At 40.0% G+C, this 144,179-nt stretch overlaps 1 protein-coding gene across 2 annotated transcripts; it reads right to left on the reverse strand.

The window, feature by feature from the left end:
* Positions 1-22,039: 22,039 nt before the first annotated feature.
* LRRC2 (leucine rich repeat containing 2) lies at positions 22,040-98,836 on the reverse strand. Of its 2 annotated transcripts, none has more exons than XM_074856595.1 (9): positions 98,716-98,836; positions 88,138-88,283; positions 77,870-78,080; positions 61,711-61,867; positions 49,759-49,895; positions 29,376-29,521; positions 27,069-27,224; positions 25,145-25,281; positions 22,040-23,663 (listed from the first exon to the last, which is right to left on the reverse strand). In XM_074856595.1, the coding sequence occupies exons 2-9, from the start codon at positions 88,260-88,262 to the stop codon at positions 23,614-23,616; spliced, it is 1,119 nt and encodes a 372-aa protein (XP_074712696.1). In that variant the 5' UTR covers positions 88,263-88,283; positions 98,716-98,836; the 3' UTR covers positions 22,040-23,613. The 2 variants fall into 2 exon arrangements, with proteins under 2 accessions (XP_074712696.1, XP_074712697.1); XM_074856596.1 differs by having other exon boundaries at positions 88,138-88,308; positions 98,716-98,734.
* Positions 98,837-144,179: the final 45,343 nt, after the last annotated feature.

Raw genomic sequence — 144,179 nt, forward strand, 5'->3', positions numbered from 1 at the left:
CTTGGGAACCCTTCTCCATCAACAAAGTGCCACTGATTTTCAAGGCATGCATTATATGGCATCAGAGTAATCACCCAATGCCAGATAGCTTCCTTTCTAATAAGCCTTTCTACATCTAGAGTATGACAAGGCTTTAAATTAAAGTGCTAGATATTACAGTAATCTTCAGCAGCAATAATACTGGGGAGGAAAATCTCCATGTTCTACAGTGTACTTATTAAACATGATTCCTAATAATTTGATCAAAGCCTCTCTAAAACAGTTGTGAAATAAGGAATAATAAAAGTATGCAAAACATATTTGTATATCTCTAGGCCATAACACAAATCCCAAGGCTAAAGCAGACGGTGATATACTTAGCATTTGTGCTGCACAAGCCACTTTCGGAAGCTGCACAACAGTGCTGGACACACACCTTTTCTCCAGCCAGGAAACGAAAGGATGTGAAATGCCAATGAACTGAAATGCCAGCAACCTGATCTCCCCAGCCTGCACTACTACCAGTGCATGTTGCAGAGCCACAACAAGCAGGATGAAATAAGAGACTTTATGGTTACTGAGTGGGCTGGAGCTCTGCTTTTTGAAAGTGGGGAGGTGGCTTGGGACAGGTAGCCAGCCTCCCACAGCAGGGAAGGGGACAGAGCAAGATATAGAGTAGGAGTGGGGAAAATAATCTAGAGACTGTTACCTGTCTCCTACACAATGTAGTAGCTGTCAGCTCTGAATCCTGGAGCCTCTTCTTTATTCACGCTGCTTGTGGTGCCTAAATATGTCACATTTCAGAATTTCTGAACCAGACCAGAAAGCAAGTCTCCCCTGCTTGTGTCACTTTAAGATACAAATTAGACAGCTACCTTTCAACAAATCTTTATGTTAAGAAGTAGTACAGTCTGGGCAGCAGGAAGAAAATTTATCCTGAATAAATTGAATTTATCCTGGCCCCATCTTTGTGGAAAAGAGATTTCCATTTTAAATTTACAGCAGGCTGTACTCGTACATAGAAAGCATGGCAACTATGCCTGCTGGTAGAAATTTCCATGGCTTAGTACAGTTCTGTCTTTTGTAATGTGAATAGGACATTTACTACTGTAGCTGTGACACACACAGATGCAGACTGAGGAGTGCTGTCATATGCAAAAACAGCTGTCATCTCCTCAGCACTCCACTGTCAGGCAGAAGACAGGAAACCACTTAGTTTTCTTGTCACCACAGAAGTCATCCAGATATACCACTTCTCTCACTACCTGCCCTTACAGTCTGTCTCTATGCTCCCCTCATGTTTCCTACAAATCAGGAGCAGTCTGCATCCAGCTGAGCTGGGAAGCACTTGATCTTAGCACTCTTCACTCTGCATCTGTGTGTGTGAAGCCCAGACTATACTACCTGTAATACAAAGATTTGTTGAAAGATAGCTGGCTAATTTGTATCTTGACGTGAGAAGCAGCAGTGAAGTCTTCTGAGCTAAAAATCTGTCTGAAACCTCAGAAAGCAAAAACAAACCTCACAGAAATTTGGAGACATGCTTTAGATCACTGGTAAATGGTAAGCTAATAAAAGTCTTTTGTGTTGAATGTAGAGTTTAAGCTACCATGCTTAGAGTAGATGACAGTCTTTTTTGCAATAACTGTGACTGTGAAACATGGTACCCTGTCCAGCATCCTTCTCAAAACTGCATAGGTCCTACAGCCTCTACTGTCCCTGCATTGCTGTACTTCTGCTAACTAGTCAGTCCTTGTTATTTGCCAACAGATGTTGAAATTCTGCCTACTGAAATAACCAGATAAAACCAAATTCTAATTTACTGGCCTCACATTACATTTTGCCACAGTTGCTGCTGCATCGGACACAGGCTTCCAGGATGTTCCTTTTGATCAGAACAAACACAAAACATTTTTCCAGAAGTTGTTTAACAAATAGTTTTGTCTCAGGCTTTGATTTTGAAGTGTAGTTAATGTTGCAGGTTAGACATGAAAAACATCAGGCAACTAAAAAAAAGATAATTATTTGTCTTACATTCAGGTGTATTTTAAAACTACATAATACACAGGGTGCAATAGTAGGGTGAGGCATGCCAAAAAGGTGAAACAAAGAAAAAATGTATCTGATAAAGGTGCTTGGTAAGGACTAACCTTGACTGAGATAGCCAACACAGCTTCAAAATACAGTAGCTCATCTAGCCTTCATTAAGCTGTTGCTCTGGTTCCATTATTGTCAGGTTTAGTCTTCATAAAAATGACATCTGTTAGTAGGTTAGAAAAATAAAAATTATGCTCACATTTGGAAATACCTGCATAAAGTCTGAAGCTGGAGAGCTAGAAAAATAATCCATTTCTAAATATTTGGCAATTTAGCAAAATCAATTATAGGGAGGAAAGAAGTGCATAACTCACACCCAAATTCCAGTGCAATTTTTAAATGAGAAAGCTTTTTGAGGTATTTCAGTACAGGCTGAGAATCCTTTGGACTTGGAAGAACACACCTATTTATGTATTGCAACATTAGTAAGAATGGCAGGTCCTAGGATCAACAACCTTTCAGCATTTTTCAAGGAACAGATCCCAGCAAAAACTTCTATTATTTTATTAGAATAGAGTGGACCATTTTTCCCACTTGCCCAAGAAAATTATATCCAAAGAGACGGAAAAAAGAAACATTTCCAGCTACAGGTGCTAGAAGTCATAATACGTTTTGAAATGAAAAGGTAGTCCTGGGTAAAAATGTAAATTTCTGATACTTGCCAAAACTCCTCTCTCATGTATCATGCAATAGTTATTTCTCTAACATTTACAGCTACCAAAAACAACAGCTGTGCACAAAGCAAGTGAAAATTTTGAAACCTCAGACCCATGTAACATATCAATATAAATGAAAACCTTTCCAAAACACTAAACTGTACAATCATGCCTTCCAGACAATAGAAAGCTACTTATTTCATTCAAAAACACTAAGAGAAACACCTCAGTTTTGTAATATTTTTGGACTTCCCCTCTCCCAAAGCCTCAAGCTTCCCCCTCCTATCACATCATTTGTCCTGCAAATATCTCATATTGACTCCTAGAGATTTAGAAAATAAAACAAGAGAGAAATGCTGTAAAACTGGAAGATCATTAAAAAAGTAACCCTTGCACTTTGAATTGCAGTAACACATTGAATTGTTATTTGAAAATGCATGCGTATCAGTGTTTCCTTCCAATCAGCTGACCCTTGATGCTTTACTCAAAATTAAAGCCTTAAGCTTATCAAAAAAAATGTTGAAGACACAAGAATTTTCACCAGTTTTCTCCACAAGTGATCTATAAAATCAGTTTTTATTAAATTAAAAGTTCCAATGGAAAACTGCTCCAGAAATGTTTATCTCCCTCTGAAAGAAGTGTAAGAATGATCAGGGAATTCTGTTCAGAGTTATTACTGCTCAAGCAGTGGTTAGTCTGCCTTGGGTTTTCTTTGTTTCTTATACTTTTATGTCTATATGGGTTTTTAATAGGTCATAAAGAATTCATTGTGAGGTTTTGAGGAAAGGAAGTAAAACAATCAACCAGGTATGAAAGCCCTTGAAATTAGGAACTGCTCAGAGCATGAGGGATGGAGTACAATTCCCAGAAGACTGAATGTAAAATACTATACTTAAGTACCATAGATGTGGCCGACATTTTGCTTTCCAGAGTTCATTCCTATTCCCATATCACAGAGGTGCCAATTACAATTGTTATTCTAATAGTTCACAGTGGCATTTCCCATGTGGATCTGCTACATTGATTTTAAACAGATTACACAACATCAGGAGCCAGGTCTAACTAGATAACCTACAACTCCTTCACGACCTGGTTGCTAATGAGACAAGACTGTAGTTTTGTGAACATTTATTTCCAAGGTAATGCTGGAATTTTTTCTCAGAGAAGATGCTTTCCTAAGCTTGTTTGTGATAGTAGATACAGTCAGACTGAGGATCTGATCTGAATTAAGAATAATCCAAAAAATCTTAACCCACATCAGTTTCCTGAGGGGGCAGAAAGCAAATTGAAGAACTAATTATGCTGACACCACCATGAAAAGAAATGACTGTCATATCTTATTAGCATCTTCAGAGATTTCCCCTGAAATTGTTCTCCCCTTCACTAAGTCTTTTATATTCAAAATTATTTTACTTACTGACCTGAGCCTGTTAGTGCTCCTTGTATTTCAGATTGAATTTTAAACACAGCCAAGAGGCTGCTTTTTCTTTTTTTCTTCTTTTTTTTTTTTAATACCAAAAGCAACAAGCTCGAACGACACCTGTAGCATCCAAGCATACCAAACCAATTGTCCACTTAGACACTTGTTCACTACCTTTACCAGAAAGCCCTGTAGTACTAACAATGAAAAAGGGAGTACTGTAAAATACAGGACACATGGCCACTTACTGTGCAGTTTCCACCAGCCTGCAGTAATAGCAAATAAAATATAGTCTAGAGGTCGTGCTTCAACAGGAAATCCAGGGCTATACAGGCCTTCTCTCCATGCAGCACCAAAGGGTACACAACAGAGGTCTGAAACATTCCCACAAGAGTGCAAAATGACAGCATCATTGTAAACTTCTGCTGAATTTCCTTACAATACTCATATTAATCCAAAGATCTGATGCACAGTACAGCGATACTGGTTTTAGCAGATATAGAGGGAAGCAGTTCTAGCACAGTGGAAATTGCTCTGTTTATTGAAGCAGCTTGTAATATCTGCAAATGATGATGAATGTCAGGCAGTATTCACTCATGCCTTAAGATTATTTCAGTCTAGTTCTCCTGAACAGTCCTGCATTATAGAAATATTCAGTCAGGATTCATATTCAGAGTGTCAGAGTTGACAACACAGCAAATAACACTCTTCCATTACATCTGCCATATTGAACCTGTACCCAGGCCATACAAACTTTCAGTAGTGCTGAAACACTACAAATGGAACCAGACACATGAAACAAAGCAGCTTTCAGCACATATGTCCTGTCCCTGGGTCACAGAACCTTTGAAGCTGAAAGGGACCTCTAGGTTCCACACCTGTGCTCAAGCAGGGTCATCTAGAGTAGATGGCCCTGGACTATATCCACAAAAGTTTTAAATATCTCCAAGGATGGGGAATCTACCACCTCCCTGGGCAACCTGTGCCAGTGCTCAGTAACCCTCGTAGTAAAAATGTATTTCCTGATGTTCACGAAGAACCTCTTGTGTTTCAGTTTATAAGAAAGCATAAGAAAGACCAGGGAGAGCCTCCATCCCCTGCTAGACGCAGGAGGAAACATGGCAACAACTGATGAGGAAAAGGCTGAGGTGCTTAATGCCTTCTTTGCCTCAGTCTTTAATAACAAGACTAGTTGTATTGAGGGAATCCAGCTCCTCAGCCAGAAGACAGAGACTGGGAGAACGACCCCCCCACAATCCAGGAGGAGATAGTCAGTGACCTACTGCATCACATAGACATACACAAGTCTGTGGGACTGGATGGGATGCACCCGAGGGTGCTGAAGGAGCTGGCTGGGGTGCTCGCCAAGCCGCTTTCCATCATTTACCAGCAGTCCTGGCTGACTGAGGAGGTCCCAACAGATTGGAAATCGGCCAATGTGACGCCAAGGCCAAGGATGATCTGGGAAATTACAGGCCTGTCAGCTTGACTTCAGTGCCTGGGAAGCTGATGGAGCAGCTCATCCTGAGTACCATCACACAACACATGCGGGACAACCAGATGATCAGGCCCAGTCAGCATGGGTTTATGAAAGGCAGGTCCTGCTTGACAAACCTGATCTCCTTCTACGATAGGGCAACCTGCTTATTGGATGAGGGAAAGGCTGTGGGTGTTCACAGAATCACACAGAATCACCGAATCATCACGGTTGGAAAAGACCTTGAAGATCATCCAGTCCAACCTTTAACCTAACATTGACAGTTCCCAACTACACCATATCCCTCAGCGCTATATCAACACGACTCTTAAACACCTCCAGGGATGGGGACTCCACCACTGCCCTGGGCAGCCCATTCCAACACCTAACCACCTGTTCTGTAAAGAAATGCTTCCTAATATCTAGTCTAAACCTTCCCTGGCACAACTTGAGGCCATTACCTCTTGTCCTATCGCTTGTTACTTGGTTAAAGAGACTCATCCCCAGCTCTCTGCAACCTCCTTTCAGGTAGTTGTAGAGGGCGATGAGGTCTCCCCTCAGCCTTCTCTTCTCCAGACTAAACAACCCCAGTTCCCTCAGCTGCTCCTCGTACGACATGTGCTCCAGACCCTTCACCAGCTTCGTTGCCCTTCTCTGGACACGCTCGAGTAATTCAATGTCCTTTTTGTAGTGAGGGGCCCAAAATTGAACACATTAATCAAGGTGCGGCCTCCCCAGTGCCGAGTACAGGGGTAAGATCACTTCCCTGTCCCTGCTGGCCATGCTATTTCTGATACAAGCCAGGATACCATTGGCCTTCTTGGCCACCTGGGCACACTGGGTGGGAGTGTTGATCAGCTCTAGGGTAGGGAGGCTCTACAGAGAGATCCGGACAGGCTGGAGTGATGGGCTAAGGCCAACTGTAGGAGTTTCAATAAGGCCAGTTGCTAGGTTCTGCACTTGGGCCACAACAACCCCCAGCAGCACTACAGGCTTGGGGAGGAGAGGCTGGAGAGCTGCCAGTCAGAGAGGGACCTGGGGGTGTTGATTGACAGCCAGCTGAACATGAGCCAGCAGTGTGCCCAGGAACTGGTGTTGTTTAGTCTGGAGAAGAGGAGGCTGAGGGGAGACCTCATCACCCTCTACAACTACCTGAAAGGAGGTTGCAGAGAGCTGGGCATGAGTCTCTTTAAGGAAGTAACAAGTGATAAGACAAGAGGTATTGGCTTCAAGTTGCGCCAGGGAAGGTTTAGACTGGATATTAGGAAATATTTCTTTACAGAACGGGTTGTTAGGCATTGGAATGGGCTGCCCAGGGAGGTGGTGGAGTCCCCATCCCTGGAGGTGTTTAAGAGTCGGGTTGACATAGCGCTGAGGGATATGGTGTAGTTGGGTTCTGTCAGTGATAGGTTTACGGTTGGACTAGATGATCTTCAAGGTCCTTTCCAACCTAGATGATTCTGTGATTCTGTGATTGATAAGATCCCCCGGAGTCTTCTCCTCTCCAGGCTGAGCAGTCCCAGCTCTCTCAGCCTTTCCTTATAGGAGAGATGCTTCAATTCCTTAATCATGTTAGTGGCCCTTCATTGGACTTTTTCCAGCATGTCCATACCTCTCTTGTAATGTGAAGCCCAGACCTGGACACAGTACTCCAGGTGTGACTTCACCAGTGCCAAGGAGAGGGGAATGATCACCTCCATTGATCTGCTGGCAAGACTCCTCTTAATGCAGCCCAGGATACCATTAGCCCTTGCCTTCTTGTGGCAAGAGCACATTACTGACTCATGTTCTACTTGGTATCTACCAGGGCTCCCAGGGCAGTTTCTGCAAAGCTGTTTTCCAGCTTGGCAACCACCAGCCCATACTGATACCTGGGGTTGTTCCTCCCCAGGTGCAGAACTTTACACTTCTTATTGTACTTCATGAGGTTCCTGTCAGCCCATTCTTCCAGCCTGTTTCTCCAGCCCACTGAGGTCCCTGCAGATGACAGTACAATCCTCTAGCATATCAACCACACCTCACAGTTCTGGGTTATCGTCAAACTTGCCGAGTACACACTCTGCCCTATAATACATGTCATTAATAAAGATGTTAAACAGGATCAGACCCAGTATTGACCTATGAAGTGCACCACATGTTACTGGCCTCCAATTAGACTTTGCGCTGCTGATCACCACCCTCTGGGCCTGACCATTTGGCCAATTTTCCATCCACCTGACTGTCTGTTCATCCAGCCCATACATCAACAGCTTGTCTATGAGGATCTTATGGGAGACAATGTCAGACCTTATTGAAGTTCAGGTAGACAATATCCACTCCTCTCCCATCATCTACTAGACCAGCCATTTCAATGTAGAAGTTTATCAAGTTGCTCAAGTATGATTTCCTCTAGGTGAAGACATGCTGTCAGCTTCTGATGATTTTCTTGTCCTTAATGTGCCTAGAAATGTTTTCCAGGATGAGCTGCTCCATCACGTTTCCAGTAATCAAGGTGAGCTTGACTGCTCTGTAGTTAGTTCCCTGGGTCCTCCTTCTTGCCCTTCTTGAAGATCAGAGTGACATTTTCTTTTCACCATTCTTCAGGTACTGCTCCCAGTCACCATGATTGATAACAGATTATTGAGAGTGGCCTTCCAATGACATCAGTGGGCTCCCTCAGCACTTATGGGTGCATCCCATCAGTGCCCATGAACTTAGGTATGTCCAGTTTGCTGAAGTATTTCCTGACCTGATCCTCGTCCACCAAGGGTGCATCTTCCTTGCTCCAGCCTTTCCCCCTGGTCTCTAGGACCTGGGATACCTGAAGGACAGTCTTGCTAGTAAAGACTGAGGCAAAGAAGGCATTCAGTTCCTCAGCCTTTTCTATGTCCTGTGTAAAAGTCCCCAGCCTATTAAGCAGTGGGCCCACGTCCTGTCCCTGGGTCACAGAACCACTGAAGGTGGAAGGGACGTCTAGACATCACCTGGGTCTTTCTTTTGTCATTTATGTGTTTATAGAAGACTTTCTGTTACCCTTGACATTCCCCATGAGTTTCATCTGCAGGTGGGCTTTGGCTTTCCTAGCCATGCTTTCTTCTGCATAATTGGACAGTGTCTTTTTATGCCTCCCAGGTTACCTGCCCCTGTTTCCACATTCTGTATAATTTTTTCTCTCTGAGTTTTGTCAGGAGCTCATCGTTCATCCACACAGGCCTCCTGTCATTTTTACTTGACTTCATACTCACTGACATGAACTGCTTTTGAGCTCAGAGGAGGTGATCCTTGGAGATCAATCAGCTTTCTTGGCCCCTTATTTCTTTCAAGGTCTTCTCCCATGGGACACTTTCAAACATATTCCTGAAGAGGTCAAAGTCTGTTCTCCTGAAGTCCAGAGTTGTCATCTTGCTTTTTACTCTGCTCCCTTCCCTTTCAGGATCCCAAACTCCATTATTTCATAGTCACTGCAGCCAAGGCTACCTTCGACCTTCACATCACCAGCAAGCCCTTGTTTATTTGTAAGTATGAGGTCCAGCAGAACATCTCTTCTTCCTGGATCCTCTACACTTCCATCAGGAAGCTTTCACTGATTTCCTCCAGGAAACTCCTGGACTGATTATGCCATGAGGTCTTGTGCATCCAGCAGAAATTGGGGTGGCTGAAGCCCTCCACAAGGACCAGGACCTGCTAACATGAGGCTGCTTCTAGCTGTCTGTAGAAGGCCTCAGCCACTTGTTCTTCCTGATCCGGTGGCCTATAGCAGACACCCACTACAGTGTCACCCATACTGGTCAACTTGTTAATCCTTACCTATAAAATCTCTGTTGGCTCCTCATCCATCCCCAGAGAGATCTTCATGCATTCCAGCCGCTCTTTCACATAAGGAGCAGCTCCACCTCCTCATTTTTCCAGGCTGTCTTTCCTGAAGAGCCTGAACCCTTCCATTGCAGCACTCCAGTCACACAAGCCATCCCACCACATCCCCATGATCCCAATAAGAGCACAGCCCTGCAACTGCACAGAGATCTCTGATTCCTCATGTTTATTCCCCATGCTGTGTGCATTAGTGTGCAGACACTTGAAAGAGGCACCCCAGCATGCTGATTTCCCAGAAACAGTCTGGGAGGTTTCCACACCATGCTGTCTTGTAGGCACTTCCTTGCTCGTATGCAAAAGCTTGAGCCCTGTTTTGTAGACTTTGTTCCCTTTCACTCCCATCACTCCAGTCCCTTATATGTCAACACTGCCCATCACTCCTTCACAGGGCTGTTTGTAACTCTCTCCCTCTCCTGTTATTCCTAGTTTAAAGCTCTTCTTACCAGACCAGCCATCCTGCTGGCAAAGATACCTTTGTCCCACTTTGTTAGATGGATCTCATCTCTCCCAAGCAGATGCTGATCCTCAAAAAAGTTTCCATGGTCATAGAAACCAAACCCAGCTGGAGACACCAGCTCTGCAACCAGTTGTTAACACGTAGTCAACCCTTTCCCCTCACAGTAGGATTGAGAGGAACACCACTTGGGTCCTATAATCCTGTTTATCACCCCCAGAACTCTGTAGTTACTTTTGATACTCTTGAGGTTGTCCCTGGTAGTATCACTCATGCCCAAATGGGAGAAGAGCTGGGGGTAATAGAGGGTGGGACAAGCTTTAGCAGTGTCTCCACAACATCCTAGATCCACAGACCCAGGAAACAGCAAAAATCTTTGGATAACAGGTCAGACTGGCAGGTGAGTGCCTCAGTCCTCTGTGGCAGAGAGCTACCCACTGCTATCACTCACCACTTCCTCCAGGTTATCCTGCATGGTTCAGAGTTAGTCATCCTAGTTGTTTCATTTGAAAGCACACCCACCTCCTCCACAGCTTTGAGGGCAGCTCAAGGCTTCAGGTGGAGCAGGAGCCTTCCTGCTAGTTTGTGATGTGCCCTGGGGTGAAACATGCAACATGTTTTTAACAAACCAAGGAACATTTAAGTAGCAAATATCAAGTGTTAATATAGTACCATACCTAGAGCATTAAGTGACAGACAGGCAGGAAAGAATAAGGATATAAATTAATTCCCTCAGCCGGGATATAGTATTTCTCTGTTGAGAACTTCTGACCAGCATGCCAACATCTGTTATACACATAGCACATGCCAAATATTAATTACTGTGACTGATTCAGGTCCAACACAGTTTAGTAATTGATTGTCAATACCAGATAGCCAACAAGCTCATGAAAATTACATGCCAATTTCTTTTTTATTTTGTAGGAAAGATTTCTAATATGAACTTCTGATTTTTTAATTGTTAGATGAATAAAAAAGTGAAAGAAAGAGTAGGAAAGAAACTGACAGGTGAAACAGTCATGAAGTCTTTCCCCATTTACACCAAGCCTGAAAGCTCCAGGTAGTTCAGCTTAATACAGCATAAACTTACATTAGTCCAAAGTAAGAGGAAAAGGAACTACAGGACATTTTCTGGGCAGAAACTTTCCCATAGTGGAACCTTCCAACACACAAAAAGCCTACTTATAGTATAAAAGCAGATATATCCTAATCATTTTCAGCCATATCACAGTATTGCTAATGGGCACTTCACTGCAACTGAAATACTATTGCTTTCTTTAGACCCTCATTCCTGAAATCATGTGCTACCTTAAAATGCCAACACATGCTTTGATGTACACCTCCCATAGGTATAGAGGAAGGAGTCTTGGTGATAGGGACTTTTTTAAAATGTAAAAACAAAACCAGATTTACGTTTTTAAAAAAATAAAAGCTTGACCTCCTTTAGCTACCTGGTTGTATCAAGTTCCTCCAGTTGCCAATGTCTAACCACTGAACTCACCTTCTCCGAATGCACTCAGAACATACAGTTGACCTGCTCTACCTCTCTGGGGCCAGGGTAGCACCACAGAAATCTTGGGATCAATTTATTTTCAAATCTTTATCTTGACAGAAAGTTATACAGATACCACAGGTGACAATCATTGTAGATTTTAAACCAGCAAACACAGAATAAGAATGAAACATTGAGTAATTTTTCATGCCATTCATAAACCTGTAGAAAGTCTGAAAGAAATATGTTGTTGTGTTCCTCTGTGCAAAACACTGAAACTAGTGTACACACAAAAAATTTGACACATCCCAGGCATAGATAGCAGCTTCAGTAGCTCAGAGGAGAACCATATGCATTTATCAGCTTAAGGTCCTACAGTGTAACACATTGTTTTTCCTAAACATATTATTTTATGTCATTACATAATACATAAGGCCAAGGGCTGACTAGCCTCAACTTGTCTGGACCTGTGTAACAAGTGAAAAAGAAAATGGAATGTTGTATATGTAAATCTGGATTCAAACATTGTTCTTGTAGTCACTGTCACTGTTGATCTGGGGAAAGGCTGAAAGCAATAGTGGAAAATAGAAGCTCTGAACATAGCAGAGGCATTATGTTTAAGATGTAATTGATTTTAGATATAAAATGTACCTTTACTAAGATTTTGCTGAACCTCAGGTAGTTATGTTGCAGTTGGCAACAAGAAAACAGAAAGTTCCAAGGAGAGGTAAGAGATAGTAATGATCCTTTCACATTAATGTCAGTCAGCACATGATGACAACAGCATGCAGACCCCCTATTTACAATAAACAACACCCATAACTATGAATGGACCAGTGAAGAAGACAGCGAGCTGTAGGATAGAATATAGTCACAGCTGGAATCAGCTCAAGCAGCAGATTCAGCCTCTGAAAAGAGAGAAGACACTTCCTGAACTGCTTAACTTATAGAAGGGTTACCCATGAGACACATAACCAGCGTTATGTTGAGTTACAGTTCTTCTATTTATTAGGACTAGTTTAAATGAGGCCTCAAAATCAGAAGAAAAAAAAGAAAAAGAATAACTTCCAATCTCCTTCCAACCTCTATGACACAGGAGCTAATCTGTATGGAAATCCTCCAGAGACCAGGACCTAGCAACTACTGAAATCAAGTCATCAAGAAAAGATCATTCCCTGTTTATCATTTTGTTCGGTGCTTCCTTTGCAGAAAATAAACACAGTAAAACAGTTTCAGTGGTGTGAATGTTCAAGGAGGAAAAAAAGAGTATATTGTCCAGTGTTAACTGTAAATTTTAAACCAAAATCTCATGCAAGACTGTTATTCCTAGGTACTCAGTAATCAAATTTCAGGTTATTTGCTTCCATTATAAATTTATATTCCTAGCTTATACTTTGCTATACTTAAAAACAAGGCCAAAAGAATGCAGAACAAGCAAAAGGAACACTATGAAAAGTAATTATCTGGTTTACTTTTGCACATTGAGCAACCGAGTATTCTATAACACATATTTCAATTGCTCCCAGTCTTTCTGCTTTTGAATAGCAGCTACTTGTGAAGCAGAAGGAGTGTTGGGTTTTAGGAAGTGTAGTATCTGACATCAGAAACTTGAAAATAGCATAATTTGCCGTTAGTACACACAATTCCTTTCATCATAAAATTATTCACTTTCAAAAATTGAAAAAGTATGTAATATGCCAACAACAACATTCTCTTCTCTGGAAGTGTTGGGTTTTAGTGAAAGATAATAGTCTAAAGTAAAACTACTAGTAAACCAAGCTGGATAGAAAACCAATAAAATTAGACTACATTCAAAATGAGGTGTCTTTTGACACACAGGTTTTGTATTGCAATGGATGACACTAATAAAATTATATTTAACAGCATATGATAAGTATATTCTCGCAGTATTTTTGCTTTATAGGACATAGAAGTAGAACTCAAATGCAGTTACGCTGAAATTAGGACTTTCAGTTATAGCTGACATTATCCACTGGATGCCTTAGGTATAATGGAGACAGTTGTATATGTACATCATCTTCCCCTTAAACAGAGGTACTTGACAAATTCTGTGAAAGAAATACTGCTTTCTTTCTGATTTTAGGAAGTAATGTTCTACAAAAGCTAGGAATAAAAGCTATCAGCCCTGCAGGGAAGTACTTGGGGATACTGGTGGATGTAAAATTGGACATGAGCTGGCAATGTGTGCATGCAGCCCAGAAAGCCAACCGTATCCTGCATCAAAAGGTGCATGACAAGCCGGTCGAGGGAAGGGATTCTCCCCCCTGCTCTGCTACCGTGAGACTCCACCTGGAGTACTATGTGCAGCTCTAGGGTTCCCCAATACAAGAAAGACATGGACCTGTCAGAGCAGGTCCAGAGGAGGGCCACAAAAATGGTCAGAGGACTGGAACACCTCTCCTGTGAAGAAAGGCTGAGAGAGCTGGGGTTATTCAGCCTGGAGAAGAGAAGACTCCGGGGAGAGCTTCTTGCAGCTTTTCAATATATAAATGGGGCTTATGAGAAAGGTGGAAAAAGACTTTTTGCCAGGGCCTGTAGTGATAGGACAAGGTGTAACAGTTTTAAACTGAAATAGGGTAGATTTAGATTAGAGATAAGGAAGAAACTCTTGACTGTCGGGGAAGGCAGCGGGTCTGCCGACAACCTGACTGGAGAAGAGCTCGACCTTGACAAGATTCCGGTGTGCCCTTGAGAAGACAAGACAGACAGAGGAAAGAATGTTGTAAACATGTTTGAGGAAGTAAGGGGAACACAGGTGTCAGCAACTAACCACCAATCACATTTGTGAGAAACAACTGTATAGCCAATAAGCTTTTGCCATGGTAGCATAGAGATATTATAAAAAAGCAGATAATAAAGGGTGTGGGGGCTTTTTCGCCTTGCATGCTAACTTAAACCAGATGGTCTCCTGTCATTTTTTGTCCATCTCTACGACGACAAGTGGTCACCCCGACGTGATTTCAACAAGGATGGAATCTGATTCTTGTGGGCTGCAGGACAAAGTGCAGCAGAGACGGAGCCTGGTGAAGCTGAGAGGAGAGGAAGGCTGTCTGGTCCTGACCTGAACTTTGACACCTGATAAGGTGAGCCACAAGGAATGGGACTATGGCCATGGGACAGCACTTAACGAAAGAAGAGGAATACTCTCCATATGGAAAGCATTACTTAGATGTAAGGGTGTTAAGACTAGTGAACATGGGCTAAGGCGAATGCTCATTTGGAGTAGAATGCAAGGATTTGAAGCAACAGCTGCCACAGTTCTTAGTGTATCAGCATGGCAAGAAGTAGGGCAGAAGTTATGGGATGCAATTTCTAGAGGGTCACGTGGGGGTGCAATTCTTACCACACCACAACCCCCCCCCACCCCCACCCCCACCCCACCCCACCCCCGCCCCTCTTGGGCTGCTTGGTGCTACATGCAATTCCACCCACATCCCCCAAGCTATACACCAATCTGTGGAGATAAGGACTGATAACGTTAACGAGCCTGGCTCCTGCCCCCTGCGGATTGCTCGGAAACGGCTATAATGGCCCATCATCTCCTAACGGCCTGGCACACCTGTGCCTGGGATGTGGTCAAATGGGAACAATAACAGAGCTGCACATTCATGAAGTTCTTGTGCAACTGCTGGAAGGCACCAGATGGTATCTGACAAAAGTCAATTATCTTGGACCCTATAAACTGCGACCACTAGGGAGACCCTTTGAGCTCTCCTGGATCGCAGTGGGCCTGTGACCAGAACCTCCCCTGAGCTGGGACGCCTCTCAGGTACCAAACCCTTAAGGTGTTGTCTGGTCCAGATGGAAGGCCAGGGCAAAGTCCACCCGCTCGAGTCTCAGTTATCGCCCGTTGAGGAATGCCAAGGCATTGTGAGTGTTTGCTCTAAACTCAAGAGGGAAATTTTCTTTGAGCTAGCTTCTCTTTCACCCATTCTTTCTCTGTTTATTGGTGTGTGTGTGGGTACATACCCTTGTTTCTCTGTGTGTTTGTCCATTTTGTGTTCATTCTACTGAATCCAAACACCTTTGTTTCCATGTGTTTGTCCTTTTTCTGTATGTGCATATATATATATATATATATAAATTAAGGTACTGTTAAGTAAGTTAGTGTGAATCTTGTCATTTTAGAATCTGTGAATAAGTCGCTTTTGTTTCTTTCAGTATTTTTGAATTATTTTGTAGTAATAAATTGCTGTTAGTTATTAATAAACCTAGATTTCTTACTAAATCATTACCGTGTCAATACTTTCATCTGCGACAGGTCAAAAGAGGCATCAGAGTTAGCTATCACCTGGCGATTATTGAGTGAAACCTTAAGAGTGGAAAGTGGAGTGTGAGGAAAAAGGCAATTAAAAGGTACAAAAAATGAGGACAGCTGCCCAATGCAGCCCAAACCTTGTTCACGGCCACCTCCTCTGCCTCCACCTAGTCAATATCAAACCCCTAATCAGCAGTTACAGATGACGAAACAAGGCTCTAACTCTACAGAACCTACTGCACCCCCCGCAGAGGAAGAGACACAAACAGAATCAACAGCGAATCCTTCTCAGATCCCTTTGCCTTTCCTGGGGGACAGCAGTGAGGAGGAGGAGGAGGAGGGAGAAGCGGACGCAGTGAAAAATTTGTTTGCAGCATTACAGATTGGAGACCTTGACTGTGCTAGCAAATCCGCCCTCCCGTGGACTTTGCCTCCTGCTACTGTGACTGTTACACCTCATCATCCTAGTTGGTTTTGGGTACAAGTTAGAAGACAATCAGCCGAAGTAGAGAATTGGAATCTAGTTGAAAAACTGAATCTCCTCCACAACAGTTACTCCAACTTGGAGTCATGTGACTCGATGGCGTTCCCTGTATTCAAGGCTGTGCCTGGTTCAGGACAGAATGATGATCGTAACCCAATCGCTTGGAAGGTCATACAAGACCTACAAACAAAGGCTTCAAAATTTAGCATTAATTCTCCTGAAGTTATGTAGTTAATACGGATAATAAATACAGACTTGTTATGTCCTTATGATATTACTCACCTTGCACAAGTGTTATTTCAGCCTATACAGTTTATGGTCTTTCAGGCTACCTGGAAGCAAATGGCTCGAACCGCTGCGCATTTTAATAGGGGATTGCTGCATGGCGATCCACGGCTTGGTGTTGGTGAAGATGCTTTATTAGGAGAGGGACTGTTTAGTAATCCTTAATTACAGGTGACATGGCACCCTCTTATGTTAGAGCAATCCCAGCAAATAGGAATTAACGCCTTAAAAAGAACCATGGAATTAGCAGCCCCAAAGCAGAGATATGTTACTATCTGACAAGGGCCCAGAGAATCGTTTTTGCAATTTGTTGAAAAAATTTCTGCCACTTTAGAAAAACAAGTCCATGATGAGGCATTACAACAAATATTGTGCAAGCAATTGGCAAAAGATAATGCTAACGAGGGCTGTCAAAAAATTATTGAAGCTTTACCTGGAGATCCCTCTGTGTCTGATATGGTTGCTGCATGTTCTAAAGTTGGCACTGTAGAACATACAGTTGCCACCATTGCTACAGTGCTAAAAGATAAGCCGCAAAGATGTTTTAGATGTAACCAGACAGGACACATTAAAGCCAGCTGCCCTGTTAATAAGTCCTCAAAAAGCACAGCAAACAGCTCTGCAGGAATAACCTGCAACCGTGGTGGGAAACTCGGTCATTTTGCTAAACGGTGTCGGTCTAAATTTCATGCCAGTGGACAGCCTCTCCAGGGAAACGGGAGAAAGAGCGTGAGAGGGCACACGATGATACAAAATCCCTCCCGCGCGTCAGGGGCTTGCCACCTCTCTGTGAGCAGCTCACAGCCGAAACTGCCGAGTCAGCAGGACTGGATGTATCTGCTGCTGACACAGTAACTCTCTCCACAAAGGACATTGCTAAAGTACCTCTAGATGCAAAAGGACCTATAGGGTGAAGGTTGAGTGCTTTGCTAATTGGGAGATCTAGCAGTACCTTAAGTGGACTGATTGTGCATGTGGGAATTACTGATTATGCTGGACAGATTTGTGCAATGGTCTATACCCCTTACCAACCTGTAACCATTTTCATTTGCATTTTCTATAACCATTTGCATTTTCTGTGCCTTCTGTAAATCATGCAGCGCCTTCGAAAAGGTACCATTGGAAAGTTTTGCCACAGGCATGAAAAATTCACCAATTTGTCAGTTGTTTGTACCCCAGGCTTTGTCACCTGTGAGAGAAAAGTTCCCTACTAGCTATTGATACCATTATATGGATGAGATCCTGTTAGCAGTAAACAGCAAGGAGCAGTTGAACAGCATAGAGCACTTAGCCAGAGAGTCATTGCAACAATATGGATTGGTTATTGCTCCTGAGAAAGTACAAAAGGTAGAACCATGGAAATATCTGGGAATGACAGTTACAAGCAAGCAGATTGTGTCCCAAATTCAAGCTTGAAATCAAAACTGTCAATGATGTACAGAAACTGATGGGATCCTTAAATTGGATAAAGCCCTATCTCAGACTTACCAGTTCTCAATTACAACCATTATTGGAGTTACTAAAACATTCTAATGATCCAACAGACTAGGAAAGTCTAAACAAGGAAGCTTTAAGTGTAATTCATATGGTAGAACAATCTGTACACAAGAAATTTGTCTCTCAAATAGATCTGTCTCAGGTCGTACAATTCTTTGTACTAATCGACAAAACTGTATCATTTGGTCTCTAGTACAATGGAACCCTGAATGGGATGACCCATTACATATTCTAGAATGGATGTTTCTGTCATTCCAGCCACAAAAAGCTGCTCCTGGACTGTTTGAGCTTATTGCTGATACAATCATAAAAGCAAGAAAAAGATGTTTAGAACTGACAGGGCGTGATCCAGCTACAATTGTTTTGCCTGTGCAAAATTGGTATTTTGAATGGTGCCTAGCGAATAACTAAGAGCTGCAAGCAGCCATGGCAGGTCTTCAAGGACAGATATCATATCACCTGCCATCACACCCACTGCTGAAGTTTGCTTGAGAGGTACCATTTGGTCAGAAAAATTTGACCCAATCAGAACCAGTAAAAGGCCTCACTGTTTTTACAGATGGCTCAGGAAAGACAGGTAAAGCAGCAGTAGTATGGTATGAAAACAATCATTGGGAAAACACAGTAGTACATCAAAAAGGTTCCCCACAGGTAGTGGGGCTGCATGCCGTGGCTGTTGCCTTCTCTATATTTACTTTCCCTGTGAATATCGCGACCGATTCAGCATATGTAGCCAACTTGGTTACTCTATTGAATAAAGTAGTCCTGAATATGTTAGACAATCAATTACTATTTGATGTACTTTTGGAACTCTGGAAGAGTATCCAACAATGAAAAGAACCTTATTTTGTCATGCATGTCTGTAGTCATACTACTTTACCAGAGTTTTACACAGAAGGCAATGCTAGAGCGGATGTTCTTGTTTCAACTATGGCCCTGGGTCCTGTTCCTAACATGAAGCAACAAGCTGTATTATCACATCAATTTTTTTATCAAGGTTTTCGAGCTTTATGACAGCAGTTCGGTCTATTCCATACTGAAGTTCACTCTATAGTAGCTGCCTATCCTGATTGTCAAGGAACTCACACTCCAGTGTATTTTGGTACTAACCCCAGAGGTGTACAGGCTCTACAAATCCGGCACACTGCCTTTACTCATATTGATGAATTTGGCCATCAGAAATATGTTCATGTTTCTATTGATACTTATTCTCATACCTTAGTAGCAACAGCACATAATAGAGAAACAGGAAAAGATGTAATTTGACAGTTGCAGAAAGCTTTTTCTATGCTCAGGGTACCAGGCCAAATCAAAACAGATAATGGCCCAGCATATGTTTCAAAGAAAGTTCAAACATTTTTTGATATGTGGAGTGTTACTCATGTTACAGGCATTCCCCATTCCCCAACAGGACAAGCAATTGTTGAACGTGCACATGAAGTGACAAATTCAAAAATAAAAAGGGGGAATGATTGGGGAACCACCCCAGGCACACTTAGGTAAAGCAGTTTATGTTTTTAACTTTCTCCATTTTGGGGATAATTCTTCTCTACCTCCTCTTTCCCAACATTTTTCCTCTCTTTTATCAAAACAGAATTTGCAAAAGGACATCAAAGTACATGTTAAAAATTTAGTTACTGGCCAGTGGAGTGGACCATGTGAATTATTAACCTGGGGCAGGGGGTACACTTGTGTCTCTACAGATGCCAGCCCCTGTTGGGTTCCTGCTCGGTGTGTTCGACCTGTGTTGGAACCTACATCTGGGTGAAGGATGGGTAGTTCCACAGCCCAAGCAGAATGTCTGGGTAACTCTGGGACCCATTTTCGACGTGCTTGGTAGCAATACCCGTAGACAAGTGGCCGAATCCAACCGGAGTACCACAACTTTGTGACTCTCTGAAAAACTGTATAGACAATTGGGATGGTGTATATAGTCAGCTTGTACAAATTACGCAAGAGCCTCAAGAGTTAGAGTTGTTAGGATCTGTTATAATAGATGCTTGTGTGTTTTCTAACTATTCATATAACAACACTGCACGACGAGGGCAGAATGTTAATGCAACTAGTGTGATTTATCATAATTCAACTGCTTGGTGTAACTATACCTCACCTAACATTTCTCGGTCCTTTTCTATCCCTCTTGCTTTACCTCCTGGTGTCTTTTTAATTTGTGGAGATCAAGCATGGGGAGGTATTCCATCTAAATTAAATGGAGGCCTATGTAGCCTCGGTCGTCTCACTCTTTTGACACCTAATGACACAATAATATTAAATGTTACTAAACATCAGAGACGGCTAAGGAGGAGCGCAAACCAGTTTGCCTCACAGTGTGAGGACCAAGTAACTTTTTGGAATCCAGGTCAAAATATTGCATCCTCCTTTTTTGCACCAGGAGTTGCTGCAGCAGCTGCATAGAATAAACTAACAAATTTAGGATGCTGGCTTAGCAAACAAACAAATGCTACCTCATAGCAAACAAACAAATGGTACCTCGTTATCTCTTAGTAGATTGTTAACTGATGTTGATAGTGTTAGACATGCTACTTTACAGAACAGAGCTGCTGTTGACTTTTTACTTTTAGCACAGGGACATGGGTGTGAAGATTTTGAAGGTATGTGTTGTATGAACTTAACAGATCACTCAGAATCCATCTTTAAGAGTATACAACAATTAAAAGGCGGCGTTAAGCATTTAAAGGAAGATGAGACTTTGGATTGGCTAACAAAAATGTTTAAAGGTTGGGGACTTTCCAGATGGTTCATATCTTTGGTCAAGGCTGTGGTAGTTGTGGTTGTGCTATTGATGTTGCCTTGCCTTAACAGTCTTTTGCAAAGGGCCCTGCAAAAGACAGTTCATGCAATATTTTTAGCACAAATACAAAAAGGGGGAATTGTCGGGGAAGGCAGCTGGTCTGTCGACCTTGACAAGATTCCGGTGTGCCCTTGAGAAGACAAGACAGACAGAGGAAAGAGTGCTGTAAACAAGTTTGAGGAAGTAAGGGGAACACAGGTGTCAGCAACTAACCACCAATCACATTTGTGAGAAACAACTGTATAGCCAATAAGCTTTTGCCATGGTAGCATAGAGATATTATAAAAAAGCAGATAATAAAGGGTGTAGGGGTTTTTTCACCTTGCATGCTAAAGTAAACCAAATTGGTCTCCTGTCATTTTTTGTCTGCCTCTACGACACTTGACTGTGAGGATGGTGACACACTGGAACAGGTTGCCCAGAGAAGTTGTGGATCTACCATCACAGGAAGCATTCAAGGTCAGGTTGGACAGGGCTTTGAGCAACCTGAACTACTAAAAGATGTCCTTGCCTGTGGCAGATAGGTTGGGCTAGATAATCTTTGAAGTTCCCTTCCAATGGAAACCACTCTGTGATTCTATGAAAATTAGATTCACAGGTGTCCAAAATCAAGCTGGGGAACACTAGTTTGATTGCCTGTATAGCATTGACCATTTTCTGTGGCTTAATTGTTAAGCAATTTTTTAAGGAAAATGTTAACCTGGACTTAAAGTTTGCTAGTGACTGAGAATTTATCAGTGTTTTATGAATTTTCCCATGGTTACTCTTACTGAAATATAGGCCTTTTTTTCCTAGTTCAAATCTGTGAATTCAAGTTTTAGACTTCTGCCTTATATTTGCTGCAGTAAAAAATGCTGTTTCTAGACTGATTTTTCATTGATAAATATTGACGAACAAATGGACTTGTTCACTGTTTAATGAACTTAAAAATGTGTGGGTTTATGCTATTGGGTTTTTTCTGAATGTTCCCCAGTTTATCTGCATCACTCTTATCTGTGAACAGCATAAATCTTTCAAGATTAGCAACAATGTTAAATAAGTACTAATACAACTTCTCTATTCGAGTACCTTCTGTTAATATATCCTACAATTCTCACACTAGAATTTGCACTGGGAACTTTTGTTCAGTTAACTGTGTTTGCGCCCTTAGGTTCCTTAAAGTTACAACTCCCATATAAACACAGCAGTTGTAATTTTCATTCCTATGATTTTCAGTGGATCGTATTAGTCTACAATAGAATCTAGAAATGCCAAATCAAATGTCTTACAGAAGTTTATTACATCAATATATAATCAACCAAATTTATAATTTCACTAAAAGAAAGTTTGGTAGTGTAGTTTCAGATAGCCTGATTGCTATAAGGCCACTTTGACTGCCACTATTTTATCATAATTCAAGACCTTTGTAATAAAAACAACATTTCAGATCTTCCATTATTCTGTTTCAGATCAATGTTAAGTTTTCTTGGAGTTTTTTGAAACTTTCTGTTTGTTCCAGGACTTGCTTAAAATCAGCATTAACACCTAGAGACCAACTCAAGGTTTCATTTTGGATAGTAACATGAGTGCAGGAGTTTGTGACTGAAAAAAATAACACATGATCTTTACAAATTCTCTTCTTTCAAAAGAATGAATGTTAAAAAGGAAAGAAAACATCAAAACCAGTATTTTTTTATATAGAAGTCTTGAGAAGCACATCCTTTCTTGCTTAGCTTTTTAAATATGACTAAGTGCCACTCTACTGTACAAAACTGGACATAGCTCATCTGTAATAAAAATTCAAGACATAAATATCATTTCCCCTAATTGCACTCATAATTTTATGAATATTTAAATTCTCTGATTTGAGTCTAAATGTTCAGTCTCAAGTCTTTTTAGATTTAAAAGTATTGATTTATTAAACAAAATATGTATGTAAAACTAGACTTCTGAAACTCTACAGTATATACACTTACATAATTATATATAAACAGATTATTAAGTAGCAAGCAAAATAACTTTTTATCCAGCAAACGCATACAACATGGAAAATACCAATATCCACAGAATCCTGTAATCTGAAACCATTAGTAGAAGACAGTATCATCATTTTGCAGATAGTATTTGTTTACACTGCTTAATCTCTAAAATCTTATTTAATGCTATATTATAAAACTACTTAGCACATAAGTTTCAGTCATTTTGGTATTTGAATTTGAGGACAGGTAGAAGCTTATAACATGCTTGAAAAAAAGCAGCAGAATAGCTACATTTTCTATGTATAAAGTTGTTGAAACTTATCTAAACTGAAAATCCCAGGAAGGACAATTTCCTCAAAGAAGAGAAAGTAAATTCAAACTATGTATGAGTTTGCACTTTAAAATATTGTAAAGAACTGAATGTGCTACATGGCTTTAAGAATACACCAGATCACACTCATTTTCTAGATTAATCCTTCTCCTCTTATAAAATCAAATTTCTTTTTAAGATGATGATTTATGTTCCACAGTTTCAACTACAATGGACAACGTCTTCATCCTGAGGGCATCTATGCCTGTGTATACTTTATTACAGTGAATAATTACTTTCAGCACGTCTATATGTAAATTAGTGGCTGTGGCTGTGGACTTGAAAATAAACATGTTGATTTAAAAGGTGAAACAACATCTTATGAAGGCTCTACTGCTTTGTTTTATCTGTAGTTACTGGGAGCAACTACAGCAACAAATAAAAAAATTCATTATGATTTTGAAGTGCTTCTGGCCATCTGTGTTTTCCAGTTTTTTCTATTCAGGTGGATAAAAATAGAGTTGTTCTGATATTCACTAGTGATTTAGAGATTTTTGATCTTCAAAGCTGAAGACTGAGTAATACTTTCGTAGTGTAGGAAGGAGTAGAATCTGTGAAAAGAAAAAAAAAAAAAAAAGAAATATATTTCAGACTTCAGCTATGTAATCCAGTGCAAATAAATGGACCCCTGAGCTAGAAACAGCTATGTTTGGTTTTATTTCAAAGGTACTCTACAAGTGATCTCTGTGCTATCTTTCAAGAATTCTGCTGGCTTGTATTATACAGAAGTTATTCCTCCTCCAGTCTGCTTTTCAAAGGCAGGTATTGGCATAATCTATAGCATGAGTTCAGAAGCAGTAAATCCAAGAGTCATTCATGATCCAGCCTCATCATAAAAAGCATGGAGATAAGTTTTGTCTAGGAAGGCAGAAAAGTGTATCCCTGAGCTGGTTTGACCCAAAGGAGTATAAAGCTGGCCTATGCTTGACAGGGCCAAATGCAGATTTGAGGCAGCCTGACAGCCATTATTTTAGACTCCACATTTTGTGAGTATGTAAATACAATTCCATCACTACATATTTCATGAGTGTCGCTAAAGCCAAATTATGGTCTCAGTTTTTCCTCCATTCCTTCACTCCATTTTAACCACCATTGCTACCATTATTAGAAGCAGGCACTTTTATAGCAGACTTCACTTTAGATGTAGATGGCTTGAATACTTATGGACATTAAGTAACAAAAGTCTAGTATCAGAACATGAAAAGTATTCTGCAGCAACATTCTGTGGCCTTCCTTTACATTTCTCTTCTACCACATCTTGTAGGACTACTATACAGACCACTTATGTGAAATGCAAGGAATAAAAAGATACCGTAAGATTCATTCCACAAAAATTCATTTCTACACACAAACTCTCAAAAGAGATTTGAACAGACCCTACAGGTTATTTTAGCTCAGGGGAAATTTTCCCTTTGTTTCCTAACATGTTTTACTAAACAAGACTCAAAAGATTGACAGTTACTTAATTATGGTAAATATAAGACAAAATAGCAAAATAAAGTAATATGTAAACTTTCATGTGCTGTGCACTAAAGACAAAGGCAGTGATTTTACTGCAGTTACTTTACTACAGTGATTTTACAGTGATTAAACAATTAGTACATTGATACAGATACACTGTTAAAGAATGTTCTATCAATGCAAAAAGCATTTCATATATACACTGTGTTTCATTTTGAGGAGGAGAAGCACTTCTGCAGGAATTCAAAATCACCAATGCTAATCCCAAGAGACATAAGTAAATCTTGAGAATTAGGATAATCACTGCATATATTATCATTGACATAAGGTTAATACATGTACAAACACACCATTAATTTTGTGTACATTTGTTCAATAACAACTGTTTTAGTTAGGGCCAAAACTTTTAGCAAAACACAGTTGACATTTTCACTTTTAATCTGATTTAATAACATAACAGACAATTATGTTTTAAGGGTATATTGTTTGCACTCTTAAAAATTAATGTTCCCAAAGTATGTCTGTGTTTATATCCAAAATAGCAGGAAGTTTACTGCAAGTTAACACATACCCCTTTCCTTTAGGTCTTCAATGTATGCTTTCATAAACTCTTTCTCAAATTGCTCACGTTCACGTTCACTTTCTATAATTTCTTCAGTGTCTTCACATACAATAGTTTCAACTGGGCTGTCCTTGAGACTTACAAATCTAGAGAGAGATTAACGCAATAATATATGCAACAGGCTTCTGAACATCACTGGCCAACATGAATGACATTTTAGAAGTTGTTACTACAGCCAGAAGGAGAAACATAGAGAACATTTGCTCAATTTTTGCCTTATGGCATTGTTAAGATCAATCTATTATTAGAAATAAAGATTTCAAATGGCAACTTTTCTTTACTCCACTTTCAATATAAAAATGATCAGATTTATCTCTTTCTTTTCACCTATCTACATACATCATTTTTTGCAATAACAGGTATATTTTTTTATTATAGAAATTCTGACAGACTACACTGTAATTTCACTTCTGTTAATGAGCAGTATGAACTCCATGCTAACAACACCACCTTGCAATCTGGAACTTTGTCAGTATCACTTAGCTGACATGTATCTCCATTTTTTCATTGTTATTTAACTTCTCTCTTGCAATGCATGACTGGATGTGCATTATGCCATATCTGCAATTTTCCTAAAGCTACACATTGCAGGTGAAAAACTAGATGGTTACATAAACAACTTACATAATGTGCAAATTAAGTGCACAGCATTCTAAAAATCTCTGATGGTATTACCACTCCAAGAAGGAAAACAACCAATAAAATTGTTACTTTCAAAAGAACAAATGTTCCAACAAATCATATGGCTTTTTAAAATCTCACAAACTGCTGTGAATCTGTGGTTGGTTGACCCTGGTTGACCAGGTGCCCACCAAGCAGCTCTCTCACTCCCCCTCCTCAGCACAACAGGGAAGAATATAAGATACAAAACTCATAGGTTGAGATAAAGACAGCTTAATGGAGAAAAGCAAAGACATGCACAGAAGCAAAGCAAAGCAAAAAAAAATTATTCTCTAGTTCTCATCAACACGCAATGTCCAGCCACTTCCTGGGCAGCAGGGTCTCAGTACATGTAACGGTTATTTTGGAAGACAAGCACCTTAATAACAAATGTGCCATCTTCCTTCTCCTTTCTCTTAGCTTTTATTGCTGGGCATAATGTCATATGGTATGGAATATCCCCTTGGTCAGTTTGAGTCAGCTGTCCCAGCTATGCACCATCCCAATCTCTTGCTCATCCTCAGCCTACTGGCCTTTGTGGGGGCAATGCTCAACAATAATCAAAAGCCTTGGTGTATTATCAACACTATTTTAGCTACGAATACAAAGCCCAGGACTATAATGGATGCTACGGGGAAAGTTACCTCCATCCCAGCCAGAACCAGTCTCAAATGGTTTCATAATCAAAGACCTGACCATAGCATGCAGAAATGCAAGATCATTGTCACTGCAGACTGAAAAGCCTTTTAGTCTTGTCCTGCATGCAGCAACAAGGTGTTGTTTCACAACAAATATATGAACTACCAAATTCACATGACACTCTTTAGCCTTTTAACTAGCCACATCTCCCACTCCCAGCAGCATACCTTTGACAGCACTGAGTTTATCAACAGATGACTTCTAGATTACTGGTCCCTCTCTGGGGCATGGCTATGCACATCCAGTTAAGAGTCACTATGACCAAGCCTACACAGGAATAGCAGTTCAGGCATACAGATGCACAATGTGAGGAACTGGCAGATGAAAATCAGAAAGTTGCCAGTGTTCTGCAATTTCCGATCTCTCTAGTGCTTCCTTAAGGGCTCTGATATAAATTGGGTCAGAATTTGACCACCAGGTATTGTAGAAACTGATGCTTGTAAAAGTATTTCTCCTGGGTGCATCCATCGTATCTTTTTAAGAGCATATTCCTTTCTCTCTCACTTTTACTTACTTTAAACCTGTAGTTGACTCACAGATGGCTGTGGGTATCTCAACCAGGTCATCGCCACTGACAACTAGCAAACTAAGCTTTGGCATATTGACCAGAGCTCTGGGCAGGTAAGTCAACTTATTTTTCTGTAGGAGGAGAGTCTGCAGTTGATCTAACCTGTAAAAACATAAAGGCTAAAGATTACTTGAAATATTTATTTCAGACAGGAGCACCTATCCAAAGTAGCAATATAGACTTAATCTTGTGTAAAAGAAGAACAATTACATGTACCATCTTTGGCTTCTCAAAAATTACTCATACCCCGCTTTCACAAATTGTCATCAACTTTAATGGAAATTTCCAGTCATGGTTCAACATTATAGATATTAATGGCGTACCTCTGACAAGTACTCAGAAGCATGCCCAAAATAAAAGGTTACAAAATCACTGTACTTTCATACAGAAGATGTTGACAGAATATGACATAAAGCCTCACCATGTGTATCCCAGAACTAATGAAAAATATGGATCACCAGCTCACACCTTTGCCCATATGTTGGCTTCTATGAACTAGATAGGTCCGTGCTAGGCAGTATACTCCCATCTGTTGTTTTTCACTACTAATTAGTACTGCGGGGAGCAAGAGAAAGACCAGCTCCTGGTCATATGGCTCTTACAAGTCATCCCACTGAAATCAATTTAATGATGATGTTTTGTGGAGGAAGGCATTGGGCTTCTTTTGCTTTATTTCCCTGGCTTTTCCTAATGCAATAGTAATTTGTGGCTGAGCATTTATTCTTTGGAGTAGATAGAAGACAAAAAGCATAGCAAACTGGTGTTTGTCTCATTTGACCAGAAGGGCCCATTCCTGAAACACTGTTGTGGGCTACTGCTTGCCAGGCCCATATGATTTGTTTGAATTCAGGAAAGATATTAAGTAAAGCTTCAGTTTACTGCCAACTCATATTTTTTAATCACACACTTCATGGTAGTTCATTGAGTTTCTTTGACACTGCAGGCACTGCAATCATGAGTCTGAATAAGAGTATCAGTTTACTGGGGTGAAGGGATATCCTGACATTTTCTACTCTTCAGAATGCACATGAGCCCAAGAGATCTCAAAATTCAAAACCCAAAGTCAAACAAAGGAAAACCTTATCTTGTGGTGTCTGATTATGATGCTTTAGTATCAAGACTGGCAGTTCAGTATGAAATGGAGAAGATGAAATATAGAAAAGGAATATTTTGTAGATAGAGAAATATATATAGGTTACACTATAAAACAACCCTTGAGTGGGTATCCTTCCATAAAATAAAATTATCCTCCTAGAAGCTCTTTGAAGTTAATCAAATCTCTGCTCAGACCACCTGGAAAAAAATGGCAGGTTTATGCTCTCATGGGTAGAGCATGTGAATTGCTAATACAAATTAAGACTTCCGTCCTGTTGTCAGAGAAATCTGTGATTACACAATGTCCCAGAAAAGTCTTTTGCCCAGCAACAAAGGTCTTGTAAAAGTTAAAGTGGAATGATTTTTCTGTGAAGTTTCTTCTGTCTCAGGAATGTCTATTAATAAATAATCCATATTTTTTTAATAAACTCTAGTTAATATGTGTTTTGGTTTACTTACGGCTATGTAAAGTTTTCTAAACCAAGTTACAACAGGACTCCAGAGTGAATAAATAGGCCCAAGGATAAGAAAAAGTGCTTTCTCAGGCTATTAAGTCCCATTAAAGTGATCAGCATGATTTTTTTAAAACCAGAACTATCTCTAAATTGTGAGTGAGTATATGTGTGCACATGCGTATATGCTTCAGAGTAGGAGGGGAAGATTGTCGGTGTCTTTTTTAAATTTAGCAATAATTTTCTGTTTTACTGCCAAAGTTTATCAGGTTCTTTCAGTAACTTAAATATGCTTTAGTTCATCTTTCCCTCCACCCCATCTACCCTCCAGAGAAATACTGCTGCCAACTCCATATGGTGAGTCCCTTTTGCTGGAACTGGGGCAGAGTATGCCCCATGAACTTCCCAAAGAACAATGCCTGGATATAATGACAAATTATCATGAATGCAACAGAAAAGATAATTAGTTAACTGAACAGTAGAGGCACTGCCTTTGCAGTTTGCCATCAATGAGATAGAAAATGTAGTTTCTTTTCTCTGACCTAGTCCATTAATAATCTTCATAAATCTTACATGCAAAACTATCTGATGCATTTCCAAATGTGATTTTTTTCATGTTGTCATTAATGGTGTCTCCTGAAGCTTGTTACTTTCTAGATTTACTTTATAGTTCACAAGACTTTCAATGAATTAAAATATAAATTACCTGTCTATGTCTTCTGGGAGATCTTTCAGGTTGTTGCTGCTAACATCCAACCACTGCAAATTAGACATCCGGAGTACACAAATTGGAATAGAATGGAACTTGTTTGCTGAGACATCCACAACTGTGACTTGTTTCAGGTTACTTAGCTAGAAAGAAGTGGTGCTTTATTTTAGTTACATTTTGCAAATACAAGAAGACATTTCATTAATCAAACATTTTTATTCCTCTCAAAGCACTTAGAAAAATAAGAATGGCATGATTTTTTTACTCAACATTTTGCCAACCTTATCTCTTAGTCATCATTTTATAGGAAAAACAATTTCAGAAATAAATACTTCCCAAAATGTTCATCACCTTTCTAACACTGTCATGTTATTGAATAAAATTTTCATTCTAAAAAAACCTGTGCTTTCAGATGACACCAAGACTGGAACCAGACAATGATGGTTTCTTTCTAGGTTACATATGAACTAAACTCTGAAGTGACAAAACGCAGTTTTGATAATTAATAGATGCCAGGTTACCATTCTCAAAATCAGAGATTTTATAACTCCCATCAAAAATACATAGATTTCCTTTGTTATAACTCTGTTATGCACTGAGAGTGTATTGCTAAGAGACACTTAGAAAATGAACCTGCCAATTTAAGCTAACAGAAAATTTGGTCCAATATTTTTCAAAGATCTTTAAAAATATATCTTCCATACTGCTAACTAAATATATAATAAGGTGCACCAGAGCTTTTTATTTGAATACTTTTCAAAGGAATTACATTTTTAAGTAATAAACCTTTAGTGCGATGAAGGTTAACTACAAATGTAAAATATACCTGTTAAAGAAATAAATGTGTTAAATAAAGCTCTCTGTGTACCGAATCAATTATTCACACTACCAGCATTCATAAAACCATGCAGCTAGATAAAGTGAATGTCAAAGCAGTATAAATGTTAACCACAAAATGTACTTTAGAATGGAAATTATATCTCTGAGCTTCTAATCATATGTCACCATCACAATCTAGCTGCATAGATCCTGATACAGAAGAGAAAGTACCAAAAAAATTTCATTGGTCTTTGCCTGAAGGTTTCTTAGAGTGTAGAAAATAATTAGGGACCAAAAACCCCAAACCAAATATATTTTCTACTTCCAAAGTGAGCAAAATTCAAGCACAATATAATTTATGAAAAAAGTTAAAAAGTAATAAAATATATTCTGAATCCTTCAGAAGGATTTTATTATTATTATTGAGAATCAAGTCCCATTTTGTTATGTTTTGTGGCCAAACTTCTTCTTATTGCAATACTGACAGACTTTCATCTTAATTTGACCCTTACCATTTAATATGCTCACATTCATAGCTTCATACTGTGTCAGAGCTAATTTGATTTGAGATTTTTTTAGCAGTGGGTTGTTTGGTTTTTTTATTTGGGGGGGTGGGGGGGGTGGGGTAGGGGTTGTTTTCTTGTTTTGTTTTTTCTAGATATAACCTCATATAGCTGCCAGACCTTAAAATTTGGGGAAATTTTTTCAGGGAGATTTACTGAAGTTTTCATATTACAAATGACTATGCAATTAAGTTTACCTTTCAAAAACATAATAGAAATGCAGAGTTTCTGAAGTCAAAGATATAATTTCAAAATCTGCCCACTACTGCATTAAAACAGCCTTGGTGAGACATTACCATGGAAATGTCTCACTCCTGATTCAGAACAGGGAACCACACATTTTATTCTAACACTTCTCAATTCCAAACTGTTTTGTCATTTTGAGGACTGACTACCAGCAATAAACACTCACTCCTATACTGTAATTTTTCCAGATACTGAATCTTTTTTCCAACAAAACACAACCTCCCTTTGAACAAGGAAACTAGAGTGACTCTTCTAGATCTTAGCAATGAGAGAATAGAGAAAATAATTGGCACCATCTTTACACTGCATTTACTTTGTGGTTTCAAATTATTGTCACAATTCCAAATCCCAAGTCAATATTTCAAGTTTCTCTGCACTCAGAACAATTTGCTAAAATTGTTTATACATTTCTTTCAGCAAACTCTCCCCAAAAGGAATTTAACAGGCACAAAATTAAAACAATATCCCACAGTCTTAAATGCCACCCAAAATATTTTCAAAACATCCCCAAAGAAGAAAGTCGCAGTCTCTAAACACCAAGCAGCAGATTATTTTAAAATAAACTGACATAATTGTTCACCCAATTCACACTTTGTTTTCACATGCAGTCACCTGTCATGCTGAAACAACTTGGCAACTTTAACACTAGGTGGTAAAATGGTATTTCTTCAACAGCAGTAACTACTTTTATATATTTTTCTGAAAGTGCTTTATTGCGTTAAATATTAAAAATAACATTAATATAGCAGTATTAGTTTTTTAATAAACAGAGCATTTTCTGCCAGTTTTGAAAATAGGTTGTTTTAATACCCGATTAGATGAAAACTTACATTTTTTCAGGAGTTTGTACTCCCATAAAAATGTACCAACAATATATGAGGCCATACACTCTCTTGATATAAAATTTGGTTCAGCATGCCACAGAATATATGGAGTCATGATTATATTGTGTAAGCTGCAAGCCTGCAGTACTTGTTCTTTTAGGGTAATATTTAACAAAACCTGTCCATTTTCTATAGTATGTTGAAACCTAATGGATTTTTTATTTAATCTGTCTCTGACATGTTACCAACAAACACCTATGATATATGATGCATTGGAAATTACAGCAGCTATGTATTATATTTTCTAAAGAAAACCCTGGGTATTTTATTTCTTCTTGAAGGACTGATGGATTTTTGCACCTTTTATAACATTTCATTTTCAAACAAGCATGGCTCCCTTATCATTTTTATGTTATAATTTATTTCTGCTTGATGTTGATTTTTGCTATTTTCCTCTATTATGTGACTTTGAATCAATCAGTATATAGGCTTTATGCAAGTTCCATTTTTAAAAATAGCTATATTTGGTAGCCTAGCTACCCGGACCCACTTATTGTAGTCCTTATGTTTAATCACTGTTGTCATTTTCATTTGACAAAGTGCCCCATTTTGCTTATCTTAATAATTTTTTTCATAGAAATAATCCAGATAACATTGTAGAACTCCACTGCTTCTCTTTCCCTCTGACAGGTAAACCTTCAGTTGAAAGAAAAGGACACCATGTCCTGGGTTGAACAAGTTATTTGATTAATGGGTGTGTTTCTATTTCTGTTCTGCCTTTTTGCCATGAAAGGGATTTACTGATAAGGTTGCATGCAAGTTCATCATGAGCTGCCTACTATTTAGCACCAATGAATGAAGAGGTGTAAAGTCATGTCAAACTTTACCACAAAAATAGTGTAGTTTTCAATTACATGTAAACATGTGACAGAAACAGCATCCCATCAAAATCAATGTATGACAAGGCATACAAAGGATTAACCTAGAAATGTCTATCAATGCACTACAAATGTGGTTTTGCACAGAAATTTCAGACTCAGTGAATTCACAGAAAATTTGTACCACTTCAGTAGGATCAGGTTATCACATACATTGCCTCCCAAAACACAAAGATTGGCACTCAGCATCTCATTAGCTTGCTGAAAGCAGTATGGTATATATGACAAAGGAGCACACTACAGGCAAAATGCCCACTTAGATCTCAGACATTCAAACCAAATCCCCAGCTTTTCTTTCACAGAGCTGTAAGTGTAACCTCTTCATAATCTCATTGACTTTCCTGGAGAAAATGATCAATTAAGGAAACAGTGTACCAACATCTTTAGAGGCAGAAGACATCTTTCACAAAGATATACTTGTCTATTTACAGCCCAGTCCACCATCAGACTTCCTAACTGGACTCAAACTTGAAGAGGCAAAGGCATTTAACAGTCAACTCCACCCCTTAGTAACAGAGCACTCGTTCACATATTTTACAACAAAACCCTCTGAAGTATAAAAATGTATGTCTTCAAACAGCACTTTATTTGGTGGTAACATTGTAAGCTAAATCCAAGAAACGTATGTGGAAACAAGTCTTCACCCAAACGGCATTATTCTGATTTTGCAATACTAAAATCCTAAATCTTTTGCAGAGTTAATCCACAGACACTGTTATTCTGATGCCAAACTGTTTACTTGGATGTTTAATGTTATCCCCTTTCATCTTTGGAGCACTACCATCATTCAAACATTTAATGTTTAAAGTCTAATAGAGTAATTACAGCTATGATGAGCTAAGCATTAAAAAGTTAATAAAAAGGGACTTTGCTTTTTATTAGCACAGTTTTTTGTACACACAAACATTTCATCAGGTTTGCAAAGACTGAGAAAGCTGGCTGCATATGCAATATTCACAAAAATATCAGGTACTAATCATTCACAGGTGATTGAAGAACCACATAGCAATAAGGGCAGAATCATGTTCATATAGTTAAAATTCCCAAGAATGTGGATCATATGTTTAAATTTAAGTATAGGAGTTGTTCCAAGTCAATAGATGAGTCACGTGCATGAAATTAAGTACCAAATTAATGATTTTCTGAGCTGAAGCCAAAACAAGTCTGCTGTCTCAAAAAATAAATTTATGTTGATTAGTTACATTAAATTTTCATAGTATTACTGCTGCAGCTACACGCAGTCTGCATATATTATTGCACTTTGCCATCATAAAGTCATCTCATCTTCAAAACTTGTAAATTAAGGACACACATTAGAAGGGAAAGCTAGGCTCTAGTAAAGATCAATTACAGGTTTCTCATCACCTTAAATGGATCCAGTAGCTCACTTTGGGTGAATACTCTTCATATGTTTTCATGAAAACCATTAGAAGAGGAAGAGCGGCAATGTCAGTAGCACACAGGCATTAACTGACCTCTCCAGAATGTTTGGATAGGAAGTGTCTCCTTCGAATATATACAAAGACCCTTCTAAGATATATTTGGCTGCTTCACCAAAAGATGACCAAAATTGCTCACTTTCACAGCAGAATAGAGACAAAAACTTTTTTTAATTTCTGCACCAAGATGCAACAGCAATTGAAGAGATACTATTCAAATGGTGGCATCTTGTGATTTAAACATATCCAACAATTTTCTTTTGCCATGACAATACGCTATAGGGAAAAACATTCAACTGAAACTAAGAATGTCAACCTGTGGCCCTAACCTATTACAGTAGCATCATTTTGATGACTGATGATGGAATCATTACAGCTTATGTATGTTGGTGCTTTCTACACCAGACTGAACAGACATAGGCTGATAAACTCAGAAACAAGATTTTCATGGAACGTCAGTCAGAAATCGGCTTGCTTGTAAATGTAAGTGGAAGACAGAATATTAAGAGAAAGACATTCTGACTTCAGTAACAGAGGTCAGAAGGTTTGTGATCTGTGAGCTGCCTCGTATGATACCAGGAATAAGCATCTCCATGGTTTTTTGATTTACAAAGAGAAATGGTAGAACTTCTTTTTGCCTTGGCACAGAGTTACTTCACAAAAATGCACAAGACTCTTGCTTGCCGTGGTGCTGGGCACCAGAGCAGTTTGACAAATACCACTAACTGGCTACCAGGCAGGAGAACCTTGCAACTTGGAACTGGATTCATCTGTTCTTGAAGCAGGAGTTTCATAAAGAAAATCCCCAAATTAGGGAAAGTCACAATGGAGATAAGTCTGTTTGGCACCCTGTGACATACTTGATCTGGCATTAGATCTTATCTAGTTGAGCAAACTGTTGCAAAATGTCTATCATCGAAATTATTTTTCTTTTAATGCCACAGACTACCTGGGCATGACACTGATAGTACACAAACCTACAGTTGAGAACACTGTCAACAACTGAACACGACAGTTTACAGCTTTGTGGCCTGCCAGAATTATGGCAAATTTTCTCTCCCTCCTTTTCTTTCCTTTCTCATAGTGTTGTTAGATACATGAGGGGTTTTTCATATACTTTCTTTCAGGTGGTGACAAATATAGCAGGAAAAATTTTGAGTTCATCTCTTCCCAAAGGATTCTTTTCTTTCTATATTATAACAATATTTCTAGACTTTATATCTTGCTTCGATGCAAATGTGTAAAAATTGGAAATATAACAAATACTGGTGAAAAACTCAGCTATGGCAGAGATCTTTTCCCGACCTGGACAAGAAACCTGAGGAATGGCACACAGGCTGTACACAAAGTGGGCAGGGGTTTTGCTACTTTCGAAGAACTTGTTGGTGCAATTAAGAGCATGAGGTTATCACATCTTGTGGTTTTTAGTGTTTCATTGCTATTTTGCATTACTCCATTCATACTGTGTCCAAGTAACCTGGGTGTGTCCAAGTAATTTAAGGTATGAAATTATTATTATTATTGTCTGCTAATAAAAATACAACTGAATATTTATTCATACACTTACTTATGAAAGCCTGTAATGAAGCTGAACTTTCAAGACTCATTTTACAGGAAGAATTCCCCTCACACAGTATTTACAGAGACCTGGCGCAGACACTGGACACATTGAAGTCCTCAGTAATACCACCCACCCATGTAATCTTTGGTACTGCCCCACAGACGAGAACATAGCAAACCTACAAAGCTCATCTGATTTTTACTGGAAATTCTTTAAAGTTTCTTTTCTTTCTTTTTCCTTATCACTAATGAAGCACTTGTTAAAATTGTCTTTTTCAGAAAAAAAAAAAATTTCCTGCATAGAAAATATCTGGCCAGTCCTCAGTGTAGACAAGAGGCTTCTACATTTCAGGCAAGCTTCTAGGCCAAAATTAAGTCAGGAGCTCTTCCCCCAATTCAGAGTACCTCAGGAAGAGGTAGACACAAATACAACTGAAGGTTTAGTCCATAATCCTCCTTGGATTGTTCAATTTTGTCCTGTGTCCTTAAACAACATGGAAAAGATGTCTAATAAAAATAAGTCATTTGGTCTGTCCCAGAATAGTTACTGAGAAGATAAATTGTGTAGAAGCAAGTTTCATGGTACCGAAACAGTATAAGCTCAGATACATTTTATGCTTTTTCTTCTGTGACCTATATCAAAGTAAGCAGCTTCTAAACAAGTGCTTTATTACCCAGCCCCTTTCAGATTGTGTTGAAGCACTTATCTTTGCTTAGGTACACATTGCTGCTGAAGACATGTATTGTCCGAGTAATTTTTTAATAGTAAACAACAAAAAACTTCCATGTATTTGTGTATATCATGCACAATGTCAGATAATACTTTCCATGAACATGACATTTTATAAATACCTATGCAGTGCTTTAAGCACATAAAATTATGAATGTAACAAAGGAAACTGACTACTGAACAAATACTTAGGAGTAACATTTGTTATTAACAGCATACATCTAAAACTGTCAAGATTTTCACAACTGCAAATAAAATCTAATACAAAGTACAAGCTAATACAAGAACAGTGAACTACACACATTTCTTAAACTAACTGAAACCTGGGAAAAGATGGAAAGATGAAAAACGTAACTGTATATAACCCAGTGGAAGTGTTGTGTTCAATATGCACTAGTGGTCAAAAAAGCAAATAAATAGTTGGATATATACGTAATGTGATATACAAAAATTAACCCCAAAATTACTTGCCGCAAAATAAAGCATGTACACCTACATAAAAAACACCATACTTCTTGTCAGTTTTTCCACAAGGAAAACTACAACAGTACACGGGACTCAGAGATGAGCAACAGTCATTAACAGAATGCAAAGGTTTCATTATTTTTGTTGATTTTGGGGTTTCCAGTAGTTCTGAAAGACCTAAATCAAGATTAGGAAAGACTGTAAAGATTAGAATGGTTGAGCAAGAAATGGTAAATCCATGGTGCATTCTTCCTTCACAATACAAAAGCAACAACCAAAAAACATTACACTTCCCGATAAAATGAAACTTCTGTAAAATTAGGCTATAGGTTTTACAACGTGGTTTTCAGTTTAAGAACTTTGCAGAATTCAGAGGAAGCTGGCATTTACACAACTACTGAAAAACTATTTCTATATCACAGTTCAAACAAGCATGGTTCAGATTTTCTCAACCTCAGAATATGGCACAAACACCTCACTGATGTTCTAGTAGAATAATACTGAGTACTTATATTCACTTGCTTATTGAGATTTCAAAGGTGAAAACTGCTAAAAGTCAAATTCTTTGGAAAGCAGATCTCAGCTTAGTAGTGTCTTACAATACCAGCATCATTATTACCAGAGCACGTAGAACTGCAAATAAAGCTCTGTGATGCTATGAGACATCTTTACTGTGCAGTTTTAATATCATTAATATCTATGACAAGCAAATAAGAGAAAACTAACAGAAACACAGTGTCAAGAAGTCATTCACCAGGGTCAAAAAGTATGTCACAGAAAATATAACACAGGTTTCCTGATTTCTAGTCTTGAGATACTAAGGACCGCTTCAGGCACATATTATGAAAAGTCTGAGGTACTTATCAAGACTTCCTTTGATTATGGTAAGATCTCTATATTTTTAATAACTTCCTAATTTCTTCCCTTTTTTCAAAAAATATACTCCAACATTTTACACTTCTGAAGCATCACATTAGGTCCTTGAGTCTAGTCAAGGCTCTAACCAGCATTTCAAAGAGCATTTTGTATTAGTAACCTGAAGACTTGGAGTCAGCTTCTGAGAATGAAAGATATTTCAACTATATTAAAAGAAGTTTGGGGTAGCCTGACCTCTTCTTAACTGTCTCCCTGCCCTGCAAGGAGTGTATTCAAAGAGAAATGAAAAAAGCAAAAAACCAAACAAAAACCAAACAAAAAACCAAACACTAGCAACAAAGGCAGAAAAGAACAGCAAATCATGAAATGGTGATGCCCACATGTGATCCTGACACATGTATCTTCTAATTCATTGCAGCCCCTCTGCCATCACGATTGCACAGGTCAGACATAACTTTTAACTGACCAAGTCTGTATTTCAAGATGAGACAAAATAGCAGCCTCAAGACAGCTTGGCAGCCAGCATATGCCACCTGCCAGGATTGAAGCTAGCCCTCATTTCATAGCCCTCATACTCTCTCCAATCATATAGCCATATAATCATGTATCATATAACCAGACACAGTCAGGGGAAAGTTCTGTCACAGTCGTACACATTCTTCACACAAACTCTACATACAAGCAAGCATTGGTCAGATACACTCAGCATTCACACTGCCCATGTAAACTGATGCATGGAGCCTCAAGTTTTGGGTCAAGGAATTTGGCAGACTGGGATTAACAGTATCACCTCAGATTAATCCAGAAAGCAATTGGCTGATGTGGCTAGAGTAACATAGGTGATGGGGAAGCAAAGAAAACATATGTCAATTAAAAATAGACAGGAAGAAAACATTATCAGGATTCGTTTTGCAAAGTAAAAGATGAGGGAGTTCTGGGAAATCTTATTCCTGCAAAGCTGTATTTACACCATAAAGTATGAAGTTATTTTGACCTTATCATAACCTTCGTAACTTGTGTTTTCATTATTCGTAAAATTACCCACCTCCTTCTAAACTCCAACTGTAGTAACCAGCTCTATGACAAGCCACAGTAGTGAATTAGATGGATAGTCTAAACAGCAGATGAAGAGACACCTCTTTTTCTGTATTTCTTCTGAGTTTTCCAGCCATTAATTTCTTAACCTGAATCTTACCGTACTTTGAACTGCAGTTCAGAAGCTTGACAGAGGCCCAGGTTTGCGAGCTGGCATCTCTTCAATAAGAAAAGCAGAAATCACTGGACCATATCCTCCATTGAATTCCCTTGATTTTCAGCATCACTTTCACTTCACGTTGGGTATAATTCTATACTCTTTTGCCCAGCACTAGTAGAACAGAGATCTTACCTGACTGAGCTCTATACGAGACAAAAATATAGGATGATATCTGCTACCAGTTGATAGGTCTGGTTCTTGTCTTTATGCCTTTTCCACTGATCAATGATGATGAATAAAAATCACAGTCAGACTTACCAAGTGTTGTTTACAGCTGTGAAGAGCTGATCAATCATGTAACTACCTATAATTAGTTAACAACTGATAGGAATGTATTCAGTAATAGATTAAATGCATTAAATTCAGTTAGACTCTCCCACTTTATTCTTCTCACAGAATGAATCATACCTCTCATTAGCTGCACTTTATGGAATAACAAATAACATGTTTTTCTCTTCCTTCACCTACAACTCCCTTCTGACTCTCATCAATCCATGTATGTAGGCACCAGAGATATTTTTCTTTAAGTTAAAATATGCAAATGTGATAGTGCTATGTATTTGTTCTCCTCTCTGCGTCTGTTCTGTAGTTACATAAAATCTGTCTCAGATTATCTCGCTGATGAATGGAAGATATATAACCAGGATTTTGAAAGCCAATTTTGCTGTTGGACTCAATGACATTTTGAACTGTTTTCAGAGAAAGCAGAGCCAGAACAGTACTAAATATTCTTTCCTACCACTGAATTCTTTTACAATTAGATTCATGGTTTTTGTAACAGCATAGCTGTGTCATAGTGTTCACATTATGCCCCTTTGCTCGTTGTTAAGTGTTCCCATATACTGTAAAACTACTTTTCTGTCATCCCCTATTATAAAAAAATTTAGACAGTGAAAGGTGATGTTACTTTTATTGAACTCATGTGAAAGGTAAAGGAAAGGTCACTGGCACCACAGCACAGAGGTAGGCATGAGTCAGTTCTCCATTGGAGTGGGCTGTTATTATTAGCTGCTGACTTGCTCTGATAATGGAGTGGTTTTGAAGTGATGCTATATTAATTAGTAGACTTTGGAAGCACAGTGTCAAGAACAGGATCAACTGACACTTTCCTGAGCCTAACTGCATAATCCTGTTTCCTAATATAGATTCATGCCCTTCTTTAGCCCCTTGTCTATTAAAACATTTATGAAAACTCCTGCAGCAATAAGGCCTCCACGGATCTCCTCTGACACCTAACACCTTTGCACCTGCTCTTTCAGGTTTCACACCCCTCCTGCTAATGTTTGGTGTTACATCTTATACCAGTTCCATAAAGCAGCTGTTGCTTTGCATGGATTGACAGCAATTTGGCCAACTGTATTGGAAAGCATCTTGACATGAGTGTTAAATTCAAAGAGAATACAAGCACTGAGCAAAGAAGGGCAAGATGAAATCCTGTCCAGAAATACACCCAAGTCAAGCAGTTGGAAAAACATTTCTGAGACTGCGAAATGTGTGCGTAGAAATGCTGGTCTGATTAAAGTCAGCTGGACTTTTGCCAGTGATTTAAAATGAAGAAGGTTAGCTTAACACTGTTGGCTTCACAGTACCAAGTTAAGCCCTTTATTACACCATTCCTCTCTCCTTTGTCGTCCTGAAAATTCCACAGAAATAAAATTAAGTTTTAAACAAATTCAATACATTACTTCCTTGCAACTTTCTAAAAGTTCTACAAATGTGAATATTTTACAGGTCCTTTATAATCACATTGAATAATAGAGGAAGGAACTAAGGTTCAGTTCTTCTGGTGCCTGACTGGATAGGGAAACCCCTGGGAAATTAATGTCCTGTACATCCTTCTGATTGTTTTATATTTTTAGTTGTTACACACATAAAAACCAAAGAGCAAGGAAAGAAACAAGTTTGGAAGTTTACAGCTTTGAATAACATGGTGGTAAAACCTGTCATTTTACATTTCTATTGAGACTGCTGGTGTCCTGCCTGCATAACCAGGGTAGGGCTATGGGAGGTGTGAGTCATGGATCACAAAGACCACAATTTACATGGAAATGCTCAGTGGGGACTTATTTGAAGTCTCAACACACTTGCATAGAGCTTATGCCTCCACTCATCGTTCTAAGTGTTTTCTTTTGCTGAATAGGACTGATCAGAGAAACAGAACCAGACCAAAACAGATCAAAAACTTTCCAGCTGTTAAATCTCCATTTTAAAATATCTTTTGAAATTGTATTAATGTATAAAAAGTTATTTATGTCTGTTTGGGATACTGCTGTGTTTGAAAACCTTAGGAGACTAATGTTAGTGCTTAATGAATCTCTAATCACATCAACTTTTTTGTTTAGAGTCACACACATTAGCATTGTTGAAAGATGCAAGACAACTAATTATAATTACATTTTTCAGGTAAACAAAGCAGAGAAATGGCACCAGCTATAACTCTGGTAACTCTAGATAGCATTACCAGAGGGGATGCATTATTGGACCTGCTGGTCATCAACACAATTGGTGACATCAAGATTGGAGGCAGCCTGGGCTGCAGTGATCATGCACTGGCAGAGTTTGCAATCCTGAAGGATACAGGTTAGGCAAAGAGTAAAGTAAACCCTGAATTTTAGGAAATCACAATTCCAGCTGTTCAAGGAGTGAGTCAATAGGACCTTCTGGGAAACTACCTTCAGGGACAAGGCAGCAGAACAGAGCTGACAGATCTTTAAGGACACTTTCAATAGAGCACAAGAGCTCTTAGTCCCCAGGTGTAAGAAATCAGGAAAGGAAGGCAAGAGACAGGCATGGCTGCTGGAGAGCCAGTCAGTCAAGACCTGCTGGTCAAACTAAACAGCAAGAAGGAAATGCACAGGCAATGGAAGCAGGGATATGTATCCTGGGAAGAGTATACGGGTGCTGCCCGGCTGTGTACAGATGGGGTCAGGAAAGCCAAGGTGCAGCTGGCACTGAACTTGGCAAGGCATACAAAGAATAAAAAGGTCTTCTACAGGTATGTCAGCCAGAAAAGAAAGGCGAAAGAAAGCTTAACCTCCCTAATGAACATGACTGGCAAACTGGTAACAATGGACAAGGGGAAGGCTGAGGTACTCAACAATTTTTTTGCCTCATTCTTCACTGGCAACCTCTCTTCCCACACCTCTCTAGTGGATGGACCTCAAGGCAGGGACTGGGGAGGAAAAGTCCATCCAACTGTAAAAGAAGATCAGGTTCATGACCACCTGAGGAACCTGAACATACCTAAGTCTATGGGACCTGACAAAATGCATCTCACAGTCCTGAGGGAACTGGCTAATGTAGTTGCCAAGACACTCCATGGTATTTGGAAAGACATGGCAGTCAGTTGAAGTCCCTGGTGACCAGAAAAAGGGAAACATTGCACCCATTTTTAAAAAGGGTAGAAAGGAAGACCCTGGGAACTACTGGCATGTCAGCCTCACCTCTGTGCCTGGGAAGATCATGGAACAGATCCTCCAGAAGCTATGCTAAGGCACATGGAGGACAGGGAGGTGATCTGAGTCAGGCAGCATGGCTTCACCAAGGACAAGTCTTGCCTGACTAACCTAGTGGACTTCTGTGATGGAGTGACTACATCAGTGGACAAGGGAAGAGCTATGGATGTCATCTATCTGGGCTTCTATAAGGCTTTTGACACAGTCCCCCACAACATCCTTGTCACTAAACTGGAGAGATATGGATTTGATGGGTGGACTGTTTATTGGATAAGGAATTGACTGGATGATCACATCCAGAGAGTCCTGGTCAAGGGCTCAATGCCTGGATGGAGATCAGTGATGAGTGGTGTCCCTCAGGGCCCATACTGGGACCAGTACTTTTTAATATCTTCATCAATGACATATTGATAATGGGATCGAGTGCACCCTCAGCAAATTTGCAGATGACACCAAGCTGAGTGATATGGTTCACATGCCTGAGGGACAGGATGTCATTCAGGGGGACCTGAACAAGCTCTAGAAATGGGCCCATGTGAACTTCATGAGGTTCAACAAGACCAAGTGCAAGGTCCTGCACCTGGGATCGATACAGGCTGGGAGATGAAGGGACTGAGAACAGCCCTGCGGAGAAGGATATGGGGATACTGGTGGATGAAAAACTGGACATGAGCCAGCAATGTGCACTCACAGGCCAGAAAGCCAACAGGGCTGCATCAACAGAAACTTGGCCAGCAGGTCAAGGGAGCTGATTCTGCCCCTCTGCTCTGGTGAGACCCCACCTGGAGTACTGCATCCAGCTCTGGGGTCCTCAGCACAGAAAAGACATGGACCTGTTGGAGTGGGTCCACAGAAGGGTCACAAAAACGATCAGAGGGATGGAACACCTCTCCTGTGAGGAAAGGCTGAGAGAGTTGGCATTGTTCAGCCTGGAGATAAGAAGACTCCGAGGAGACCTTACTGCAGTCTTTCAACACTTTAAGGAGGCTTATCAGAAAGATGGGGATGTACTTTTTAGTAGGGTTTGTTGTGACAGGACAAGGGGTAATGGTTTTAAACTAAAAGAGGGTAGATTTAGACTAGATATAAGGAAGACATATTTTGTGATGAGGATGGTGAAATACTGGAACACATTGCCTGGAGAGGTGGTAGATGCCCCATCCCTGGAAAAATTCAGAGTAAAGTTAAAGGGGGCTCCTGATCTACTTGATGAAGTCCCTGCTCATTGCAGGGGGATTGTGTTAGTTGACCTTTAAGGTCCCTTCCAACCCAAAGTATTCTATGATTCTATGATTTTGAAAGCTCCCCAAGTCTGTACTTGCTTATATCAGGACTTAGCTGAAACCTTCTATGCAACAGAAATACAAAACTAGATTTTATCTGTTGAAAACAAGGTCTGCTAAAACAGATCAAGTTATGCTAAAAAAGCATAACCTTGCCATTTCTCTGAACTTCAAAGATCAGTTTATACAGGATTGACATAGAAATGCAGGCATACATACATATGCTCTTTCTTTGACAAAGTATTCATACACTGTAACAGTCTCTGTCTCATTCCTTCACTTTGCACTACCCATACCTCACAAAGGATACGGAAAACATTTGAGATTGCTTGCTGGGACTGCACAAATGTGGTATTGAACACTGTTCAAAGCAGCATAACTTTGCAAAGCCCCTTTTTAATTTATTTTCAATATCAGAACATCTATCTGTAAGCATGTCTGTCTTGCTGCTGGTAGTGTGGAGTGACTTGCCTGTCCTGTGACTGACAGCATGTGCCACACCAGATGGTACAGATGGAGGAAATAAGAATTTCTTCATCTTCCCTCTCTTCCCATTAAAGTTCCTTCAGGTCACATCTATAGATACTCTTGGCTGATATAGCATTATTAGCAGAATTTTATAGGATGGAAGAATAACTGACCCTTCAACACAGCAAAGCTGTGTCTTTGAAATATCAGCACAAAGCAGGTATCCTGCCATGCACAGGAAACATTAACTGGGTGATTCAGTAAATAATTGTAGAAAGCAGTACTTTCTGAAGGAAGCACACCTTAAAATTAGGTCAGAGCAGGTTTTCTATAAACCTATATCAGAAAACATGTTATTTAAAATGCCGGTTTTATTCCTAGAAAAACAAATTAGCTGCAAAACATGCATAAAAATAGAAATAGGAACTCTATCCAACAGTTAAAATAGAAATACCAGCACCATACTAATTCTTAAATTCACACACATAGAAGGTACAAGAAATTTAGAAACAAATTCCTCTATCCCTCCCCTTCTCTCTGCAGCTACAGAGTATGGTACCAAGTATAATCCCACTATGCTAGGAGAGGGACTGGATAACACACAGGGCATGCCTCTTGGGAGCATCTTAGATAGAGGAAGAAATTCACCTCCACAGAGGAGTCTTATGAGCCATCTCTGGGAAGATTGTGCCCTAAACTTCACAGTGTACCTTCCCCTGCTGAGCCTGGTTATTGAGGTCTAGAAGTATGTTTACAAACTAGCTGCATAAATGTAATGCCACATAGGCCTTTTCTAACATTTACCTTTTATTTCAAATTATATTTTTACTTATGTCCAGAGAAAGCCATTCTTAATTTACAAACGTGGCCAAAACAGATTTGAATTCAACCACAGATCCATAAACCTTTTCTGCCAAAGGACTTACTTTGCAACTAATACTAATCTAATATTGAAGTTAAATGGAACATTGTAAAATCTAAAAATGTTAGACATCCAACAGTAGAAGAGAGAAAAATAAATTGAAAAGTAGACATTGAATTAGTTTGCTCTTCCTTAGGTATAATATAGAATGGTATGAAATCCTAAGCCTTGAGAAAGTAAAAAATGAGAGCACACACCCTTGATTTTTTTTAATGGAGCATCAGATTACCTTATTTTAAGATTCAGTGAGATTACTTATAGAGTGTTTGAAGTGGCCTTTGAAAACAGGGAAAGAGCTTTCTCCAAGAAATGAACAGACAAGTGATCAGTGTGATTGTCTTCTGATGCTATGGCACAGGGCATGTCACTCAAAGCATGGCTCCAAAGCACACCCAAACAGAAATACTGACAAAAGTCCAGGTACTGGACATACATGTTCCTAGTAGGCTGATACAGTCACTCCATGAAACAGGTTGCATTAGGCCAAGCAGAATGTTACGATTTTGGGTGAGGTTTTTTCCCTACACACTGAAAAAGGTTGCTGTATCGCTACCAGGTATGGAATCTATTGACAGAGAATGAAGATCCACAAGTTGTGCCAGAGCAACTCAATCACAGCATACCTCAGCTTAAAACAGCTGCACTGGAAAATGAAATTGGTAGATTAAAAAGACAAGTATAGTCAGTATACGTGCTGGAAACCTTATTAACAACTGTGGTATACCTGAAAAGTAGTACAAGATAAAGGTGCTTAGCATCTTGTTTTTCCTCAAGTTTTTCTGTTTTCAAAACCAATTAACACACTTAACAGGCATCATAATAGCCTGTGAATTTCTTATGTGGCTTACTGAAAAATTCAGGCTGACTGACAAATTCAGAAACAACTTATATGCTAACAAAAATTTATACACATATATGGTAGCTGTCTTCACACTTCAATTCAAAATGAGTATTTGGTGACACTGTATGGTTTTGTGTAATAACCTATGTTCACCCTCTACCACTTCTGGGTAGCAACTACAGTCATGTACTATATGATCCATCTCACTGAGATTTCTCCCCCTAAACTGGCACATCGTGTAATATTCTGTGCCTATTAAAAAAAAAAAAAAAAAAAAAAAAAAGACTGAACTCCTTTCCTAAGGAAGTAAACACCTAAATAATCTAACAAACTAAAAGCTTCATCTTCTCTACTTTTTGCACCTGTCATAAGGAAAATGGATAGAAAAGGAACAGGGAGACTGATTACTGAAGATGTAATTCAGTATCAGAGTTCTGATGTTCTCATAAACCTTTATAGGCGTGTCAAAAATTCCTGACTGAATTGCAGGCATGTTATCAATCTCTTTGAATCCATTTTCATATAGGTTTTCAGTGTCTCTCTGGCCATTATTCCATGTACAAAACCAAGGTAAAATTAGACTTTGATCATTTATGCTAGGCTCAAGTTTGTCTTTATTTATTCTGAGTAAGTTTTACACTGGAGAATACTGTTGCTCCTCCAGTGCATTTCTTTAACCTTCCCAGAAGAAGCTTTCAAGGATTTTAAAGTCAAATAAAAATTGAACTTCCTAAAAGATGATAAACCGGAAGCATTTTTAGCAACTCTCTACCTTATTTTCTGTATCTGTTGCTAAGTTTTCTCTTTTTTTCCCCAATGTTGTAAATTCACCTACCAAACCAGAGCCTGCATGCACTCGCCCATTTACGCTCTTCAGTTCCCAGTACTCACACCACAGGAGAGAATGGTGACCAACCTTTATGAGCATTTCACTGGATTAACAGGTGTTAGCAACAATTGAGTTAGGTAATAATTGATCTAATCTGTCTAATTTGCCATCATAAATACTTGTATTGGGTCTCCATGGCAAGGTGCTGGCAGCATGGAGGCTGCAGGGTGACCTCTGTGGGAAAAGATCAGGGGCTGCCCCATGCTGGACACAAACAGTTCCAGATGGCTCCAATGGACCCACCACAGGACACAGCCAAGTGTATGGTGCCACTCTAAAAAAGTATTTAAGAAAGGAGAAAAAAATGTCAGAGAAAGGGGGAGGGAATAAAAAGAGCGAGAGAAGACCAGAGGGAACACAAAGGTCTGAGCAGGAGAGGAGGAAGTGCTCCATGGTGGAGCAAATCTCCACACTGCAGCTCATGCAAGACCCATGATGCTGCAGATGGATATTCCTGAAGAAAGTGCAGCCCATGGAGACCCCACACTGGAGGAGAGGAAAAATGTGAGGAGCAAGGAGAAACAGCTAGAAACCACTGTGTACTGGCTGTAACTCCCAGCCCTAAGAGGTGCAGGGAGGCAGAGGAAGAGGAATCTAGAGTGAAGTTAACCTTGGGAGAGGGAGAAGAAAAGATGTTTTAATGTCTTTTTTTCTCACTACGCAAATATATATTGACAAATATTAAATCAATCTTCCCCAAGTACAGTCAGTTTTTCACACAATAGTAAATGGTAAAGAATCTCCCTGTCTTTTATCTCCACCCATGAGCTTTCTTATCTTATTTTCTTCTCCTGATGTCATGCTGAGGAGGAGAAGGAGGGAGTGAGCAGCTGGATGGGCATTTGGCTATTAGCCAAGGTTAATCTACCACAACACTTCACAGTATCTTTCTGTTTTCCCTTTTTAGACTGTTCAGACCAACTCAATGTATTGATTCATTAAATAGTTACTTGCCAGTGATTACCACCTTTTGCCCATCTGAGAATCAAACATCAGACACTTGTTACATTAGCAAAGATACTGATGCAATTGCTCTGAATAACATCAGCAATATTGAGTACACTGAAGGCCAAACACTTCCAAGCATTTTAAATAATTTGACAAAAGTGTTCCTTTAATTGTAAATTCAGCTTCCAAAACTGCCCTTGAAATGTTGATTCTGGGAAACTAATTTTATAAACTAAATCAGAAGAGTTTGAGTAGCCTACCTTCCAGGTCACTGCAAGTATAAATTAAGTGTCAGCCTCCAGAGAAAGAAGGAAACACAATAGACAATGCGAGTATTTTTCTTCTTGAGCATTTAGACTATGCTGACATGGTGTTACTTATGGTTTTTGTTGTTACATAGCATCTTTTGCAGAGCTCCAAATTTTTTCTGAGATTGCAAGCAAACCATTACCCAGTACCCTACACTCAGTTTTAGTGGATTTCAATCCTATTAAATAGGAGACCACCAGAAGGGAACAATTTTTTTGAGCATTCCAAGGGAAACACTGGTTTCTTAGGACTCAGCCCTGGAAAGACTTACATGCACAGTTAGGTTTACGTGCAAAGGCTACCCATAACGCATAGGTATGGGTAAGCCTTTGCCCTACAAGACCTTTAGAAGCAACTGGGAAAATACTTGTTGATTTTAACGTACCAGTTATTGAGGCTCATTTCACCATTCTACTCCATAGGTTTGAATATATTCACTTTTCCTAGATGCTTCTATTTGATTCCTTTACCTGTTCAGGATATATGTTTTTCTGATTCATTATGGTTCCTTTTTACCAGCCAAGTTTCATCTGGCTTGTCCCTTATCTTTTCTATCTGAAGGAGGAGAAGAGGAAGGAGAAAGGATACCTGCACTGTTTGTGTTGTTGCTAGCATTTCTAGGCAGTGTCCCTTTGTTTCCGTTTCCTTCACATAATTTTTTTATCAATTCATTTCAGATAAACTACCTTACAGTGAAAAGTCAGAGGGGAAAGTTAATTACTGTTTGCATTTTCTTAGAACAGAACATAAGCATGGCCAAACCAGATCTCACATAAGTTTAATTCACTACAATATTGCCTGTAAATCACTAGTAACAGATGTTTAGAGAAAAAGTAGGAATCAGTAAAGAAGAGCCTGACAATTCTCTCTAAAGAACCCCCACTCATGCTCCAAGAATCAGGATATTAAGAACCTGAGAAATACAGATGCAATCTGAAACTGTGGTTAGGTACCAGCCAACAGTTTCATTTCTCTGTGAACAATAAGTCTCAGAGCCACTGTGGCAGAGAACAGTTATGGATCCAACACAAGAAACAATGTTGGTGCATACCTGGGAGTCCTTTTCTCAGTCCTTATTATATATTCATACCATGCCTCACATGTAATATCCCTTTCAGACAGATATTTATGTTCATAGCAACACACAGTGTTGTTTATAGAACCCTCCATACTCTTTTTAAAAGAAAACAAACACTGGGAACACATGAAGGTTAGTGTGTGAATTTGACTGTCAGGATGCATTTCACTTTCACAGAAAATAGCTGTTTGCGGCTGCCGCCTTACCACCACTGGCCAAATCCCCTTTGGGATCATGTCCTCCTTCATATATCAGAACAAATACAAGCGAAATTTAGTCACTTGAAAACTAAAACAAAAAAGCTTGGTCCCATTTAACTGCTGCTAAGGCATATTCAGTTATATTAGTACTAAAACATTATTGCTAAAAACTGAAAGGAATGTGGTTTAATCTTTTAAGTAAAGATTTTAAGACTGTGATAAAATTATAAGACAAATAAAAAAGGTGGAAGAAACATAGTTTATTATCTTACTTCAAATGGGAGCTCTGTTATTTCCATATTTCCAGACAAATCCAGTTTTTCCAGATTCTCACAATCACCCAATTCTGGAGGGACTGACTTCAAATTATTGAAACTCACATTGAGCACTTTAAGGTTTTTTAAGCAGCCTGTGAGGGAAAGATAATTAAAATCAGCTCATTTAAAAAAATGTGAAGGGAGAAAATAAAAATAAAAGGCATACTCAGTTTAGCAAAGAAAAAAATCCTTAATGTCGTGATGAGTAAGAGATTAATAAATATTTTATGCAGTGGTCACTAACATTGGGGGGGGGCAATAGTGCTGTGTGCACTTGTATGGACTTCCCTTACTCAGCAATGGTTTTGGCAAGAGTTTGAAAGGACACAGCAAAGACTGGCAAAGATCTTGATTCTACCAGGGATGAGATACTTATTGACATCACCTGAAATTAGAGAAGTTCGCTTTTGGTTTAACCACTTAAGAAAACTTGCCTGCTAACTGAGAAGCACCTTAGTATTCTTTACAGAACATATTCATTGGGAACAATCGCTCCTACTAAACTTACTACATCAAGAATTCTGTCTTTGGTATCCAGCATTGCATACTTTTGATTATAAAAGATAATGGATGTGTGCATTTATTTCATTATTTTCTTTACTGAAATTTATCATCCTTGTAGGCTTAATTTTAAGGCTCTTATAATATTGTAGGCTACATTTAGTCACATTGTACTTTCTGTTTCTTCATTTTATAGCATTAAATAATCTTCAGTAAAAACAGGTTTAGAAACATCATTAAAATGCAAAATGTATTATACTGAAAAAATACAAATTATACTGTGACAGGGTCAAAAGGGAAGTAAGGAATTTGAATGCATCAAATAGGTGATGTGTTAGAAAAAGCATCCTTAAATGCATACATAACAAAATGAGAACTTTCTATGGCCAGCTGTGCTGTTGTGTTACATGGACAGTCATGGAATTACAGAATCATAAAATGGTTTCAGTTGGAAGGGACATCCAAAGATCATCTAGTCCAAAGCCCTGTCCAACCTGACTTTGAACACTTGCCATGACAACACATTGACAACTTCTCTAGGAAACCTGCTATAATGTCTCACCACCCTCATCATAAAAAATTTCTTCCTTGTGTCCAATCTAAATCTACCCTCTTTCAGTTTAAAACCATTGTCCCTTGTCCTGTCACTACAGGCCCTGGTCTTTCTCCATCTTTCTCATAAGCCTGCTTTATATGTTGAAAGGCTGCAATAAGGTCTCCCCCGAGCCTTCTCTTCTCCAGCCTGAACAACACCAACTCTCTCAGCCTTTCTTCATAGAAGAGGTGTTTCAAACCTCTGACCATTTTCATGGCCCTCCTCTGAAACCATTCCAACAGGTCCATCTCTTTCTTGTACTGGGGACCCCAGAACTGGATGTAGTATTCCAGGTGGGGTCTCACAAGCATGGAATATAAGGGGAGAATCATTTCCTTGGACCTGCTGGCCATGCTTATTCTGATACAACCCAGGATACTATTGGCTTTCTAGGCTGCAAGTGCACATTGCCACCTCATGTCCATCAGTATCCCTAAGGCCTTCCGTGTGCGGTTTCTCTCCATTCAGCCTGTATTGATACTGAAAACTGCCCCAACCCAGGTGCAGGATCTTGCACTTGGCCTTGTTTACTTTCATGAGGGTCACATGGGCCCATCTCTCAAGTCTGTCAACGTCCCCCTGGATGGCATCCCTCTCCTCAAACATATCTACTGTATCACTCAGCTTGGTATTATCTGCAGTATTCTCCTCTAATCAGTGATATTCCTGTGATATTCCCCTCTAGAGATAGAGTACAGCAAAACTTAAATACAATTCAGCAGCTGGAAATCGGGAGAGAACAGCATCTTGCATCAACAGGTTCTCAGAACAGACTATATATTGGCAAACCAAGAAAAGACATACACAAGATTCACAATTTTGTATTATATCAGTCATCTATTTATAATAATTTTTTATAAAAGAATCTGGTGTTTCATGGGATTTGGATGACACTGGGGAGAATCTCTCTACAGTACATCTCAAGTGCTCAAAACAATGTCATAATAGTGAGCTTGTCCTTAAGACACTAATGCTTACTTAAACTCCTTCCAAAGCAAAAGTTGTTTTAGAGAAGCTCACCTTTTGCAATGAGTGGAAATCCTTACCAGAGGCCAGATGGTGCTTCCACAGGAAAAGACAGAGAAGAAACAGAGAATTGAAAGCCCCACATGTGTTCCCTGAGAAACTGCTGTTGTCAGAGGCAGAGGCATGAGGTGTGATGACCAATACTAGCAGCCACCAAATCACACAGCATTTTACATAAATCCCAGTCTCGCTTAGACATGACACGGTCCTCACATGATGGCTGGACTACCCAAATCTTTCTCACAGGTGGCAGACAAGCTGTATGTCATAAGAACTCTGTCATATTAATCCCTACAGTTTGCAACAGAGAAAAATATAGAAGCTTCCACTCAGCTTCTTCCCAGTTTTAGCTCTGCCAGAAATAGAAACTCAGGTGGTATTTCAAAATTCAGCTGTCCTTCTATGAAGGCAACTTTGTCTTTCCTATTTGCTCTGAAGTCCTGTTTTAGTTAAAATAGCGGAAGCAAAATTTTCAGTAAGACTACAACAGGCATTGTTTTGGCAGTACATTACTGTGCCACAAGGTTATTGGGGCTGATGCAAGACAGTAATAGAAGCAACTTAATCATGTAAATGTGTGAACTGCCTTATTTCCTGATTTTTAAACACATAAAAGTAATAAAAATTTAGCCTATCCATGATGAGGCCTCACCAGGTTTAGTATCATGATGTAGACAAATAACCATATTACATCACATGTTAAGTGGCATAAACATCACTTTAGCACCTCACTGCAACAGAATAATCACTGAAGCAGAAATGCCTTAAAATAAAATAAGGAATCAGAGAATTGCAAATTAACTGCTCATCCAAGTAATCCCTCAGCAAAGGACAGAAAATCCCATTGGAATGAAACTACTTACTTATTAGCACTGGAATGTTTTGTCTTTTCTTTCAGTGATGGAATATTGTACTGAAATGGGTCTGTCTGGAATGGAGTTAATGTTCTTCATAGCAGCCCATATGTTGCTATGCTTTGCATTTGTGACCAAACAGTGATGATAATACACCAATGTTTCCATTATTGCTGAACAGTGCTTACACAGCATCAAGACTTTCTCTTGTTTCTCTCTCTGCTGCCCCAGTAAATCAGCTAGGGGTGGACAAGAGGCTGGGAGGGGTCAGGACTGAGACACTGACCCAAATTGACCAAAGGAATATACCATAGCATATAACATGTTCAGCAGTAAAAGGTGGGGGCAGGGAGAAATGGATGGGTGTTTTCCAATGTGGCTATTGCTCGGGGACTGTCTGGGCATTGGTCAGCTGGTAGCAAGTGATTGCTTTTGCATCCCCTGTTCATTTGTTTGCTTGCTTGTTTGTTTTTCTTCACTGATTAAATGGTCTTCATCCTGATGCATGAGTTTTCTCACTTCCACCCTTACAATTTTCTCACCATCCTGCTGTGGGAGACTGAACAAGGAGCTGCAGGGGGCTGAGCAAACTGTGTGAGGCTTAGATGCCTATGACTGTTAACCCACAACAGATGTATTTGCTAACTTTTCAGCCACTGAAATTTCTACCTCTCAGTTCCATTAGTAGCTGGAGAACTAATGCAAACAAGACATCTAGTGTCACCAACATCCTAGTCACCCTCTTGTCTAACTCAGCTCAGATGAGTCATCTCCAGTGCATAAGTAGGACACATGGAGCAGAACTGCTTACAAAAAAAAAAAAAAAAAAAATTAACAGCCTGTCTGGGCAGAGTGATGGAGAAAAACACATCTTCCCTTTCTGACTTTCCTGCCTTCTGAAACCATGGCTTTTCCAGTTTTTTTGTCCTTTCACAGTTTCTAACATGTATGTCAATGTTCACAATTTGGTTTGTCCCAGCTTGCAGGCATGAGAAACCAAGTAAGTAGAAGATGCATCACATTTTTTCTTGTCATATATAAACTCTGTAATCTGACAGAAGTATATTACAGAATATACAGTCAATTGCCAGTAATTGCTGTGGCTAAAACTATGCAAATTATTAGAAAAAGCCATGAGTCTTACAACTTAATTTAATTCTGATAACAAACTCAGGACAACATAGATGAGTGGAATACCATTCACTGAGATCTGCCTGTGGGAAGCAATCCCTTACAATTCTGTGTAACAGCTGGTTTTTTCACCTCTGGGCTCTCCAGTGGATTAAGTTATGCCACCTGACAGCTGAGCAGTAGTGAAACATTAACCGTCCCTCTAGGACCATAAGACATACATAGGATTTACCAGGACCTCCTGGATAGAACCCTTACACTACAACTTCACATAATTCCATTTTTTGATCTATCATATTCCGTCTTAAAAATATTTTGGTTTTTACATCTGCTGCTCTTATGGAAAAACAAAGTTACAGAGTTTCATCCCTTTCATGATTTGGAATGGTCTTTGGATTGACAGTCTGAATTTATTTGTAGAAACTTTATAACCATTAATTCTTTTGCCAAGTTTATCTTTAAATAGCTCTTTTTCTGGTGTTTACTTCTCTGATGTTTTCATAGGTAGCAGATATATCAGAATTTATTTTACTAGCCTGAATAAACCAATACTTCTAATCTCCTCTCACGAAATAAAAATTCACCTCCTCAAATGGTCCCAATAGACTTCTTTTGCATCTGTTTCCATCTGAAATAACTTTTCTTGAATCTGGGTGACAACAACTTTATGTATGTATCATATTGGATTCTCCTTCTGTGGCTGTTAGATTAAGAATTTTGTTTCTTTATTTGCATTTAATGAGCTCATGACTTACTGCACAAATTACTAGCTCCTGAGTACATGACCTTGAACTCTGCAATCATGAGTTTAATCTCCCTACTTTTTTGGAAGCCTACCAGTTCATCCAGATTTTCATATTTCCTCCTGTTTGTGCAATGACAATAACACCCAGACCATGCCAGCAGAAAATTTCAGTAACCCAGTTCCTCAGAATAATTAAGAAATAAACTTTAGACTGATCCTTGAGAAACTCCACAAGTGATCTTTCTCCTGACCGATACTTCTCTTTGCAAATGAGTGCCTTGTTGCCTCTGCTTTAGCAAGTGCTTTGCTCATTTTTGCAACTGTTGAATCAAAGTCCATTTTCTTAGATTTAAACATTGATTTTCACCGTATCAAACACTTTATGGGATGCTAGATAGACAAGATCTACTACTTGAAGTTCAATCATCTTCTCAGAAGAAAGACAGAAACCAAATGAGTTGGGCACAACTTGCTTTTCCTTTATAAATTTTTAAGTTTAACCTAGTTTCCATTCAGGTCCATATCTCTAATTACTCCTTCCTCTAAAAAAAGGATTAAAATTCTTACAAGCAACAACCTACACAGGGATAGAATTAGGTTATATGAGTTGACTGAATGGTAATCCAGGTTATACAGACTCAGATCTTTTCCTTTCTCAGGCAGAAGGGCTAAGACTGTCACTGTCCTTTTCCCCTAGATCTGCTAAACAAGGCTGCTAGGCTGTTTCTGTCAGAGAAAGAGCACAAAGATATAACTATAAGACAACACTCATGACAATTCAAGATTCTCAAATCCAGGTATCTTGACCGAAGGAGTGCAAAATTAGGGAGCAAAGAATCCCTAAATAACCTTCAAAAGGCATATGTATTGTCAGTATGATTCCAATCATTCTCACCCACATTTAGAGTTTATTGTAATAACAGCAGGAGCATTGTGGGGGGTGAGGGGTAAGGCAGTATAAACAGCTTTCACTACCCTGTAACCTGTATTTAGGGGCTTATTTATATCTTCTTAGTGCAGAAGTTCTCCACTCTTAAGTATAGTACCCAGCCACCACCAGGCCTAATGAGCATGCAGTACAGCCATTGAGGCAGCCTTAGGGAGGGATAGAGGAGGTGACACCCCTTTCACAGCTGCACAGATGTAGAGCAGGATTTGACCACCACACCTGACACCTCTACATTTAAATAATACTCAAGGACAATTTCTCAATTAAAAGTAGTAATAATAAAATAATTGCTGCTACAACACTGTTGTTAACTATGCTTAATGGCACTGAATTTTCACTTCTATAAAAAATGCAAATTAGGAAGCTAAACAGATAACAACTCCGTATTTTCCAAGGAGAGGCAATAAAAGCAGTAATGAAATCCATGGGTTCCTTGGCAGTTTCATAATGAAGAATATTTTATATTTAAGTGGGAGTTGCAATGCCATAGTTGTTACCTGAGATAGCCCTTATTCCTAGTTTAAAATTAATTCTTAATTCATTATTTTAAAAAACTAAACCAGTATTTAGACTCTATAATTTCTGATGGGCAATGCAGCATAGTAATAATGATAATGCAACTTCACCATTTAGACAAGCCTATATTAGTGCTCCTAACAGGGTGTCAGAGACAAAATACAGATGAGGTTACAGAGAGTCTTTCTTATCTAAAGATCTCATTAAATGCAAGTGCAGATTCACTTGTATAAACTGAAGTAAAATGCAAAGAAAATTTTTGCCTTGAGCTGCAGTGATCTGTAGCAGCTTCCTATGGGTCAAGACAAAAAGTCTCCTATTTCTGGTCTTTTCTGCTATATCAGTGACTGTCTTTGATTTATCTGAAAGGAGTTATTGATGTTCAATCTTACAGGTAACAGTTAAACATCAATTTTTATTTTTTTTTTAACTTCTGTTCAAAGCATCCAAGCAAAGGAGGGATGAAGACTTCCTGAACTCCTTTTCCATAACAAAGTTGCAAAACCTTTTTTTGCCACTAGGGCTTATAAAAGCTGTAGCACAGTAACAGAATGACGCTGGGTTAGTAAAATTGATTCTTTAACCAACCTTCATGTGTTCAATTAAAAAAATTTAAACATGCTGAGAGAAATTGCAAATGACTACTACAAACTCAAAATAAAAAAGATAAAACTTGGGATCTTGGTCTATGGTCAGAAGAGAATACAATGGAAGGGTAAAAGAAAGAAAAAGAAGGTTTTCTTGTAGTAAAATAGAGGTAGAAAAACATTAAGAAATTCTTGTGGTCTAAGTGGTCCCTTCAGGGAAAAAAATGTAGCATAGGGGTCTACTGAAAGGGCTGAAAAGAAAATTAATGAAAAAAAAATGCAATGAGATGAACTGAAGATATTTTAGTAGATCAGAAATTTTATGGAAAAGTATGTGACTTCCTTTTTTAATGTGAGCATATAAACTGAAACATAGACTCTTATCTCCCTGGAGATCCCCAAAAAAGTGTCTATCTCCCAAGAGCAAAGTAGAGCATAAGCTCAGTCTCCAGGCTGAAAAATAGTTTCTGAACATCAGAAATAACCATGGAGTAAACTGTTTAGGAACAGTAGAACAATACATTTTGATCACCTTGGAAACTGAAAAAACTTCTTCATTAAAACTTTTCCATCATAACCAGAATGGTGTGCACAGCCTCCAACATTCCCGCTGTGATCCAAGTGAAGACTGAGAAATAAACCACAGAGTTTGCTAATACCAATCTGCTCTGTGTAGAAGGAGCATGTTCTAACATTGTTATATATAACGTAGTCACACAAAGCAATATGACAAAGTCAATAGATAAGAATCTTTTCACAAAAATAATTTATGTAATGAGTAGTTTCCATGGCAGCGTTTACAGTCTGAGGTCAGTACCCAATGGCACTATTTAAAATCCTTTCAAGAAATTCAGCTTAATAAGGTACTGGCCTTTGCAAGATCCAATGATGTTGAAATTTGTTAAAGCAGTATGTTTGTATTACATTTTAGTACAGTATTCCCATTTTTGATAGGTTAAGCGGATGATAAAAAAGATTATTTCCTCTCTAGTTGTTCCAATAAAAAGCACAATTTTGTACTTCTGTGATGCACTAAGGGTTAAATTTTGAGGAGCTTACCAGCTGTTCCAGTAAGAGCAAGCCATCATTTGAGCAGCTAGTGTCAAAGCAACTGACATCCTCCTAGAAACAGTCAGCTTGCACCAGAGGTGTTTAATACTTCCTCTTCAAATGAGGAGTATAAACAAAATTTTCCTCAGTGGTATACAGGACTGAGCTGTTGAACAGATAATACTCAATACTGAATAAATTGCAAGGGTAAGAGATGAGTCTGCAACTCCTCAGAACTAGACTGCATTTAAACTGAGAATATGTATTTCCTTCTTGGAAACTCACACATCAGCACACTGAGAATCTTATTAATAGAAAAAAGCTATTTTAGGTATCTGAAGTCATTTAAAACTGTATTACTTATAGTTTTCCCCTCTGAGTTCTAGGAAATTGGATTAATGTTATGCACAAATGAAATTTTATACTGTGAGGTAGGGAGAAGACCAAAAATCCCTGTGATTTCTTATTAAAATATGTCTCAAAAGCACGGTTATTTTTCCTCTTAAATATTTGGCATATCAAAAATGTGAGAGAACATAATAAGGTACAAAATTTCATTAACAGCTCTTTGAGATGTTTCATGAATAATTTGTGAGACAAAAAATTCTGATACAGTCTCACTATCCTATCCCAGCACAAAAGCTTTGAGATCACATGAAAATGCAGTTCACTGTGAATACAGGAATATATTGTATTGGATATTTTAACAATTACTAATGTACTAGCACTAACTGATATACAGCAACTGCACTGCAGCCATGCAGAGCCAGAACTGCAAACTCACCCAGAAGCTATTGCCAAAGAATATCCCCCAGCTACATCCCTGCTCATGTTTATTTCTGTTATTCCTGGGAAAACCAGACCTGACAACAACCTTATTTTGTGGTTTTCTCCATTTTTGTTCACTTGCTTCCCATAAAAATATTTGCTATTACACAAAAAGGATCAAATCAAAAGTATTCTCATCTGTCTTCTGATCCAAATTTGATCTGTTCAAGTGCATAGGTGATTATAGCTAAGAGTAAGATTTGAAATATCTGAGAATGGATTCAAGTCTTTCTTCTGTCTGATTCAGAGTAGGGAATTCCCTTCTATATCAAGTAAAACAGGAACATGAACTTAGTTCCTACAGACATTTTAGTCCAGAGACTGCTACTGCAGCAAAACATTTTTTGATTGAAAATATTCTTATCATCTCCTGTTCTCTCACACCTTTGGTGCCCTCTTATGAGAATCAAAAGTAGTTTGAACATGGTTCACCAGTTTAGTTTCTGCTGGATTATTTGTTGATCTAAACTTGGCTTCATTTCTGTCTGAAGATTAAAGACTCAGCAGCATGTGTGTCACTGCCAACTTCAACCATCTGTCATTACTCTCAAGTATGTTTTAGCTGTGATATTTACCTGCTTGCTGCTGTTTTGTAAACAGAACACAAAATGATGAATACCTTAGCACTTAACCTTTCCAGAGACCTTATCTTCTGATTTAGCACCCAGTCCTCACTCCTTGCTTAGATAGAGCTCTCAAACCAAACCTACATCAATTATTTTCCCTGTAATAATTTAGCAGCTAGATGACTAAAGTATGAAAAGTTTAATTTTGAAGCAGTATCCAAAAACTTCAAAATATCCCTAATAATGTCTTATTAAAATAATGAACATTACAACACATATTAGTGTATGTCTGTATGCATATATAGTACATGAAATAAAAGTATAGCCATTTGCAAGCAATACCACCATACATGTCAACAAAGAGAACATAAAATAAATTGAGACAAAACTTCTCCATAATTTACACCATAACAACAAGGGTGCCCCCACCAAAGGGGATTAATAATAGATGGTCTGTCAACACAGGACATTCACTAAGACTGAAAATCATTAAGCAGTTTGGCAAAAATGCACTGAACAGTTCAGTTGCACAGTCCTGGGGTGACTTTTTTGTATTCTTTTTAAATTATGTTGGTGAATCTGTGTCTTTGTCTAGATAGGCTAGAATTACTGCTGTGATGTAGAATTACTGTATAAATAGCATATACAGCTAACCTAATTTGTTAATTTGGTTATGCAGTGTCTCAAAAAGGTTCAAATCCAGGTTTCTCCAGATGAGTGTTTTGTACAGCCATGACTGCCCTCATTTAATGAATCTTAAAAAAAAAATTCTGAACAAGAGTTCACTGTTAAGAGGATAATGGTCAGTGGTGTAACATTGTGTCTGAAGCAGGACCTACAGCAAACATTTTTCTAATATTCACTGGCCCTTCCAGTCAAACATTTACATAAAAAAGCAGCAACAAAAACATTGAAAGGAAGAAAGCAACATGTTGGGTATAAGCTAGAGGGATGTACATACTGGGGGGAAAGTGAATAAATGGGAATGACATGAAAGCTACTGATGAGCAGAAATCACATCATCTAAATGCAAGTGAAAGAACAGTGATTGCTACTAGAAGCATTTGTAACTCTTTTCCTTGTTTCCCAAGAAAGGTCTGAAATGACTTCTACGTTACCCTTTACAGAGAATTAGTTACACTAGAATGATCTGGGTTTGTGTCTTTATTCTGGAAACAGACTTTTATTAGCATTCATCATCACTTTTTCTTGGGGATCATTTTCATTAATGATGCATAATATTACAAGAAGAAAGAAAAATCTTTCTTAGCCTTTTCCTGCCTCAGTTGTTAAGTGACTCCTTAAAACCTTGTGTTTAATGGTTTAGGGTAACCTCTATGTCCTTTCCCCCTTCTTCCACACCACCTAGTAGAAGATGTTTGTCCATTAAACTCACTGACCCATCTGATTTCCATGGTCAAAGCGCTGACAAAATAGCTAGTGTTTATTTTATGTCCATTATCTCCTGCTTGTGTCTTGTTTATGATCATTAGTGTATTTAGCCACCAGGTTGAAACTATAAAATGTATCTCGATGTCAGTGGGAAATTTTCTGTGTAAAATAAGTTAGTAAATAAATCAAAAGCATTAGTGTTACTCTACTAATAGGGTAGAAAAAGAGTAGAAAAGAGTAGAAAAGTCTAGCACTGATTTCTGTGTTTCAAGATGCTCTCTCCCTGTTTTTCTTAGTTAAAGCTATGATAACTATGGAGGTGGAGGTTTTAGTCTTTATCTTTTTTTTGAAAGTTGTTAGCTTTTAGTGTACATAAGGAATATCAGCCATGGGGAGAACTTAGGGCTGCTGCATTTAAAAACAAAGGCTGAGGCATTAGTACACCAGGGTGATAGACTCAACTCGGGGGCCTCATAATGGACCGAGTTTCCTCAGCTCTCAAAGATACCACTGGTTACAGCAGTAAATCCTTCTCAAACCACTACAGTCTTTCAAATGAGGTTTTTATATTGTAAGATCAGAATACACAGGACAACCAAACACTAATATTCTTGTTATTATGTAGCTTAAAGTAACAAAGGACAAAGTATATAAGCGTTAAGCATTTGTTACTCTAAAAACCCTGATGTCATGTCGGGTACACCGCTTTATTAAATGGGGATCATTACTGAACTAATTATAAAATTCAAAAGATTGATTTTATACAACATTATATTTTTGATTTCTTTTTACTACAATCTTATGTTTCACTTCACCTTGTTTGGGGATTATATCTCTGTAACAGTTCTATTTTTCTTAACACTGCCAGTTCTCAGGAAGAACTCTACATCTACTTGAACAGAATCAATAACTGCCTTGTAGTCAAATAACAAAAATGTGTCAGTTTTTTCCCCATGTTTGAGCCATACTACACACATGGTATTGCATAAAATTGGGTAAATATATTTACAGCCGGAGAGCTCTAACAATTTAGAGGGGACTGTTCACTGGAGACAAGTGAGAAGACAATTATCAGTAAATGAATAAGAATATCCACGGATGTTAATTTTGCTGCAATATAGTTAAATGGCGTAAGTATAAATAGCTGAATGTCTTGAACCAACTTACCAATTTCCACTGGGAGATGGTTGATTTGATTTTTTGACAAGTCCAGTACTCTCAGATCTTGAAATAATGCAATGTAGGCTGGAATGGTCTGTATCAACGTATTGTACACATGCCATTCTTTCAGGTAGATCTGTTCTTTCAGAGAATCTGGAAATTCCTGTAAATGAAACAAGAACAGGTAAATAGAAAGCATCAAGATAGTATTTTGTTCTACCATGTTTCTAAATTCAGGGCAAAAATTTCACAGCCAAATGTCAAAACTTTGCCTTAATTATCTTGATGTAGAACAGCAGTTTGCCAAACCCTCACAGGAGCTGTTTGCTTTTGAAGAGCATTGCATCTGTCTGTCACCACATATTCATTTTTTAACTGCTAATGTAATCATTTTGCTCTAAAACTGAAACCTATCTGAAGTACTCAACCTATTTGGTGTCTCCCATATCATCTCCTCTTTCCAACTGAAGGATTTTTTTAAAACACATTTCAGTGCTTTAATTCACACATCAAGATGTAGTAAAATGCAATACGGAACAGAAGAGTATGTGTATGGAGAATATCTAAGTAGGATTTGCCACCAAAAATAAAATGTAATTACAATCTTAATACCTGCCACTGTTTTGAAATCCCTTTGCCAAGATGGAACACAGTTCAAGGAACAGAAACATTTCAGATAGGATACACCCTTATCACCTTTTGAAAGTCTTTTTTTCAAATAAGTGACTTAACTTCTTAAGTTATTTCAGCAATGTTTGAAAATTTTTACTAAATTTCTTTAGGAAAATGAAAATACTCTATTTTTAAATCAGTTCGCAATTGCAATTAATTCTTGCTTTAGTGGTGTAGAATCTTTTTTTTAAGAATTCTAGTATTTTTACAAACCCAAAGAAAATAAATTTGTTTCAATTTTCAGATTCTATTCAGATTTCAATTCTATTTGTTCAAAACCTCCAATGTGTACCAGTTGGTGAAACTAAAAGTCTTAAAGCCTTTAATTCTTACAAAATTACTTTAGTTAATTAGTATTCAGGTCAGACAGACACATCTTTTATGTCATCAAATTCCTTGAACTTGAAACAGACAAAAATCAATTCATAAAGTTGAAGGTCAGATCATTTAAACTCCACTTTCTACAGCAGCGCATAATTTACCAGTCTGTCCTGGGTTTTATATCACTGTGTATTGTTAACATCTGGAATAAATAATCTGAATGAGGTGCTATCGCTAACTTTGCTCCATAAAAAGAGATGTAAGATTTTCAGCCTTTAATTTCTTTATGACTTCTAAATTTGTTTCCTGTGCATGAAGAATACAACACAGTAGGAATTACTGGTTTTTATACAGAGAACATTGCCCACTTTTTTTTTCCTTCTAGATTTCATAGATCCCCCAAGACATTAACAAAAAGGATCCATTTTAACTATTTTTTATTCATTCTAAATTAGGAATAGTGCTACTAAACTCTTAACTAAACTAAAACATCTAATTGTAATTAAAGATATACTGGACTGTTGATCATCAGCTGTTATTTGTTTGGTTTTTGCTGCCTCTAATTTCAGTTCTTTTCAAATTTACACATGCAGAAATTTAGCCTATATATGTAGTTCTGCCTTGCTACCTGCCCTTCCATATTTGACAGGGACCTTACTTCATTTTCGCACTAGGTGTATATTGTATTGTGATCCATCTTCTATATTTCTCAGTTTATGGCAGTTAAAAAATAAAATGCCTGAAATGCCTTGGAGCTGGTAATTAGAAATCTCTCCAATCTTCTGGAGTGGGTTTCCACTTCTCCACCTTCAGTGCTGCACATTTTTCTGCAGCAAAATAAAAGAATAAATACCAACTGCAAATTCATTTAGTATTGTCTTTCCCAAATGTACAGAACTAAAAATGCAGTACATCATAGGGGACAGCATTTAGCTGGAGTGTCATAGATGCTGCTGTAGGGAAGAACCCTAATTCACAGAGAAAGCAGATGCAGAATAATCATACTGGAAGAAAAAAGATGTCTGGGAAACAGATACCATTTGCCACTGTATTTCTCCACAGTCCCGGTCTGTCTTGGTCTTTCTACTGATCTACTGGTTTTTTGCACCTTGTTGTCACAACCAACCATCTCCAGCTCCTTAGTGGCAGATACAGCAGGGAGCAAAGGGGAACACTTGCCCCTGTGAAGCCAACAGCCTTGTTGTTCTCCTAGATCGAAGGGGATATCCCACAAACTTCTCCTTGATACATTGAAAACAGTGCAGCACACAAAGCACTCTCTCAGATTAACATCAAACTCCATAATTTTAGAAAAATTAAGCCAAAATATTTTAAAACTTGTTTATTATTAATCCAAAGAAAATATTTTTTTTTAAATCTTTATTTCTGTATTAAGGGTAGTTTAAAGGACCAAGATAATCTTGTGCAGCAACTGAAATAAATTCAGACATTACTTCGGAAGAATGGAAGGAGGTTTCATTCTTCTACCAATTGCCCTGACTTATTTTTCTTTCTTGAAATTATTTCTTTATATCTTATAATCATATATACAATTTGCAAATGTAAGTTTACAAATACTTTGCTATAATGTGGTTTTTTAGCATTCTCCATCTTACAATAGATTTTATTTGTGCTATTGAAACATAAATTGATGTGATACTTTACTTCATTTACAAACTAGACAGGATAGGAGCTGAAATTTGCACAAGCTTTACATTTGCTTTACTCTCGGATTCCCTTGTGTTCTTTTGTAATCTTCTGCTGCCACGCTAAAACTGGCAGACTGCTGATAAATTGTTCCATGAAGACTGACACTTGGAGGATAGCCAGTTCTTTGCCTTTAACAGCAAAACAATACATCAAACTCCTTTGATTTTTGGGAGAGAAAAACTAAAAGTATTAAAAATAAATAAATAGCAAACATACAACCATTGCTGATTATACTATTGCTAATTAGGAGATAATTTACCTGCTACTCATGAGCCTGAACTAAAATTGTGATCAAAGCTCTGAGAAGTTTCAATTCTGTTTCTTTTCCAGCTATGTAATTTTATCTGTCATGGGCTAAACCAAAACCTTGGATCCAAATCTCCATCATCTTCGAGGGAGTTTGGAGCTAGTTCCAAAACTAGTATGTCTCAGGGCCACCTGTATTACCTGACTGAGTCAGGAATTTTATATTTCTGGGGGGAAAAAATCTCTCTGGAAGTTAAATAAGCACAAGAGAGATTTTCCCTGTCCATTCAATGCAGCAATTCTACTTGACCCTTTGTGGCAAATAAATACCTCACTGTCACTAACAGTTGGGAATAACAAATGGAAATTCTCTGTTCTCTGTGAAAATACATATCATGTCAGACGATAAAACCAGCAGAACAAACACAAATGTAGTAACTAATTTGCTGCCTTTTTCTGGGAAGTAATGATATGCAAAAAGGTAATGATTTATGAGTAAAGACTTTTACCATCACTCATTGGTTTACTTGTTGTGCACATTTGACATTATAGTTGTTTAAAGTAGGTATGTATCCAGATCCTCTGCTTAGGTAAAGCAGTACAGCCAAGAACGGTCCAGCTCTGTATTTGAGGGAACATCATCACCTTTCCTTTGACAATATTAATATCACAAATTCAAAAATTTATTTTTCCTGAATATTTTCTGAAAATCATTTAAAATTCACTGATTCACTAGAGAATAAACGTTCATTAGTTAGGAGCAGAGAGTAAACACTCAGGGGAAGAACAGAGTTAAAGTGAATTCATTGAAAAATTCATATGCATATTCATGACATTTCACCACAGTTTTCATTCTGATCTAATAGCGATGCCATTTCTCTGAAGAACTAATTTTACTCAGTAGATACATGTTTACATGTATAAAGGATCTCAGTTAAATATTTCATCCACTCTCCATCATTCTCTCCTAGGCAACTGATTCAATCATGCTATTCAAGAGTCCAAAGTCCTTATACAGCTCCTTTTCATGGTGGGTTTGCCTGGAAAACTCTTAGATAAATAAAAAGTTTTTCTGAAGCATACCTTGGGAACCTCAAATTACTTGTGGCAGACTACACCATTCTCATTCTGTCAAGTCCCAAGAAAACACATGAAGATTTAGGAGACTCACTGCTGGGGCAGTACCACTGCATTCTGCCCGTTTTTTGTAGAGAAGTGAAAACACTGTCAGATTTCATTCACAACATCAGATTATGAGACTAGCCCATTTGTTATTAGAAGACCTTTTCTTGCCTAATTACAAATATTAATTCGTTACTGTTCCCAACTGGCAGAAATGCACCACACAGGGATGTGCACGCTTGAGTCATAAATATTTGGCTGGTATGTAAAAGAGGAGGCAAGGAACACTGAACCTTGAGGATGTTGTCACACAGCCTCTCCCAGCTAGAGCTTTGAGAGACAAAGGTAAAACTATCTCATCACTGCAGTTATCAACCGCTGCCCACAGCCAGAAGCTAACCACCCTGGACAGGCATGGCCAAACCAATACCCAAGTTACAGGAGGACTTTCAAATTCAGAGGGACTCAATGAGTAGACAGATTTCTTCAAGTAGAGCCTTGATACTAATCCTACTTACAATGTTGTAATTCAGATTTCCATTAAGTTAGTATGACCACACTGTTAGAAAAACATTGTGACTCTGTTAGAAGTGTGGGAAAAGCAAAACAGCAAAAAATCTGCAAAACACACACTTCCTTAACACATGGTCCCCAGAACAAACACAGAACGGGATGGAGATCCAGTGATTTGTGTTGCCGTGGCACCAAGGAGGAATGCGAAGCAAGGTGGAGGCTGTGCGGTCCCATTCTTCCACTTTTCTCAAGGAACATTTGACATGACTATGCAGATTTATCTCCTGCTCTTCCCCTTCTCTCAAGGACTGCTTTGCAGTACTCTGCAGACCTTATCTCTCGTTCTTCCTCTTTTCCCACAAAAACAGAACACACCTTGCACCAAGGAATGTGCTGTGTCGTTACTCAAGAAACAATGGCTTGACCACAGTCCCACCCACTCACACGTACGTACTTAAATAAATACTACCCTGAGTTTGTATCTAACTCGGAGTGACAGTAATCTGATACCAAATCAGAGGGATAGATCAATGGGTTTGTGCTCCTCGCTCACCGCCCCCCCCCCCCGAAGGGACACCTTTTGGTAAGATTTGGGCCCTTGGCTACGCCAAGTGATTACCCAGGAATTAAGTGTGTGTGATTGCAATTGGGGGTTTTTTGTGTGTAGTGCTATATAGCCAACCTGCAGTTTGTGCATTTTTCGTAGGCAATCTCAAAGACTCTGTAGATGTTGCATAAGAATAAACTGTACTATTCATGAACCTGACTGCTTCTCTAGAATGCCACCGGACCCACAGCATACGGGCTGTTCATGCATCTGGTGTCAGGCCTATAGTCACGGCCCCAATTGACATACCTATTAAGAGATAAATCCAGCCGCCCCTGGCCCCTCTAATCTCTGAGGACTGGCTAGAATGCAAGGGGATTCATCTCTTACCAAATTAATTCATCACCTTAAATGAAACATTAAATTGGCATCACAGACAGGATTGCCATGGATAAACTGCTGCAGGAACATAATTGTGCACCATCCCAGGCAGGGATAGAACAGGCCCCGAAATTTTGGAAAGACAAGGATAAAGTAGTAGAACGACTAATACAGTGTGAGTCGACAAAAAGTAAAAATAGGAAAAGGTAAAGGAGTTATTTGTGCAGTTCTGGGGGCTTGTTTATCATGTGCGCAACAGGAAATCAAAAGGCCACCCCCTACAGATTACAAATGTAGAATATCAAGCCATGGAATCAGAAAATAAGGTACTTAAAACATCACTGGCTTTCAAAAGGGAGACATGGGGAAAAATGGTAAAATGAATAGATTTACAATTCTGTAAAGAAATGCTTCCTAAGAGCCAGTCTAAACCTTCCCTGGCGCAACTTGAGGCCATTCCCTCTTGTCCTATCGCTTGTTACTTCCTTAAACCACACATACCATACCCTAGTCCCCTGCTGAATTAACTAAATTACAAGAAAAATATTCCAGACACCCAGATGAAAGGGAAACAGAGTATGTATGGTGAGTTTTCCTCACAGGTGGAGATCAGGTCTTGTTAAGTGAGAAAGAGGCAGAAGGTTATTGGGGACCTGGAGTTTTCCTAACTATCACTCCAGGTGACTACAATTACTCAATAACTATTTGAGCTGCTTATTGGGCTGGAGGCATAGACCCACAGGAGAGAGGAGATCCTCTCATGATTACAACTTCAGGATTTTCAGATCTAGAACCCTCTGTGCAAAAGGCAGCATGCATACAAGCAATGTATGAAAGGGATGTATTACGTCGATCCCAAATGCTGGCTCCTACCAATCCGGCCAGATTGACCCCTCTCATTTGTGGCCTTCCAGATAGTCTAAAAAGATATGTATCAAATGTCCAAGATCATATTCATGTGCACCATGCTGCAGCAGCATCCCAGCCACCTAGAGAGGCAAATTCACATACCTACCTGGAGTGAATTCGTTCAGGAATTGGTGAATTACGGGTGCCGCATGAGGTGGATTGGACCGACCTCTGGAAAACCACCTGAAATTCCCTGGTGAGTCCATCAAATTCAGGCTGACACACATAGACCAGAATCTAAAAAGCGATTTGATCCAGATCGAAATACCTTATGGTGACCTTAAGGCTCTAGCCTTAGCAGCATCACGCCAGCTTTTGAATGGTATGACTACAGCCGACCTCCAAGTTTTGGTCCAATTATTAGAACAAAAACCAGAACAAAATAAACCTAGTCATCTGGCTGGACACAAGTCCACATCTGCCGGATCTGTACCTTCATCCCCGCAGCAGGACTTGATTGATTTAAAAGATCCCCCAACAAAGAACTTGCATTCCCGGGAATGACAGTGAGCCACCCTCCCCGGTGTGTTTTGGCTTTACAGTGGCTCTTGAATAAATGTTGTGACCCAATTATCAGTATCCCGACTGGCCCAAAGAAAATTTGTATAGATTTTCTTATTTACACAGGCACACAGGTGTCAGCAATTAGTGAAGAAACTGCAGAATATTTAAATGTGAAACCTGGCCGTCGCAAAGTAGCTGTTACAGGAATTGATGGCATCATAAAGAGATGTCCGACTGCAAAAATTACTCTGTGGCTCCCTGGGGAAAAAAGGTTGACCCGACTTGAAGTTCTGGTAGGAGCTGCCAGCAGTAACATATTAGGATTCAACCTATTGTATGGCAGAGTGTGGAAACTCCCTGATGGATCAGTATGGAGTTTCACTGGGCAAGGTGAACCTAAAAGTATCAATTTGTTAGAAATAGCTATACCTCTGCCCCCATCAAAAATTACTAATGTTAAACAATACCCCCTGCCATCAGCTACACACTGCAGTATTGACGGGGTGGTTGCAGACCTAGAAAAAGAGATATTATTACTCACACGCATTCTCCCTACAACTCTCCTGTGTGGCCAGTGAGAAAATCAAATGGACAGTGGTGACTCACAGTTGATTACAGATGACTGGATGCTAACACTGCCCCATTGACAACACCTGTGCCAAATATAGCAGAATTAGTGACCCAGCTACAGGGAGCATCTCATTCCTGGATGGCGACCCTAGATATTAAAGATATGTTTGTCATGATCCCACTTCAGGAACAAGATAAGGATCAGTTTGCATTTACTTGGAAAGGAATATAGTACACCTTTAATAGGTTACCTCAAGGATACAAACACTCCCCCACCATTGCTCACAATGCCTTGGCGAAAATTTTAGCAGACATTTCTCATCTGCCAAGTGTTTCAGTGTATCAATACATTGATGACATACTAATAGGACGAGAAAAACCTGAAGAAGTTAGGCATGCCATGGAAAATACACAAGAAAAATAGACAGCTTTAGGATTGCACATTCCACCATCCAAATGTCAGCATAAGAGGTAAAGTTCCTAGGAGTCTGGTGGATTCAAGGAGCTGCCTCTGTTCCCCTGGACACCCTAGAAAAAATAAAACATGGAGAGAATCCAGCTAGTAAAAAGGAATTACAAGTTTTAGGGACTTCAAATTACTGGTGCAAACACATCCCTGGCTTTTCTATTATTGCCCATCCTTTGTACAACCTACTCAAAAAGGACAGATCATGGGAGTGAACTGAACAACATGAGATTGCATTAGATTTACTGATTCAAGAATTAAGACTTTTCCAGCAATTAGGCCCTGTACACCCAGTTGATTCAATCCATGTAGAATGGGGATTCAGTGAACATGGCTTCCATTGCAATCTATGGCAACGAGGACCAGAAAGACCATTGGAATTTAGCTCTCACTCCTTCAGTGATGCTGAAACCAGGTATTCAGATCTCGAGAAGGATTTGTTACCACAAGTACGAGCCCTGAGTCGAGCAGAACAGATAAGAAGGGAACAAAGTGTAATTATCCGGGGACCTTTCCGTCTTCTAGATGTAATCCAAAAGGGTGCAGCGCCACCCACTGGCATTGGTCAGAAGCCAACAGTCCGTAAATGGTATGCTTATTTGGAAAGCATTAATGAAATCACGCCTACTACAGAAGGTAACATCAAAGTATCTAAACTGACAGCAATCTGCTATTTCAAACCCCACCAAGCAGACCATCTCCCATTAGGGAGGCATCTCCATTAAGAGAGGGCAACAACCTTAAAGGGGTACGGTTCACTGATGCATCATCCTACAGATGAAATAATGAGTGGATTTATAAGGCAGTGGCACTGAACGTGGCTACAGGAGACAGGCTAAGTGGGACAGGCAAAGGGAGTTCACAAGTAGGAGAACTCAGGGCAGTCCTACTAGCAGCACATCATTGTGCCAACCATATCTATACTGACTCATATACAATATTTAGAGGAGCAACAGAGTGAATAGGTCACTGGGCAGTTAACAATTGGCAAGTGAACAGAGTCCCAGTCTGGCAAACTGACAGCTGGAAACAATTGTTAGAAATAGGAGAACAGCGAACATTACATATTGGATGCGTGAAAGGACGTGATCAATCAATGTCAATAGCTGCTCGATTTAATCAACAAGTCGATAGCCTTACCCAGTTGCGACAAGTGGATATCGTGAATGATGATCATGAATGGGAACACTTGCTTGAGTGGCTACACATAAAACAAGGCCACACTGGACAAGCCAATCTATATCGGGAAGGTATAGCCCGAGGATGGCCTCTTTCTCTAAAATTATATGAGCAAATAGTAACTGTCTATTCACACTGTTGTTTACAGTTCACCAAATATCATCTGGGTAAAACACCTCCCTTACACATCCGGGATGGGAAAACACTGTGGCACACCTGGCAAATAGATTACATAGGCCGTCTATGACCCTCAGATGGAAAAAATATATCCTGGTGGGAGTAGAAGTTATTTCAGGAATTACCATGGCCACAGCTGTTACTGCTGCCAATGGAGAAAACATAGTCCATAGTCTGAGAGAATGGTTTAGTACCTTACCCCTTCCAGAGAAGATTCAAAGTGATAATGGAACCCACTTTCCTGCTGCAACAGTACAAGAATGAGCAAAAGAAGAAGGTATCCGCGGGTATTTCATACTCCATATTATCCCCTGGCCAATGGTATCGTTGAGCGAACAAATGGCCTGGTCAAGCAATTTGCTAAAACCCATGAGACTGGATGGCATTTATGACTCTCCAACGCCATCTATCAATTAAACAATAGATGGAGTGGAAATGGCTGTCCCAAGAAGAAAGCTTTTTGTGTTACTGCTACAACTATAGCACCACAAGTGCATAAGAAACCTGGAGAATATCCTATGGGTTTCTATGCAGGACAAGGTTAGTCAAGCTACCACAGATTGGAACGGTAGCAATGGTACTAACCACTCCAAAGAATCTTTGTGCTTGGGAAGCAAAGGATAGTTCTGGAAAAATCCATTGAATCAATACCAGATGGATAATGCCCTCTTTCTAACCTGTTGTGAGCCAGTTAGACAGAAGCTGAGCGATTCTTCTTTTTGTTTTTACCGGTTACCCGTACCCCAGATGTTGGACAACTGCACCTGGAATGAAGGACTCCCCTATCCTAATCTCAAGTGTCCACAAGGATTATTAATTTTTATGTTTTGGTGCAATTCTGATTTTAATTTCTATATGTGTTTGTAAACCAAATGTTTTTGGGAATGTAACTTTTTATTATGAACAAGGATGTCAACTGCAAGTTCCATGTTCACATGTTTAGTTAGATGATGCTTGTAGTTAGGATTAGCAACATGACATTTATAACCTGTATTGGAAAGATATGTTTTGGTTTCATGTGTTTTTATGTATTATGGAAATGGATGACACCCCACTGGAATCGAGAAAGTACTCAGAATGAGAATAGGCCAACTTTACCTGTCCAAACCACCCATGGTTTAGAGGATAACCTAGTCTTAACCTTGATAAAGGGATTTGCAATTGCCCTCAATGAATCTAGTATTACTGCTTGCTTGTCCGTACCCAAATCTGTGGAAGACACCCTTCCCATGGGTACTCTTCCCACAGATAGAGCAGGAAGTCTGCTAAGACTGTGGAATACAAGTGGTATCATCCATATAATAAATGCTTATTCCTCAGATAGAAAGCAAGTTGCTGTGCGACTTGATCAACCATTCAATTTTCTACCATTGACAAAACAAATTGTACATATTTATGTATTATGCAACTGAAAATATAACTCTCCTCTGTAATTGGATCATATGGAGTACCACAGATTTGCAGCCTTGGGGATGAGCAACCAACGTATTACAATATAATCAACCTATAAAAACTTCCTGGTACGTACAGTGGAGTAAAGGGCGAAATTGGTTCAAAAGAAACAGTCATAGCCATGAGTGTTCTTGGTTTGGGTCTGATAACGGTCTCCAAAGTTATATACCCTTTGATCAGAAATTCTCTTTTGTCTCAGTATCAAATGAATCAGCATTGTGTTCTTGCCAACATGTAACAAATTGTTTTAATTGGAAACAATGATTGGGTTAAATACTATTGGCCAGTTTACATCAACCTAAAAATAGGCTGTCTGTGCCAAAATCGTAGCATAGCTTACAAAGCAGCCAGTGCAGATTTTGCACCTCATAATGATTACCACATTGCCTCTGGTGATGCTCCAGCTGGTTTGATCTGGGCCTGTAACAATGGCAATATGTACACCTCTTTATGGGCTGGGTTGCCTGAACTCCAATGCACCTTAGGAGTCCGGACTTTGTGTCCTATGTGGAAAAGGACTCCCGTCCAACCCCACTGGGTGGCTTACACGAAATGGGTGAGAATAACACTAGAGCGAGATGTAGAGGTATGGCAAGACTCAGGAGCAGCCACTTGCCTGGCCTGCAGACTGGAAGAATTTTTGGCATTTGGATTTGCCACTACGTGAACGCAAATATGGTTAAGCAAATTAGCTTATCAAGTAGAGAAATTAGCTAATGCTACCAACACTAGTATGCATCTGTCAATTACAAGCTACCTCAAAATTAGCTCTGCAGAACCACATGGCACTAGATTTAATGCTGATACACCAAAATGGATTTTGTGGGTATCTAAACCTCTCCAGTACTGACTGCTGCATTTACATCCCTAATATTATGCAGGACCTCAACATCCAACTAGAGAAGATATGGCAAGTAGCAAAAGACACCTGTGAGCTACAAGAGTCAATGAATAACAGCTGGCTTTCAAAAGTGTTTAGTTGGTTTGCACTTGGTATTACCCGTTGGATCCAAAATTTGATACAATATGTGTTAATGTGCTTATAATTGTCATAGATAAAATCAACTATGATGAAAACTGTTAGCATAAGAATGATTCAATGAACTAACTATATCCCTTTAGAGGAGGAGAAGCCAATCTACGTCCCTGGTCCTGAAGACCTTAATTAAAGACCACATTCTAGTGTGTGGGTGTGACTGTAGTCACAGGGTGGAAGTGTTGGAAGTGTGAGAAAAGCAAAACAGTGAAAAATCTGCAAAACACACACTTCCTTAACACATGGTCCCCAGAACAAACACAGAACGGGATGGAGATCCAGTGATTTGTGATGCCGTGGCGCCAAGAAGGAATGCAAAGCAAGGTGGAGGCCATGCAGTCCCGTTCTTCCACTTTTCTCAAGGAACATTTGACATGACTATGCAGATTTATCTCCTGCTCTTCCCCTTCTCTCAAGGACTGCTTTGCAGTACTCTGCAGACCTTATCTCTCATTCTTCCTCTTTTCCCACAAAAACAGCGCACACCTTGCACCAAGGAATGTGCGGTGTAGTTACTCAAGAAACAATGGCTTGACCACAGTCCCACCCACTCACACGTACGTACTTAAATAAATACTACCCTGAGTTTGTATCTAACTCAGAGAGACAATAATCCAATACCAAATAAGAGGGACAGATCGACGGGTTTGTGCTCCTCGCCCGTCCCCCCCCCCCCCCCCCCTTCCCCAGAAGGGACACCTTTTGGTAAGATTTGGGCCCTCGGCTACACCAAGTGATTACCCAGGAATTAAGTGTGTGTGATTGCAATTGGGGTTTTTTGTGTGTAGTGCTATATAGCCAACCTGCAGTTTGTGCATTTTTCGTAGGCAATCTCAAAGACTCTGTAGATGTTGCATAAGAATAAACCGTACTATTCGTGAACCCGACTGCTTCTCTTGAATGCCACCAGACCCACAGCATACGGGCTGTTCGTGCATCTGGTGTCGGGCCTATAGCTACGGCAATAATTGGCATACCTATTAAGAGATAAGTCCCACATCCCACATCCTTCTTTCCCACATCCAGCCACCCCTGACCCCTCTAATGTCTGAGGACTGGCTAGAACACAAGGGGATTCATCTCTTACCAAATTAATTCATTACTTTAAATGCAACAGACTCAAACTGCCTGTCTCAAAATATTAGCCTAAAAGTGAATAATAACTAGTAAGAATTAATGATCCACAAGGAATTATGGACCTGCATAAACAGAATAAAATTCCTCAGAATTCATATAGTGTAAAAATCAAGCCCTACTCTCTTTAGCTAATACTCTGTGTATTTGTCTAACCTAATATTCTTTGTATGATCTTCATCTTTCCTCAGATATGTTTAAATTATTACTTTACAAGTATAAGGAACAGTGGGTCTCCACTTAATGAAAATACATTATCATTTCAACGACATTTGAGAGGTGGGAAAAAAGTGACACAGAGGTCCCGAAGGAAGGAATTCCTATTAGGAATTCAAATGTGTGATCTGCTTTGATTTTCTTCTTTACGAATGTTCTCAGAAAGAGATACGAGATGATTTTCAAAAGAGCACTATCCAGTGATTTTCAAAATAATTGTCCAAACTATCCCAGTATATGGTGGAGTGTTTTACTAAACCCATTTTTAACCTCATACTCAACAATGCAGAATCAGCAGGCCGGATTCACTGTTATGCTGTATGGATATGGAGCATGAGACAACAGCATCTTTGTAATGTGTCTACATTTTTACCATCTAGACAGCCTGGGCATTGATTAGTGCCCAGCCAAGCTACCATTCTAATTGACTGCAACATTGCAAATAACATCATTTGCTGATTTGTGGACTAAGCTCATTTGCTGCTGAAGTTTCCAGTGAAAGCCCTTACTTTCAGACCTATTGGAAGGATGTGGTAAAGCCACTTGCTTTGATCTTGTTAAATCCCTGTGCTGGGGATTACCCTTCCATGAGACTTTACTTCACAGCATCCAGAAAGAGAACCAGTACAGCCCAGAAGCAAGCCCCGTTCTTAAAATTAAATCTCTACGTCGTGCCAGCAACATACTCAGATTTAGCTACCAACTGTCTAAAGGATCTATCACTGCTTCATTGATGAGAGGAAAGGGGAAACGTAATAGAAATCTTATCAGCTAAAAGCAAGTGAGATAGAGGATTCAGCAGCTAGTTCCCAAATGGACACTTCACAGGGCTGTGCTGTTAGCTGCTGCCAACTTTAAATGTCCAGCCAACAGCAAACCAAACCAGTTACGTGACTGTAAAACTGCACAGGCAATCCCAGCTCTGACTTCTCCTAGTGTCTGAGTGCTTGATCGTCCAAACTTTGAACTCATAAATGTGTTTGTGTGCAAAACACATTACAAAAACTAAACCACAATTGATACTACAGCTGCCAGCTACATAACACAAGCTTCTCTGAGAGAACTCTCCCATGTCCACGGATGTTTTCACATGCAGATTGCCAGACTGTGCTGCTTTGGTTGTATAGTCTGCAAATTCATTTTGCTTAAGTGCACTTTTTTTGAGAGGGTAATAGGGGAAAAGGGTGTCATGTTTGATTCTGTCTTTGGTTTAGAAGCAGTAGTTGTGATTAAAAAAAAAACAAAAACAAAAACAAAAACAAAATAAGTGGTATGATTTGTATAAGCAATAAAATTTTTACAGAACTTCTGCAATAAGTTGAAATATACTTCTTTCAGAACTTTGTCAAGTGTACTTTCACATTTTTTAAATAATTGCCAGCTGTTAGAGACTGACAATGTTCTTCAGTTTTGAAAGACTGTTGGTCTTCTCTATATAAAGCAGCTTTGATTTTATCTTTGTCTGCAGACACCTGAACTATGTCACAGTATCTTGTTGAAACAGGAAGACCACTTCAATCAGGCTAGAGCTGGACAATGAGGCACAGTGGTTCTGTGATATGGCCACAGTAAGCATATGATATGGAGACAGAATTCAAGCATATGTTGGTTAGAAGTGTACTGCTCAAGGTGGCATAATGTACATAACAGTACACTGATATCTCTTAAATGTGATCTTTCAGCATGTCAAATTGAAATTAAATGCTCTGGAAAACAGAACAAATTATGCATGTGTGATTTTGCCTCCTAATGTAAAGCATTGTTTATGGTGACAAAGCAGAATATTAATGGATTGGCAGAACAGAATAAGCAACAGGAAAGTTTAGTTATATAGCTCTCTGCTCCTCGATGCACTGAAAATATTTGCAGTTGCTACTATATCAGTGCCTAAGGAGCTGTAATATCTTCTTTCCCTCCTAACATACCTACAAAGTTTACAACACAGGAAAGTGTGCAGTATAAGACCACACAGCTTTAACAACATTTTCAATATCCAAGGTTCTTGAAAGATGAGACCTGATAGTTCTCCAGCAACCAATCCTAACCACATGAATGATTGGCATCAGCTGAAGAAGTACTCCCCTCGCTAGAGCTGAATAGGAACCGGGTTTTCTATTTTCCAGGAATTTCATCTATTTTATGTTTATTCAGAAAAGAACTAAAGCCAGAAAAAAAAATGAAAGCTGAAAAAGAAAACAGCTCCATATTCAAGATCAAATCTGGGACAGAGTTACTTTTCAAGTCAATAAAAAGAATTGTTTTAGTAAAATTTAACCCTTTTATTAATTGACTTTTTAACTTGTATATTTTGTAATGAAAATCTCAAAAATATATTTCAAAATTATAAACTACACAAAAGTCAAAATTCTATTTTCACTTTCTCATTAATAAAGTAGTGTATATTCAAAATACATTTCAGTCAAACCTTTAACTCTAGAAAACTTCAGAGCAACTCTAATACACCTTTTGCCGAACTTCAAAACAGCATTAATTCAGAGTTTGCTTCCAAACTGCTATTTCACTTCAAACACAACTGCAAGTAAAAAGTGTCTTTTTTAGCAAGACCATTGTGGATTGATGCTAATATTAGTTTTGATTTGAACAGATCTTGAGAAAAATGTTATCACACCATTAGAGCAAGAATACAGATCTCTGAGTAGTAGAAAACATCAACAAGCCAACAAAGCTGAATATTATTTTCATCTCTTTCCACCATTGGGGAATTCCCATTGGGGAATTTCAGAGAAAGATACCTTATTGCAACATGATTGCTTATAACTTTTTGAGAGGGCTAAATTATATGTATCAGTAAAAAATTTAAAATAGCATATTTGAAAACTAAACCACCAGTTCAGGGTAAGATAGGAAATTCTTCTGTCACTTCTAACACTGTGAAAAAGCATCAATTTCATACGCATTGGCAAAAAAAAAAGCTTTTGCAGATTAAAAGTTACAGCACTAAGCTACCCAATCTCTTTAGCAACAGAAACATATTTTCCATTATATTTACCGTCCACTGCTCTCCAGACAGCTGAAAAATAAACTTGTTTCTTTCCTTATTTGCTTCATCTGACAAAACATGCCTCTTCTGGAGCTGAGGAGTCTTTCCATAAGTGTCCAAAATCTTCTTGTCAGTGTCTACAAAGCCATTCTTGAGGTATTTTGATTGAGGAATGCCTTTCTTCCGGCACTCTAGTATGAAATTCCATTCCTGTTTTATCCTGAAATAGTGCCAAAAAGTGCTTATGTGAATCCGCTGAAACAATATGATGAATAGGTCTTAAAGCTTCATCTTTGTTTGCACAATTACTTAACAAAATATAATTATGCATCTAATGTACTGACCATTTAAAAAAAAAAAAAAAAAAAAGGGCATTCCTGGAGTCATGCTTAGCTTTTCTGTACCTACATTTAGATTTCAGATGAGCAGGATTTCACTTACTGACTATAAAACAGTGATACTCAGGGAATAACAGAAAAGTGGAGACTGAGCTCACTATCACAGAAAACAGCATGAATGATGTCTTTTATTTCAATAGGGTAGGAAATATATTCTTCTGAACATGTCATATCGATAAACAAAAACAAGGACCTAGTGATATATGCAAAATTTTTCAGTTGGAAAACATCATTTTAGAAGGTAAGAAGTTAGAAATATTCCCTTTTCCCTGCCCTTTCTTGTTCAAGTATAATGATCTATTTTCATTTTTTACACATCTTCCAATATCATCTTAGAAGGTGAAGGTAAAGGTCAAAGTTATCACATGCCAACTAATTTCAGATTCAATTTCAATGTAACTTTAGGCTCACCTCCAGGGCAAACTTTTAGCCATATAACTTCAGGTGCAAATTCAATTTGATATAATTAAACATTGCCAAAAGCACGTGCCTTAATTTAAGAGAGATTTATTTCAGCTTAGTCGATTAATGAATAGGTTGATTAACTGAAGCAAGCCTTCCTTATACCAAAATAAGACTCTGCAGAGCCCCTTGCATCATAAAACCAATCTCACGCTATTGAATGTTAGATTCTTGTTGTACGTGAGATTCATTTATGTGATCTTCACCCTGTGGCAGAAGTTTTAAGCCAAAGTCTTGAAGTAAACTGGTAGATGAAGAAGGGCACAGTGTTCAGGATAATGTGCCCCCAAGAGGAAGTAAAAAATGGCATGTTCTAGAAAGAGAATCACATGCAAGCTTGTAAAGTCCACATACAAAGTAACAAAACCTGTACACATATTCCCAGCTAAGCATGGCATTTTTCTGTAAAATGCTAAGATATTTAAAAAATGGCACATGAAACAAAATGTCTGATTCTGAGTCATGTACAAGAAATCAATTACATGCTTATGTACAAGAAACATCTTCCAAACTTGGAGAAAATAAATAAATTTTGGACACTCATAGCAAGATATGAGATAGAAACTGCAGGGCAGAGTATATTTATGGGAATATGATAGCTTAGATTAAAAGTCATATTTGACTCAGTGCTATCAAAATAAATCTTTAGGAATCAAAACTGCATACATAATAGAAAAGGTATTACTGTTAGACAGCTGCAAACTGCTCAACACAAATTGTGGCACTTAGTAAAACCTTAGGGGATGTTAGATAGACTTGAAGGCAGAGAGCACAGCAACAGCAGATGGTTTCAGCTATCAGCATACACACAGCACATTGACACACTGCAGACAATATACACTTTCTGAAACTATGTATGACTGTTTATCAGAACAGATAGCCTGAGAGACCACAAGAGGACCTGATTTAGTTTCAAGGAACAACACATTATACATGGGTCATCAGAGAACTACAGAAAGCCCCTCCTGTAATAATGTCCACAGTGTATTCCCATGCAAGATTTTTATAGAGAGAAAATAAGGAAAAATATCTTCTACGATTATTTCAGAAGATGAGCTACACATAACAGTGAAGTTGGTTAAAAGTGCAGCTTACTGGGTAAAGTGCTAACAGACTGCATGAAGTCACCACAATCTCAGAGGGAGTACATTCTAATGAAACCACTGTAAGGATCTCTTTCTCCCCTCATTTCCAAAAATAAAAAAAAAAAGAAAAAAAGATAAAATGGCATTTATGATCAAATGAAGAAATGAGAAGGCAGTATAAGCTTTGTTAAATTAAATGTAACAACACAGAAAAGCAAGTGAAGTCACTGACTGCAGGTATACAAATGAACAGGAAAAGGATTTCTAGAATATCAGCAGAAAGCGTCTCAGAAAGACAGTGGGAGCAATAACTTATCAAGGTATGAAAGGAGCAATGAAGGAATAGTTAAAGAAGTTATTGAGAGCTGCAGAAAAGTTATTCATCCTTGGCTTCGGTTTTCATTAGAGAGATCAGTATGCTCTTTATCAGTAGGCATCTGGAGGACTTTTTGATATTTAAAGTGTCGATACAGGAGGCTTGAGTATTAAAAAATATATACTTGAATTAAATCTCCTGGTTTCTCTAACTGTGGACTGCTTTGTACCACAGCAAGCTGTGATATGTAAATGAGTTAGGAAGAAAAAGGCTGGACAGACAGAAAACATGTCCAGCAACACATTCAGCTCAGGGAGACCCTAGAGGGGTACTTGGAGCTGCTAGCACAGCCAAGAAAGAGTCCACCGCAAACTGACAACATCTCAAAATCTTTTCTGAAGCTTCTTGATACAACAAAGACAAGAAAATAGGTTAGGGCAGACACACTTCCCTAGCCTGTTTTGTGACCCTCCAACATGCTGCATCTGATACTTCTGGTTACAGAAGGAGAGACGTCGGAGTACCTGATTGCACTAGACAGCCCTACCAAAGGGTATTCCCTCCAGCTGCAGTCTGGAAGCGCTCAAGTGACAGAATTTTCCATACCAGCAGACATGAAAATTGAAACACCTCTTTCAGATGCTTTGACACATGAGCCAGTTCAGTTTTGAACCCCAGAGACCACCAGCACAACAGAGAGCAGACAATGTAATAGTAAGAGATCGCTAGGAAAAGCTAGAAAATATCACTTTCATATAAGAAACATAAACAGACCCAAGCCACCTATTCATCTTTTTTCCAAAACTCATCTACCAGTAAGCATATCTAATTAGCTATAAAATTTCTGTATTACAGTGGGGGGGGGGGGGGGGGGGGGGAAGTGATTTAAATCCCCAAGGAAGAGAACAACAAAAGGATCTGAAGCATTAAAAGGCACGAACTGAAAAGGGCAAAACCCTGGTATACTTTTTCTAAAATCTTCTAAATAATCCTAGTTTTACTTACCACTGCTGTACTGCTGTTTCTCACATCCTCCTCCAGTCCTCCACATACATCTTTTCTGGCCCTCTGTGAAGCTTAACTCTGCATTACTGCCCTCTCTTTTCCATGGAATTCCCTCATTTTCTACCAAAACTATAGACATTTGATCTCAGTGCATAATTCAATGCACTGAAAAAGCTTGCCCCCAAGATATTTTTTTTTTATTCATTGCTCTTCACTCATGCACAAAAAATGACTGACTTGCTTCTCACTGTATAAATTCCACGAAGGTTAGAAACTTAACAGACAGAAAGAAGAGGTCAAAATGTCTAACTCCCAATAAAAAGTAAGGCACTGAGCTGCTGTACTACACCTCAGTGCTCGGTCTTTTGGGTAGACCCCAGGAACGCAAAAGCAGAGGGCTCAGATCTAAAATTTTACTCTCTCACAACAAAGAACATAGAAAATAGCAAGAAGGCAGCTACATTAAAGATGAAAGAATAAACTGTCCTCTGACACTTTATGCTAACATGTACAAAACACAAATCTCAGGAGGTCATGACACATTGTCAGCCAAATAAAATAAAATGCACATAACAAAAACCACTGTTAACCCAATCAGTCAGTGAAAGATTGACCTCAGAAGAAAGCCAGGTATGAAAAATAAAACCTGGTTAGAAATTCAACATGGATATCACACACTGATGTGGAAATCATGTGTCAATTTTCTTCTTTGTTCATACATTAAATGATGGCAACGTGCTCTGTTAAGCTTTTAAAGAATGTCTGCTTATGGTCACTAGGCTAAGTACTATGTACAAGCACATTTTGAACAGATGGAAAGTGAATTAATAATGGAGCAACAAACATGCATAATTTTGTACAGTACATTTCAGAATGAAAACATGATATATCCCAAGGGCAGAGGGTCTAACAATTTACAACCCCCTCTTATACCCTCGGCATACACCCTAACTAAATGAATCAGTATGAGCCTTCCGGGCCTGGAGGTGTGACTTACATCAAGCCGGTATGTATCATTAAGCAAAGATTAGAAAGCTGTAATTTGCACGTTACAGTTGAGATCCGACCAAAGGGATCTATTCAGCTACATGGTTGTTATTCAGCTCTGCCACTGACAAAAAATTCAGATGATGGTACTCCTTAAAAGATCTTTATGAAAATAAAGACCATTTTAAGTCTTCCTTTGTGACAATCCTCAAATAAAATAGAATTACCACCACATTTGTCTTATCTGGAGGCTATTGCATGTATTTTTGGGAAAAACAGGAGAGACATCTAAACCAGCGTGGCAAACCAAAAAAAAAAAAATCCACACAAATAAAATCAGCCTTTAAATACACTAATATACTTTTAGAGAAACTAAATTTCTGGTCTTGGCACTTTAAATGCTCCTGATATTCCAGGAACACATTTTCACATATGACAAACAAATGAGTTGGTTACAAAATCACAGCCCTCCTGAAGTTTATGTCTTTTTATTACTATTCAGCAATAAAATATTTTGATCTTCCTCTAGAGCTTGATCAAACTGTTGCAGTCAGATTAAAGAAACAACTAACATTTTCAATATGCAAAATGTGAGTGTTAGTCAAGTCAGCCTAATCTATGTGGGAGTATGAACACAAAAAAAAATAATATTTCTGGACATAGGACCCTGGTGAGATCTAAGGTTCCAACTCAACTAACTACTTCAGTATTTCCACTTCAAGCATGCAAATAGTCCAACTAATTTTTAAAAAGGCTGATTGCATGCTGCTTATGTTTGTCAAAAAAAAAAATATGTTTCATACCTTTATATCTGTAGCACAAAAGCACACCTGTCACTAAAGCAGACTGTAAAAGGTATAGAGGAAAGGTTAATTTGGACAAGCTATTTCCCAATACATTGCTGTTTCTCAGTAAGCTTTCAAGACAGTACACTGTAGATATGAAACAGGATCAGCAGAGAAATGGAATATTCCAACTATTACCATTTTGGTTAGTGCTGAACTTGTCTTCAGGTAGTCATTACCCAAACATTACTTCAGTATATCCGCAGCAAAGAGATTTAACAACACAGAATTTTTAATTATAACTACTGCCTTTCAAGGATATGGGAGTTCCTTGTGTGGCATTTTGGACTGTTCAACAAAATCACAAATCTAATCAACGTTATGCAAAGAATTACTGTACAATAATTTCAGTGATTGGACCCTTCAAAGGAGTGACTAGCTTGGAAAAGCAGTTTACATTAGTAAGGATTTCAGAGCCATCCCAGTAAATGAGGAGTAGCTGGGTTACTTTAAGTGGTTCTTCCTTCTGCGCTTAGCAGCTGCTCAATGTCTGATCAGAAGGTCTTGAGGAAAAGCTGTAATTCTTAGGTAAAGAAAGGAAGTTTCATTAGATGGCACTGTTTCCTCTAAATCAGGATGGAAGAAATAGCCAGGACACTAAATGGTGTCACCAGTTTAGTACTCCTGGGTGATGTTTAAATCAGAACCACTAGCCACACAGGATCATTAAATAATCCTATGAAATTTTTATAAGAGCCGTACAGTTGAACTGGAGCTCAGCCCAGACTAATATTCCTGATGGATGAGTAACGTTTGCTTCAAATTCTATTGGACTGATTTCATTTCAGTCTCTCTGCCAAGTTCTTCCATGGGTTATAGAGGATTGTGTCTGAATAGCAGCCTTTATCTTTCAACCCATTTGCATGCATTATATTCAATGCAAAGCCTGTATGCACAAGCGCCTAAGAACAAAGGCAAATAACTTAAGCGGTTATTAGTGCTGCAGATCTACTCCCAACTTGTTGCCTATAATTTGTGTTTGGGGTTAAGGACTCCCAGCTTGAGTTTTAGTCTTACTTAGAAAAATTCCTGAATTGTATATTGAGTGGAAGAATAAAGATAAACATCACAAATAACATCTTAGTTCAGGGACAAATCGAGTTATAACACTGAAGTTTGGCAGAGAAATGGAGATAAATTTATTTTATTAAACAAACACATAACCTCTTGGGGAAAAAAGTCACTGTCTACCTGTAGAGAGAAAGTTTTCTTTTGACTTTTAACATTCAGGAACTTCATAGCTCAGAAATGTGATACATGCATATTTAGCTAACCAGACTTTGAGAGGAAATTTTTAAGAGACACACTGGAAGAGGTGGCTGAACAAACTGTTATCTTTGCTGCATGTTTGGTTGGTGGACAGGGGAGACTGTGCCATTTCACAGCAAAGATTTAGATAGCTAATCTAGGTAAACAGCTCTGGCATTTCCTCGCTTGAATGCTTAATGTGTCAGCCTTCAATTTTTAACTTACTTGCTTTTCACACAGAAAACAAACATGTTGCAATCTTTCAAAAAAAAAAAATCTAACTGTAAACTTTCACTCTCATTCCCTTTCCAAAAAAATGACAAGTAGAAAGGAAAAATTAATGAGGAAAAACATCATGCCGCATCAAGTTAGTCTGACAGCATTCAGGATTTGAGGGTACAATATAAGATTGTTCACCACTAGCAGAATTTAGAAGATGAAATCTAAAACTGTGCTATAAACAGAAACTTCTTCCCATAATATGGACTTTCAACAACACTTACATAACCACAGAACAGTGCACATTTTTTGTAACAGTTCATGCTTTATATCCTATGGGAGATTTAGAACGGGCTTGTCTGATGGGATTAAGGACATGAAGTAAAATGAAAATACTCTTGCACAACACTGCACTGTTTCTTTTTCTTTTACACTCAGTTTCTGGTTTATATGTGCCCTCCCCTCCGCCCCACAAGTAGGGGTTCCTTAAACTGCCATACTTCCACAGTCCCACAAAACCAACGGGGAAACAGAGGACTGAATTAATTCCACCCAAAGTGATCTGATAACAGCATCTCAGAGGGCCAGATATCAGCCTCTCATAATATTCTCAAGTAGACTGTTCTCCAGAATCAGCTTTCACTCACCAGCTGCTTAAACATCTGTTCCAGACATGTAAATTCCCCAAATCTCTACAATACCTCACCATTAATGCAAACACAATTCAAGCTTTGCATTTATTTGTGACGTTTTCCTCTTAGAAAATCTTCAGTCAAAAAAGAGAAATATCTTACATGTAACTGCTTGCTGACCCTGCATGAACTATAGTACCTTGACCCAAGGCAAGCAGAGTTCCCAAGAGGTTAATTGGAAGTTTTTCCTCAAATAATACATCTACATTTCATTACATATTCTCAGGTCATTTTACATAGCAGTATGGCTGATAAGGAACTGCACAATTTGAAGGGCATTAGTGAATTGCAACCTTTTTCTGAAAAACTGGATTTTTTTAAAAAAAAAAAAAAAAAAAAGCAAAGCAGCCTTAACAGGCCAGATTCCAGACTCATTTCTTACATGACTATATTTGCAGAGAAACTGTATTTATTTCAGCCATACTTGGGAATTCACTCTGGCTGTTGGCAAAAATAAATACAATAAATATCTATCTTAAATGCTAGAATGCAGTCCTTGATTTGGGAAACTGCCTTCTTTGAATGTCTTTTTGGAATTACCATTTTCGTTCACAATCTTTTTCAAAATACTTTCTTACTGTGACTTGACAGTAAGTACTAACATTGATTTCAGTGGACTTACCTGACAGCGGTAAAATTTTAATCTCTGAGTAGAATACCAGAATTTGGTCACACACAGAACTCCTTAAAATAATGAAATGTATCTCTACAGGGAAACATTATTTCTATTAAACATTTAATTATAATTACAATTTTATCTATACTTTTGAGCTAACAACAAACAAAATCTTGTCCTACTTTGGCCTAACCTTTGGAAGCCCTGAAAATTATCTAGGAAATAACTTGTGATATGATCTTTAGGACCTAAAAGGTCAGTGGTCACTGCACACCTCATAAACAAAGAGGATTTTTCTTTTAACTGAATTATGCGTTTTATTAGCAATAGTTTTATGACTTTGACCATTATTCTACCAGCTTTAACCATTCTATGAGGCCTGCAACATAAGAATGAACGTGAACTTTGCCATTCATTTCAGTGGGTGACATAGTCATCACTCGCATTCAGGAAATAAAGTCTGATGATTTCCTCCTTTTTTGCCAGGAGCTCTAAAAGAAGCAGGACTGACTGGAAAGGTATCTCATTTCATGAAGATGTGCAACAAGACAAAGTACTGTATGAAAATTGCAAGCGAAAGGAAGAAAACAAAAATACTTTGCGGAAAGTGCACTTGGAACATTTTACTTCTCTGTATCAAATCCCAAATTCCCCATCCAGGAAAATAACAGAATGACTTCGGACCTCATTAGTGGAAAAGAGCAGAACAGGCTGTCAAGCTCCAATCTTTCAGCTGGAGGGGTGGCTACAAATAACCCCAGGCAGAAACGGCAGGGAGAACGTATTGTTTTTATGGAAAACACAAGTCACAGTAAGAAATGAGGTTTAGTGTATGCTACTGACAAAAACACAGGAGCTGAAATTAGCAACCTCAGAGCACATAAAGTTACCATCTTTTCCTCTTCCATACAGAAGTTCCCCAAGCCTGGTGCTTCTGGTTTGCTTTTATACTAGTGAACTCAGAAGTTATCTTCTGCACCACAGAAAACCAAAAATCAAACAAAACATGTCAGGGCGATGTTGACATTCAGGTCCACATTTGGGCTGACCTTTTGTCAGTTCTGAAGATGACTGCATGCACTGTAGGAAGCTACAGGTGTGGATTCCTAGTTATAATATTATTTTTATGAAGAGGGACACAGTGGCACCCCAAGAGCCACTAGCTGACATAGACAGCAGTAAAATAGTGTCTGCTTTATCTGCATTAGAATTGCACAAAGCCACTTCTTAATGTAGCATCTGGGATGTAGCATTTGAGTTTCATTCAAACCCTTTCACTTCTTTTTTCAACCATAATGGTAACACTCACAACAGCAAACTTTTTCTAACCCTCAGCTCATACCAAGAAGAAAGCTTATCCTTGCTACAGAATTTATTCTGAAGGGTGAGCTTAATTTTTCTCTTTTTTTGTTTAGGACTATGTTTTTTAATGCAGGCTGTGGGTAGAGGAGGGAGAACCAAGACTGTGACTATAGATGTTTTGAAGAGAAAGTTCTTGCAGAAAGGGCAATCAGATTTTGTATTATCCTGGTCTCCTCTTAGCCCAGCTGCTCTGTTGTCAGCATAGCTGCACTGGAAGTGAGAATGTATGAGTGGGAGTCTCCTGAGACAGCCGAAACACCACATAAGGTTCAGTGCAACGATGCTCTTAAACAAGGGCACTGTTTAACCTTGTGCATTTTGTTTTTAAAGCAGAAAGTGATTTTTATAGCTTTGTTCTCTTCTCAGAGGGGAAAAATGATAAGTCATATGTTTCCAACATTGCCAGCACAGTATATTTCACTGTCTCTAATGGAAATGAACATAAAGAAACCAAAATATTGTTTAAAGAAACCATAAATTAAATATAATAAAAAATATAACATGATTAATGGGATAAACATTATAATCAAGGCTCTCTTTAATATTTGAACAAGAAAAAATCCTCTGATAATTCTTTTATTCTATCCTCTCTATTCAGAAACAATTGTGTGTCCATTTATTTAATTCCTTTTGTTTCTCCTGTCAGGTCAACAAAAAGACTTAACGTATTTCTTAGTACTGAATTTTATGAGTTTTCATGAATTCCATAATAAAAAGCCATACTTTTATATAGCATATAAGAAATAGAAAGGCAGAAAATGTGTTATTTTTCTCTTCAAATCAAATCTACACAGTAGACAATAAAATACACCACTAGTAAATCACAATCTACATAAGAAAGAGTGGGGACTAATGAAATACAAGCACAGTTTGTGGTGTATTTCTCTTACCATCATCCTAGGAAAGGAGGCAAGAAATCATTGAAATCAACCCCCCCCCCAAAAAAGAAATTTTAATCATATGATAATGCTTAGTATATGGCAATGTTAGTGGATAACAATAATGGATTCGGTTAAAATGAACAGCAGAAAAGTTGGCTTACTTCTCCAATGAACTTTTTTCTAATCGCTCTTTCTCTTTCCTCTGACGTTCTTTGTTCTTCTTAACTCGAGTTTCCCACAGTCCTCTTATGAGAGAAAAGTCAAATATTATCACCTGATGCCCCATACTGTCAACATTAAGCTTCTCCTGCAAGAACAAGCAATCATGAACACTTCAGGAAAGAAATAATGGGAAAAGTAAGGAACTAAACCATCATGTTTCATCATCTGGGAAAAAAAGCTGAAATCATAAGAAATATTAACATAGTAGGCTTTCCATCTTACCTAATTTATCTAGGGTTTTGTGCTGGCAGTAATCAATGTAGCATACAATTGACTTCTACATAAAACCTATAGCAACAGCTAAATATCAAATTTTTTGTATTCTTTGCACTTTTCCCTTTCCAAGATAAAAACTCAGTTACAAAGAAATACTAATTTGATTAAGTAACACTGATGAAAATATCTTCGAAGACTTTTGCATTTTTAACAATTTATGTAACTAATATTAAAATGAGAACTCATAAAGAATTTATTCATTGTAAAACATGCAAAAGCACTTCATCTTGGGTTCCCATGTATTGATCTTTATGCACCCAAGCTATCCTGTTCCAGTGAAATCTGGGAATTTCCAGAGTTTGCATAAGTAGATGCTTATCTGTGAAAGGCATTGAAAGACCAGTCCTGTAACACACAGTGAAAATTTACCTATGGCAGAGATAAGTTGCAGGTTTGTGAACACATGGTCCTGTCCTGGTTTGAGTGAGTGGCAGGAGGTTTTGGTAGCAGGGGAGGGAGCTACAGTGGTGGCCCCCTGTGAGAAGCATCCCAAAGATCCGCCAGCTCCAATTTCAACCTGCCTTTGCACCAAGGCCAGGCCAATTAGCAATGGTGGCCGCACCTCTGCAATAACATATTTAAGAAGGGGAACCTGGGAGGAGTGGTGGTGGTTGTGAGGAGAACATCTGTGCGAACACCAACGACAGGGGAAGGAAGGAGGAGAGGGGGGTATGCTGCGCCGGAGCAGAGACTCCACTGTATCCCGTGGTGAGACGGCAGGGCCGCCCCCCTGCCACCCATGGGGGTCTACAGTGGAGCAGATGCCGATTTGCAGTCTCGGGTGGGCGCAATGACAGAACAGGTGACTGTGCCCAAAGAAGTCCGGGACCCTGTGGGAAGAAGCCCCCGCTGTTGTAGTTCAGCGCTGGGAGGATTGCAACACGCAGGGGTGACCCACACGCCCGTGGGAGTGACTGATGTCGGAGCTGGTTTGTGGAGGACTGTCTCCTGTGAGAGGGGGACTGTGCTGGAATGGGGGAGGAATGCCAGAAGTTTCCCCTCACCCTGAGGTAGAAGAAGCAGTGAGACTGACCACACCCCCTATTCCCCGCCCCCTGAGCCACTGGAGGGAGGAGGTAGAGGTATGGGGAGCAAAGATGAGCCCAGGAAGAAGGGAGGGATGAGGGAAGGTGTTTTCAAGATGTGGTAGAGCTTCTCACTGTTCTGCTCTGCCTGTTAAGTGTTGTTGTTTTTAGTGTCTGTATTAAATTTATGTTCTTTTTTTCCTTCCCCTAGTGAGTCTGTCTTTTGCCTGTGTTAATAATGGATGGATCATCCCTCTCTGTCCTTGTCTCGAGTCCTGAGCCTTTTGCTTTACTTTCTCCTTCCCACCGCTGGAGGGGGAACAAGGGGGTGAGCAACTGTAGGGTACTAATTTGACTACTGAGCTCAAATAATCAAGCCTTTTGCTTTATTTTCTCCTTCTCACCACAGAGGGGGAAGGGGGGATTGAGCAGCTGCGTGGTGTTCAGTTGCCCTCTGAGTTCAAACCACAACAGGTCCCCATTTATTAGTATGTGTAGAATTACCTTCCAACAATAAAAGGCTTGGTATCAATGTATTAGGTCCTGTGTAGTTAAGAACTGTGCTGAACTGGACCCTAACTCACCAAGTTTTCTATATCCAGTTAAAACCACAGAAACTTCTTGCAGGAACTTTGCCCTTACTGAAGTACCACAACAAAGCTCCCATTCCCTTTAGCAGGCATGGTGCTTGAACTTGGCCAAATATGAACACTACCTTTTTTTTACACAAGGAAAAAAACATGCCATAGTATGTTTGGAGACCTGGGATTTACATCTTGTGAAACACAGTGTGACTGGCAACATGGTGTTTCTTACTAAACTGTAGCAATGTTTCAGCACCAACAAAGGAAACAAATCACCTACTAATCACTAATGTAAGTACAGATACAAATTTTGATAAAATAGGTAAAAGTGTATTCTCTTGCTTGGAGTCACTGGTGAGGATATAATCATCACAGTACACTGGTTTTCATGAAATGTGGCTAGATTTTCTACAGAGGACTTCTGCCATGCTTACTTCTTTACAAAATGGTTTGCTGAACCACTGCAAACAAGTCTTATAAAACAGAAGTTCAAAGCCTTTTAAAAATAATTGCTCCTACCAAGATAAAAGCAGAGAAAAGGAAAATCAGTTATTTAAACTTTGCTTGAGGTTTCATTAGATACCACATTTATTATACCATTCATAAATTTAGGGGGAAAAAAAAAAAAAAAGACCATCTACTGATCATTTTAAAAACAATCTGTCCCTTCCTTTACTGGGTGTTTTCAAGCTTGTATCTATTACATTTTCCTCAGACCTTACTGTGATCATTTTTTCCAAGCTCTACATCCTTCAACTGGGGCTATGTATTATCTGTCCTTCTGTTATAATATGAAGGAGGAAGGGGAAATTATTCTCCCCTCTGCATTTTTCCTCTTGTAACTTTGGAATTGCCCCTTTTCTCTTTCACCCCCTTTCACCTATACATCTCTCTGTAATACATAACACATAAAGGAATAATTTCTTCTGAGACAGAAAAGCACCCTCATGTCCTGTGGAAAACGCACAGCATGAACTAAAAATGGTTATGCATAGGTACACCAAGAAGAAAGGTTCCTACCTGTCCACAGTTTGTCATCTCAGTAAGAAACACCCTTACAAATACCTCCAAGTACTGGCACAGAGACTGCTCAGAGACCAATATTTTTCTACTATATAGTCTTCTGTATCTTAGGATGTTTATATAAACTGCTACTTTGCTGTTCATAAAGCTGCTCCCATTGCTTGATTATCTTTGGAAGCACTAACAATAAGGCAAAAATAGTTCCAAACCTATCTGGAACCGACTGCTGACAACAAACAAGTCAAAACTTCATTGATAACAGCATAATGAGAATTGTGACCTTATTCTCAGTGGACAGGTTTATCTGTAATCAGTTGCACCCTTCTGAAATGTATTCACTAATAATTTACAAGAAACTGTTTACCACATAAAATAAAACATTCTCCTCTGCTGCCCAAATCAAGAAACCCAGTGACAAGGACTACGCCCTCACAGTAGCTGCAGACCAGAAGTCGCTCTGAAGGATCTAATTCATTTTAATAGACCAATTCATAGCAGTGCGTTTTGGTGGAATGGATATTGCAGGAGCTGAATTGCTGAGAGACAGTGAAGTGGCAGCTGGACACTTGAAATCTGTTGGAACTAGATGGCCTTAATCAACACAGTCTGAATAAACTGTGAAAGTACTCTATTTCCTGGACTTGTTCCCCACCTTCCTGTCTCCCAAGTTAAGTCATCTGCTCTTTATTGAGAAACTGATTTATTAGACACGGAGGTCGGAAAAGTTCATACAGATTTTATCTACATACTGGATTAGGCTGCAATACATTGGGATTTTTCTTCATTGGTAAAACCAAGCAGAGAAGGAACTTGGGTGGGAGGTGAGAAGTGTGTTGCCTCCCATACTTAGGCTCTTCACAGGTAATCACCATTAACATTTTACCCATTGTCAGAAATCACAGAAAAAATGAGGTTGGAAAGGGCCTCTGGAGGTCACCTAGTCCAACTGACCTGCTCAAAGCAATCACATGGTTATTCACCCAAATATACACATACTTCAGCCCCCTTCCTTTTCCAATTTTCCCATCCTTTTGTAACTCAGCATTGCTTCTTTCACAGCCCATACTTACAAATGCTCATTAAGGGCAAGCTTGGGTCATTTTTGTGAAGATTACCCTACCCACTAATATGGCAATAAATGAAAACAAAAACCATACTCAAGTTATTTCTCACCCAAGAAACAGGCAACCTTGCTTTCATTAAGGACAAGTCCTGACCACAAAAGCAACTATGGCTCACATCTGCAAGGCACTACTTCATAACTACACTGAGTTTGCAGCTTAATGCCATCTTCATTGGCTGATATCTACCTCTAAATTATGCTGTAGATCATCAGCACACCTTTCTTGAATGATGCATGGTTATAATATTCATTTCAGTCTAACGAGTTATTAGTGAGATAGATCACAAAAGCAAGGCTCTTCAGTAATGTATGATAATGAAAACACAGTGCTTTCCAGGGGAAAAGGGATTCAGGAACATAAAGAGAAGGCAAAGATGTCATTTACAAGAGAATCACTTGCGGAGAAAATAGTTCTGTGTTTGTGTGTCTATGGAAGCAAATAATCTTATCCCTAACCGTTTACACCTCCCAAGAAGTAATCTACAAGGCCTTAATCAATATACTTAAAAGGCAACATACTGGGAAGTCAGTCGGATTTCTTATCTTTCTCATAATAGTTAGTTCAGAAACAAAGCTGGCTATTCAGGATACTTTTTTTTTTAGTGATTGCAAAATTTTCCCTTCATAAGCAGCTACACATTACATTTAAGGCAATATTTTAAAGTAATATATATTTTAAGTAATTAATTTTAAAATAAAAAAGCTTTTTCTGGTAATAAGCATTTGTATTATTTGGCAAAGTGATGCTAGAGTTTCTAATCAGAGAAACTTGTATTAATGGCAGAGGAAAGATATTTCTCTTTGTTTCACTCCTTCCTTCTCTTCATACTTTTCTTAAGAAGAGGGAGAAGAAAAAAAAAAATAAATTTATCTTGGGGAAAAAAAATTCCCTTTGAACACCATGGCCTTTGCAACCTCTTCTCTTCCTCAACTAGCAGGCTAGGTCATCTGCAACTTTGTTCCAGTTCTCATCAATAAGGGACTCACAAGAATCCTTATAACTAGCATTTCCCCTCTCTACATTCTAAGCCACAAATTCATATTTGTCCCCTCAGAGCTGTACTTTCAGTCACAGATACTATGAGTTACAAACTTTTCTCAGTTTCACCATTCCAGAGGCCTGTGACTTCATTCAAGCACCTTACCAAAACCCTTTCCTCAACGACTCTCTCCATCTTGCCCTACTGCAGACCCCAACACTGACACCCATCTTTTCTTCTTTCCAGGTGAATTTAATAATCCACCACCTGTCTGGGCCAGCTGAGGTGATAAGAAGCACTTGCTCACATAAGAGGACTCTTTTGCTATCAATATTTGGTTTTAGGTCTCTGATTGCCATGAGCTAACCCTGCATGCATGGACAGAGCAAATACCTTTACAACACTTCTGTGATATTTCTGGTCTTAAAAAAGAAGATAACACTGTTCTTTACAATCTTACAAAAATTTTATTAATTTAACTGTGTGTGTATATATATATAAATAGGCCTATTAAAATCAAACACAATCCTTATGTGTATAGAGATATTGGCCCTCTTAAGCATTTGGAGGATTAGTTGACAAAAAAGCAAAATCTTATAATACTTATCATATGTTTTCATTTAGACTATACATTAATGCCAAATGTTATTGCTAGTAAAAGCATCTGCTCAGGTATCTGTATGGATTATTTTTATTTTATCATTTATATTATCATTTATTTAATTTTATTGTATAAATTCACCTAAAGATACACAGAAAGTTCTCTAGCATCTACATCAGACTTTTTTCTTTAAATAGTAGGAGTACCCAGGAGCTCTAGACCAGAATCTATTCAGTAAGGTGTTGAAAAACTACAGAATGGAAAAGAAGATATCTGCCTTCTGATGTCTATAATTTTTATTATTTTCTATTTATTGTTATTTATGTTGTTGCTACAAAGATATGGCTACTTCAGATCATGTTGACCCACCAGTAAAACTGGAGAGATTCAGTATGTTACCACTTAAATGCCCTTGCTCCCTTCAGTTACTGATATCTCCATCCCTCATTTACAGCTCTGCCACAGACCTGACAGATGTTTCCAGTCATCTTTGACAGCAGCCAGTGATCTTATGGCCACTTACTTGTAATTTGTTCCCACCCAGCCTCTGAACCCAGAGCAGGCATTTTTTTTTTTCTGGGCTTAATAAAAAAGGGTGAAATGATGAATTGCAATACATCTGTGAGCGTAACCAACCTGGGATATGGAGGAACACTCAGGCAACTAGATTTTAGAATGGGACTGCCTTTTGTCAGCTTCTGGTGTTTAATGCTGAAGTTACCTGTGCTTGCATCACAAGATGCCATGGTCTGGCTGATTTTTAGAAGCAAACTGTTTAAAGATACATAAGCTAAAAGTAACACTGAATGCCAGACAGAGGGCCTTCCACAGAAAAGAAGTGCTCTTCAAATCAGCAGCTTCATTGAATGAACAGCTTGCAGCCTTTCAGCACTCAGCATCTGAAATATACCAATGTATAGATGCACTGAAAAGCATACTACAAAAAATTAAGGACAAGGCCAGGTCTTCTTCAAGGAATGTAGTGGAGCGCAGGGGAAAAATGATCATAGATATGATGACTGTGTGGCCTTCCAGGACTAACTGTATCAATTCTTCTATGGCTTCTCCCTGTTATCCCTGCCTTGTCTGCAGTGTGTTGAATACAGTCAGTCATAAACCAAAACGATGTTGGCTTTATTATACCACAGTCTAGCCTCCTCTGAACATAGCTGGCACCAGTGTTAATGCTGGACAACTTGCCTGTGCATTGTGTATTCTGTAGAACAAGAGTTGTGTCTTCTCTTGAGTCTGGAAGATGTCCAGCATAGTTTTGATACTACAGATACAGCCAATATTAGTCTCTGTCACAGCCCTCCTGAGTTTATATGGGGCCTGGTTGCGCTCAGTAACAGCACGGTGTATACTTTCCTTTGCTGCTTTACATGAATTACCAAATTAGAAATGTTTTGGTTTCTTCAATTTATTTAACATCCTTGTACACTTGGGTCCTTTTTCTTTCAGATAATCACTGTGGGAGATCTGCTGCAATCTTATGAATATTACTGGCAGAATTACATAAGGGAAAAAGTGGGTGAACATATTTCCTACCAATCTTGCAAATAATTTCTTGGGAAATAAGCTTGCTCACACTGTGCTTCAGAATGACCAAGTCATATATCTCACAAATCTTTAGATAATTCAAAGGCAGCCTGACATTTGGACAGCAACTGAACACATTTTTTGTTATCAAGGAAAGATTAAATTAGAGAAACATGCTGTGGTTGAAAGAGCAATAGAAATGGTGACAATGTTCATACTATACTATATTGTGCTAACTGTGCACAGCTTGTAAGTGGGTTAGTGCTTCCCTGTGTTACTTGGGGAGCAGGAGAGGGCTGCAAAGAGAACTACCTAGTCTTGATGCCAGTAACAATGTCTTGTTGTTCTGTGCCAGCAGGGAAATATCCTCCCTGCTAATATGGCTGGTTTATCTATCATTAGACTTGCCGAATGTGCAGATTTGACAGTTAAGAGTTTTGGGTCAGGGATCCAAGTTAGACTGTGCTTCAGATCATATATGCATGCATGTAACAGCTGAGTCCTGGGGGACACATGAGCAGGGCCATGCTATGGATCACAGCGGTTGCCACCCTGAAGGCCTGAATCCACAGAGATCCAGCAAATGATGCTGCATCACAGAATAAATAGAAGAGGAAAGGGACAAGCTGCTCCAGGGCTGGAGAAAACAGTCCTGACACCTGGACACAAGCCCAGATGTTTTGGGAGTTTGAAATGTTCCCTCCTGGTCTCTGAAGAGCACAGTCTCAGACAGCCGGCTCCTAGATAAACAAACACAGACAGACAGTGACACTTTCAAGCTATTAATTAGTCCAGCTTCCACTGAAGGTAATTTCAGAAATTACTGGTTTTGCATATCACAGGGACTAATCCTGAATGCTCTGATGAATCAAGTCCTTTTTGAGCTTTCTGTTTTAGCTATTTCATAAAAGAACCATTTAAAAACAGAATTTGACATTAGCCTCTTTCACACACAAATAAATAAATTTTGTATTATTTACATACCACAGCTAAGAGAGCAAATATCTTTCCTTAATCTACCCCTTATACCTCAGGTAGAAATAACTATGAAAATCATAAAATTAAAAAGATATGTGAATCTAGATATGCAAAAACTGAGCTTGGTTTCCACACATTTTATGTGCATATTTCTCTTTGTCCAGTGCTGCAGCACAATGTCTTACTGACAGTTTTCATTAATCAGTTCCTATTCTAGATGTAAATTAACCAGTCTCACAAACAAGATTCCTCTTTATCACTGCAGTCTTCACATCTTGATTTTTAGACATTTTTTTACAGGGTTATTCATTAATTAGGTCTTTAATTATGGATTAATTAGCAGCTGAATTACAATATTCCTTATACTTCCTCAACTCTTGTAGAACTAATATGTTTGCCATCAAGCATGATAGATGTTACATATGCAGGGGGATTTATTACAGATGTATTCCCCTAGCTCTTTGGTAAACTGACTAATTATTTAAAGTGATTCTTCCACTAACAATGAAGTTACTGAAACACTGGACTGACATCTGTGACATAAATTCATTCTCTTTTTTTTTTCACTGGGCATTGCTGAAGAGAGGTCTAATTCTCATAAGACTGAGAGAGGGCTGATGTATTTGAAATGGGCATGTATGTTAAGTCAAAGGAAAAAGAGTAAGCTCAAAAGTGTATTACATATTTTTAAAGGTGGTTGAATCTATGAATGTAGCTGTAGTCAGCAGGTGAAAACAATTGTCTTAGGTAGTAGCCAACAGAGTGTTGGGAAAGCTAGAGTGTGTGCTAAGAATTGCTTAGAGACCCCACTTAATTACTCATACAAAGACCCATAGCAAATAAAAGGGCGGTCAGTGCCACTGAACAAAACATGGAGACTTTCATATACAATTAGATTATCTTAATTAAGCATAAAATTACTGTCTCAGGTTTTTAAGACCTGTTTTATGGCATCCGATGTTTTAGCACAACGCTTCATTGACTTATTCTCATTTGTCTTAAGGTTAATGGACCTGGACCATCCCCAGGAAGTGAGGCTACTACTGTTACATTCTGTGTACAGGGTCCAGCCTCTGAAGATATCTATGTGGATGACAACATCATAAATGTTATTTTAAGCTCCCTGTCCTAATTGAAACTAGCTAAAGACCCTCAAAATTTTGATAATTTTCTTTCACTCCCAGGTGTCCATTTTGCATGCATTGATCTAAGAAACCAGTCCTATCATCTGCGTCTTCCTCTACTGCAGAAGGAGAGCAAAACTCTAAATCTGACCTGTGGCATCAAGCCTCTTAGTCTTATTTCCAGTGTTAGATACACAATCATTTTACTCATATTGTGAGTAAAATGCTCACAGCCAGTTCCTAAGCAGTCAAATACTGTGATATAAAAAAATATGGCAAACAATCTAGATATGCAAGAGAAGATGCTGTTTTCAACTACTCTAGCAGACAAGATATTTTATCACAAATGATTCAAACCCCACCACACAGTCATAAGGTGGCAGTTGTATTTTATCAGTTTTCTTCCCTCACCACAGCTGTGTCTTTAGCCTTTTCCACAAAACCTTCCCATGCCTGTGGATAGGATGCCCAGGTGGCATGGACAGCTGGACATCCTCCTTGGAAAAATTCTCCACCTTCACCTTCTGCCTGAGAAGAGCAAAATGGATAAAACTCTTCGGTAGGGTCCACCTCTTTGGTTAATGGGCATTATCATCCATCACTGATCCTTGAAATGGTGCTCAGTTAACTACTGCTGAGAGGAAGAGAGCTGGTCAGTAGCTCTGACAGAAGCCTACAGAAAGTAACATGTCAGTGATAGCACATAAATACTTACAGTAGCAACAAAAGCAAAAATAATGACAATATTTGACTTCAAATGATAGCCTTTGTTCACAAAAGATTTAGCAGGTTAGATTTCCTATGCTGGGTAGATTAGCTGCAAGTGGCCTTCACAAACTGAAGTTCTATAACTCTTTCTAAATTCCACTCTAAATGTTGACAGACAACAAAGATAAATGACCAACCTCTCCAACCATTATTTTATTGAAAAACATTCTCATACCAGCATATGTCCTTGAGATGTAATAGCAAGGGTTTATTACAACTGAATCATGGAGTGAGTCTTGAAAGCTTTCCTAAATTATAAAGTTTGGATTTGTCACAGGTGTAAATCTACTTAGAGGAACTATATATGGGGTGACTCCTACACTTTGGACAAGTACTTGGTGTTTCAGCTGTTTTTCCCATATACATTAGCATTTAAAAATCCACAACACTATAGCAGCAACAAAGACCTGGTAACGACTTCTCATTTTCCCTGACATTTCCCACCTTGACCCCACACATCTGAAGAAACATGATAATCAGCAAAACTGTCACTTACCTACTACCAAAGAACACGAGTGTCCAGATCTCCCGAATGTGCTCAGCGGTTATTCAATTTGGGACACTGAGGCTGTTTATAGCAGCAGCATAGCTCATGGCCAGCCAGACCTGTTTGAACCCCACAGCGTGACTAGCCTTCCAGATGTACTAATATGCTATATTTGTAAAGTGATAACATGATCTGTGGTGTTACAGCAGAGACACGGGCCGGATAAAATATCCACACTGCATGACTCAACACAGGACTTGAAACAACAGCGCTAGGGCAGCATCTCATTTGCACCAAGGAAAATGTGACAGAGCTAATGTTACTCATGCTTATGTATTTTCCTTGGAAAAGGGCAAGCAGAATAAAAAAAATAAACACAGTCTGCATTCCTCTGGTACCATCTATCTCTTCCTCCCCACATTCATGCAAGTGCGAGAGATAAATAGACACACATGCACACAGACACTGACCATGCAGTTGCCATGAGTGACTGATTTACAGCAAATTCTGATTTTACTTGATGATGGTGGCTCACTTTTTGTTATGCCCACTGCTTGTTACTTATGGCTGTATTCCTACTTACTGTTAGTGTTGTCCCATGGCCCAGCAGGGCAGGGCTGTGGGGAGCTGGAGACCATCCCTGCTGAGACATTGACGTTGCTGGGGCAGGGGCTGATGGCTCTGTGGGCTGATGTGAGGTCCTGGGCCGTGGGCAGATGGGGAAGGCCCCAGGGTCGGGGTAAGGGGGGCAGTTGGGAGATGCAGGCAGGGCCAGGACATGAATGGTTGAAATTTTCTGATTGTACCTTTGATGAAATAAGGCCATTCATTCCTAATTAGAAAATTAAAAAACTGATTTACACCTAACAATATAAAGAAAGCATTTTTAGCACAAGGGTTTGTGTCTGATGTTTTCAAAAAATGAATTTTACATCAAAAATATTTCCAAAAACTGCTTTTGATTTAATTTCCTTTTAAATTCAGCTTTTCAATTAAAATATTATTTAATTTTCTGATGAAAAAAGAACTGGCATTTTTCAACCATCTTTGTTTATTATTAATCACTGCCAGTAATAATAAGCATTAATTACAGCAGCTGGGCTTGACTGAAACTTCAGATACTAGTTTTACATTACTGTCTTCTCAGTGAGCTCCCTGAAATCACATCACATTGGTAGAAATGGAAGAGGAAAATCAGGGTAAACCATGAACTGCAGATTTAAACATTCAATTTTGTCTTAAAGCCAGAGGAGATAATATCAGGATTCACTTTGATCTTTTTCAATGCAGTGTGCTTTGAAGTATGGTGACATGCCTGAAAAATCTGCATCAGAAGTTCTTACTGTTTGGTCATCTTATTCTTCGCAAACATCGGTGATACCGCTTCCATGTCTGAGTTGTCTAAAATATTTTTATCTTCTGATACATCTGTCCAACAACATGCATGTTTTTGCCAAAGAGCTATCTGGGTTTCCTGTAGCAGTGATGCATACCAGACTTCAGCTGCAAGAGCTGATGAAGCAATCAGTGAGGGAGACAATACTTTGGAGCAGAAAAAGTGCATCCATTTTGTGATCAAAAGCACTCTCGATATTTCTGCTTTCTTGTACCCTACCTAGGAAATACCTGTTCCTATATTTTTGTTCAGAAGAAAACATTAAATAATTCTTAACATTAAATAATTCTTAATTAGCAATTATATTAAGAAATATGTGATCTCCATCTCACTTTTTCAGGATCCACCAGTGTACAGGTGTTGATTTTGGCAAAGGAAGGTGAGAGTTCTTGTGCTCTTTAAATGTTGAATGTCTCTCGGCAACAGGCAGCTGACCTTGCAGTTACTTTCCTGGCACTGGCCAAGGAGTCATAGATCAGCCATTATTCAAATTACAATCATAGCCTACCCATGAGAAGGAGAAACGTGGGATGTGTGCTGGGAAAGGAATAAGAAAAAAAGATCAGCTGGTGAAATGGACATCACCTAATTTAAAAAAAAAAAAAAAAAAAGGCTGTCTTATGAAGGAGAAGACACTAATGATGGAAGAACAACTGAGAAAGGGCATGAGACATTTAGAGGAGGTATAAAAAGTAGCTGAAGAGATAGACAGGCAGAATATACTATCTTGTTTAGTGATGGATCTCAGTGTACTTTACAAAAAAAAAAAAAAAGATTAAGGAAAAGGAAAATTCTAAGTTAATACCTAAATGTGCCTGCAAAATCAGCTTCATTCAAAGAGTATCTTGCATCTAAGGTTGCACAAATCTAGTCAAAGCACAGTCCATTCTTGGAGCTAACAGGAAAGCTGCTATATCAGCAAATAGTAGGAAAAGCTTGGATAATATGGATAACACTACAAACAAGGGAATAGTAGACAGCACAGACCAGTGAACAGACGCAGGCTTGTTTGCATCCAGCCAAACCTATTGGCAGGCTTGAACCGATTTAAGGCATGCTTGGTTGAAAGAGGCTAGCTCTCTCAAAGGTATTCTCTGCATACTGCATACTGCATCCCAGTGCAGCAGCAGCACTGTTAGTCTGCCAGATACAAACTGGCCTTGGCAGAGTCTCAAACACTGCATGCCTGCCACAGTGCTCCCCTGGGGAGTGCTCCTCATCCAGCCGATCCAGTTGACAGACTAGGGTCTATGTACTTATGTGATGTTGCAGTCTACTAAATCATCTTTCTGGATGAGGAGCACTGCCTGGGAAGCAGTACTGAAGCAGTCATTTCATAAAGAGTCAGGTCCATTTTGCCTGTTGGAGCTCATCATCTTCACCAAACTGGAGCTATCGCCAAATGGAGATGAAGCCTGCACTGAAATCCCTGGCATTCCAGTCTTGGTAACAACATGCAAAAATGTCCAAGCTATCACAGTGTGAAGCCAGCTGCCTCATGAGACAACAGCTATATTGCTTCCAGTGATGAGCTTGCCCTGAAAGCAATACAGCCTTGGTCATGAATCACTGTACTCATCTAATTCTGCTGCTATTCTAAGATCCTTTACCCATGACACTGATAAATCTACAACTCAGATAATCCAACTGGGGTACCTGAGAGTTGACTATTACCAAAGAAACCGAGGGATATTTCTTCTTTCCACCTCTGCTCTAGCTGGAGCACAGTTCCTCTACTTTAAACAGTCTTTTCTGGTGTGCCAGTTTATAGAAAACTCACAAAGTAAAGGCAACAAAGATACCAACAACACAGTCTACTGCATAAATTATTGCTATAGATAATCAATTGCAACAGATATGCTTATTTTTCTGGTCTCTCTTCCTTGGTCGTTCTATTATGGATAATAATATGCAATTAAATTAAGGTCAGTAGAAGACTTTTGACATTCAGGTGAGTGTCTGGGTAACAGGCTCCAGCCAAGACCTAACATGGGAAGAGCACTTAGTGTAGACAAGGCACCTTCACACTAACACTTCAGACAAAAAAGACTGACCATGGAAGTGCTTGTATGCTGTTATCAAAACACCTATTAGAAGGAAACACATGACAATGAATGGCTTTTAGGGACACATTTCCCATAAACATACAACAAAGCGAAATCTAAGAGAAGACTTACACAAAGTCAGGCTGAAGAGAGGAAAAAGCCTGCTACACTAATTTATCATGTGCTGAACAGAACTGTTCAGCAAAACAAAATATTTCTGCTTGTTGCTTTGTTTTCACACTATTCATGGGGCCTTCAATCTAGAGCTGACAGAGCTGCAGAATAGCTGTAATAATACTGCAGAATCCATAAGGCACATTACAAATCACTTCAGCAGGGCAGATTCTTATATCTGTGACCTTTCAGTATTGAGGGGTCAGCCCTCTCTGATACAATCTCAGTATGCACTAAGGAAAAGATCCAATTTATAACTCCTGACAGAGCTACAGCCCAGAGATGGCTATTCTGAAATGTGCCCGGAGCATTAGTATGATGGGCAAAGTCCCAGGCAATGTTTGGAATTCTGGACTGTGAGTCACACTACCTTGCTGTCCTGCCTGTATTATGAAGCCTTTCGTGCAGACTTACCTCTGCTGTCACACAAGTGCTTCAGCAAGCTTGGCTTACAGTTCAGCTTATGTTTTTTTGGTGAAGTTGCACAGCTCTGTTGAAAATAAACTTTTTGTCTGCTGCTGTTTAGAGACTTCATCAGGGACCCTGTTATCATAGTAGGTAAGTCCTCAAGAGTCTCAGCTTCCAAGTGGGAATATCTGAGAATAAACAACTCTCAAAGAACCTATAGAGTTGTCCCCAGTATTTCATAAATGTCTTTAAAATCATTTCAGCTCATTAGGACTGTTTAACCAGAGGTAAATTGCCCTCCAGTAAATGTCCAAGGACCTTAAAATCAAGACAGAAAGAATGTCTAAGAGTACCTGAAGAATTTTTCAGGCACTGTGAGGAAGAAATATAGCACTTAAAATCAAGAGTTGTACAAGACACCATAGACTCTGCCAGTCTCTTCAAGTAGACAGCAAGGCTGTGACTGGTAGAGTTCTTCCCAGGAGGTTGTTGACAAGGTTATAAGGGATTCCCAGATGAAACCATGTCAGTACTAATACTAGCATTATCACGTGATTATCAGCCCTCCATGTGAAAGATGTACAAAGACAAAAGTGGAAGCACAGCTTTACTCAACCTCAGGTTCCTTGTAGAGCTACTTACACTTGTACCTGATTTGAACTGAATAACCTCATTTAAGAAGCATTTTCTGAGCAAAATAATGGGCATGTTATCTATTGATCTCTCTCTTATTACATTTAATTGTGCAACAAATTAAAGGCACAGGAACCTGCTAGTGTGAATGAACAGAAATGAGGTGTATGTTACATTTGATTGACCAGCAACTGCTGAGAATAAGAGTCTTTTTTGTAGGAGCCGGGCTCAGTAGACAGCCTCATTATATGTGTCATTAAAGGGAGAAAATCTGTCTACCCTGACCAAGTCAGTGAAGCAGCACAAGCTCTTTCCAGGGATACGTATCTTCATCAAGGTGTAATAGGGCACTATCAAGGGATACAGACTCAGTGTTTTCCAAGGATGATTAAATCTGGAAGAAGGGGAAACACAGGAAAACTCAGTTCCCTTACAGTCACCTTTGTCCCTCTGGAGCACAGGAGCAAACAGAACACTTGGGCTATCAAATGCAACACCCTGCCGTGGCAGCCTATTCAGGTAGTATGTCAGAGCACGAGGCAACTCACTGGCGCTGTGAAAACCGCATCGCCCCGTAGATCCCCACAGATTTATGGCTCATGCCCCGTTGCACTCCGCTGTGGCACACTAAAGAAAATCAAAGAAATGTTCCTACTCTGCGTCAGCTACGAAGCAGCACACACACTGTTGTCACCTCCCCCCGCCTCCTGCAGACCTGATGCTTTACAAAACCACAGCAGAAGAGTGAAACAAATGGTGCCATCTACTGTCCAAATGACGGGGACACCTAGCTCGTCGCATCTACAGCATTGAACCCTGAGGTTTTGCTGCCTTCAACAATACTGCTACGGAGAAATTAATACAAATATCTGCTTTTTCCTTTATTTCTGTGTATCACATGGAGCCTCAGAGATAAACCTGCCTTGGTAGTCTATTTTGCAGAATACATGCAAGAATATGTTACTAGAACATGTAATGCCCTGGCGTGACTGCCTTGTCCTGGTAGTCCATACAATATGCAGCACGTCTATGTCTTTATTACTAAGCTACAAGCAGTAATTTTCCTGGAGGAACAGCATGTATGAGTACTAGCTACAAATAGAAAAGAAAGAGAGAGAGAAAGAGAGAGAGAGAGAAATAAGCTGTTTCTATCTCCTAATCCAGAAACATTTTTAATTCCTGACCAGCTGCTAGTAAACTAAAAAGTTCTTCAGTAAGCAACCTTTGATATTTAACCTTCTTTTTGTAGCCAGCATGCCTTGTAAGGATTCCTTAAATACCTCATGCTTGGAATTAATTATCACGAGAAGACACAAAAGCAAATAAGAAAATAAAAAATTGAACTGGCTTTTGCAGATCCCCAAATCCAAGGGAAATTAACTTCAGTCTGATTCAAGCTAGACACACCAAAGAATTTAAAAAACAGAAAAAAGATAATTGTAGCTTCCTCACGAGAACTCATGAGGCTGTCACGTGGGTCAGGTCAGCAAGTGAGGAATACTGTGACATCAGAAAACAAATTTGCCCTGGAGTGCCAGGTGCTGCGTGGTCCTGTCTTTAGAGGGGAAAAGGTGTAATCCGATCACATATTACCATTCTGACACGTTAATCAAAGGAAGCTGAACCGAAGGTTCACAGTGAACTTTGGGATTCTGACTTATGACCAAGGATTGCCCATGAAAAATCAAACACCCTTACCCCACCCTTTGACTGTTTCCCATCAACTGTGCTGATGTAAGAGCACACAATGAAGGGGCTCTGAAGCATATTTGCAGACATTTTGAGGTTGGCTGACACCAGCTTCGATTTACCTAAAAACACCAGGTAGTTTTAACATTTTGCTGACTCAGGAGCCACCTCTTGGACTGCACATGAGCCAGAAGAAAGAGTTAATTACAATAAAGATGTAACCCAAGTGGCTTAAATAGAAAATTTGCCTCAATAGTCTTTAAAACTGGAAAATTTGCCTCAATAGTTTTTAAAACTTGTTTCTTGCTCATGTGCAGCCAGCCATCTCTTCTGCCCCTACCTACACAATATTTTTGTGCTTTTGCCAAATTCTTATCTTAACTTTATATGGTAACATAAAGCCATGGGGAAAAGGAGTTTTAATCCATACCTACAAACTATGAGCAGAGGAAGTGAGAGTCTGGACAGGATCTTCTCCAACAGAAGCAACTGTCAGATAAGCATAGCAAAAAAAATGTTGAGTGACTTCTCAACTCAGTGTCATGCTACTGAGTATAAAGTTAGATCACACTATCATGACCTAATAAATATGATAACAACAATTCAGGTGAGTTTCCTATGCTTGCAGTTCAGATGAGAGGGCCATCAGAAAAGAATTTCTCGTTTCAAGTGACATATGAGAAACTAGCTCAAACTACGGCAATAAAGCTCGATCTAGAGTAGTAATGAAAAGTTTGTGGTCACTGTAGCTCTTGTGTCATCAGAGTTAAGCTAATTTTGTAATGCTTCTCTTCATGATTTATTTCCTGCTCTATAATGCAGACAGAGCTGAAAGAAATTACACTGAATGAAAGTTCAGCCTCAAAAGATGCCATTTTAATACTGCAGTGTAAAGACTTCAGGAAAAGCCCTGAAAGGAAGAGAAATAACTTAATTGTGACAGTCTGATGGGTTGTTAATGCTTTTCATTCATAGAGAGTACTGGTTTTTAACTTAAAAGAAGAGAAATACAAAGACCAAGAATAAGAATGAAGTCCTGGAGGTGGATAAGGAGGAGTTTTAATTTTATTAACATTCTTAGCACACATTAATATTGATAAGATAATTCACCCAAAGCCAGTCAGGCATCTCCTTTACACATGACTCATGTGGCTAGTTAACAGAAGGTAGATGCCACTGAATCAAATATTTATCAGGAATGTAGTACAGTGTCTGGCAAAAGAGACTCTATTCTGCAAAGACAGAGTCACCAAGTTTGCTGACCCTGCAGCCTATAAATCTTCACATGGCCAAAAGCCACAAGATATATATATACCCATGCCATGGAGAGATGAGGGCCTGAGGAGCTCTGGGAATAGTATACAGGGTGGAGGTGACACCAGTTCCAGGAGTCCCACCATGAAGCTGCAGAAGAGCCAGGACTGCGTTTGGCAGGTGGTTTGGTTCGAGAATGACACTGGTCCTAGCAGCCCTTTCTGGGTCCCCCTGCCCAGTCAGATATATTAATTATTTCTGTGTCCACATAAACCCACCGTCAGTTCTGTGCCATAGTGTCCAGATGGAATTCGCACTTGAAGATCTTGCCAGCCATGCAGATGAAAAGCTCCACACCAGCCAATTCTGTACTAGCAGCGCACTAATGTCAGCATTATCCATTACCAGTACAGCTTTAAGCAGTTCAGCTTTGTATTGTTGACAACAGCAAATATTAAAGGTGCTACAACTATTAAATATATACGACCTTTCAGTCTGTCAAACAAACATTACAAGAAGGGGCAGCGGCAATTACAGAAGGTAATTACAGGTGAAGACACAACACTTTATCACAGCAGATGATGAATTGCAAGATAGGATGAAGGACCCTTGTTCTGTCTGGGCAATTCATACAGATTAAAAAATAACTTTAAAATAATTAACCTAGTAGAATGTAATGATTTTTAAAAACAGTTTAAATGGTGTTTAATTTGTTTAAATTAACTATCCCATTAAGACCCAAATTCATCATTTTGATTTGGAAGGGAAGTTTTTATAAGTCCAAACCTTAGCACAGCTTTAGTAACTGTGTTACAGATTTATAGATGAAAGTCTGAGGTGGAAAAGATCCTAATACAATGAACTCGTAAGTAGAGCTGGTAATAATTTCTCGGAAAGTTTAAAATCAGAGAGATTTGTAATAATTTTAATGGGAATATTTTGCTATGTTTTTAAATATTTCCAAAAACAAATAAAGGTACATTTATACTAGGACTGTAAGACATTATGATCTGTAGCAACAAAATTACAGACTTCTAACACAAATATTCAAAAAAGCATATGAAGTACTCAGATACTACAATGGAAATAACAAAATACCCCAAAAAGAAGCAGCATTATCCAAATAACATTGTATAGATAGCCACTGTGGTGAAAACATCTTTTAAGAAGGTCCTTTCAACTCCAGGGTCTTTTCAATTTGGTCCCCTGCTACTGCAGGCACCAGTCAGACAGTGTTTTTCATCAGCTGATTAAACTCCACCAGTGCTATTGAAAAAGAGGCTCCCACATCCCATTTGTTTGGAGGTGAGGAGCCCTCTCCTTGTGTCCTATCTGTAATTACTCAAAGCCAGTTTGTGCTGGGACGGATTGCTGGGTTGTGCAGAGGCTTGCACAGCACTCATCCACAACAACACAGGAGCTGAATAAAGGATAGGTCTGTTAGATACCTTGACTCTGAAATAGTTACCAAACAACACAGGATATCAGGGATAAAAGAACTAGGAAAAATACATATTGTGTGGAAAACAGAGCAATTAAAACTTCTGCACATGAGAAGAAAAAAGGATTTAAGCAGCACTTCACTCTGTATTCACAAACAGTGGGTGTCAAAAAGAAAGGGAGACAATAGATCCATCGTTGATTCTCAGGTAGTTTGTGTTTTAAATAGTTTTTCATTAACTTTGATAAGGTTAACTGAAAGACTGTATTTCAGAGCTTTGAGATCTGCATTACAAGCAAGTAATGAAGGAGCATGGAAAATAAATGTTTTTAAAAAGGTGAAAAGGCACTTTGTGACTGATCCAAGTTTGGAGAACCTGTTTTTTCACTAGTGGACAGCTATATGAGTCCCCTGATAGAAGGCAGAAGAAGAAACTGGGATAAACCCTGACAGAAAAAGAAGAAAACCTACCAGACTGTCTTTTTCTCTGCCCTGGACATGTACCTCTGCCCTTCTCTTCTGCTGGCACTGGTATTTGTATCGCTCCAGAGGCAGCACATTTGGGGAGCTAAAGCATCTAGGGGAAAAGTCCATCTCTTTTTGCAGTTTTAGTTTTTGTCTGGTTAACTCCCCACATGGCAAACCTCAGTCTCAGGTGAGCACCAGCAACAGCAGAAGGGAGCTGTTCCACACAAGCACACCTCTAGGTAAGCAGGACCATGGCAAAGCCAACTTAGCTCAGCTCTTGGGGAACTGAAGACTCAGCACAGTCTAGGACAAACAACGACAACTCATTTGGACAGCTGACAAAAGAGCTAGTGACCTTAGTGCTACTGAGCAGATTTTAAACAAGGCTTAAGGGTCTTCAGAAAAGCACCAGGGACCTCAAAGACCTTTCTGACCTCTATCAGGAGATTGTGTATATGTATTTGAAATTTTATGTCTTTAATATTGACTGTTAACTATAAATGTCAATAGGTTTGGTTCAAGTGCAGACAATGGTATCTTGAAGAAGTTCCAGTACAGATCAGTGAGAACCACCTGCTGTGCTGGGCTTGTCCTCTGCAGTGATCATCAGCTAAACACCAGGCAGTGAAAGCATCAGACCTTGCTTTGCTTTAAGTGATTTCTGACCAGTGTATCCATAGCATCTCTTAGGAACCATTATTTCCCTGTTTGTGCCTGATCAATACAGACAGTAATTTGCTGGTATACGATTTTGGGAGCCCAATTCAAAGTTTTCCCTATGTCTTCAATGATCTGTTCGGGAAGAGAACAACGTACACCATAGCAGTTTCTGCCTGCAGACCTAAGGTCTGAGTAGCATATACAGGTGTCTGCAGGCCTTATTTCTCTATAATCGCATGTAGTTCAAGTCTGAATGTAGGGTTTAAGGCATGATTTCATGAGACAGGTTGAACTGACCTGAAGCTCAGTTTTCTTAAAGGGAGAGGTCTTGGTGTCCATTTTTAAATCCTAATTCCTTCCCTGCTTCCAGCTGGATACTCCCACTACTTACCTTGTGCCAGCTCTGGCAATCATCAGTTCCTCTCTGTGATCTTCTGATTAACTCAGGAGAAAACTGTTCCAGCAAAACACATCAGTAGCTTTCTAAGAGACAAATGACTTTAGTATAGGGTTTCTGGATCTAACATGTACCAGCACAACTGGGTTGCTCAGCTGGGAGTAGGAACCAAAAAAAACAGAGAGGCAGAGGTAGATTTCCCCCATCAGTGGCAGCAAGGTTTTATATTCAGTTCAGCAGGATGTGAAATTAGTTGGGGGGGGGGGGGGGGGGCAGGAGTGAAAAATAATGTCATCACACTATTAGTTTTGTCTTAAGTCATAAATGCTTGGTACATTCCTGGAAGAGATAGCATTCACTTTCTCCTCTGCAGTCTTGTTATTTCACTAACTCAACATTGTTTAACAATCCATGTCCAAATCATTCCCTAGGATTTACAGTTATGCAGGGGAAAAACTCACAGTATGTTTACTGACACAGATTATTTTGCCTGGATATATATCCAAGCAATTGCAAATAAAACTGTGGCTAAGAGAAGGCAGATTTGCAGGAACTCTTATGTTACTGCATGTTTGATACATTCACGGCACTCTGTCTAAATTGTTTCCTGAAGAATAAGAGAAAAACATACTTTACTATATTCCAGTTTCATAGCTGGAAACTTAAATTATGTGGTTCCACTGATGTCAACACATACCCATTTGTTAATGTCTATCAGGCTAATGTAAAATGGTAATATATCTTTACAGATGTGAACCATATAAAAAATGCTGTTGGCCTGCTAGGCCAGTCCTTGTCCCAGCATACTCACTGGTAGGTCTTAATAATTGTGGATTATCATGCATTGCAGATGAGAGAGGCTGTGATGCTTCTGACCCAGTTTTTAGGATCCAGTATTTCATGTTATATATTTAGCCAACTCTACCGCCAATGTGAATTTCAGTGGGATTGCTGAACTGGTAGTGAGCTGCAGAAACAAAAGCCATGCTTCCCACTCCTTCCTTTTCCACATGCCCTTCTTCCCTGCCCTGCTTTGACCGAGAAACACCCAATTTGCTATCAATTGAGATAATCCAAGTCACAGGCCAAAGAAAGAAAAAGACACATTTTTTTTGTTGTTCTGTGAGCTCTCTCTCCGAAGAGATGGGAGAAAGTGATCAGCCAGTGGCTAGAAGTAGTTCACTGGACAGGACCAGCTCTTATATTTCCTATTAAGCAGCATGACCTGCCCTGCCTAATCTAGAAAGAACAGCAACCACATAAACAACAAGGAATACACAGGGAAGAAAAAAATCTCTGCCCTCACTCACACAGCAGGGACCTTCTGTATTTTCAGTGTGAGATGAATGATGTTATAACCAACACGTTGGCTTCACTGTTGAAATACAGCCTCTTCCAGATCCGGCACAACATGAAATGGTGTGAACTGTGTGCAAGGTAGTATGAATATGTCCAGTCCAAAACTAACTTAGCTGTTTGAAATCACTGTTCACCATGGGAAAAGCGGGTTCATTCAAATGTAAGCCTGTCAGAACGGTTATAACTTGCAAGCCCACACAAATTGGTTCTTATAAATACATATACAAAAAAAAAAAAAAAAAAAAAACAAAAAAACAAAAAAACATTAATCCCTTTTTAATCAAACTTGGAAAGGCTTACACAGCTAGAAAACTCAGGACATTTGTGTGGAGGAACTGATAACTGCTATCACTGCCTCCTCATTGACTCTTCATTGGCAGCTTCACACTTCTTGCAGTTCTGCAAGCATCGATTTAAAATGGCCTGTAACACTGCCAGCTCAATTTAACACCAAGGAGCTGAAGCTAGTGAAAGAAGGAGGTAAAGGAAAAAACTATGCAACTGCTACAAGGGACCCTATGACTTGAAGATATTTCTCAGTACACCCTGGAAAAGACATTGCTGTTTCCTTCCTGTAGATTTCTCTTTTTGCTTTATATGAAAACCAGGGAAATGCATAAACATCCAAGGAATGCTGGTATCCCAGTATAAAATTTTAGTAGTCACCTATTTATATTTGGCCTTTAAAATTCCATTTCCCTGTAACCTAGCAAGTAATTTTGCATTTTGCTCACGTAGCTTTACACATGTGTAAAAAAGATGCTTGTTTTTCCAAAGACTGCAGTACAGTCATTCTGTTGTGTGCTCAGGAAACCACACAAATCCTGTGAAATCTATCCCAAATAGCTGCAGATGATGGTGTACTCAAAACACCAACAGTGGTTACCCAAGTGACCACCACTAATTTCAACAGTAGTGGAACTGGCTGATTATTAGTCTCCATATGAAATTACATTAATATTTCCTTAATGGAGGCATGGCTTCTAGCCCTTTATTCTCTACTGTTTTGACCTTGTGTTGTGCCCTTGTGTTGCAAAATGAGTGCATAAATTCATATTGTCATACCATTTCTCCCAAAGGGCTCAGCCCTTTGACATGGCAATTTATGTATAATTTACAATGCCCACAAAACTTCGATGACCTGTATTAGACTGGGAGCCTTGGCCACCTGCCTGACATTCACCTGATGATGTGTTCAAATTTAAGCTTTACAGGTGCAAATTTTCTTGAGGCAGGCAGCCATCTGCATGCAAAGCAAGGTTCACATACAAGGCTTTCCATTTTGTATTGACTTGACAGATCCCTAAGCCTACCTAGAGATACTGTGATTTCATGAGGCTTTGACAGGACCAGAGACTTGCCAGTTTGTAGCAGCTTTCAGTTCCTTGCCCAAGTGATAGTCAGGGCCCCTGTTTGGAAAGAAAGGGATTGGATTAATTTTCAAATTGTCTGCTATGCATAATTCAAAACTATTTAGACATCCTAGGCTTAATGTAATTGGGATTTCTGTTAAAGATGAGAAATCATTCAATTCATTGCTGCAGCGTTTCAGTTTTTAATTAGATACTTCCTTGAATGTGTTACAGATGGTTGTTTTTTTTCATTCACAAAAATCTTTCTGCACTACCTTCTGGCTTTCCAAAATGTTCCTGGGGCAATCATGCCTTCATAGGTATAAATAAATCTTCATCCCACGTATATTAGTGAAATCACATCTGCCTCTGACACCTGCTGCACAATGTGTGCAGTACTGGGGCAGTAAGTGCCAGGAAGAGGCATAGGCAGCCTAAACCTGCTGTTCACTCAGGTGAGCTGTAGTGGAGATACCCATACTGGGTGTGGAGGGTAGACAGCTGATAATTGCCTTTCAACTGTTTATTGACTGACTTGCTAGGCAGGAAAGCAGAAGTAGCAGCTTTTAAGTCTTACAGGATACAACTTGGAAAACCGCTTCAAGTTCTCACAGTAATTTGTTCTTGAAACAGATGATAGTAAGCAATGGCTAGAGGGACTTGACGACAGAATACATTGTTATTTCTTCCTTGGTTTTGAAATGCTACAGAAGGATGAGTAAGACCCTCCCTCCTCCCTATTAGGCTAGAAAGGTCAAGATTCTCTTTACAGCTCTGTCAGCTTCTTGACTGATTTTTTTACTAACCAAAGGGAAAAGTTTTCTGTGCTTTTCCAGTGGGTTGAATTTAGTTAACATGAACTTTTGTTATTTTTTTTTAAATTCATGTATATACCTGCTTTAAGGGATTCACATTTTCTACCTATGCTGCAATTTAGACCTGTCCTTCATGCCTCTGCTGAGCCGTTTTGTGTCTTAGAATCATTTGGGTTCTGCTTCTGTTCTCTGACACAGTGAAGCTGAAAGTGGTAACTGTTAAGAGACTTTTTACTCTCAGTATGCTAGGGAAGATTTTAAAAGATTTCCCTTTTTTTTTTTATATAGTATATTTTCACTTTTTAAAATTAAAAGCACAGAACTGGACAAACACAATTGTTTTAGGACACAACCACACCTGAGATATTTTGGATTATCCCTAGAGTAAATTCATGGAACAAATACATTTTCAAATGTACATCCTCAACTACCTGTCCTTGGCCTCACAGACAGTAAGGTCCCGTGCTATCCTATATTCAACATATATGCACTGGAGCAATTTTTCTGCCACAGGAATTGTGGCAACATGGCTGAAAAATTCACATTAACTACCTTACTGACTTTTGCCTCTCCCTTTTCTTTTGCTAATTATCCAGGAGCAGATTTAATTCCTCTTCAACTAGTTATTAAACAACTAAGCTCTCCACCTGTATTTAATTTCTAAAGTTTTGATGACCATACTTACTCTGCATGTTTCTAGTCCTTAATTTAGATTACTTGCTCCTATTTTAAAATCATTTTAACATGAATGCTCAGGATTTCTGGGATCATTCTTGTAGGAAAGTATTTCTGCTGCTAGTAAGTTTTCCTACTTTAGGAAACTTACAATAAAGGAGGACCATAAATTACGACAATTCAAATGTGTAACGTTGCTACATATTCACCAGCCACTACTTGAAGCTATTAAAGGTCTTTCATGCTGGAAGCCAGGGAGAGCTTGCTCTTTCAAAGAATGTATTTTCCAATCACTTGAAGCAAATATTTTTTAAAAAGGAGAAGTCATGTGGGAAATTAACTATACATGCTGTGCTTTGAGAATAGCCTTTTCTGTACTAGAAGACACTTGGTCTTGATAGGGAAAGGCCAGTAATGGGTGAGGGAACCAATTTAGCCTTTTCATGATCATATTTTAAACCTTTGGCAATATCCCAAATTTCTTCTCTCAAAATAATTTTTTAGGTGCACTCTTACTTGAAAAAAGACTCACGAGTTCCCTCTGTATCCTTGCCAAAGTGATGCTGGCAATAAAGTAATACAGCCTCCTGACCACTGCAGACTGGAATTATTTTTTACTAAAGATGGTTTTACAGAGCCATTTCCTCCTTTCACCCTGACTTCAATCAGTGTTAGGCAATAACATGAGGAAAATATAGTACTGAAGGACAATCCTGTTTCTCAGCTTCTGCTGAAAGAATATCAAGCAATTACAGAGCCACAAAAACAGGGGAGGCAAGACATCAAGAGGTCATCTTATCATCCTGCTCTGTGGTCCAGTACAGGATGAAAAATACTCAAAAGTCATACAGTCCTTGTACAACAGATTTCCAATATTTCTTTGTTTTAAAATATCTTTTTTTTTTCCTAGTTCGTTGTATTTCAATACAGTTGAAGGAACATCACTATTTATAACTCTCAGATAGTGCCAGATGTAAAAACATATGCATATGTGAAGATAGGATTTAGAAGTGTAACACTACTTTTAACAAAACTTCACAGTTGTTAAATTTGTTAAACTTTGCTGCAAAAATGAAGAACTTGGGCAGTTTTTTGTGAATGCCCTAAACACGTCTGTGGCTGATACCATGACTGATTAACAAAAAATGTAAAGAAAATTTTTAAAAGCAGTTTATATTCTACTGGTTTACCAATAGGCTCATTTTAAAAGCACTGTACTTTTCTGTGCTTAACAGAGACTGACACTGTTATCCGTGGTAGAAAGGAACAAAGTCCTCTTTACCCAAGTGTGTTTGTAGGACTCTGCATAGCATAGCACATATTTCAAGGTGACTGTGGTAAGTAAATTAGCTTCAGAGGCTGAGACAGCAGATATATAGTATGCATTTTCTCACTAAGCAAGATCCTAAACTGTTAGGTTGCAGAAGGCAGCTGACACCAACATTACGACTAGGACATAAAACATGTTAAAAAGCATCTTGGAGACAGCTCTCTAGTTAGTTGAGGGGGAATATGCTAAATAAAAGGGTTGTGTTAATAAAACAACAAAAAAGGGAAAATTTAGGTTTTTCAAAAGATTATTTTAGAAAGCTACCTAGAAGTCCAAGAATCTGACTTTTGCCTATTAGGTAAAGAATAAGCTGCTGCTCTAGCTTTTCTATCTTCCACTATCTTCTCTCTTCTGAATGCAACTTTTAGCAGCTATTTACAGCTCCTTTCAAATTTTCTGTGCTCCTGAGTGCCCCCCAGAAATGCATTCCAATTCTAAAAGCTTTTTTGAATAGAAGGAGAAAATGTGCATGTTCACTGCTTAAAGAATTTCTCCTTTTGATTTGCCCTTGCAGAGGAAAGTAAGGATGAAGAGATTCTCAAAATACTTTCCCAGAGTGTTACCAGCAGAAAACATCTGTGTTTTTTTCACACTGCTTGTACTCTGCTTTACAGTATGGAAGCAGGCCAGAACATTTCCCCTTGTCTTTGGGCTTGCAAGTGAGATTTCAAACTTGGGTTTTGTTCTTTTAGCAGAAACGTTTTGTAGAACCTGACTAGCAATATCACCTTCTCCCGGATGTTTTAACAGTCATGAGAAATGGAAGGAAATAATTTTTCTAAAGCTGTGGCTTTCTGTACCTGCGGGGATCTGCTTCTACCACCGTGAAAGATGTAACAGAGAAATCAAGCTGACTGTCAGCAGACCTTCAAGTCACTATCCAGTGATCTACACACTCTTTTGTGAGGGACAAAAAAGGGGAGGGGTGGCATTTACAAATAGAGATTTTGACACAGGATGTAATTTTCTACAAATGTATACAGAACATATTTGTTCCCCTAAATATCTGTAGGTTTTCAACGGACATCTAGACAAGTCGATTAGTTATGTCCCTAATTCCCCAAATTATCTTCATTGAGAGGAATGGAATTTTTTAAGAGGTGCTTTTTCCTCCCAAGTACTGCAAGGTAAAAGAGAATATATTTACTTTAAGAAAGACTCTAGGGGTATAATATATTAGTTTCAGTGACTGATATGAAAGGTAAAATGGAAAATTAAATAATGCAGTATCCACTTAAATAGTTCATATAACTACTTACTAAAACTTTTTTCCTAGGCAACTAGGTGACTTTTCTTATGATTGCTCAACTGTTCTTCAGACAACTGAAGTGACTATTCCTCACACGTGGGAAGTTTTCCTTTCTCTATCTCATGAAAAAGTTTCATTTAAATACCACTTAACCAGACTTTTCTGTGTATAAATGTCTCCTTCTGTGGTCAGCTTTTCTACCATGCATGTGCAAATCTAATGGAAGAATTACAAATCTAATTGTGTTATAACCTGTAGCTACCTCAATTTCTGTACTTCTACCACAGCAACACAAACAAAGCCCATAATATTTTTCCCAGGGCCTCCCTTAAGCCGTTTACCTCTTACCAGAATGTTACACTTTCAATAAAAAAAAAGGCTTAGCATCCTTAGAGTCTTATCTTTCCCGTGTTACTCCCTGAACTGTTTACAGTTTTCAAACTTCACATTTGTCTACAGTTGATACTAACTTTGTGCTTTAAGAATATCTTCTATATAAAAGCATTTTTACAGCATAACACTTGTGGACTTTTTGCTGAGGCAGAGACTTTTAAACGTGGTTGATTTTGATCTCAGTGTGGCCATTTCCTGATCTGTATAGTCCAGTGAATCTGCCTTTTCCATGTGTGTACACAGGCAGTCTCTTCTAAGAATGGCTGTAATGGGCAATAGCTTGTGCTCACAACTGCTAATAGGTTGCATTTTCCATGAAAAACAAATTCCTTCCTGGGGCAGGGCTATAGGATGGCCAGTCTTTGTTTCAGTCAAAGCAATGACAAAATATAGCTACAAAGACCTATTGTGGAAGCCCTCTGATCCCCAGCTTCCAATAAGGTCCTAAACTGCTGATTGAAGGGATTCCCTGCAAATTAGTGTCTACAGATTTCACATATATGCTTTACAGTAATATCTCCTTGGCCCATAAGCCACAGAAGATCTCATGAAGATAGGTCCAATATAAAGAGAGGGAGAAACAGATCCTACCATTGGGAAGATGACAGGTTATATCAGGAAAAACAAACAAATTAGGGATAAATTAAAACTCGTCATCATTTTAAAGCTGTAAAACTGAGATCCAGAGGCAAAGCAGCTCTGGAACAAAAGGTACTTTTGGAGAAAGCAGCACTAGATTTTCTGAGGCCCAGAAGAGTGCCTCTGCTCTAGAGGAGTGGCTGCCAAATTAGGAGCCTGAGGGAAATTTAATTGCTGAAGCAGGCTTACACTTAGTGTCTTCACTGAAAGCTTGGAAAGGACAGCTTTCAGGTCTTCATAGCCCAGTAAAATTAGTTTTATTGCAAACACAGTGCTCCCAAGAGCTACAATTAGTCTGTGAGGAGGTGTTACTGGGGAGAAATGCATAACATCTCCTAATCATTTTGTATTATCTAGGCATTAGCCTCATTCAGAATCTAGCTAGTACATGACTGTCTTTACAGGATTACCTCATATCAGCTGACCAGACTCACTTGTGGGACAGCATGACCCTTATTTCTGGTGCTTTCATTTTAAAAAGTACAAAAATTTTAACCTGCTTTTGAGTTTCTTGACTTCTCTTTCTCTCCCAGTTTCATTTCTAGTTTCTAATCTCATTACTACTGTAGATACCATCTAAACAGGTTAATAGACTGCTGATGTGGAGCACTGAAAATCCATGTAGGCAATCAGTCTTCTGTTTAAAGCAGACAAGTGAAGCTTTAAATTAAAGATGGGGCCTGAATCAGAATGTTAGGTCTAAGCACCTTTACCTGGTGGGACAGACTGGATACAGGGTCATGCTTTGTGGCCCTTTTCTGAGCTGTTCAGTTATCTCAGCTCACAGGCAACAAACAATGGGGCTTACTTGCTGTTCAAGTGTTTCTAACAGAAAAAACAAGTATTCAAGCAGAGGTATATTAAACAGAAATGACCACCGCTAATTAGTTAATGTCAGACCTAATCTTTTCAGCAGGTGAGCTGAAAAGTTCAACAACCTGTCTATGCATCACATGGATAATTAAGTCCAGATTCTATTTGCTGATTAGGCGTTAGTCCCCCTCCAGTTAAGGAAAAGTAAGACATGTGGATGCCTTTGGGTGACCCCACAAATTATGTCAAAGAATACAGTAGGCCAAAAAATGTGAAATAAAAAGGTGCTTTACATCCCCTGTTGTTCCTAGATAGACTTTTTGTGCAGTGGACATCCCTGAAAAAGGAGCAGACACACTGTCACAAAGGCACTCAAATACCACTGTAGGTTCAGCTTCAGCTTCCAGGTGTTGCATGGTAGCAGGTGGAAGACAGCAACATTATTATCCAGGCAGCCTTGCACTGAATACTGAAGAATGTGAAAGCCATGTCTGAAATGATCTAATTATTAACAGCATCCCTGATTTAAACCAAAACAAAGCAGCTTCCAAGGGCAAAATGATGGTAAGCTTTCCTTCAGTCATTTCCTTCCAGGAGACATAGCTGTTGCAGAAGGTTCTGGCTATGAAGCACCTTATAAGAGTCTTCATTGTGTTGTAATAAAAAACTTGGAAAAAAACTTAGAGGAACCCCAATTAATACCTCACACCAAATCTAACCTTTGTGACTCCCAAACCTGAACAGGACAAAAATGGCTTAAAGCCAAAGTCTTGGCCAAAGCCTACCTCTTCTCTTTGTGCTTCTCCAAAAAGTATCATGGAGACAGATAATATCAATGCCTAGAAGCAGCAAGAAATAAACACCACCACCAGCAATATAAGCATGAATAAGTGACTGCAAGGATATCCAACAGTAGCACAATGCTGATCTTAAAGGGATCTTGGTAGTACAGGTCTAGTGGAAGAAACTCTTTCAGACACTTCTCATTCTGACCTATGTGTTTTGCTGCCTGTACAAAATTACCTTCAAGCAGCATCTACCCACTTTTTCACTGCAACTCTGTCCACACCATGCATTCTGTGTTGCTTTATCTCTCTAGTGAGGTAGCTGGAAATACAAGAATGGATTTTGCTGATCCTCAAAGGGAAAAAAAAAGGAGTATCTTGCTGGTGTGATTATACTTACAGTAGATTTTTCGCTTTTCCACATTTCTAAGAAAAATCTCTGCACTAGCAGAACTTTTACAGGGAGACAAAGAGAGAAAGAAAAAAAGAAAAACAGGAAAACAACTTTACAGTGCTTTGATTGGTTTTGGTGTGCTCACTTGGGTTTTTGGGGCAAGTTTTTTTGCTAGTAAAGTCAGGAACAGCATCGTTAATACTGAACCTATGCCTGCTTTTTTGTTGCTTTTTCAATCCCATTTCAGGATCGATCTATAGTGTCTTGACAAAACCAGAGGTAATATGTGTTCCTCAAGGAGGGATCAGGAGGAATTCTGATCCTCTTTAGTGTCTTGTGAGTATATGCTCTACTTTGGAGGGGAAATGCCTGCTGTGCACAGCAGGAGCTGGTGCCAGGCTGCAAGCTCACAAGATAGTTTGTGACAAGGTCTGTTTTTTCCCATATGTTTAAACTTAACCCCCTCACTGCAAAACCTTTGCAACCGGCTTCATCATTTAGAATTTTTCATTGTAAATGAATGACATGCTGATGTAATAATTTGTTGTCTGAGTGGGTTTATTCTTTGTTCCTAATGGGCCGTTACAATTTTTTTTGCTAATGAGTGGCACATTTTTCCAAAATCATCCTACAGACAGTATCATTCATCTTATGAGTTGATTACCTCTCTGAAGAGACTGAGTGATCATCTTGAACTGCTGATGCTGGTGTAAAGATTTAACATAAATTGTTTGCTTGACCTTTTTGAGCCTGAAAGTCTTATATTTTTTTAAGCTCGTAACAACATATTTATTTGGTAAGTAGAGAGAAGGCTTCACCTCCAATTCACCATTTGCTCCAGAATGAGAAAAAGGGATATATGCTGAAGTTTTGGAAGTTATATCACTCTAAATACCTCATTATGGATTGGTTTAGGCTTTTCAAAAAAAGCAGTCCTTCTCATGAGAGTCATTATCATTTATCCTCCAGTTTTGAAAGAGGTGCCATATTAACTACCTAGTTAATACTTATGTGTTACCTAGTCTGGTAGGCTAAAGCAGTACCAGTAACTTAAAGCAGATCAAGTTACAGCAGTAAAAAAAGGTTTATAATTATTCCTGAGCAATTCTATAGTATGAAGTATCTTTACTGCAGTATAGGGCACATTCACACAAGGATTTATATCAGGAAATCATACCCCTCACCAAAGTGATTGTAACAAGAAAACACGTAAAAGTTTAGGCCAGTTAAAATTATCTTGCTGAGATATCTCATATATTTCTTCTCTGCAGGAAGATTTCCTCAAGGACTGCAGGCTTCTCTTGGGAAGTTATGTATAATGGGATTAGGATTCACCAGGCATTATCCCATGCAGTAGCATCCCAAGTGTGGAGATGCTACACCCCTCTCATTGAGGCTGATGTAAGGTCCACTGTTCTTTTACCTAAGAGGGACTGGGGGGAAAGTAGATGCACCTATTCTGTGCCTCAACTGCAAAACTTACACAGAATTAAAGAGCAAGGCAAACTGAATTATGTTTTATGCTATTTTACTAGCCCCGGACTGGGTGCCAGATTTCAATACAGAAAGAACTCTTCAACTTGCCAGGAGTACCTCAGCTGCTGTTAGGCTGGGCAAAATGTGTGAAACCATATTAGTAGTCTTATTGCTTATCCACATTTTATTTTTTTCTGGTCATAACAAGGTTACAAAGTTTGAATAGGGAGAGGTTGAGGGCCAAGGTCCTGATTCCAAAAAATGAGAGATCAGCTTTTAAACATCTACTTCTACTGGTACTTTTATCTCAGTATGTCCCAGCCAGTATCTCCAGGGACTGGAAAAAATCATTCATTCTATATTTCCATCAGTTTTGATTATCAGGATTAAAACATTTATGTATCAAGTCTGGATAAATGGATCTGTGGGTTTATTGATTTTTGAATAAATGAGACTTGACCTCTGAGTAAAACCAATCTCCTGGGGGGACATCTGTAGAATAGAATAGAATAGAATAGAATAGAATAGAATAGAATAGAATAGAATAGAATAGAATAGAATAGAATAGAATAGAATAGAATAGAATAGAATAGAATAGAATAGAATAGAATAGAATAGAATGCAATACAATGCAATGCAATATAATACAATACAATACAATACTTCAAGTTGCAGGGGACCAACGACGATTATCTAGTCCAACTGCCTGATCAGTTATGGGCTGACCAAAAGTTAAAGCATATTATGATGGGCACTGTCCAAATGCCTCATTTTAAGGCACTGACAGGCACGGGGCGTCCACCAGCTCTCTAGGAAGCCTGTTCCAGTGTTTGATCACCTTCTCAGTAAAGAAATTGTTCCTAACGTCAAGCCTGAACCTCCTGCATCGTGTGGTCTCCAGAGAGAGCCCGTGTCTGTCTTCTGGGTTCTCCTCCCCAGGCAGAGCTCTGGCCCTCTGTGCAGCCCCAGCGCGGTGGGGCCTGGCATGCTCTCGTTGCTTTCTGCTTGCCTGCCCGCAGAGCCTCACCCCGCTGCACTTCTCCCCAGGTTCCTGCTGCGTGCCTGAGGCCTGCAGGACCACCTGTGGGCCTGGCATTGGGACCTGGGTCTGTCTTTGGGGCCTGGTAGCAGCTCTTAGCGCCAAAGCCAGCAGTTGCCTTCTGTCCCTCGCCTCGTCTTGTGTGGCCAGCTTGGCTGCAGAAAGGGTGTGTGCTGTGCAAGAGGAGGGCGAGGGGACCTGGGGAGCACGGGGAAGATGCGCTGCCTTTTCTGCAGGGTTCACTCGCAGCAGAGAGGAGCTGTGCTGGGGGAAGTCCTGCAGAGAGCGTGCGATGGGTGGGGGCGGCGTGGGAGGAAGGGGCGCTGGGGAACAGACAGCGCCCATCTGCCAAAGAGGGGTCCCTTCCAAGTAGAGGAGAAGAAATGCCAGCACCAAAGCTGCATCTGGCAGAGCAGGAGGAAAGCCTGTGCCTGAGGGCAGCAGCACGGTCACCTTTCCCTGGCTGCTTTCCAGCCGGGCAGCCCACTGCATGTGCTGGTGCCTGGCACTTCCCTCCCCAGGTGCAGGACGTTGCGCTTCCCCTTGAACTTCTTGGGGCTCCCACCTTGGCAGGGTATGACCCCAGGTTGATGCAGAGAGCAGCACCAAGTCATGATTCCACGCAGGAGGAGGGATTTGGGTGCCACTGTAGCGTGGCTGCACCCAGCAGTGCAGGCTGGTAGGAGAGCAGAGCCTGCCCAGGACGTGGGGGCAGAGGGTGCAGTGAGGACGACAGGCCAGGGAGGATGGAGCAGTGGCCGGCTCTGGAGATCCCCCAGCTGGAAACACCGGCAGAGATGCAGGCCTGGAGCTGGGCAGTGCTTGTCTTTGGGGGGGACCAACAAAAGAGTACCTGGCACGTGTGGAAGGACCCGGTCAACATTAACATCCCACCCCTCACAGCCAAAGAGCAGAAAAGGACAAGGATAGCAATTCCACCTGCACTGTTAGTAACACTGAGAATTTTTCTGTAGATTTCATGCATTTATTTTATGTGGGTAGTTGGGTTTGCGGGGCTGGGAGCCCTTGAGGGCTGGTGCATGCCCCAGCTGATGGTGCAGCCCTGGTTCAGCCACCCCCTGAGGCACCCTCCAGGGTCACTGACGCCGTGCTGGCCTCTTGTTGCCTGGAGAGGCCTCGGTGTTGCTGGCCCTCCTCTTTGGGGGTCGCCGCGGCCCCCCAGGAGAGTGTTCAGTCCCCCGGCTGGAAGTGGAGGGCCCGGGCACAGCCTCCCCTGGCTCCTCCTGGGGCTCTTCTTGCTCCACAGGGATAGCAATGGGAGCAGAGGAGTGGCTGCTGGGACTCCCATCAATGGCAGCGGATGAGGTGCCAGGGAGCTCATCCATGCTGGGTCTGGCAGGACTGCCAGAGGGGCCTGGTACGGGGGCAGGAGACCCTCCTCCGGAGGCAGTGGGGTCGGGGGCACCCACGGGGCTGCCCTCCTGCCTGCTCAGCAGACGACGGGCCTCCCTGCTGCACCGATGCACGGCGACATGGAAAAACTCTTGCACAAATGTCGCCGTGTGGTTTTGGAGGGAGACCTCCAGCGTCCGGACCAGCATCTCTTCGTCCATCCCATGGTTGATCAGGATGGACATGATGGCTTGCTCCGCTATGTGTGCCTCCCTCCGGTTGTTCCGAAATATCCGCCTCAGCCTCGGCTGGACCCAGGGCAGCAAGGTCTCAAGCAGCGTTGGGTGGCTCCGGAAAAGGATCACCCATTGCTCGGGCTGGAGGCCATCCACAAGATGCCTGGGCACCTGTTCCGCAGCCCGTGGTTGGGGTGCTCCAGGGCGGTGGAGATCACGGGCAGCTGGGTGTCCAGGAGCTGCTCCCGCCTGGCGGACAATGACTGATGGTGTCCGAGATGGTGTGACAACATGCTCCATGTAGTCATTGTCCGCCCGCACTGAGTGCAAGATGGACAGGATCGTCCTCTTGCAGAGGGGGCACTCGGGCTTGCTCTCAGCCCACCGCAGGATGCACAGGTAGCAGAATTGGTGGAGGCACGGCCTCACAAAGCTGGCCTCCTCCCAGCTGTCCAGACATATTGGACAGCGGTCATCCAGCTCCGTGGCCATGTTCTCCACGTGCTGCGGTGGGCTGCGGGGAGCTGGGGATGACGAGCCGCTCCCTCTCACCAGCGCCGCAGCAGCAGGTGTCGCACTAGAAAAGGAAGAGAGGCCACGGTCGGTGGCTGGCCCAGGGAGGGGTGGAAGAAATGCCCAGGTCCCTCAGGAAGGAAACCCTCCCAGCTCCCCAGGGCGAGGTTTCCCCTCCCAGCTCACCTCTGCTGCCGCAGGTGCACCTCCTGGGTGCCCCAGCTGCCTGAACCCGGCAGGGCTGGGGAAAATCCTTCAACGGCTCTGGGGTCGGGCACAGAGAGCTGCAACGAACAACTCCCTGCACAAAACACCAGCACCACCTCAACACTCCAGCCTCCCAAACTGCTCAGCTGGAGTGCAGGCAGGTGCCAGCTGGGTGAGACTCGGCACCCAGCGAGGCACGCCTTGTCACAGTCCCTTGCTCAGGGATGTCACAATCCATCGCTAGGCGACACCGTGGTCCATCGCTTGGCGATGGCTCGGTCCATCCCTCGGTGACAACAGAACCCATGGCTTGGTGACAGCAAAACCCGTTGCTCGGGGACATCACCATGGGCCATCCTTGCCCACTGCACTCACCCCGGCAGCACTGTGGCCCCAGCACATGCATCTGGGGTTACCACAACGCCACTGCCCACTCCATCCCCCCATCTCTTGTCTTGTGCTCGGCATCAGTGTTTCATGCCTGTCACCAAGATCTCGGCCACGTCTTCCCAGGGTCCCGTCAGTTCACTTCGGCCATGGCAGACCGCTTCTGGCACATATGGCAAGAGGGTTCACTTGGTAACACCTTGTGCCTCCCTGGGAGGCTGCAGGACAAAGTCCCACGGCCTCTCTGCACACCTCAGCACTGCTGGCCAGACCTCCGGGCTCCCCCCACTTCTTCCCACTTCCTCCCCTTTGAGGGGACAAAGGCAGCACTTGTCTTGCTCTGGAGGGTCATCTCCTGTCTTTCTCCCCCAGCCAGAAGGCACAAGGGTGATCCCCTCTGCTCAGCACCCATCAAGCCTCATCCGGACACTACGTCCTCTTTGGGTTCCCAATCAGGAGAGAGGTCGACAGATCAGAGGAGCTCAGGGGAGGCAGGGGAGGTCTGTGGGGCTGGGGCTGGTTCAGCACAGAGCAGAGAAAGCATCAGGGCACCTCACAGCACACACCTAGTGCCTGTGGGGAAGGCACCAAGGGCCTGGGGGACAGGCTCTTCCCAGCACTGCCCAATGCGAGGGTGAGGCAGTGACATCTCCTGAAACTAGAGAGGTTCAGGCTGGAGATAAGGAATCAAACCCAAAATCCCTGTGAGGATCAAGAAGCCCTGGAGTGAGTTGCCCAGAGAAGCTGTGGCATCCCTGAGCCTGGAAGTCTGCAAGACCTGAGTGGCCACAACCCAGAGCACAGCTGTCACAAGCCTGTGAAGGGATGCCAAAAGTTAAAGCATATTATGATGGACACTGTTCAAATGCCTCTTTTCAAGGCACTGACAGGCACGGGGCATCCACCAGCTCTCTAGGAAGCCTGTTCCAGTAAAGAATTGTTCCTAACGTCAAGCCTGAACCTCCCCTGATGCAGTTTTGAACCATTCCCACACATCCTGTCACTGGATCCCAGGAGAAGAGATCAGCACCTCCCTCTCCACCTCCCCTCCTCAGGAAGCTGTAGAGAGCGATGAGGTCACCCCTCAGCCTCTTTTTCCCCAAATTAGACAAACCCAGAGTCCTCAGCTGCTCCTCATAGGACACTCCCCTTCCAGCCCTTCTACCATCTTTGTTGCCCTCCTCTGAACACATTCAAGGACTTTCACATCCTTCTTAAATTGTGGGGCCCAGAACAGCACACAGCACTCAAGGTGAGGCTGCACCAACACTGAACACAGTGGGATAATCACCTCTTCTGACCGGCTGGTTATACTGTGTTTGATGCGCCCCAGGATGCCATTTGCCCTCTGTAGTGCTACTGCCTGAATAATCAGCCCCAAAACAAAGCTGACCTCTAGATGAACCTCACAACTAAATGTTATCTATTATTAGTATCTGTTAATTAGTAAAATCTGTATTACCATTGGCATTAATTATTAGTATCTGATCATTAACGAAATATGTATGCTCACTAGTGAAAGACGTAGCTTAGACAGAATATAATCAGTAAGGATTAAATGCTGTGAGAATGTATCCAACTTTCCTTGTTTAGCCTTGTTCAAGGCTGAGAACCCAAGTGTTTGGCCTTGTTAGAAACTCCCTGAGTTCTTCCCCCCAAGCCCTGGCCAGGCTTTGGGTGGAATCCCAACAGGAGGATGAAATCAGATGTTTGCACTCAAAACAAAGGTGCAAGTCATTCTGACTTGCTGATTTTTGGTATGTAAGGCTGGACCCGCTTGACACAACTTTGGATGCCTCACCTACGGGTGGACGCATCATGTAGGATTTCCCACTTGCCGGGACAGGCTCTCCAAATCCTCGCTGTAATCAGGGCTCCCCAGTGGTTGTGGATCTGGATGATGATAATATATGCAAATGGTGATGTATCTTTCTTAATCGCTATTCTCCCCATTGTGTAGCAATGATTAGGTGCATTGCCGTGCTTAACTGTATGTAGTAATAAGTGTGCTATTCTGTACTTTTCTTACTACTTATTTTCTGTAGTACTTACTTATATCCTTTAATTATTAACAGTAAAATCAGCCTACTCTTTTCACTCCGGTGTCTGAGTTTAATTGGCATGCTCGATCAGCAAAACACCACTTCGGCTGCCAGGGCACACTTCTGGCTCACACTGAGCCTGCTGTCGACCAGCACTCCCAGATCCCTTTCTGCAGGCCGGCTCTCCAGACACTCCTCTCCCAATTGCACTTGTGTCCAGCGTTACTCCATCCCAGATGCAGGATCTGGCATCTGTTCTTGTTAAATTTCATGCCACTGATGATTGCCCAATGTTCCAATCTATCTAGATCCCTCTGCAAGGCCTCCTGTCTCACAAGAGTCAACAGCACCTCCCAGTTTAGTACTGTCAGCAAATTTACTAAGGCCGTATTCAACTCCTGCATCCAGATTGTTGATAACCATGTTGAACAGAACTGGCCCAAGAATTGAGCCTTGAGGAACAACACTGGTGACCAGTCACCAGACAGATGTAGCCCCATTCACTACACCCCATGGAGCCATGCTCTTCAGCCAGTTCTTTACCCAGCACACTGTGTACCTGCTCATCTCACAGTTGGACAACCTTTCCAGAAAGATGCTGTGAGGGACAGTACCAAAAGGCTTACTAAAATCAAGAAAAACTGTATCCACTGCCTTCCCTTCATCCACTAGGTGAGTGACCTTATCATAGAAGGATGTCAAATTAGTTAAGCAGGACCTTCCCTTTGTGAACACATGCTGACTGTGCTTGATGATTGCATTGTCCTTGAAATGCCTTTCAAGGACTGTGGCAGCTGCATAGAGACATACCTTAACTTTTTTAAAAATAGTTGGTAGTTAAAGACTAACATTTTTCAGCTTAAACTGCCTTTTCTTCCTTTGTGTCTTCTGAATTTTGCAGCTATCACACATCCTATCATAATGCATTCAGCCCTTCTCTGATAGGCAATGAACTGAAAATAGCAAAGACTCAAATGGTGAATTCCACTCCAACTAACAACCTTTCCTACAGCACCTATAAATATAAGCTAGTTATAGGTAATAAACTGGTTGTCTAGTTCATCCTTACAATTGCTTTTTCAGAGATCTGAGCTATTACACCAGCATAATAAATCCAGACAGATGTCATTAATTATAGCACTCAGGCTGGACATTCACAAAAGAGAAGCAGAATTTGGGTCTTTAAATATCCAAAATTTGCACTGATTGCAGTCTTAAGTCTTTGACCTTTTGGAACATTGAACTCTTACACCCACAGAATTAACAAGTGTTTCATAAATTTCTAGCTCTTTCTATGGTATTTTTTCACATTTCATGAACAGTCCAAGAGTTTACTTCCATAAAAACTTTGATACTTATCTTCAAAAAGCAAGTACTGAGTAAGATTCTTAAAAAGCTTAAGTCCACCAAAATGACAAATGTGGAATACCAAATTCAGAATTTCAGTTTTCTGAGACAGGATAAGGACAACGTAATCTAGCTATGAGAAGATTTTGACTACCTAAGTATACATATGTAAAACAATACAGAATGTAAAATTTCCGTGCTGCTAGTGGAACATTTCTAAAGCATATTTACTAACAAAATCTTTTTTTTTCTTAATGAAACAGTTGGTTTTGTCCTAAAACAAAGAGGAGAAAGATCTCTGCAAAGGCTCTTTGCTGATTTTTCTCACCAAAGAGCAGACCAGCTGTTTCAGCACAGATCTTCAGTTGCATTCAGAGAGATGTCAGCAGGTGATTGAGTAAAAGAACAGTCATTCCACATCTTTCCCACTACTTGAGACCAAATAACTCCTACAGAATTCAACCAAGGGAGCTGAGACCATGGGAGATGTTAGCTAGCAAGTGCTAGTCTCTCCAGTTGAAAACAGGCTCCTCTCTAGGAAGATTAATCTACAACAAAATTATGGATAAATCCATGCTGGGAATTAAACAGTGAATGTGACATATTACACAGGTATAAACAAGAGCTATAGGCCATAGTGTAAGTTTCCCGCTGCTGACTTCCTTGTCATTTTTCATAAGCAAGAGCTACATAGATCAATGTTAAAATTGTGTTCCCAGTCTCTATCTACCACCTCTGTGTGTATAGCTAATACAAGCGCATAACAGTCTTTGAGGAACCAGGTCATCACACCTCTTCAGCTGACCGAATTAAAATAATTTTCTGATTCTGAGCTGATACCCATCTTTATACAAACAGCTGCTCATCTAGAAATGGAAAATCTGTTTTTCAGCGTGAGCAACTCCTATTCATCTCTTTCACTCCCAAACTGAGCTGTAAGCACCATGATAAAGCTTAGGTTATCAGCAAAGGGCATCCTTTACTGCTGCTACTGAAGCTGTGTCAGCACACAAGCACACTGGACTAGAAACTAGAGTTACAAGTTTGATTTACTCTGGTGTTAAGTGCACTTATTTTCAAAGCAGAGATCTGGGCTGCCAGTCTCCATTCACAGATTTATTTCTGATTTACATAAACACATTTGAGATAAAAATGCATACATTTGTCATTGCACCAGAAGTACAGATCTATGCCTCCTGTTCTCTATAACCAACGGGGCTTTTTGGTACATAGGAACATAGCTTCAAAAGAGCAGTTCACAAGTTTAGTCCCACTCTCTGCTGTGAATTTGGCCTGTAGTTAGGTGGTAAGGTCATTCTCACCAGATCTAGGAGACATGAGTTTAAATTGCCTTGGGCTAGAATACATGTCTTCAGCCACCTACTGTCTAAAACTCTGGTATAATAACTCTTTGTCAATAAAACATTCAGAAAGGAAGGGTACAAAATTCCCACAGATCAAGTCTGTTAAATCTGACAGCTCATGAGACACAAGCAGAGCTAAGCTAGGAAAGCACTCCGAACACCCAAACTGTATGTGTCACTTACAGGAGCAAATTAAGCAGAAGAGTATTAGAATTCCCTCAGTAACCTCTGGTATTTAAATGAGCAAGTTATTTGTCCTTTTGCCTCGTAGTTGTACAGTGTCTCATCCTATTCCTATAGACACTAAAAGGAGCCGATCATTGCTTTAAGGCTGGCAAGAAAAAAAAGTTGAAAACAGACGTTTCGCTTTTCTCTGGCTTTTAATAACCTTGCTACAGCTTCTTCTCCTTGATGCAGCCCTGGCATATCCCAGATCCAGTGATCCTTTTGCATTATTAGCACAAATTTTGTTATTTCTGCAGGCGTTTAACAGCAAGCCATTCAACTCTTAGGGAAATCTTAAACCTTTCACTAGGCAAAGCAGCAGCTCAGGCTCTAGCAGGAGCTACCTTGGTAGTCCCATCAGATGAGCTGCTGGCAGGGCATTCAGTCAGAAGAGATGTTCAAGTAGAACCTTTGCCTGTGAAGGGACAATCTGGTGTTGCAGGCTTTGGGCATTTTGTCGAATACTTCCTAACTACCCCAGCTGGAGCAGTAGCAGAAGGTATGGAAATCCTTGATATGCACACACTCAGATCCATTATCCTTCACCTGTATGTGATGCAGGGAGCTTTTATTCTATATACCTTCCACCCACCACACAGATAGGTCAGTGTGTCCCAGGCATTTTATGCTCACTGTGTTTATATTTTGGGCAGTAATTTCCCACACCAAGATGAAAGAGCCCTAAAAGCAGTGTAACGAGTAATCACATGATAGTTGTTTCACAGTAATTGCACAGATACTTGTTCTGATTATGCAGTGAATCTGAAGTTCACTGCCCTCTGGTGAAAAAAGAGTAATTTTCAACTCCATAAGATAATAGTTTACATATGGGCCTGTCTGTACCTGACAGTAAATACTAGGTTATCCAAGGCAATGCACATTTTGTATTTATTTAATTTTAACTCATTTTAGGAAAAGAAGATATTATTAATCAACCCTGAAATTGCTGGTGTCCCCACTTTCAGGGAAACCATGGCTTAGAGTAAAATGCTTTACAAGGCATTGCCCAGCCTGCATGGGTGGAGAACCTGGCAGTCTGGTGAGTTTGTGTTTTTAAACTGAGTGCCCAAGTACAGCATGAAGATTGTTAAAAGAAAAGACAAGCTCTACAGATAAGATTTGACAGGACAGACCAGGCTCAAGGGCTAAGAAAGGCATTTACAAGATGTGCAAGGGGCAGCACCTCTCCTGCTTTCCTCCTCTCTGTGTTTATGCTGGGCTCCCTCTCAACTCAGACTGCTGCTTATGAGAAGCAGCCTCAGAGCTGAAGGGGCAAGGAGAAAAACTTGCTACAAACTACATACCACTTTGTTCCGGAGCCTGTGCTCACTTGTCCCAAACACAGTTGTCTAGAAAACAACAGGCTGGTTTCAAAGAAGTCCCAAAGCTTTGCAATTGTTTCTGTTGCACTTCTTAATTTTCCTGGTGGAGAAAAAAAAATCCCTGGGCACGTCCTAGTAATCTATAGACTGTGGAAGTAAAGTTGCATGATGGGACTCGAACATAAGCTTTTCAAATTTCTAACAAGGTATTTAAATTTCCTTCTTCCCCCTGTCCTCAGGGTATTTGTCATCTTTTGTTTTGTCCAAACAACACTTTCAAAAGGAAAAAAAAACATTAAATGAAAAGTGCTAACTTCAAGGAAGCTTTTTTCCCTCATTCTTTTCCAAATGTCCAAATGCAAATGTGAGCTGAACCTGGATTTCAAAATTTTGGAAGTTTTACTGTCAATAACGGTAAAGCTCAGTGAACGTACGTGCATGCACACTCACCAAACTGCACAACTGACAGATCTTTCATGATGGAAGAGAAGAAGCCTGGTGGTTGCAAAATAAACACACTAATTAACAAGAGTTAGTCTTAAAACTCTGTCTTTGGAAAGCAATATGACAGTAACAGAGATTGCACTCCAGTCCAGAGGTCCTGCAGAGAGGAAAACAGATCAGATTTCATTTCTTTGCCTGTAGGCTTTTCTTTAAGCCTTTTTTTCTAAACTTCTAACCAAACATCATTCCTCGTTTCCCCTGACAGCTTCTGTTGTTTTTCATTATTTCATCCTACATGATTTCATCCTTTATCATGTGGTTTCAGAAGAAAGTTCAGAGCCTTTTTGTTTTCACAATTTGTCATGTCCTGGTACAGTGAATAAAAACCAGAGCTGTGCTGACTCCAGCCACATGTTGGAGCTTTGGCCTGTAACTGTCCCAGCACTCACAGCTGAGGCATCATACTTGGCTTTGCCCAAAAACATTGCCTAATACAACTTCAGGGCCAGATGACAAAGAGTGCACAACCTTGGCCATCTTCTTCATGCACAGCAATTACATGACAGAACTGCATGTTTTTAACTGCTGTGTTGCACTACAGTTTGTCTCCCTCCACCTCCCCACATCTGCAAATGGGAATCAAAAGACAGAACTGGCAGCAATGCCAAACCTAAGGGCACCAAAAAAGGCCCTTTCTGGAAATCTGTCCCTGGATGTGACGTGGCCTACTTCGGTTCATTGTGATTGCAACACGCTGCTTGCATCAAAGCCCTTCGCTTTCACCATGAATATAAACAGATTGACATGGTATTGCTAGCTGTTAATGAGATAATACCTTCTGTCTGCATTAGGTAGTTCTACCAGAAAAAAAATGAGAGAAAAAAAATAAAATCGGCTCAAATACCAGCCATTTAGTGCAGTTAGCTTCTGTGGGAAGAACTGGCTTCAACTAACCCAGCAAAAGAGCTCTGCATTTCTGTCAAACAAATGCAGTCATGACTGCATGGGCACAGCAAAATCATAAACACTACTTTTTTTTACAACGATAAAGTAGCTAGACACAATAGAGCTAAGCAATCATTTTTCCCCATGTTGACCATGCAGGAGAGATATCTGCCAAGGCACTTGACAAAGACAATCTACCCATAACCCATTTGATTATGCACAAAGCATGCTGAAACAGACTGAATCCACGTACTGTGTATGTATGTATGTAATGTATGCCCTGGATGCCAGACATACCCTGACATCGGAAATGAAGAAGCTCAGAAATGGCCTGGACGCAGCCAAGAACGCACATCAAATGTAAGCCCACAGTCTGAGCAACTGTATCCTACCTCCTTTCCACCCCTGATTTCTGCAGCCATTCAGCAAAGCAGTTAACTCAAATGCAATACTTGAAAAACAAAACCAAGCTCATTATGGAAATAATTGCAGTCAGTGCAGTGCCCTTTGCTGCCTTATTTCCCACATTCTGTTTCCAAAATGGGCTTAGAACTCATTTTTGGCTTTATGCTGCACCCAGTTCTCACTTTTTAGGCCACAGCAGATTTTTTAGCCACCCCGTGTGAATGTGAGAGTAAAGAGTTAGAAAGTGTTTTACAACCAAATGAAAGGCAAAGGTTGCATTGGGGACCCTGCAGAGAACAGGAGAGGTTTGGATTTTTGCTGCAGAAACACTGAGAACCTTCTTTCCTTCTCTGTTCAGAAAAGAAAAAAAATAATTTATGCCACCTGATAACTGTTATTTTCTACCAGTTTCTCTGCCAGTGTCTACACAATAGCAAGCAGACATGGGCCAATAAAAGGATCAATAATAAGAATTAAAGCTAAGGATATTAAAATTGCCATGATTACATTTCAGACAGAGCTGGGCAGAAAATTGATTACCTGTCCTGCAAATGTTGAGATGTAAAACATATTGTTACTTTGCATCAGGACAAAGCCAAGGCTTTTCTTTCATCTCTTTTTTTAAAAACAAAAAAAGAAAAGAAAAAAAAAATAAAATCTTCAAGACACAAAATACAAGACGAAGGCAGAAACAGATGAACAGAGATGGGCTTCGAAACAGCTAATAAATTTTTGGCTGGGACACTAAAATTAGATTTTTGTGAAAACCCAAGTCCATTCCTTAGGCTAAATCAGAAAAAGTAGGAATTCAAACCTAGGTCTCACAAATCCCAGCTGAGAGCTACAACTGTCAAGTTATTTCCCTTTTTTGAAAGTGAGTCCCTACTCCTGAACAATGCTCTGTCAAAACGATACATTTCCACAGGATCTCATTTGGACATCAAGCCTTTTCCAATTTGTCAACATTTCCAACCAGCCATAGTTACAGGACTGCATCCTCATTGTCAGACTTGCAGAATGGTTGCCTGAGGCTACCTCTATGCAAGCCCAGAAATTCAACCTGGCATAAAGACAGAGCATTTTAATTTTTTTTTCTTTGCATCCAAAGATAAGTCTTCTTTTTGCTAAATGGACACTTGGGAATGGACATAGTTTCTGACAGAGTAAAACCTTAACACAGAATAAGTTATACTGACAGTAGGACTCTGCTTTTAAAACAATATAACCAACCCTTTATTTGAATTTTTTACAACAGACCATTTTTTGATGTGGTTGTGATTTTTCTGTCCTTTAATCCCTAATAGAGGCTCAATTCCCCTTTCAGGAGCAATAACAACTTACAATATTCCCATTTCCTCTTCTCCTTCCTCCAGTCTCCACAGCAGGGTTCACCTTCTTCTCAGACATGCTGCTCAAGTGTTTGGGAGGCTATGCTGTAAACAAGATGGGAGAAAGTGATCAGACTGAAAAATAAGCTCTGCTGCAAAATCTTTTACGCATCCTACCTCCCTTTTTTTCGTACAAATTTACAGGCAGGTCTCTACAAGACAGAAAGTTAAGCTGGAACAGAAGCCAGGAGGTTGTAGCTCACAGTTTCACTGATCTCTAGGATGGAGTTGTTTCATGCTTAGGCTGACCACTCCTTTACAGGCAATGTAAAGCTCACATTCAATCCCCATTGTCCCACAATAGCATCACACCAGCAAATCCAGCTTCTCAGAACTGCATTGAAGCCCCATGGTAAAAACAAGCCTGCAGCATTAATGTCACCCACGCTAGCACTGCCCTGTGTGGTCTGAGCACCTCTCACCTAAACCAGACAAATGAACCGTATCTAGTGTATGTAACTATTATATACAGCCTACAGGTTTTGTCACCTTGGTTTCTCAAGGCTCCCTTTTGTGGGTTGTACATTATTTTCTGTTTTCTTTCTATGCATCACTAAAGTGGTCCCTGTGATTTGCTGGTTGGGGTTTTTTTAAGTGTAATTTCTTCATCAGACAGCTCTTATTGCTTAATATTGCAACATGGGTGCTAAGAATTTCTAGACAGAGTCTTTCTGAGATGGCAATCTATGCACGAGACATCTTCTCAGTTGAAGAACAAGGGAGGTACGCAAAGTCTGTAGAACAGCAGAAAAAACCTTTGGCAGAACCCTCTAATACCAAATCTCCCAAAATATTTTTTGAGAATGCTTGGTATTCTGTCTTGTTAATGTAAATAGACCTAAAAGTCTCCTGTTAGCAGGAAAGTGACAGAGTGGATGTAAGGGAACAGATGCGGTATGGCTCATTGAAATGGCTGTTTCATATAAAATGAGATATTGTTCGGCTTTTTGATCTGCAGAGGGTTATAAATGCTTCTGCAAAGCTCCTAATGAAGTGTTAGACTGACATATCACTGATTAACTCTGTACACTGAGAACTGCCACTTGTCCCTACTAGGCCATGCTCCTCTGCACAGCCTACAGGACAGCAAGCACAGGCATGCACCAACATCTGCCTTCCCATACACAAGCCTATGAAAGGCAGAAGCAGAGAACATCCAGGACAGATTCACAGAATCATCTAGGTTGGAAAAGACCTTGAAGATCATCCAGTCCAACCATTAACCTAACACTGACAGTTCCCAACTACACCATATCCCTCAGCGCTATGTCAACCCGACTCTTAAACACCTCTAGGGATGGGGACTCCACCACTGCCCTGGGCAGCCCATTCCAACGCCTAACAACCCGTTCTGTAAAGAAATGCTTCCTAAGATCCAGTCTAAACCTTCCCTGGTGCAACTTGAGGCCATTCCCTCTTGCCCTATTGCTTATTACTTGGTTAAAGAGACTCATCCCCAGCTCTCTGCAACTTCCTTTCAGGTAGTTGTAGAGGGCGATGAGGTCTCCCCCCAGCCTCCCATTCTTCAGACTAAAAAACCCCAGTTCCCTCAGCTGCTCCTCATACAACATGTGCTCCAGACCCTTCACCAGCTTCATTGCCCTTCTCTGGACACGCTCGAGTAATTCAATGTCCTTTTTGTAGTGAGGGGCCCAAAACTGAACACAGTCATCGAGGTGCGGCCACACCAGTGCCGAGCACAGGGGTAAGATCACTTCCCTGTCCCTGCTGGCCACGCTATTTCTGATGCAAGCCAGGATGCTATTGGCCTTCTTGGCCACCTGGGCACACTGCTGGCTCCTGTTCAGCCGTCAATCAACACCCCCAGGTCCCTCTCTGACTGGCAGCTCTCCAGCCACTCCTCCCCAAGCCTGTAGCGCTGCTGGGGGTTGTTGTGGCCCAAGTGCAGCACCCGGCATTTGGCGTTATTGAAACTCCTACAGTTGGCCTTAGCCCAATAAGTTGGCCTTAGTCCAGAACCGGGGTGAGGGGTACATACTGCTGCATTAAATTGTTAGCACTGGGACAAGTTTGAGAGACAGAGAACAGAAAGGTGCAATGACAGAGAAAGAAAAACAACCAAGCTAAAGATCAGGTTTATCAAATAGTGGAAGTAGTTGGTAGATCAGTGCTTTGAAAGCAGATATTCATCTCCCCTTTTCTCCTTCATTAGCTTAAAACCGTGAAGCTAACCATTACGTACCTAGTGATCTATAAGCTTTACGAAGCGGAGACTTTCTTACTTGTCAATATTTGGTTGCACCTATCCCGACAGAGTCTTAGACATCGATGAGGCCCTGGCTGACAGCCACTAAATTGAGTAGCAGTAATGCCCAGCAAAAATGTAAAATGCATCACCTGGCAAGAGGTTAGCCTCTGGACATTCTGATGAACCTTCAGCCACTGGGATAAATTCCTGCCAATCCGTCAGCTCACCCTGTGCAGAAAAAAAGCTAAATGATCCCCAACATAGTTCTTTTCCTCCTTTGCACAAGTGGAGGAAAGCTAACTCACTTTGATATTTCATGTGTGCAGGAAGACAAAGACTACCGTCTGATCCGCGCACAGGGCTAAAGGAAGGGTACAGGCCGTCCCTGCGGGGCGAATGTAGCTCCACAGAACTCCAGCCAGTGCCTACAGAGTTTACATAGTGGTGTGGCTTCACCTCAACAGAGATGTATGTACTTACTTGTGGTATTTTTATGGAAAACACAAGCTAACTGGAGACAGTTCTCTCAGAGTAAAATCACAGTGAAGACAAGACACAGAAAAATTATCGTGAGGTAGTCATTCAAGGTCAGGCACGCATACATGGGCACTGGCACAGATTGCTATCTGGGGGTTAAAATATGTCCCAGAAAGCAGTGCTAGACTAAATATTCATTAATGTAGCCCTGTATCTAGTTTGCAGATTAATTTGCCAGATGTTTTGCAGTAGTTTATAGGTGGCAGACCTAATTTTGATAAGAGCATATAAGACATGTGCATGTAAGTACAGATTTAACACTGTGGGCTCAGTGGGCACGGGTGCTTCAGTGACATTAGCCCCAGACGCACAAGCACTCTCCCCAGCTAATACACCACTTCTATAGATCAGAGGGTATATCATTACAACATGGTTCCTTCACCTAGAACAAGGATTGTGTTCCTCTCCCACAAGCGTTTCTGGTTTTACTCTTGTGAACAGAATCTGTTCTGTTGAATAGATTTAACCTGTTACAAACACATCTGTAGCCAGAGAAAGGACTGTGGAAGAAATTTTATAGCACTAGAGAAACATCAATACAATTTACTAAAAGAAGAAAGCATTTTTTTCTTGTCAATTTTTATGTGTGGAAATGAAGGGCAGTTTTCCAAATAATAAACTGTAACAGGCCCCTGGAAATCTGTGCCCCTGTAAAAACAGGAAGATTTAGCAGAGAAAACGGTAGATTATCACTTAAAGGGGAAGCTTATAAGTGTTCCCAGAGCATCCATTAAGCACCAGTTGAAATGAATTAAGCTAGGCCAAGTTTCACCATAAATGTTAAACACTCATCTCAAACTGTAAAGTTGTCCCAATTTCGCAGATATTTTCTCTGCTGTCATTGCCCGGGATTAAGTTTACTGCTCACTAGAATTCCCTAACTATTTCTTTTTCATCTTTAGCCAAACAAAACTGCATTAACAAAATGCACACACACCATGTTCTCATTTCAGGCCTCTATGTCTCTTGGAGACTCAGGACATAGTGGTAATCTATTAAACTGGTTCAATCTTTTTTTTTTTTTTTTTATCCCTAAAGGTGGCTACAAGCAAACACTACTGAAAAATCACCATATCTACAGAAGTTCGGTTTTCTTCTTCAGTCATTCAGGTGTGCCATATTCAGAGGAGCTGAGCACACAGGCAAAGGTTTCAAGGTTTCACTGAAATACAGTTATATCAATATAACTTTTTTGCAAGGCTGCCCTCTATGTTTGATCTGTAAAAGACCCAAATTTAAATGAAATCATTGAAAACTTGAATCTTTTCTCTGCTGTGAACGATGACCTGAACGATTTGGGCAGAACAACTGAGGAGGCAGAAGTCTGTGAGAGGAAAAGCAAGGCAGGAACCTCATAAAAATAATTTTTTCTGCCCCACCCCCCCCACCACCAAAAAAAAAAAAAATTACATGTGCACAAATATACATATGTATATTGAAGGGTGAAACTGGAGCTGGCATCCTGTCTTGTGCCCTTCATAGTCCTTATTGTCAAGTAAAACTTTGTGTTCCAGAAATATCTTCTATCAATTTACCATTCCCAGCTTCCAGAAATTCCTCTTCAGAACATTTGATGTTAGGACAATCACACCATTAATATAACTATTCAGAATATGTCCATGTTAGGTGATGCAGACTATCTCTACCCTCTTGTCTTCAGGGAATTAACTAACATTCATGCCATAACCACTGGTTTCTGTAGCAGAATGACTGTCCTCATGCCAGTGTTGCATTGTTCCCAACCTGCAGAGTAACCAGAAAATTGGGTTTTCCCAATGCATCTCTCCAGTCTCAACAAACAAATCCCATCAAGCAGAGTTTGTCATATTAGCTACATCACTCATAACAGTTTCTTCTCCTCACCATATAGCCATGCTTTAAAAAAAAGAGAAAGTTTTATTATTTGCAGACACTTAGCAACAGACTATGGAACTACAGCTGTCACTTCTCCTCAAATTTGTAATCACTATTTCCAAACCAAAAGGGAAAAATTATGTCAGAAGGCTAATCCCCAAGTGCAACATATGTTAAGACATGCCCTGTCCCTAAGAGCATGACTCTATCTGTGCAGATGCCACTGTTGCTTTTTCTTTCCTTCACGTTAATTCCACTGCCAGTGCAGAGCCCTCCAGCACACTGGAATCAAGCATTGATGAAATAGAGATGGCTCCTTTCCTTCTGTAGCCCCATGTGTAATCTAACTGCTTAAAATAACCCTTATATTTCAGACTTCACTCATGGGGTTTCTAGTTTGTTCTTTACCATGAGATTTTTGTATTCTCAGAAGCAGTTCACAGGCTGTCCCTAACACCCACGGGTTAGAAACTTTCAAAACCGACCTTTGAGATGGCAATCCGTTCTGAGTGCCTGGATGAAGATATTAAGATGTGGCCTCTGTTGACAAATGCAGCTTTCCCCAAGCATCATTACATATGTATCAGCCCTGGTATACAGATGTGTTTTAGAGACGCTGATCTATGCAGCTCCAGTTCAATTCACATGGTTCCCCAGTTAGTAAGGAGCAGAAATGAAACCACTATAATGGCAGAAGTTCAACTTCCACACACTCCTTGGAGAAAAACAACATGGAACACAAGCCATCTGCAAACAGTGGCACGTGCAGCACATTTTGAACTGTTGGTCCAGGGCCAAGCTGGCACCCAGGGCTGACACAGGGGACAAGAGCCCTCAAGCGGAGCAATAGGCTGGAGACAAAAGGAAGGCCTGAACTGCTGACAGCAGTATAAATTATGATATAGTGTTTTGTTACTATTTTAATTTGTACTAACAACTATCATAGACTAAAATAACCACTGGATCTCTCATTTTTGCCTGTCATCCCTGGTGCCTACAAGGATAACTCTCCAAGAAGTGTCAGACCTGTTCCTTACACATATCACCAATACCCAGTTTTGCAAAATGACTTTTATAAATACATGCAAGCTGCTTTCTACTTTGTATTTGAAACACTGAATTCGAGGAGGGGAAGAAAAAGAAGGATGAAGCAAGACGCTGTGGTTTAGGATGATCTAATAGCTCATAACACCTGAAAAGATGTCCTGTCCACCTCCTTTCTTCAATGCCTGTCTCCCAGCCACACATTTCCTCACCCTCCCACATGTCAGCTCCAGTACTCGCTGGACCTCTTGCTGAGATGCTTCAGTTCATAAGCCAGAAAACTAGTCCAGGAAAAAAGGTAAATAGGTTCATTCTGGGTTAACAAATGGATTCAGCTCCATAAGAGGCCCAATGCCACTAGAGCCACTGCAAATCTCAGTATATGCTTGACTTGGAAACTAGCCTTCTAACACTGACTCAGCTTTAACATGTAGCTTCATCTTAAAGAAATGCCAGCATACTCGGTTAGCTTCAATGTCAAAAGCAAGATCTGTGCAGGGGTTTCCATTCATGGCCGCCTGGGACATGCATCCCCATCCCTGAATTAGGCTGTGGGATCACCACTTCATCTGGGACTCCTTCAAGGCTGCTATGAAATTCCTAGTTTGTATAATGCCACACAAACCCAGAAGGCTTTCTGGGGTCATATCCTACTGCAGAAACAAGCTAAGCCACACTGCAATTCTTCTGAATGAAAACAGCGGGAGGGAAACACCTAACAGCTATTCAACCTTTGAATTGCTTCTGTCTTTACTGCTAGGGTGGATCACCTGACTGACTGAAAATTTCACTCTGGTTTCAGCTGACAGCACCAAACAAGACTGCTGAGCCCAGACAAAATATGCCATTAAACACAAGCAATTGTGTCTTGTATATGTAAAAGACAGATTTTTCCAATAGATGCCTAAGGTAACTTTGCCAGAGAAGTATAGCTTAAGTGCATGAATGCACTAATACAGTGTCCCCAAATGGCCCTTTAGTAAGACAGCACAAGACTTGGTAAGCTTTATGCAGCCAAAAAGAGTCTATTCTTAAACCTGAAATGTTGATACAGCTTTTGGAATGGTGGACAAGACAGAGACACACAGCTGACAGCATGTGGAAGAGAAGTGTGTTCAGCCAAAAATGTGGTAGAGCTCAGCACTACTAATTCTACAAAAACACCTTCTGGCTCTCTGCAAAGCCTGGGGTGGTTAAAAGCATCGTCTTTTCAAACTTCAGAATAAATAATTCTGCAAAGCTCCCTTTTCCTCAGTACTTCCTTTTCTTCAGTAACATACTAAAACTTCTTTTATTTGAAGAAAAAGAAGAAAACAAGAAAAGTCTTGGTCTTGCTGTCTCTTGATGTTCGTGCAGATTTGTTTGCCAAAGAACCTTTCCCTCAGAGGAAGATAACCGGGATCTTCTTATCACTTCTCCTGTGTACTGGCAGATTTTTTTTTTCCATACACAAAAGACATAAACTACATTCATTTTCATTACAAAACCCATTCATTACCATATTGATTTTTTTCATCATGTTTAATGACTAGCCATTAGACTCAGTAGAAGGAAAACCTACAGGATGCTCTGTTATGAGTCTGGTTTTATTCCATAAATTTACGTCAGTCTGTGACAGAGCATTACATCTTTGTATGACATCTGCATAAGGTTCCCTTTCCAAGGGACTGCTGTAGCTGTTTCCTTTTATTTGGTAATATCACTCCCATCTTGTTTGTACTAACCTTCATCTGTAATGCTGTTAGATGGTGGATGACTCCTCTACTTCTCAGTATTAGTCAGTGGTACTAGGATGAGAGCATGGAAGGTGGCATCATTATCATGGATATATTGACTGTGGTTTATTTCCTAGAGAGGGGAACACCAGTTTAAATTTATGAACTGAAATCTACTTACAAATTCCACAGTCAATCAGGTATAAATCAGCTCTGCTACAGGTATGGGCTGACCATCACACAGCCATAGCCTCTGCCAGCACTAGTGCTCACATGGCAAACGAAATCAGGGAACTCATCCAGCTTGAAAACTAACCTCTTCTTTTTGCCAGCTGAGTTTTCATTCAGATAAACTCCCTGCTCCAGCTCATTCATGGTTGTACAAACAGTAATGGCAGTGTGAGGGACACAGTATGAACAAATAACCCATGGCAGAAGACAGAGGGGCACTCATCCTTTTAGCAACAGCAGCCATTTATCCTGCTTAAGTTGATCAGTGGACCTTTGGCATTAGTTAAACTGCTGCCAGTCACTTTATGGATTGTCTTATTTTCCTGCTTCTTACTTCTTCAAGTCAATTAGTGGCAGATTCCAAATAAATCAATGCAAGCCATTCTTAACCTGGAATGAAAAAAGCTGCTTGGGGCATTTATACTGCTCATTTCACAGAATCACAGAATCATGCAGGTTGGAAAAGACCCTTGGGATCATCAAGTCCAATCATCAGCCCTACTCTACAAAGTTCTCCCCTACACCATATCCCCCAACACCACATTCAAACAAACCTTAAACACATCCAGGGATGGTGACTCCACCGCCTCCCTGGGCAGCCTATTCCACTGTCTGACCACTCTGACTGTGAAAAATTTTCTCCTAATGTCCAGTCTGAACCTCCCCTGTTGGAGTTTAAAGCCATTCCCTCTTGTTCTGTCACTAATTACCTGTGAGAAGAGACCAGCACCAACCTCTCTACAATGTCCTTTCAGGTCTCCCCTTAGCCTTCTCTTCCTCATACTGAACAGTCCCAGCTCCTTCAATCGCTCCTTGTAGGATTTATTCTCCAGGCCCTTCACCACCTTCGTTGCCCTCCTCTGCACTCGCTCCAGCACCTCGATATCTCTCTCGTTTTGAGGTGCCCAAAACTGGACACAATACTGGCCTCACCAGTGCAGAGTACCTGGGGACTATCACCTCCCTACTTCTGCTGGTCACACTATTTCTAATACAAGCCAGGATGCCGTTGGCTTTCTTGGCCACCTGGGCACACTGCTGGCTCATGTTCAGCTGCTTGTCAATTAGAACCCCCAGATCCTTCTCTTCCAGACAGCTCTCCAGCCACACCTCCCCAAGCCTGTAGTGATGCATGGGGTTGTTGTGGCCCAAGTGCAGGACCTGGCACTTGGCCTTGTCGAAGCTCATCCCATTGACGTTGGCCCACCGATCCAACCTATCCAAGTCTCTCTGTAGAGCCTCCCTATCCTCATGCAGATCGACACTCCCGCTTAACTTGGTGTCATCTGCGAACTTACTGATGATACACTCTATGTCCTTATCAAGACCATCAAGAAAGATGTTAAACAGAAATGGTCCCAACACTGAGCCTTAAGGAACACCACTTGTGACCGGCTGCCAGCTGGATTTAGCTCCATTGACCACCACTCTCTGGGACCGTTCATCCAGCCAGTGATTTACCCAGCAGACCGTACACTCATCCAGGCCATGAGCAGCCAGTATTTCTATGAGAATTCTATGGGGAACTGTGTCAAATGCTTTTCAAAAATCCAGGTAGACAATATCCACAGCCTTTCCCTCGTCCAATAGTTGGGTCATCTTGTCATAGAAGGAGATCAGGTTTGTCAGGCAGGATCTGCCTTTCATAACGCCATGCTGACTAGGCCTGATCCCCTGGTTGTAATGACTTGTAATATGACTTGTAATGGCACTCAAGATGATCTGCTCCATGACCTGCCCTGGTACCGAGGTCAGACTGACAGGTCTATAGTTTCCTGGATCCTCCTTTCTGCCTCTCTTGTAGACGGGTGTTACATTTGCCACCCTCCAGTCCAATGGGACCTCCCCAGTTAGCCATGACTTCAGGTAAACCATGGAAAGCAGCTTGGTGAGCACATCTGCCAACTCTTTCAGCACCCTTGGGTGTAACCCATTCGGTCCCACAGACTTGTGTGCATCCAAGTGGTGTAGCAGGTCTCTGACCACCTCCTCTTTAATTGGGATGACCTCATTCTGCTTCCCCTCCCCATCTCCCAGCTCATGAGGCTGGGTGTCCAGGGAACAGCCAGTTTCACTGCTAAAGTCTGAGGCAAAGTAGATGTTGAGCACCTCAGCCTTTTCCTCAGCCTTTGTTACTGTTTCCCTCTGCATCCAATAAAGGAGGGAGATTTTCCCTAATCCTCCTTTTGCTGTTAATGAATTTATAGAAACATTTTTTATTATCTTTAACAGCTGTAGCCAAGTTGAGCTCTAGCTGCCCTTTGACTCTCCTGATGTTCTCCCTGCATAGCTTCACTACATCTTTATAGTCTTCATGAGAGACCTGCCCCCTCTTCCAAAGGTCATAGATTCTCCTTTTGTTCTTGAGATCCAGCCAAAGGTCCCTATTTAGCCAGGCCGGTCTCCTTCCCCTCCTGCTTGTTTTTCAGCACATGGGAACAGCCTGCTCCTGTGCCTTTAAGACTTCTCTCTTGAAGTATGTCCAGCCTTCCTGGACTCCCATATCCTTCAGGGCAGCCTCCCAAGGGATTTTGTCAATCAGTCTTTTGAACAGGTCAAAGTTTGCCCTCCGGAAGTCCAAGGTGGCAGTTTTACTAACCCCTCTCTTTGTTTCTCTGAGGATTAAAAACTCAATCATCTCATGATCACTGCACCCTAGACAGCCTCCAACCTTTACTTCCCCCACAAGCGCTTCCCTGTTCACAAGAAGCAGGTCCAGGAGGGCACCTCCCCTGGTCGGCTCAGTCACCAGCTGTGTGAGGAAGTTATCCTCCACACATTCCAGGAACCTCCTGGATTGTTCCCTCTCTACTGTGCTGTG

Source organism: Strix uralensis, chromosome Z (assembly GCF_047716275.1).
Source record: "Strix uralensis isolate ZFMK-TIS-50842 chromosome Z, bStrUra1, whole genome shotgun sequence".
NCBI lineage: Eukaryota > Metazoa > Chordata > Aves > Strigiformes > Strigidae > Strix > Strix uralensis.

What these genes read in the sequence shown, in the direction of transcription:
- LRRC2 (XM_074856595.1), bottom strand. Translation starts at nt 88,262, where the DNA reads ATGGGGCATCAGGTGATAATATTTGACTTTTCTCTCATAAGAGGACTG. An exon ending in CCATCTCCCAGTGGAAATTG is followed by an intron (nt 49,896 to 61,710) that starts GTAAGTTGGTTC and finishes TTTCCCTCACAG; the next exon opens with GCTGCTTAAAAAACCTTAAA. An exon ending in GAGTCAACTACAGGTTTAAA is followed by an intron (nt 25,282 to 27,068) that starts GTAAGTAAAAGT and finishes ATCTCTCTCTAG; the next exon opens with ATTTGTAAGTCTCAAGGACA.